This window comes from Myzus persicae, unplaced genomic scaffold (assembly GCF_001856785.1).
Source record: "Myzus persicae strain clone G006 unplaced genomic scaffold, MPER_G0061.0, whole genome shotgun sequence".
Lineage (NCBI taxonomy): Eukaryota > Metazoa > Arthropoda > Insecta > Hemiptera > Aphididae > Myzus > Myzus persicae.
This window is the reverse complement of record NW_019103412.1, coordinates 319,422-454,182: the sequence shown is the minus strand read 5'-3', so window position 1 is coordinate 454,182 and position 134,761 is coordinate 319,422. Positions and strand designations below refer to the sequence as shown.

Sequence of the window (134,761 nt, the reverse complement as noted above, 5' to 3'; positions counted from 1 at the left end):
TTTTTTTTTTTTTTTTTTTTTTTTTTTTTTTTTTTTTTTTTTTTTTTTTTTTTTTTTTTTTTTTTTTTTGTGGTATCGAGAACCAGAGAGGGGACCGCGTTAGCAAAATATATGTTTTAAAATGTTGAATTATCGAGCATTGCAGGCTCATGTGTAGGGGGTGTGGGGGACGAAGCCCCCCACGGCTCTTTGGTGCATTCACACATTTAGCACCCCCTGTTTTAGAGGTCTAGTTGCGCCTATGGCTATAGTCTATAACACACAGTTGAATTATAACTTTTAAACGTCAGACATGATGAATTATTATAAATAAAAATATTATAAAGTATTATTGTTTTAAAAATAATCAACGTTGTTTAAATTTAATACACAATGAAATAATAAGCTACCTAATTTCAGTATTCAAAAATTACCCATATATACGATACTTAAAGTATTATTGTATTTGTTAAAGCTCCGTTTGACGTCGTACGGTTTTATTGCGAGTACTTAAATGTTGTGCATTCTCCGGGAGATAAATCGTAATGACAATTTTTAAACACTGCATATATTTGGTTAGACTGTAATGTGTTATTGTCTCAGCTGAGCGTCAAAACAGTTAAAAGTTTTAAAACATATCATAAAATATGAATTGTTCATGCATACAGTTGAATATATATAAAATAATATTCATTATTTTATTCGAGGTAGGTACTCAAAAATATGCAAAATGAAAAATATGACATTCGTTTCAATATGACGCGATTTATTGACATAACTTAACAACATTTTATATATTTCATATGCTGGAAAACCCCTACGTATAAGTTATCATGTTCGTCTTTCTTAGTATCCTGAAAGTATCTCTTGAACAAAATAAAAATATTTAACATAACCAGCGTGACTTAGCGAGAAACTATTCAACTAAATATAATCTGAATTATAAATACTTTTATACCGTATGGATAATATTTTATTATGTACATTTTTGACAGAAATATTAAGCAAATGGCCTCTGTTCGGGTCCAGCTTCTTTGCGGTCAAACGCAGCGGAGATCAACAGATATTGGCTCTGAACAGAACCGGTGTCCATTTCCTCCATATCGTTACCCATGTGAGTATTGACAACCACGAATTGAATAAATGGACGTATTAATCTTTTGTACCATTTCATATCATTTATACCTACAAAATATGTATTAATTCGACGGCGTTTACGTGTTTTTAGAAAACCTTATCGACAGTGCCATTTAGTGAAGTGATATCGACTAGAAAAGTGAGAGCCGGCGAAGGTGCCACTCTCTACTTAGAGCTCAAGTGTGGCAACCTGTTCCAGCAACGTGTGGCCAGACTACAAACTGACCAGGCCCATGAAATTGCCCGGCTCGTCAGACAATATATAACCATGCACCGACGTGAGTTTCTTTAATAATACGTATATAATTAATAATTCGTCTCTGACACACGTACCTACCTAATAGTTTCGTTTGACAATACCATTTTGTGTTTCGCATCTTACGCCCGAATATCGATACGTATTTATGCGTTGTTAATACCCAGTGGTCTTATCCAATACTCTTGTGTTTTATTTATTTTTGAAATACCTACTTTCTTTATTTTCTTCTGCAAAACGTTTGAGTGTTGATTGATTTTATTATGATGAATATCTCACGTCATGTAACGAGTAACGACATTATATAAAATGTGTAATACAACGATAACCAATAACAACAGGTAAACTGTGGACTGTTGACTTAAAGCCTAAAACATAACCGATCAATGTGGTGGGTAAACTGTGTAATATTTAAACGAAAATATTGTAACATTTCGGCTTTAGATTTTTCAAACAGTTACCTTATTTTTAACTTTTGATATTCTCAATATTATTTTAATAATATGTCCGTCCCACTCAAATGTTTGATTGTTTCTTTATTTTTTGCTACTCTTGTTTTTTTAATTAACATTTGGTATAACCTATATTATAATATTATTAGCATAAAATCGATAACAATTGAATTCATATAAATAATATTAAATCATCGGTGGCAAGAGAAATGAGCCAAGAGGTATTCTGTAAGACCCAAAAATACTAGTTTTAGACAAATTGTATCCACTCATGATGAAAACGAGTTATTTAAAACATGATTTTTATCTAAATTTGTTTATACATATAAAATATGAAGTACTAAAAACATATTCAAACGTCTTACCTGTTTTATTTTTAGATAATGTCGGTGGTCATTGAGACAACAGAAATACACAGACGAATGAAAACATTTTTAGGTTGTGCTCAAACAAAATATAGTGTGGTAATATTACATTTTTTAATCCAGATTTGCATCGTTCAACAAAAAACTCAGTGTATAATATCACTGTTGGTACTGCAAAAGAAGAACACGCCTATTAATTTCAACAAACATTTTTATGGTGAATTTTAAAAATAAACAGGCCAAATCCAAAAGTTAAGACTAAATTACTATACTAATTGATACAAAAATGATTAACTAGTTGTGTAATATTATATAATCATATAATTATTATTTAAATTTATTTATTTATTATTTTTTTATTTCATAAAATAAATCAGTTTATATTAAATTACATAAAAGTTATATATTATACATATTTAATATAGTAGATGTTGTTTTAATTTTTTACCATTTACAATAAATTTGAATAGAATAAAATTATCATTTTTAAATTGTACGTGTCATGATTATTATATCAATCCCAAATTCTAAAACTTTACCTACTTATCTAATCTACTGTTCGTTTATTAATCATCATTCATCAGGTATTGCCCACATATTTTTACATTTAAATAAATAATTATTTTACAGCTGTGGAGTGAAAAAGAAATATCATCAATACAGTACAATCGGTACATTTCAATTTTTTTAAACTAAATTTGAAATATTCTAGCCCGTACCAAGTAATTAACGTACAATACTATCAAAACAACAAACTATACACCATCATCATTATTACAGTTTTTATAAAAAAAATTTAGTTTATTATGGTTTTTTTATTTATTTTTTATACTTTATCATTAACCGTGTTCGCTTGTGCAATTATTTTAATGTATCGATCCTCAATTTCCCGATTATGATCACAATCATTTATTTTGATTCTGAACGCTGTGTTCTAACTAACTTATTATAAGTCCTTCGCATGTGTAAATTCTCAGTATCTTTATCAACTAGTTATTTTTTTGTTCGCCCTTCGGCTATTCTAACTGTAACTCAACCTTTCCAAACTCGTCTCATTAAACACTAAGCACATACGAAATTGACGGAAGATATTCAAATTTATTAAGGTCATGTATTTTTGCGGATGATTTAATAATAATTGTACAAAATACCCAACCATCGAGTTAAACATACTTGTCGCTCATTAATTATAATTGCGTATAATGTCGACAACTTACTATTGATATTATTTATTTTTGTTGATCTTTAGACGCATAGGTACGTGTTGTATAATATATTTTATACTTTTGCAACTATTTGTAATAACAAGTATTATTGAAGATTGTAAAATGATCATGACTATATTTTGCTTTGTCTATACCAATATAAATACGAATTTGGTATAACGTAAAAACGCAATGTTTGAATGGACGTCTAATAAACCAATTTATACAGAATATGCTATAAAGTATTCCTAAAGACGAAAAATATAATAAATTATTGTTGTTTTTTTTTGTAATATCAACAAATAATAATATGTTTATATTTTTCTTCAAGCTCCAAATTATATTGTTTTCGTATAAATATTTTATTTCATACATTTTTTATTTATTCTCAAATGTAATTTATCTTGTGTTTCGGATATTTTATATAATTTATACTGGCTTAAGAATATTTCGCTTCTAGGTGTAATATTACGGATAGAAAATTGAAAAGCAATATTAGTCCAAAAACATATCTCCACTCTGTTCTATGAAAATTTGCAGATCACAATTATAAAATATGTAATGCTTTGGTAATGTAGTGGGTACCCATTTATATCATTTATTGGGACATTATCATTTTATTAGTCACGTGGTTTAAATTTTAGGATCAATAAATTCAACCTGTCTTTATATTTAAAAAAAAAATACATGTACAAGCAAGACTTACGAGCAACATTTTCTAGTAAATTTGATAAATAACTTTATTCACAAATAAACTTAAAGTTGTACAACTTGACGAAATAGCTTAAAAATTTTATTCGTACTAAGAACTAAACTTAAATCCAATAATCGGATACACTATTATTTACAGAATAATTTATAGTTATAAGAAGAAACATTTTTTCCAACATAATATTTTAATAGATTTAACTGATTTCTTTATTAACTACACAAAATGATGCTAAAAACAGTCACCCTTTGAAACTGCTAACTGCATATTGTATAAGACGTATAACAAACATTTATTTTAATGTTTAACAATAAAATGCATTTTACGTTTCTTAAAATAATATTGATTGATATTATAATAGGTAAGTATTAAGTACCTATAGCTAGGCTATACATTATTTTCAGTAACACTGTTCTTAAAAATGCTAAGATGATGATTTATGGTTAGGTGCTCCTAAACAATGACTTATTTTATTGTCACCTATAAAACTGAATTCGAAATAATTTCATATTCCGAGTAAATGAGTTATGAATGATTAAGTATTCTTTTTAACATGGTGGGTTTTTTTCCAAGTTATATACAATGTACATGCGTGACCCGTGTTTAGGATTACAAAAATGTTTTAAAGGTCGCAAGTACTGTGACATCAATAAATTTGCAATTTAACGTAGGTAGAGAGATAATTATAATTATTACGATAAAATAAAAAATAAATGAACAGTGAATTATATGGCACCAGTATCGGTTTTAAAATATCTGTTCATACCATTTTCTTTTAATTACCTATACTTAGCTGCAGAAAACAATAACATTTTTTATTTTATCTATGTAGGTAATCTTATTTCATCGATTTGACCATTGCATTGACGTTTTTTTTTCTACTAATTAATCCACAGCAACATGGGCAGGACATTGAGTCAAGGTTATTTTTAAGTTGGTTTTTACTATGGGGGAAGGTAGGTTGGTTTGTTAACGTGATCACGTGTACCTATATACGGGATACGGGGTGGAGATCCAACCTGTATGCTCAACCCCCTTTTTCTTTAATAATGAAGTTTTTCAAAATCTGATTTTTGAAATCTTTAAATATACGCAAAGACCATATTTTCATAATCTTGAGATTTTGTGTACCACTTAAGGAGTGTCCTGTGGCGGTACAAACTTTTGTTTTTCAAATGGGAACCCCACTTTTTTACTATAAATTATTTAGCAGATAATTTTTTTGAGAATTTTGATGTATTGAAATCAAAATTCGAACGAGTAGTTTTCTAGTTATTACACAATTTGTGCTAAGGATCATATAGTTCATAATAGGGAAGAAGGATATGCTTATACAGTATACGTTATTATCTATAGTCTATAGTCTATACACATAATATAAAATAATACGTAATTTTATATTTATTTAGTCAAACACTAAGGTTATAACAAGTAAAATCTTTCTTGATTTATTTAGTTATTTTTCTTATTCAATGTGTAGAACTATATAAGCTTATCCCTATTATGAACTATTATCCTTAGTACAAATTATCCAATAACTAGAAAACCATTAGTTCGAATTTTGTATTTGATACATCAAAATTCTCAAAAAAATTATCCGCTAAATAATTTAAAGAAAAAAAGTGGGGTTCTCATTTGAAACACAAAGGTTCGTATAGCCACAAGATACTCTATAAGTGGCACAAAAAATCTCAAGAATATGAAAATATGGTCGTTGAGTATATTTAAAGATTCCAAAAAATCAGATTTTGAAAAACTTCATTATTAAAGAAAAAAAGGAGGTGAGCATACTTGTTGGATCACTCTGTATGGTGAGGATTTGTCACTAAAAACCCGGGTGGTTACCCGTCCGGGAATTAGTGACATCGGTCGGTGCTTACACTCAGAACACGTTTTGTAACTGAAGACAATCACCGCGCCACTCCAGGCCACTTGAACGTTAATATAGTACAAACTAACTATTATTCAAAATAAAAATTCCATAGGTATCTCGTATATTATGTAATAATTTTTTTTTTCAAACCGGATTTACTAACATTCGCATTATTATTAAAATTTATGATTTTATCTGTTATTTTTCTATTATGATAAAATGTGATTTCTATTCAACCTTTATACTTATCACTTATCACTTACCACTAATTGTTGATTATCTATTACTTATCACTTGTCAATTCATTCGGTAGTTGCTGAATCAATTTTCGAAAATATTTTCAGACAAACCGATTTAAGTCTTTTATTCAAAACACTGGTAATTTAATCGTCTTTTTGGACATACTTAATTATTTTCATTTTCTACTTATAATTGAATATGGTATTATTTTTAGCACATTTCATGTTAGACACCTATTTATAGGACAGTGTTTCCCAAACATTTCGCAATGTTAATAAATTTAATTAAATTTAATAAATTTAATTTTTATTGGGTACGCTACCCCCTACTAAAAAAAAATCAAGTATGCCAAAAATTAATACTATTTTTACTATAATCAATTTTATTATTCTCACCGATATGATAACAAATATTCCGTAATCGTAATAAAATAATATAAAGATTACTAAAAATATGTCATACATTCTAGAATACTAGTTGGACTTCACATTATTATCATCCAATATAGAGGTATCAATTAACGGCTAAAAATATAACAGTAATTGTAACCGCGAGTCGCGACCCATCAAAAAACTTTTGCGACCCATGGTTCGGGAAATGCTTCAATAAGATATATTAATATTGTTCAAAGCATATTTACCTATACCTGTTCAGTATAAATGTATTATACAATCCAATTTCTGATCATTATAATATTTACAATATTTTCTTAAAATCTTTTATCATAAGTTCCTAGCATATTTTATTCACCCCAGTAGCCTATATCTCATTTTGTATACTTATACGTTATTGATATAATATTTCAAACCATTACATCAGAGTTGTGGTATCAACAGCTATTTTAACTCAACTTTGAATAATTACACGTACATTAGGCACCCTATATTACACTGATACGATTGCCCATAGATTTTAATATTTATTTTTCTCTGAATAAATGTAACATAAAATATAAATATATAAGCAATGAGTTTTATCTGTATAAAATATATGACGACAAAATTCACATTTTCATTTTTGAAAAATAATATTCATTAACAATCTTTATTACGGCATTTTAGGCCACAATCACCTACCTATCCATACCAGTCGACAGTCACAATATTACGATACGCCATTTCGGTCGTTGAATCATAAAAACATCGAAAAACGTATCCAAGAAATTTAGACAAGGGCAAAGTAAGAAAGGAAAGTTTAAAATGAGTCGTTGTCGTTGTCGTAAACCCAGAATTACATGAATTTCCATAAAGACGAAGCAGCGAAGTGAAATGTAAGATAAAACGAATATTTAATTTCGCATTTTGCCGTATCCTTCTAAAACAAATGTTAACTTACTATAGGTACGCACTACATTATTACAGTGTACAACATAGAAACTAAGTCCGGTTCAGACTATGTATAAAACACCTCTATAAAACTTAAACTCGTTCGCTCTAAATACTCATAACAATATACTAAGAAAGTTCCTATAATCTACGCAGCATTTAGTTATCCGCTTATTTTTTTGGAGATTTGACCGTATACGAGTATTCGACTTTGCCGCCGTGCATATTATTATACATATTATATCATGAGCTTCACCTGTTGAGCAAATCATTATATCCCGACAAGAAGGTCCATAATTTCAATATAGAAGCACCTGGAACCCAATTTTTCGCTTACTCATAATATACCCCGCCACTACCCATTTAATAATCGTAAATAAATATTAAATAACGGCTGTGGACTGTACATATGATAATATATTATGTATTTGTATGAAATAAGAACCATCGATTCTATACACTTTCAACCACGATACATGCAGCGTGCCATCAGTTATAACCTCAAATTTTGCCTATCCCAACGACGAGTAGAGACAAATAACGATCGAGCCCTACGCTATTATACAACGGTGCGGCGCACTATTATTTTGGTCCTTTAGCTAGACTAAGCCCATACTATAAAAACAACGTCGCGTGTATTAAGTAAATAGGAAAAAAGACAACAAATTAGCTCAGAGACACTTTTGGCGTGGCAGAAAAACAATAAATATCCATCATTGAGCAAACGAAATAAGTTTTTAACGCACCATCCGTAAGAAAGTAACGAGCCCTATAGCTACTATATTACCTATTAGAAAATATTATTATACCTATTTTATTATTGTGTCCGCCACGCTGAATCCAAATGCAGACGGACAAATTTCTCTTTCTCTGATTCATGTATATATAGACACACAAGTATATATGTATATATATTATGTATACAGTCTCAGCACAATATCATATTTGATCACGTGTACGTATTATATATTATTATTATCGTGTGTAATCGGTATCGTAATAACATCCATAGTTTCCCGAACCCCGGCAGCCTACATGAAGGTTATAATTTTGCCAAAATTCCTAAAACCAGACATCGTTTAGTCGAACGTATACATATATTATTTCATTACGATGTGGAAATATAATATGGATACCTAATACACAGGTATATTTTAATACGTCGTTCGCATTTTTAATATATCGTTTGGTTGAAACTGATATAGATGTTTAACACGTCTAATATATTTACCATTTGTAGGCACTAAGTTCGTTTTGACTGACGTGTGGTTAATAATGTTCCCTGAACACGATTTATGATAAGACATATAGAAAACTGAACTATTGTAAAACAAAAAAAAGGCAACGTACAAACACAGATAATGTTCTTAAAACTTTAAGTTTGATAGCAGGTCGATTAAAAGTAATAATTAAAAATAACAACATAACATTGGTTCTGGTGATTCTGGCAAATTTACTATATTGAGAGAAAACAAGTAGTGCGTTTACATACTGTTAAATATAAATTCATCCACACGATCAATTAGTTTCTCGGCCAAAAAAATGATATACCTATGCTTTAATAGTCTAGATTTTAGGTCATTGGCTCAAATGAATTACGCCCTCGTGAACCGTCAGAAGTATTAATATGTATATCAGTTGTAACTTGTAGAATAGACAGGTGATCACCGTAGGTGCTCGCAATAGTCATAACTCATAACTACCTACCACGAAGAATAAAATATAATATTTTAATGTGTTTGGCCCAAAAACATACATAACGATGTCATCTATTGCAAATATGATACTTCTTCGTTTCAACTGTTGTTTTCATTTATTTTTTATTAGTTAGCTCGCACCATAACTCATAAGAGTAATTAGTTCATAGTATCAAATCATAGAAGTTTAAATAAATTATGAATGAGTAAAATTTAAGAATAAGAACTATACATCAGCCACATATTGTGCTTATAAGATATAGTGACTGAATTCCAAATACAAGCCCTATTGCTCACCGTGCAAAATCATGATACTGTTATATATAAAAAAAAACATTCCTTTGGAACTTCCATAGCAGTTCCTAATACATTCTAGAAACGCTTTATGCAGTGTTTCTTGTGACTAAATCATATACAATACTAAACTGTAAAATATGGATGTTCCCTAAATATTTTTCTGAAACATTTCAATAGTGATCATAAAAAAGCATTCCTCGGATAACCACATTCAACATTGCATTAATGTAACTCCAACACCATTCCAGTAATTAATTTTGGTATGCTTCTGCAATTATGTTTTGCCATGATGGTATATTGTCTACCTGTTTAATAAGGAATCTTCTCCGGTTTTTATCGATTCTGTCTATTGTAAACCTATTATAGATCCAAAAACTAAAAACGAATTGTTAAGTATAGTAATATAAATCATTATATCATAATACATTATTATCATCGGTCTCGTAATTATAAATAATATACATAATATTTTTTTTTCACCACGCATAGTTCCAACGATCGAGACCCGTGACCAATCTAGCCCGGGGAAGCGAGCGAGATTAGCCTGCAAAGCACTTTCCCTGACATTGATTCGAGCGCATAAGACGCGTGTTACTTTTAAGAAAATTCGAAACCACACGACCATAATATTAAATTACACATTATCAACGCGTCCCAGTCGTACCAAGGTATAACAAGAACGAAAGTAACTGATTACCGTGTGGGCGGTATAGGGGTATTTTCGCTTTTAGATCTATTATATACCTATTTCATACGCGCCCCCGCAATTATCACATTTGCCATTGTGTTTTTGCGTCTCCATCGAGCAAAACTACCATCGTTCTCCTCCGTCGAATTACGTCATAAACTATATATGGGCCAACACTCCACGGCGGTTTTCTGTGACATTATTTTAATGATAAAATATTCAATATGACAGTAGTTTCACCGAAATTTTTTTTTCTTTGAAAAACTATTATTTAACCGCCTGCCTACAGGCATGTCTTATTATCATTTATCATCCTTTCTAAACACATACGCATATAGAGATAATATCACACCGTCTCACCGTTGAGATATTATAGGTACTGCTGCAGCTATTATACAGCTTAAATGTATGCAAAACAAAACAAATCCAAAGCGGGACGGCGAATCCGGTATTGAGCACTCAGTCTCGTTTTAGCCGCCTCAGTCGGTATTTATTACATTTGAATATTTAGATATATACATATATACAGTAGGTATAACGTGGGAATTATTACGATTTGGGTAGGTCATCATCATTTGCAGGTCGGGCGTGTTAGAGGTATGTCGTCTTATAAAATTTTAAAGCGATTATTCACTGCATTCTTTAAAATGGTTCGGAACCGAAGTCAACGGTGTATAATATTATAGTCGCCGTCATTTATATTATGTGTTTCATTCGCCATCAGGAAATATGCATATTTTTGAGATATTGTCCCCGTTAAATAATTTATATTATTTTCAATAGGTCTGGGCCGCACTTCGTGTAGACTGCTGCCACGTTACATTTAAAAATGGTCCTGATGGAGATAAAGTTTTATGTATATAATATGTTGCAAAGTTTGGTAGGTGTTAACTAGTTAAAAAGTTAAAAATTTAATTTTCCATTGCATTAACTTAACTTTTTTTCAATCATTAAAAAAAAATAATGTGTAAATTAAATTAAAATTATGTTTATATAAATGTATAACTTACTGTAGTCAGCATTTTAAAAATATTGTTTTGTTTAATCACGCTGTGGACAAAGTCTTTAAATGAAAGTAAAACAATTAATATTTCATGATTATAACTTAGTAGATTTAACCATAAATGTACCTACATAACTACAACGGCCATAAGGAATATTATAGGCTGAGTTTTTAACAAAATGATAAGTTAACTTAAAAAAATGGTAAATTAAAAGTTTTACAAGCACTTTATTGTGACCTGTGTGGTAAAAAAAAAAAGTTATCTCTTTTTAACAAAACTAAGTTAACATTACCCAAATATTTTTTTTTTAAACATTAACTTTTTAAGTCAAATATAATATTATTTGGTTACTTGATTAAACGTTCTGAATGTGACTTAAGATAATTGTTTTTATTCAATTTTCCATCTTGTACCTATAAAATAGGTGAAAATATTTACAAAATAGTATTATATTTAGCCACATATTTGAAGCATACAAAACAATAAAATGGAAAAAAAATGTATCAAATGGAAAACATGGGACCCGTAGTGCATCGTGTATGTGAAAATTTTAGGATTAAAATAAAGGTTAAAAGCTCAGTGTTAACTCAACTGTAGATTTTACACACACGCGTACGTGTACATAATACATATTTCATTAAAGACTGAAAAATTTAAATAATAAGTTTTTTTTATTCCTACTTAAATAAGATAATAATATGTTTTTGCAAGTTGCTGAGTCGTAAAAATAAAACAATTACACATAATTTTAAGTGAGCGTCATTATATATTGTTTCAGCGAATTATTACCAGTCTGGTGTAAATGTGTAATTAATAAGACAGGGTATAACCATGAATAATCGTCTTAAACTTTAAACTAGTATGTTGCTTTGTACAACAACTAACAAGCACTAAAGGTTAGTGCTTATAGTGTGATTAGTAAAAAAAAAAAATGTTAGCCTTAACGAGAAATTTAGCACAGTCACAATAAGGGTAGGTATACCTTGCACAACAATTTAGAGATTAAACCATAATCCTGCCCCATTGGCGACGACAAAGTTGCGCTAGCGGATAATATTATGGTATTTTAAAAAATACTTTTGTTTTAGATAGCTTCCAGCTATAATAAAATGGATTTTTTTATGTTGATTTTATAATTTTATAATCAATTTGAACGTGTTCGGTAGGTATAGTAAATACTAAATACTGCCTATACTTACGATTGCATACCGGATGACGCCTAAATTAGATGAAAATTAGTATGTATTAAATTAAATTAGCAAACATTAATTGTTTTCTCTTTCAGAGAGCACACTGTAATTAATTCAAAAAAAGAAAAATTAAATTAAATAATTACACTTTCCAATTAATTACCGATGAAAAACTAAATCATCACATTTCGAGTTTTCAATTACCGCAGATAAATTACGACCAACAATGCACGTAATAAAAATTGTACGATTCGTTTATTGGGAAATTATCAGTTAAGGCAATATTGTAAAAGTTTGATAATTTATTTATAGAATGGTAAAATATAAAATTAGACGAAACAAATACTACATTTGTAAATTTAATATTTATTATTATCATTGCCAGCTGTATTTAGTAATAAATATTATAAAATGTATTGGAATTAATTAAGTTTTTAAATATTTGGGATAAATTCTTATAGAGCGGAGTGCTAAATTCCTGTAGAGTGTAATCTTTAAATTTATATTATGCTGAGTAAAGCAATAATAATGTATTGATTTTACAACGATAATATTATGTTTTTTATTCTTTAGTTAATTAGTTTAGTCTGTTTTCGGATTTTCTAGTAAAAATAAGTAAGTACCTACTCTGAAAGTTTTTAAGAAAGTTTATATTATATTGCAAACATAATATTAATCAGTGACTAGTGGTACTTTAAAGATGTTATTTTTTAATCTTATCAGCAGTTACCCTGGGAAAAAATTACAAAATATCCAACATACCACTTTAAACAAAATCGATTTTGTAGGTTATTATTATTATTACTTCAAAACTAATTATCCTACAAATGTATAATAATATAAATACACCACTCTCGTGCGTTGAGATCATGAACATGAAGCGAGTGCCCAACCCCACAACTGATCTCTAAACACCGTCTGGTTTTAGTTTTGGTTTCAGTTTCCCAATATACAAAGTTTGCGGTTTTCTTTAGGCATCAGTCATTTCCCATACAAATTGCGTCATTCGAGAACTTGTTACGAGATACATTGTCACTGAAAATTAACTTGGATATAAATATATTATAGGAATATACAATTAACAAATGTTAAATCATACGCAATATTATGTTGATGAATTCTATACTTTTAACGAAAACTCACATAAATCAAATATAATATATGCATAAGTGACATGAATTTAAAAGTTATTCCGTAAATATTTGTAGGTCCTTGCCTCTCGCACTATAAGAACAGAAAACATAACAAAAATATAAAGTATGTGCACAATATTGCAGTCAAAACATTGTGCATGTACTTTTAACATTAATATTCCAAACGATATTAATATTTCTGTTCGTTATAATCGTTAAATAGCTTATACGAAAACTCCCTAATTCCGCGGTGATAAAGGAGAAAAACTGTTAAAACTTTTACTGTCACCGTTCGCACATCGCGTTGAATAGTATTAGACTCGTCGCTTTAAAATAAAATATTATTACACTTGAATTTCTCGTCAATACCTGTAATGTGGACTTTCTAATATTATATCTATTTACATATAATGACATCACCTGAATACAATATAATAATGTTGGTGCATTTTAAAAAGTAACTAGGTATTCAAAAATCAAAAAAGAAACGTTTTAATATAAATTTCTCCTTTATTATTATAATGTAGTACGTACGTATGAATTACTACAATTGATAACGAGTGATTATTCGATTAATGTGATAAGTATTAAAATATACTGCCTGGAATTTGTAACTCATTTTTTCGAAATGTTCACTTAAAACGAAAAACAAATGTTTGAGGAAAGATGCTTTTTATACGTATATTAGCGTGCATACCAAATACAATTATGAACTACAAAATGCAGTCCGTTTGTACTGAATACTTCATCAAAAACGTAATTTAAGTTGCTGATTCAATAATGTCCAGCGATGAAATAAATTGAAACAAATACCAACATTTCTTACAAATTGTATGGAAATATATAAGACTTCTAAGAAAATTCCGGTCAACTATATCACATCACGAAAATAAACTTCTTCGAAATATCTTTTGAAGAAGAGGATAATTATTATTACGAAAGTAATACGTGCTATTCGGAGGAACTACCTACGTCCCTCGTGTTTGCGAATACCTACATTGTTAGAATGCATTTCACGTCTAAAAATAAAACTCAATGCAAAATCTAATACTTTAAGATTGCTATATTTTAATTATTTTTTGTGGTAAACAATAAAAGTACAAATTACAATTAGCGGCCGGATCATTGTGAAGGATATTGGTCACAGGAGCGGAAATTGAAATGACGTAATTAATAATTTATGACAATTTATTAATAGCATTCGCATCGTGCATAAAATATACAACGAATCTAAGGCGATCTTTTAAAAACGAGTTTAAATTCAATAAAGACTATCCGTCCAACGTCTGGTCGGAACTAGATCAAAATTTGCACTCGAGAACCGTGTTCATGTTTCAACTCATTAAAATATTAATATAATGTGCACTCAATCTATGCATAACATTACATTTCACTGTGGTGATGAGGATTCAATTTTTTATCAACTTACTGTTACTATACTATAGGAAAAATAATGAAGACTTAGAATGTTGATTAACCCTAAATTCACATTCCTGTTGATTTGCCATCTACATAAAAATATTGGTATCTACCTAACTAACCGAATTAGTGTAAAATAACTGATTTGCCGGGATCGAATAATTTCGACTTAATTTATCAAAACATAAAAGTTTTACCATCCTTTGTAGAAAATTCACATTTTTTTGTAGGTAAAAATGTGAAATCCACTACTCTTTCTTTCTTTGCAAGATTTAATTTTTAAATTATAATCATAAATTGTTCGAATTATTGATGATCCGTAAAAACCATTTTGGTTTTATTATATATTCACCTTGTTGTCTCATGATTATTATTATTTGTATTATTTTTTGTACTGACATGCGCATACTTTAGTAATTTATTTTAGACAGACATTTTAATACAATATGGTTAAATGAAATAATTTGATATGTTTATACTAATAATTTATATTCTTTATACAGACAACAACATATATTAATATCGTGTAGTTTAATAGAATAAACAAAATACTAATTTACAGTTTCAGTTAACTGTAAATCTTATCAAAAAAATATTGTTATTATTTCCACTTAAAAAACAATGCGTACGAATGATTTACTTCGCATAAATACATAATATTATAATATAATTGTGTTGGCATATGATAATCCTCACAAACACAAGGTTTGACTGTTTGAGTACAATAATTACATTTTAAATAATGTCTAACTGTTTGTTGAATAATAGGTACAGTTAATAATTGTATAATATCTGAATCTGAATATTTCATATTACAAATGTCTGTATGATTATAAAAACACTATACAGAACCGAGTGAGTTGAAACTATACTTCAAAATTCAATAGATTTTAAATGAATATTATTTTTAATGGGTTCAGAATCGATATCTTACGAGTCATAATTATAATGTTATGTTAAGAGCTATTTAAATGCATGTCGTATAATTTCTAACAATATGTACCTAGTAAAAGCAGTATCATATTACCTAAGTATGAAAAATCATAAATAATATTTTCTTCTATTTTAATATATAAACATAACCTCTGATTAGAATTATTTCTATATTACAATTACGATAATTTCGTTTACAAGTATCCATTAAAATTTATAATTCATAATATTATATTGATTAATCATTATGCTTCATTGATGTTCAAAAATAATATTTATCGGTTCAAATATTATGTTTAAATGTATAATGTACATCGTATAGGTACCCACATAACAGACCAATGAACAGTCGCCCAGGCAGTCGCATACTACAAGAGACGGAAATAAGTTTCAAATCACATTAGTCGTGTGACTTAAATTACTATAAGTATTTATAGCATTTCATTTGGTCCTCAGACTTAATAAACAACTTTTGTCGACACAAAGTTTCTTATCGTACTTATGCGACTTACGTATGATAATTTTTAGAACACTAGTAAAATATAGGACAATATTAAACTTGAAAGTGATGGGCTATCGCTTTAAAAAACCAATCCCCAACAAAGAAAGTTGTTCAAATCAATAATAATGTAATACTAAAAAGTAGAATTTCGATCTGTCGTGGAAACAGTGTTGGAACCGTACTAGTTCCGCGGAATTGATCCGCCACTCATTAATTTCCAAACCGAATGCAAAAGTACCACAATGTACTCTCCAACTTCCCGGAACACGTATTCGAGTCACTGAGAGACCTGCACATGTAACAATCTCTTTTTAGATCTGAAATTTCATCAAACCAAAACCAATAATATGACTTATTAATGATACCCATTTAGAATGTTGAGTTGGGTTTTCAATGATTATAGTATGGTGAGAGTAAACAATAAACACGGATAAAAATAATTAAAGTACGCTGAGAATAAACACAGGCAAACAAAATATGTGTGTACCTACTGTATACTACAGCAATAACCTAATCTCCACAACATTCAAACAAAACTCGTTTTTATCGTGTGCAATATTAAATCTAAATTTCTCGATGCATAAATTAAAATCCAAATGTCGTCTCTAGCAAACGATGTGCCCACATTTTATTATGACTTATCATTTTCATCGCGTTGCGTTACTAGGTATTTCATTTTAGAAATTCGTCGTATTTCCGAAGGAAGTGGATGCTGCAGATGTTGATACATAATAATATCGGCGAGACCTTTTATATTATATCTACTTACACGTGGTCGTGATTTATTTTTACTACCTACTGAACATACGAGCACATCCTCATCGACGATAGACCACAGTTGCAAGGAACATAACATTGTTATTATGGTAAACTAAATCGATTTATTTTTTCAATCGGAAATAAATATAATAAATGAAATAAAAAAAAAAGCCATTTTCCACAACGGTATTAATAATTCGATATAAATCCTTGTACGTATTACATTATATATTATTGAGTTTTGATATAGTCTAGTCTCGTCATAGCAGCAATAATCCTTCCGGACGATCGCTGCCCGTCTGCGATTATCGTTACTTGTTAGGCGACGTGACCATAATATTTAATAATATAATCTATTATTATAAATGATGATGTACAAGGTTATTTTTTCCAGTAAACGATCATTATCTCAAAAAGTATTTAAGTTTTTAAAAAAAATATTATATAAAATATAAAATTAAACTTTGAACGGTTATAGATTAATTAATTTGTTATAGTCTTATAGTAATTAGGTTACTTATAACTTATTTTAAAATCTAAGTTGTGCGAAGTAAACGGATAGTGGGCCAACATTTTGCAGGCCACTGTGTCACTATCCACGTCGCTCATCAAAACTTTAAATAAACTAATAGCTAATTAACAATTAACTACCTACTCACTTGAAATTTGATTTTTATACGACGCAGCTCTATATTATTATATTAACTCTTATATTCTGCTTCAAAAAATTAAAATATATTATGTTGTGGTTCAAAAAAGTAAAACATGAAAAAATTAGTAAAAAATAGTTTTTTAAAACGTTAATGGTTTTCGATATAATAAGAGTTAGTTAATTGTCTAAAGTAATCATCCAATACATAGGCATAGGTATGTTTTAAAAGTCTTATATCACCCGAACTAACATTTTGTTGGTAGATTAATGTATTTGAATTCAGTTTTTCAACAGAAATCTTCAATAAAATTTAAATTGAATTAAAGTATTCAACATTTAAATGTGGAAATCTTAAAATCTTTAATTTTCTTTATTAAAATCAAAATATTTTTAATTTACCACTGAGATATTTATATTGGGTTCGGGACTTAGGGGACACACTGTATGCTATATACAACTATTTGACATCCTTGAATATTTCATGTATCGAAAGTAAAAAAAAAAAAAATGTATATAAAATGCCGTATCCTGGTATTCAGCCATCGGCCGGCCGGACAACAGTAGAAATGCATTATTTTTTTTTTTTTAAATCACACACGTTCACACCTAAATAATGTAAGTAATAATAATATATTATGATATAGCCTACTGGCCCGGACCGACCGAGTTGCCGCGCTTTCTCTTCGTACATTAGCCCGTCCGAGTCGCCGCAGTCCGACTTGACGACCGCTGCATGTACATAGGTATATAAGTATATTTTATACATGCTTGCACACTTAAACTTAAACGTACCTTCGTGCGGCGCGCAGGTGACCGTGAAACTGGTTTATGGTCCTGGGGCCGTCCACCCCGGGTAAATTACATTAATATCATTGTTATTATACCTATACCTGTGTCGTGCTGCGACGGACGCGGTAGCCGTGACCTACAACGGTCGCAGGGGAACACTCCCCTCCCCCCCCCCTCCCATCAACCGTCAACACCACGCCGTCAAGAGTAATCCCCCCCCCCCCCCCCCCCCTCCCATCAACCGTCAACACCACGCCGTCAAGAGTAATCATTATGTCGTATCGCGGGTTCATTCAGAAAAACCGGACGAGCGCCTGCGCCCATTTATTGTACGCAATGTTGTGTGCGCGTGTTTATTAATATATAGGTATGCAAATATTATACGTCGGCGGCGACGGTCGTTTATAGATTGGTGGTCGGTCACAACATGCGACCTGGGCTAGCCGCACAAGAATGACACTTTAATTTTTTCGCCTTCGTATATGAACGGGCAGCTCCATCATCGTCGTCGCCGAAACGGATGCGAAACAAACGTCTCCGATTAACGGCGACCGGCGACGACGATAATAATAGTCAGCAATAAAAACTCTCACTGCGATGATATACCTAGCTAAGTACACGCGGTGACAGTTTGCAGGCATAATAATATATGAAATGTGTACGATATTATAATAATTTTATGTATAGTTACCAGCGGCAATATAATTTTTATTTATCATACGTGTATGAGGCCGAGTGGCATTTCAATCGAACGAATATTATAGCAGTCGACTGTGAGCTGCGGCGGCGAAGACGACGTTCAGGAATTTATTAATTACGATACGTCCACCACGCGAGCGCGTTCTGTGCCCTTCGACGTCGGTCGCTCGCGCGTGTTTTTGTGGGTCACTGGGTCTGCCACCGTCCGGTGTCCGGAGGCCGGTCCAGCACCCCACTCTTTCTTCTAACCACCCTCTCACCCTTTCACACCGGACGACCACCACCGTGCACGACGAAAACGACTCTTCTCCCACTCCTCCCCCGCGCATGCTTATCCGTAGGCCCCGGTGCGAGATCATATAGCTTTACAAATTATAATATGGTATACTATAATTTTACATTGTTTTGTACTCGTTAGGTACCAGGTATATACCGGCATTGGAAAACGCGAAAAACGAAAGTCTGCGACGAAATCGATTCTATAATATTCTGTTTGGCGTTTTGAAAAATAAATATACATTAATATTCCGCATACGAAATCACGGTGAAAGTATATAACGTATATATTATATCTATATAAATATAATAGCGACCAGTTTTGTCCGGCGACGTCGATGTAGAGAAAAATCCTTATTGAATTATTTGAACTCCAGAAAAATGTGTGGACCACTACTGTAGAAGTATTATAGCGCACACTACAATATTCTGTCTATATTATAATATTTTTATTATTATTTATTTAAAAATTACAAAATTACAAATTCATTTCAACAGACGGCTAAAATAGCCGAGCTCTTACACAGTTCAGTGACATATTTAGGATTTTGCTACCCTTGATACAAATTATTGTCCTTACGCCCCTTCGCCTGGTTCTCGTGTAACATTATATATTACTATAATTAAAAACAATTATATTAAATCAAACACCGTATTAATATTAGGATGAACCATTTATTAATTCTCAATATATTAATATATTTCTTTTAAGATAAAAGAAATAAAAATAAACATCAAAATTAAATTCGATTTTTTCGATGAGTTTTTGTTCAGTCAAAATCTTCAATTATTTCATCATAGGTTAATGATGTTGAAAATAACTGCTTTTCTATGTTTAGTATAGCCATAGAATTTAAACGACCGTCATTCATGGACGATTTAAGATATGGCTTTACTATTTTATAAGAGTACTGGATGAGCGTCCCGCTGAAGTATTTGATGCAGACTTACACAAAAACCTACGTAATGCAATAACGATGCATGGATTATTAATCATAATAATATACATCAAACAAAATATATTATGATCTTTCATGATCTTACACAAATCTAGCACTCATTTTTTCGATAAATTGTCTGGCAAGCAGTTAAAATAACCACGAAAATGAAAGCATTCATTCATAATAGATGTATTCAGATCCTCAGCATAACATTTAAATGTTTGTTTTTTGTGTCCTGCAGGGTAAGCTAGAAACTGCAAAATCATATTATTGGTTCGCCGTTATTCGCCACGTACCCATATATGTTGTAATTTTATCATTGATCATTCCATATAATATTTGATATAATTGTTGACAAGTTGCCGCTAAAATTTGTTTTTTAGTTTGCCCCCGAAAAAATCCTGGGACAATATCCCCTCCTCTTCCTCGTCCCCTAAATACGCTACTGTGCCAGCTATGCTAAAAGAATCGTCCAAACTTGCTCGCAACACACTCGTGTGTGCTGTAGACCGTAATAACAATATATTATTCCCCCGTCGCACATTGGTCCAGAAACTACATTTAGCTGGTTAGAATTAATATCATCTATTATACATTTCAGCTCATACAATGTTAAATTCAATAGATTTATTTGTTTTTGACTTTTTTTGGTCGTTGATATTATCTATGGTATAGGTATTTTGTGTTGTACAACAGTTTTATTTCACAGTTTAAGATTATAATAAAAAAAACAGTTCAAAATAAAATATTTAAATTTTCACTCCTTACTATCACTCTCGGTGTCATCAGTTTCGGTGAATTCTTCATATAATCTACAATTATTTAAAACTAGTAATTATTTTACTTGGTTAGATAATCGTTTTTTTTTTTTTTGGAAATGCTACATACTATGTTATATCAATCGGTATAAGCATAATATGAAGGATATACCTACTCGTCTGTGTTCAATCTCAAATGTTTCCTTAAGTGATCATAAGTGATCTAAGTCCTCTGAACTTTTATCACTTAAATTTGTAGTAGGCACCAGGTTAAAGAAGTAATTTTTGTGTGTGTGTGTCTAGTTTATTTTTGACTTAAATTTTATTGTTGTGCATTAACGTTTCATAAATGATATCAATAGTACAAACGGAGGACCTACAAACGATGTTATAGAAAACCCACTGGGAACCAATTCAGATGTAGAGATTGAACATTTTTATCATATGATTTCCTGTTGAGATATTTTATCATTTATACTAGTCTTGTGTTTCTCCTTTCGTATTGTATATTATATCTTATTTAAAACGTAAAATATATAGTATATTACAACGTCGCGGTGCTAGTGCCACGGTAGCCCGTGGAACCGGTCCCGCGACGTCTTTCTTTCGGTTTCTTTTATCCGGCGATAGTTCCGACATGTTATTACGGATAAATTTTTATTTTTTACCCGATATTCTTTTTCCTTTTTTTGGGTCAAGGATGTCAGGACAAGTTCAACGCACTTATAAGGAACCTACTGGTATGACTTACACGCGGCGGTCAACTTCACTCTCTCGTACGCGCGAGCTTGTGTATGTTTTATATTATTAATAATATTGTTTTATTCGAATGCTCGCGCTCTCAACACCGCGAGAGCACAACGGCGTCTGTGAAGACTACGACCGTCCGTGTTTATATTATTATTATTATTATTATTATTATTATTATACGATTATTCGAGTTTGGTTTTTGAATGAAACCACCTCCAAAGGTCGTCCTCACCGTCCAATCGATGTAGAATAATGCCATAAATTATAACGCTCTTAACACGCCCATTATATCGACGTTATATATTTTGTACGCCCGTGTCCAACGCCCGAGCTCTATATAGTATAATTATTATTCATTATAATATGACCTCCAGACCAATTTACCGACGAACATCATCAGCACACTGCCACCTGTGACTTTCTCCCGTCTCACCGATGTATGAACGTTTTGGGCGACTTTTTTTATTTCCACCACGTTATAATAATATAGGTAGGTACTCGTGTATAGTAGGTACTACCGGGTGAATGTAAATTCCCACACGAGGCTTAGTAGGTAAAATTCACCCATATACGTACAAGTTAATACACGAATAAAAGAACTTAATTTATAAATTTTGATGTTATTGTACTTATGTTCAACAGCTGTACACTTACACAAAAATTACAACATTTCGATAAGTACTATAAAACAAATTTCCCTAACACTTTATTTACACTTAATTTATTTAGAATAAAAACATAAATGTAGTTTGGTGATGAGGTTAAAATGAATTGATTGTTTTCATGTTGCATAAAAACGTATTTAACATATCTTTAGTGTATTTTGACAAAATGAATTGTCTTCATGCTCTTTGCTATATCATGTACGATACTTAAAAGTCATAATATTATAATCTATAGATACCTAGTTAAGATTATATTGTTATCATGCTATACATATACTTTTACAGTACATAAAGTAATGAATTTAATTTTTATATTCTCGTAGGAACTTACGTATGGAGGATTTTTTCCTATAAACATAGACATATGTAATCGACCACCGTTTACCTAGGTATAGCTACTACCTATGTTTCGTTTGGGAACTTACCAAACTCGATACAACTTTCAGCCCTGTTCCGCCACATTGTTGTTATTATAATACATTAATACCGTATACTGTCAGTATGGTGCTTTGTGCTGCAAATGTAAATACAATGTCTGTTTGTGTTTTATCTACCAACGTTATAAATAATAATTAATACCTATTGTACTGTTAACATATTTAATATTAAGATATTATTTATATGCACTTTTAAAAAAAAATGTAATGCCAATTTTTTAAATTTATGTAAATTTATTGATTTTAGCATTCTCACAAAAAATCTTGGTTGCTGCACTGTAAACTCTGAATGCTTAACAAAATCACTTTGTATCACATGTATAATACTTATACTCTATAAACTTAACATGACACCGCATTTTGACAATCATCGACTCCGGCAGTCGATTGTTCTTGAGTGTGCTGCAAGAGCAGCTTGCATGACTTTGAACAATAATAATAATAATAACCAGAATCGTAATGACACTCCGTAGCCCATAGGTATACACTTGAAAACTTCCAAGCTTATTATATAGGTAGGTAACTTAATAACATAGTAACATAGTAACATAGTAACTTAATATTAAAATATGTAAAGTCGATCTTTATCTAAAACGGAATGCAACAATAATATAATAATTATTGTTCGTTGAGTGTTTTTTATGCTCTATAATATAAACATTATAAATGATACCGAGAGTACAATCGTCGGTCTAAGTTAATTTCAAATATGATGATTTACACGTCATGTGTTCCGATAGTAACGAAATCGAACCCGTCGTAATTGTATGGGACATGATTGATAGGTATTTGTCTAAAACGATTAAACATGACATTTTTTCGTTTATCTTTATACTGCTATTGTTTATTGTATGATGTATGTTCGCTATTATATTTTCATCATTGTTTATTTTTGTGCTAGTCCTTGTTATGATACTATAGTAAAAAAATGTATAGTACCATTACACTGATAACACTGATAAAAATTAATTGTCTGGAATAAATCAGTTATGAATTTCAATAATAAAATTACTTAAATTTTTCATAATTGAATAAAAAATAATCATTCTCTCGGTTTTGAATAATTCAGAAGAAAATCACCACGAAAATGTGTTTTCGTATACTAGAAAAAGTGGTTGTAAGTAAATTAATAACAGTTGATTTACAAACAATAGTTGGATAAAATCATGCTAAACATAAAGCGATATCACTATCAGGTGACCGATGTCCAGCGACTATTAACGATTATGATGAGAAAAGTTTTTATACGGCATATAACAAAATGTATATATTTGCTATAAATGTATAAGTTAAACATTGTTTATTGTAACTTAAAATGTCAATAAATAATAATTGTTTTAAAATTATATTACTCGAACTATATCAAAACATCCAAAAGTTCTGTTTAAATATATTATTTCGGCAAAACGTTATTAATTGTGTATCGTGTAGCCCGTGTAGGTACAGTGTACACTGTACAGTGAACAGAGATGAAATTCAATTCGAAATGGTTAACACTATATAACACAGACGAAATATATCGGGAAAAAAATCAAAATTTTCACTGTATTTATTGATCGCACAATATATTTGGTAACAATTTAATTTGCCAACACAAAGTCCTGTGCCAATAAACGTGTATAAAATAGAGTTTAAATTAATTAATGCATTAACGTGGACGATATTATTGTAGGTTATTTGTAGTACTATACTATTGCATTATTCGTAAAATGATCAATCGTATCATCATAACTGCACACATCGGTATTCAAGAACGAGGGTGGAATATCGAAATCACAATAATTATTGCATACCTACTAATAAATTTATTGCGGCGGAAATGGCATAAATGTTTGAACTATTGATAATTCATTGTGTTTGATTTATCCAGTTTAAGGCCCAAAATGCAGATCGAGATCGATAAAAATAACTTTTTCTATCTAAATAAACTCGATAAAAAAAAGTAATTGCGGTATTTAAAGTCAGCTAGGGATATACATTACAGTTTCAAAGTCAATAATTAAGTTCGTTCAAATAGCCTTGTTTTTTTTTTAATTACAAGAGTATACATAAGTAGGTCAAATAGTATAGGTATCTACGTTCAAACTAAAACCATTTATTGGTTTTAATTTCATATGCATTAAGTAACTATGCGCTAGCGCAAGCAACCTGAAACCTGTATTTAGAAAATATTACTATTTAGCTTAACGCCGAAGAGAAAACATCTCTATATGGGGCATATTTGATATCGAGTAGAATAATATTATAGAAACTGATGGGAACTTAAAAAATAATGCCTAATAACTTATTCGATTATCATTGAGCATATATTGTAAATTGTAATATATTATGCAATATATATATAATATTATTGTAATCCTAACTGCGCTTATCCTCTACAAGTATTTAGACCACATATTATATAAGTATGTTATACGCTTCAGTGTAAAAACCCGATTAAATAATAACCAATGGTAGTGTTTATTATTTTGAATTTTCACCGATTCCAAATATTTTTTTGAGGTTACGTAGCCGGTCCCATTATATAGAATCAAAATAATATAAAGTTCAAAACAACTACCTACAGGAGAGTGAAAAAAATAAAAAATATTCAATATTCATCTTTAGCTCGAATTCGTTGGACTGCATTGAAGCAGTCTCAGGGGGCTTATGCCATTATGGGGATTATCCCAGGTAGTCCCCCTCCCATGAGTAATTTTTTTTTTTAAGATGCAATAGTTTATTGTGCTCATACAGTTCACCTAAGTGTAACTTCTAAGCAAACAATAATATCCATAAAAAGCATTAGCTGGTAGAAATTAAGTGTGTAATACCATTGCAAAGTGTGCAAGACAATTCTGTAAGGGATGATTAATTCAAACAAAAGTTCAACGATATTACTGAAAAAGGAAAAAAATCGAACCAACGGTTTACCAATTGTTAGGTTATAAAAGCATATTTATAATAAAAAAAAGTATTTAGTGAAGACACATCTTGCTACAAACATGTTCACAAAAATAACCTAAAATAATGCAACTCAAATAATGGTATAAGTAATTTACTTACGTCTTAGACTCAAAACTGTTTGGTATCTAACATGATTAATTATAAGCTCATTTAATTGTTTGTATTATTATAGCATAAAATATGTTGTTTTATGTGATAAAATGATAACTTTATATTGTTTAAGAGTTTTTGATATCTGTCCATGGCTATCTACATAGAATGTTGCCACCTCATTATAAAATCCAGGGTACGTGACTGCATTAAGTAGTGTTTTTTTTATATACCTAATATTTAAAGATTCCCTCGACGACAGTGGCCATTAGGTCATTCGCAGATGCTGATTTACATTTAGATTACACGATATAAATTACTTGGGTTGATCAGTTAAGAAATACTATTATTTCATTGTGAGAATTAGCAGCAACAACGATTTTATGGCGGAGGATCCTGATCGAGCGATTTGGCCAATGATTCTGAATGCTTTGAGTTATCTCTGGCCTAGTATATTACGGCAGTCGGTGAAAATATGAAATGGAAATGGTGGAAATGGCGGAAATGGTGTTTCGATGATAAGCGTTCAGAAACAATAATTTTGATCTCAACAAGCGCGGTAAACCTGCACAGTACACATTCCGACATCGAATTCGGTTAGTGTCGTGTGTGTGTATGAGTGTGAGATAAATAATAATGTATGTCATCAACCGTACGGTTTTTGGCTTCAAAAGTTTCTCATCGCCGCGGTAAACCAAATTAGTGTATTTATAAATCTAAATCGGGTTTCCGTGTCGAGCAAAGAATTAAACACGGTAATTCGTTTGTTTATTAATTAAACATTTTTTTACCCGTCTTTCTTTCTTTTTTTTATTTTCAGTGAACTGCGTGACATGCACATAACAATATTATGATGTATTAAGTATGGAGCAACCTACGCAGCACCGCATTAGAATGGATTACATTTAATGACAAAAATTATTTTACACCTAATATTATACTATGGCTACCTACTCTGACAAAATATATGCTACACGTAGGTATATGTATATACATTGCAAGGTAATCGGCTCAATAAAAATCCAATTTTATTAACGCGTGGTTGAGAGCCTGGGGCATTTGTAAAAAAAATGTAAAACTTTCTCATGAATATTACTTTTATACTTAAAAGAATAAAAAAAAAAGAAAGAAAAATACCGTGTTCGTAATAATATTATTATACCTATTACACTTTACAGTGTTCGATCTTTGGTCGCCGTCTAATCAATTTCCGATACGATGATGATGCGGTGAAATGGGACAAAAATAATTTATAACTCGAATAGGTACATACCTATACCTATTTTAATTATTATATGATATTCGCTTTCTTTTGTCAGGCGCGTATAGAATTTTTCTGGTGGACATCATATTTGCAAAATTTGCCGTATTTACCGGTTTTCTGCCAAGCTGTTGAAAATGTCAAAAAACCGCTAATAGAAACTTAACCGGTTAAAAAAAATCCCATTGATGGCTTTCATACACACTCGGACAAATTCCTACAAACTAATTAGAAATTTACCATACTAAAAATACTACTGTAGTACTATGAAGATACTTACAAACATATTTGTGTTATTGATAATATCTATAAAAGTGAATTATTTAAAAAAAAATTTAATGAAAAGTGAGATGAACGAACCAAAAATGGCCGTTATTATGTGTAAAATATGATATACCTAATTAAACTCGTATATAAATATCAAATAATAGAAAACTAAAATGACAATTTTTATAAAAAAATCAAAGTTTGAAACTCCTTTGTAAAAAAAAAATATCAGATCTGTTGTGTCTACCAAAGTTCAATAAGACAACAACATTTTTTACAACCAATAATACAAAATATTTACTCCCGTAATGGTTTACGCGGCAAAGACAGACAATATTCTTAAATCTTAAACATATAGTTTGGGCTGCTAATTATAGGGCATTATAGTGGTATATTGTAAGTACATAATATCACATAATATATTATAATAGTTTTTGGTTGTATATTTATTTTTAATTTAAACTCGATATTAATTTAATCACTTGAATCACACTTTTGATTGAAGAATACCATTATTTAGAAATATAGTTACTGCTCGCTACCATACACAATATAACTCAATACTGAATATTATTGTATCCCCACAATTATACATAACTAAAAAATATGATCGCTTTTAATATTATCAAGATAACAACATTGTTTCCGTAATTAAATTGTTATCATAGTTACATTTTATAAATATTATTTATTACTATCTACAGTGTTAAACTGCTGAAAAAACCATTATTTTAATATTTTTTCTTAATAATTTCTATTCTGTTTTTGAATATTCATTAAGTCGAAACTGTATCATTTACTTTTTAACTTAAGTATTACATTATTAACTTAATAATTTATTTAGCTGTTGGGTATTACTAATTTTAATTAATGTAAGCTTTCACGTCGCTTAATTATTTAATAAAATTAAATTTTGTCCTACAAAATTCTTCAAAACTTTTAAAGTTTTTCGCCTTTGAAAAATATGATATCATGAGGTTAAGTTAGAGTGACGAAAAAAATTAAATTACTCAATATTCAGTACCCATATTTGTGTAGTTCAGTGTACGATACAATTCTCGAAGAATAAACCAAATTTTATGTTTTATTCGATAAAATATTCCAGTCATGACTCGTATGACTCTCAAACTTTTCCATTTTTCGAAAAAAATCCCTTGAGTCTTAAATATATATATAATATATATTCTGTACAGTAATTTGTTTCCCGTAATTCAATTTATTCATTATTGATTACTTGGTGTTGTATTATTTAGGATTATAATAAAACAAACAGTTGAAACATCACCATTAAAAATGTGTTTGACAAATTACTAAATTTCGTAGTTTCAAAACGTATAAAGTCTATTTATAATGGTCCAATACATGAACATTTTACAAAATATATTTTATATTACGCATAATATATTAATTTATCAACGAATCATGCCATAATGTTTTATATATTTTTTATAACCAAATCATTGTAGTGTTTTTTTTTTAAATTTTAACCGAAAATTGTTCATATTTGTTACTAAAGTTTGATTAAGTAATATAATAAAGATTACTACCCAAAGTTGTAACATTATATGCATAATGCATTTATAAAAAACAAGTATGTAATATATTATGATTGGTATAACGAATAAAAAAATCAAATATTTTCCAAAATGATATCACATTTTAGTTTTTAAATTAGTTTTTATATTTTGAAGGACTCGTACATTTTTAACAGCGTTTTTTATTAATAGCATATTTAATGTAATAAAAATATATACATCATGTACCTATGGGAATACAGAGGTAAGGGGGCAGGAAAACTATGTCAATATATTTTGTTGAATTAATATTCATTTTTTTTTTTCATTTGAGCTACTAATATTTTTTTTACTATTCATGCGAAAAACATCGATGCCTGGGTCATTAAACGGTATGATATTTATTTTATCAAGTTGGTTTTTAATTTATTATACATACTTACATTGTTTAGTTTCTTTTTCAGTCGAACTTACACATCATTTTTGGTCAGATTTAATTTAATTGTATTGTTTTGTTTATTTTATAAAATGAATAACCTACGTTGATATTTGATTATACATCCGGTATCAGTGCTTGCCTAAAATGTTGTGGAATGTGCAGCCGTGCAGGTATATTGTAATGTAATTAACTTTACACAACATACACTTTGAGTATTTGAATTTGCACAGTTTTATTTACACATTTTTTTATAACTCGTCTATTTATATGAATTTGTACAGTTCTAATTCTTTTAGAATAAAACAAAGTACGATTTCTTTGGTATAGTTTTTAAAATATGTCAAGTTCTAGTATATCGAGAATTAATTCAGCCAATTCATTATTTTTCTCATTCTGTAATAATTCTAAAATTGTTTAGGTGTAGTGTGTGCTTAAATATACTTGATTAATATTTTTAATTTTGATGATACCAATATTAATATCTTAATGGACATTGTTATGGTTTATTGGTATTCATGATTCATAATGGTATTTTAAATTGCATAATCATTCTGCACTCTTAATAAACGAACTGGACCAGTTTCCATCAGCGTCCTCTGCTCGGGTGTTGTCAGAATGAATATACAATATCATTCCTTATAATCTGTCCATAATGATATTGTTGATTATACGACCGTGGTAATAAAATTATATGGGTACAATACAGAGTTCCGATAAATAACGGCGAAGAGAAAACACAAATCCAATAGATCAAATATTGGTATAACGATCAAATCGATTATTCACGGAATATTACGACGAACACATTGAATAGGTGTAACATGTGTAATCGATATTTTATAATAATAATACTGTGCATACTATTATGTTGTTATAATAATAATGCTGTGTATATTATGATGTTGTTATAAAAATAACAATAATAATAATAATATCATTATATGATATATGCGTACACCTTCACGTGAGAGTTTTGAGTGAATCTTCGAAAAAGGGAATAGGTCCCATACTTGCCAATGTTTTAATTTCGCTTTTATTTATTATTATTCTTTTTTTTGTCGCCGACAACCGTATTATACCTACGCAGCTCGGTACACTTTCACCCTCCTCTTATGCGTACAACGAATGCAGCTCACCCCCTCACGACTCGTCTTCACTAAAGGTATGCATATACAAACCTAAACACGAAGCGTGACGTTTTAATGATTTTCTTCCGAGTGATGTTGACGTATTATTATTAAATATTCCACGCGCGAAAATATACGAGTAAACCAACTATATTAAACGAATATGGCACCGCTAATCGTTCGATTCAGTTTTGGGGATAACTACTGGGCGGTGGCAACACAAACTTTACACATCAAATATGTATCACACAAAACACAATAAACCTATTGAGGATTTATAAACACGTCATAATATATGTAATATATGTTATATTGTTTTTATGAAGGATAATACGTATATTATTTCATATTATTACTGTACGCGTCTATATCAAAACATACAGGATGATACGCCAAACACTCGATCACCAGATTTTCTCTTTAATAATGAATATTTCAAATTATGGTTTTTAGAATTTTTAGTATGCTTACGTACATTTGTACATATATTATAATAATATAAATGTAGTAGTTATAACTACTCGCTATATTCCTATTGAAGTACTTTCGTTGGCATTAAGCCTCTCCCCTCTTATTCTTCTAAGATGATATTTCCATTTTTGTAATAGATAGTCTATATAAAAAAATTAAGTTAAAAAATGTATACTTAAGTCTAGAGATCACATTTTCAAATACTTATAGAGTTTTATACAGTTTAAGAAGTGACCTGCGGCGTTACCAACTTTTGTTTTAGATCATTTATCATTACTTATATTATTTTTTCTTATTCATTTTGAAGTTAATCAGATTACGTTTTTGAAAACTGTGAAATCGAAACTCTTACGAGTAGTTTTTGAATTATATAGCTTTGGGTACTAAATATAATTATAGTCCATGATAATTGATAATACGTTAGGAGATATAAGAGACATAATGATTTAAAAATTACTACCAGATTAGTACTAAACTTAAACATTTTTTAATTCGAGAAAATTATCTGAGTATGATAAGTATCAACTAGATTAATCATTAGATATACTTCATACTTTTTAAAACTATTTTGAAGAACTATTATCCAAAGTATAGTTTCATTATTATACATATTGTAATAACTCAGAAACTCCTCGATTACATGCACAAATATTTTCGGAAAAAATATCGCCTTAAAAAAATTACTATGAAAAAGATTGTTTCCTTAAATTTACTTAAAAATTCCAAAACTTATAATTTGAATAACTTCATTATAGAGGTAAAAATGAGGTGTGAGTATCGTCGATGAATCACCCTGTATGGTAACTCAGCTTTAAACTTTGATGTACAGTTTGTGACAATAAATATGTACCTACTGCTGCTGGCGAGCATAATACCATTTCAAATTACCTTTCGGACACATGATTTATGACATCAATACACTCGTGTTTTAATGTAGCCAGAGTTTGACCATTTCGTAGGGAATGGCATTAGGGCATTTTTTTCTTTCGGTAAACGGATTCTGCAGATAATCTTACCCAGTCGCCACATACTCACATGATACGGATGAATGTTTTGTGTAGCTGAATTGTACCAAATATAACAGTTTTTTCTATTTAACAAAAAAATACTTTACTATTATCCGTTTCTTCAACAAAAATATATACTCTGTACCATCAATCATTGTACGGACGTCCATTCACCAAGTCACTCAATAATTATTATAAAATATACTATGAAACACGGCAAATATCCAAAAAATTGATTATAATTACAAGGTTAGTACAATGACTTTGATTTGCAAAACAACTGTTCAGAGAACGACGAGAATTTCTACGTTTTCTTTGAATTCCATATGGGTAATTTTTTCTTTAAAATTTAAGTTTGTTTCATTCAGACAACTCCACGTTTCTCGTTGGCCACTGATATTATGAGTTCAATTATATAGCCTGTAAGGTATTAATGCTATTATATGTATTTTCTAATATGTTATCAGTGTAAGTTGTAACTTTTAGTCGATTATTCTATTTGTTTTGTTTAAAACTTAAAATACATTTAACAACTTTACTCTTGTTATATTATAGGTAATTCATAAACCTGTTTTTTTTGCAGGTAGTGTTTATAAACATTAAGCTTTCATATCTATTTAAGCAATTTATATTTAGAATTATAAATGATATTTCTGCATTCAGAATGATGACATTCGTTTATGGTTAAATTTACTTAAATCCTTAATAATAGATAAATAATAACAAATAATATAATACACTTTGATACACGTACATCAAAAGAAATTTAATTTTCTCACATAATTAAATATATAAACTGAAATGGGCAATTCGAGGAATAAAACGAGACATGAATTCTTGGAAATTCCCGGAACGTGTAGGAATTTGAATAAATCATACTAAAATTACGGAATCAAATTATATAGTTAACCCATCATAAAGCTAAATAATGTTGTATTTAATTTAAATATTCGAGTTTTTTGCTAAACATTCATTTAAAAATACAACATTATGGGTACTGGTTAAAAGTATAAAATGCAAAAATTAGGTTTCAATAAATTGTGATTTGTAGTAATATACCTGTACTGGCTGACAGGATGCTCTAATTGTGGAATCGATGGGTCCCCTTTTACGGTTCTCTGATTTTTTTTTATTACATTAGTATAAAAAATAAAATGAATATGATTAACATTTAGTCACTAAATAACAATTCATAGTAAAAATAATATTTATTTTTGAGACCATAATAATCAATACATTATTTCAATCCAACAACTATTATAGCTGCAGTTAATAATAATAAAACAAAATTTAATACAATTTATAAAATAAATCATACTTTTTTTATTTCTTCAATTTATATTTTCAGCAATTTCAAACACTCAAAATCTCATTTTTAAATGATCATGTATGACATAAACGGGAGATATAGAAAGGTAATATAAATTATTAAATGATGCAATTCAAATTTACAATAACGAGTTATATTTCTTGGATGTATAGATGACATCCTGTTAAAAATTTTAGAAACACGTCACGGTCTAGACACCCTAGACCCTTATCCATAGTTTATAGATTTCTAGTTTTAACTATAGAAAAAAGAGAATATAAATGGAGAGCTATATTTACTAGTAATAAGCCACATGAATATTTTGTTGGAGTCCTTAGTGTTACAATAATAATGAAAAATCAACAAAACATTTGTGTGCCGATTTTATTTTAATATTTTCCTCATTCCTATTATAATCTAAAAACTGTATGAAAAGTTTGGTCTGTCATTTAATACATTTTCTCTGCAAATTGAAAAAGTATATCTTACTTTATCCTATCAACAATGATAAACGTAATATACCATTTTAACTTCAATATTATGTAATTAAATATTATAACTGTTACAAGACTTACACAGCCGTTAAAAAAGAAAAATTGTGAAAAGGGAATATAATAATTTACTCTTATAAAATGCATTTTAAGAAACTACAAATATATGTGTAAATAACTATATATTTAGTGTGAATTATTAATATTCGTTCAACAATTTAATTTTGGTATATATTATGTAATTAAGAAAAAAAATTCGTTATTATTTGAATGATTTTGATGATATAAAAATAATCCCACACTCTAGGGGCCACTTTACAACAAAAGTTGTATAAGAACTGGTATTGTGTATGATATATGATAAGTATATTATATTAAATATGTTATTATATGTATGGATATTGTCTGTACAATACTTGAAACTTCTAAAACAGGTCATTCTATACATATTATACAATCAATCAGAAAAATAGTTTAGGCAATTACATATATGTAGTAATAAGTAGAAATAATAGATAATATATTATTAGGTATGTTATATTTTATTCCACGATAGTTGGAATATCCGAGTAATAACCGTTTTCTGCAAAATAATTGTATAAAACTAGGTATTCATATTAAATTCGATCCATGTGTATTGCCATTTGAACTTCAATGTTGTATGGAAAAATACGGAATACATTCCATGTGTTTTTCTATACTTTAATATGATTGATCGCAATGTGGTTGAGTCATAGGTAAAATTAAATTATATCGACTTCGTCTTTTTTATTATTATCATTGAGAACAAATCGAACATATAGGACTTAAATGTAATCTTCGAGTTTAACAGAAGTGATTTTCTTTTACTACGAGTACATAATAATTTATAGGTCCATGAAAAATGCAATAATATAAGGGCTATTTTTTCAGAATAGGTTTCATTGTTCAACTTTGTTTGCATTAACTACAAACATTTATCTATACAAAATATTTATGACTTGTTTTTTATTTAAACAACTGTTTACTGTTTATTTATATTATTAAAATCATATTAAAATTTATTTTTTATTTAATAATAAAGTGCATCATTTCAAAATAATTGTTTTTCTATGGATTTTTTTTACTGTCGTATAATTAATGAAAAATAATAATAAAATCACTTCAATATTTAATTTGATATTATTCATTTTTACAATAATAAATTCAATTTAAAACAGAGAAAAAAATTTATTTTTAGAAAAGCCGCAGCAAAAATTGGCTAAGAAATATAATAATTTGTATACGTAACCTTAATCTTAATTAGGCATAACAGTTATTAAACAAAATATACTTTAATATATGAACTTATCTTTACTTTTTTATATTTTTTAATTTGGTTCTGATCTACATACAAATTATAGTATGATTCACTGATTTCACATTCATATTTTATTAATCAGTCTCTAAATAGTTGAATGTATTTGTCTTGTGTAGCTTTTTAGTTTTTTTTTTTATAATAAAATGCTATAGAATAATTTCAAATTGAGTTTTGGAAGGTTAGCTAGTGCGTTAGTAAATAATTATAAATTCATAAAAATGCACAAAGCTGAAAAAAAATTTGATTGTACACATCGTATTTTAATTTCATATACTTTTTACAGAAGACATGTATTATACATAATAATAATATGTATACTACATTACTACCATTGATGTAAATTGTTGTAACATTAATAAGATCAAGTAAATTATTCATATATTAGGTACACATTAGATTATTCACAAAACAAGCTTATTATTTCATGGTTGGTTTAAAGTGACGTAATAGAAACTGCGTAGCTCCACTGTACGATTTAGCGAACGTCTTTAATAAATCATCCTGTGAGTATATGAATATGACATGTATAATAATTAAATTTCGAGGACCTACTTGAGTATTCGTACTACTAAAAAGTTTAGAGTGACGCTGGCGTATTTCTCTCCTCTCTTCGACAGCTTTGCTCTTTTGGTGTGCTATTCTTACCTAAATATAACATTTGTTGATTCTGGCAAAATACAAGTATAGTAGGTACCTGTACAACCAACAAAGTTCTTCCCTCAGGACCCCCTTGTATACAGTAAACCTAAGTAACAACAAGTCATATGGATATTTTCAAAAATAACTCGTTGTTTTGTATGCAAATCATACTCCGCTCAAAATAGATTAAAATAATTATCACGGAATATGCGCATACCTTGTTGGAAATAATACATTATAGGTGTAACGCATGTGTGTAGGTACTTAGTAGGCGAGTGACATTTATTATGTCTGTGATAAGCTATAAAATAATGTTCATACAAACATACCCGTTAAATTAATAATACTAATTAGTGATAAATAGCAAAGGCAAGAGCATTAAGATATAAAATCGATAAAAATCAAGAGATATCTTGCATTCAAAGTATTTCAGTGACAATAGAATCATAAAAAAATATAATTTAAACATACAGAGAGGTACAGGTGTCATATTGTTGTGCATCTAGTACCTAATATACACCGTGCACGGCAGCTTAAACGGTAATGTGTTACGTTAGAGACCGCGGGCTAAATGCAGATTACTATATAGTACAGTGAGTTAGCATTGATAAGCAATGTTACCGTACGATTGACAGCAATCGTCAAAAACCGGAATAAACAAAATATAACTTAATAGGTATTTGGTACGTTTGATTAGCATAATAATTGCGTTCATTAACAATTATTATTTAATTTAGAAATCCCGTTGCAACCTGTTGAATACCACGTCATCCCGAATACAATAATATTGTAAACGTCAATAATAGTTATTATTTTTTGACTTTTTAAATATTAACTGTAAAATAACCGATACTGTTAATAATATGACATCTCTAGACGTTTCAATGACCAAGGTCACCAGAATAAACTCGAATTTATATATATAACTACTACATATAAATTATAAATACTTATATATAACAACGACGGAATATTATATTATGTTATTGACTTGGTGAAATGATTATTCGGAAGCAGTAAAAGTTTTAATATTTCACCATACGAAAATAATATTGTCATCGTAACTATATTTGTGGTAGATAATATTATATTATGTTTCCTATCAGATGACGACGCTTAAATAATAATTATATTAAAAAAAAAAAAAAAACTTCAATAAAATATAATAATAATTACGTGTAATACGGACGCGGACGTACGACCGTGATGATTTTGGGCAGCTGGAATGCAAACGGAGGTCTATAAAATAGGATGTACAAAATGAGTTTCACATTGGAAAATTATAGATGGACATGAATGTGTGTGTGTGTGTGTTATAGCCGACGATTTTTGTCTTTAAAAAAAAAAACACTATTCTATGGCTGCCGGGAGGATGAAGGGGAGGGGGACCACGTCCTAGGGAAAGTCTTCTTGGCGCGCACTTGGCACGGCGCAGGTCATCAACTATAACGGCACCTTCTCCGGTATATAGCTCTTCTAAGTTTAAACTACTCTTTTAGTCAATTGCTGAAGCTCAGTACGCGCATTTAAGAGTTGACTGAATAGTCGGAGAGTAGTACAACTGCTGCAGTGTGTTCGGTTTGCTGATTCGCGTGCGTTTACCATCAGATATACCGTGCGTGCGTGCCATTACGCAGAGTGTTGCGAGTTATAATTTTTTTTTCCACCGATTCGCGACTGCTGTTCGGATCGTAAACCGAAAATCAATTCCGTAGTGCGGAAATTACTGACGCCCAGAAGACGTTTTAATTAACACATTTCAAAGGTTAGTGTTTTGTTTTTTTTTTTTTCCAATACGATAATTCATATGAAATAAATATATATATTTTAAACTCGTACACGTTGATCAACAACAATAATAGCCACAACAAACAAATAGATAATATTTTACTGCGGAAGATCGTGTCGAATAACCGAAACGCCAAAGTCAGCGGTTCGAGAAATGACAAAAATTAAATTAAAATAATAATATTTTTTTAATTTGGCGTGTAGACTCGGACTGAGATTACCCTAAATATTTTAGGATGTATACGATCCAGGATGAGAAATATAATAAACGACCCTTGGACACTACCACGATCTCCATTAGTGTCCCTAATGAGATCAGCGATGTCAAGTCGCCTCCTTCTCGCAATCTATCGGTGAGAATATTATTACTTCTTGTATAACTTCCTCCACCCGTGGGTTCTGGGATTGCACAAACGCTTTTCCAGGTTTTCATCGTACGAGTGGGTAAACCGAAGGCGCTTGTTTTTAGCTTGGTGTTTTATTTTATTTATATATATTATTTTTTTACGCCAACCTAAGTATACTTAATATACCTATATGTATATTATATATCATATGGTACAATGTAAATCAAATAATAGTTGGTGAAAAAAAAGAAAAAACGCATAAGTAGACGTAGTGGCGTAGTAAATATATTATAAATGTTACCATATTTATATATTATATAGCAATAGGGTACACACAATGTGGTGGTTATGTGACGGGTTTGTTCGCGGCGTTCTGGGAACGCACCAAGGTTCAAGGTGAATTTATACCAATAATAATAATTATTATTTAACGATTCGAATATACACTTGAACCAGTTTCGGGTCGATGTCGTGGACGGCGCGTGTAGGTCAGTGGCGTACCTCGACCACGTTTCCGGGTGACGGCTTAACGAAATGTCGACCAAACAAAAAAAAACCGTTAAACTCGAAATACCGATGTCCTCTTCTCGAAACACATACATGAATGTCTTTGACTTGCACAACGTTCGTATATATCTCGGACACCGTGGTCGTAACCACGAGAACACGGTTTTTTTTTCAAGGTCTCGACTCTCTATAGGTACTTTGGAAAAATACTTTATTCGGACGCGGTGCTCTCCGAGCCCCAACCACGATGTTGGTGGGGGGGAGGGCGCTGCGAACTACCGGCGTGTACATAATAGTATTATCATAGCGTAGATCATCGTGAGGGTGTGTATATATAATATATATATATAACGACATAGCGTGTTTATTTGTGCCGCGATGGTGTTGCAGATGATAAAATGGGTGCTGATCGTGAGTCTGGGATGCTGCGCGCTGATGTACAGCGCCAGCTCGTCACCCATCGTTAGCAGCTCGACTTCCGAACCGGAAAAAGAACATCACCATGCGAACGCGGCTCCATCCGAGATGGCAGACAAGCTGGTAGCCACATCACCAGACAGTGGCCGGCAGTCGGCCGAGACGGCCGCTGTGCAACCGGCACCCGTTTCCGAATCGGTTCCGGTGGCTCAGCCGTCCGCGCCAGCCGCTGTCGCACCGGAAGCGTCCACAGACGAGGACGACGACGATGACGATGATGACGACGACGTAGTCGACTTGGACATCACCGGTGACGACGACGACGACGACGACGAGGAAGAGGAAGATGATGATGACGACGACGACGATGACGATGACGAGGAGGAAGAAGATGTCGTGCCACAACCGGCCAGCGCAAACGCCGCCAACGGCGCCTCCGATCCGTCGGCAGCAGCTTCCGGAACTTCCGGTACTACCGCCACTGCTGCCCCAGCTGCAAGTTCCGGTGGAGACGACGATGACGACGATGATGAAGACGAAGACGACGATTACTTCGACCGATTCTTCGAAGACATCCTCGGAGGTCAGTCATGATTTTTGATTTACATAATTAAATAATATTATTTTTTTCACGTACGCCATAATATAATATCACAATATAATATAACCACGATTGAGCGTCACTCGACAATCTATTCTATTGCCTTTGAATGCTGCACCGTCAGAGGAAATGATAAAAAAAAATAGCTTTAAGACGGGTTCTCACTACACCGTGTCGTCTAGAGTTGAATATTATAATATTCAACTTGTAGGAAACGTGTTGGGTACCAAAATGTTGTTACCTATATTATACGTACAAAACACAACGCGACACGCACCATGGTGTGAACCCGGCTTTACGCGGCACTCAATTGTTCTTCGCCACGTACCAATGTATTGCTCACCTCATTTCGCTCGAAACTTAGGAATTTTCGACTGTCTGTACATCGGGTCGAAGTTTTTTTCCTGGATTTTATCACTTTTAGATAGATCACTTTTAGAGACCCTACAACGCGCACATGTTGATTTTTTATCTAAAAAAATTAAGTACGCGTATCCTTCCGTACTCCAACATATAAGTGTTGGACTTGCGCGACTTTTCGGCGACCATTGAAAACGATCGATTTTGCTGCTGCGAGTGCAGCCGATCAAAAACGGTCTCGGTTGTTTGTAAATACCTACTATTCTATACCGAAAACAATTTTAAAACGTCGGCTCAACCGTGCGCTGTGTCCATCCGATCGGATCGATATTCGTTTCCAGTTTGTCGAACAGCTCAGACGACACGCAATCAAATCGATTCGGGAAGTTCGCGGAAGGCGGATAATGGAAGCGGACGGTGGAAACACCGGCCCACCCGATCGCCCGCCGAGAGTGCCAAACGTTTCGACGATTTCGCCAGTTCGTTTTCTCGTCGACCACCGTTTTCTGCTGCGATTCGAAATTTCACGTACCGAACGTACGATATACGCCGTGCACGTTGCAATATCGGTCCACGAGAAAAAGAAACACGAAAACCGATAAATAAATAAATGCGTTTCCCGCAATTTCGTACGGATAAAATCCGATCTCGGTCACGATCTCTGTCGCCGCAGCGCACGCGTCTCTATATACCTATATAATGGTTAACACCTGCAAAGTGGGCATAATAATAATTGCATCCCGGCAATGGTACGTGGCTGAGAAAATCGCTGTTGTGCACACTTTTTATAATAATATTATTTGCTTTATTTTATTTTATTTTTCGTTGTTCATCATCTTTTTCTACTTCTTCTTCTTCTTCTTCTTTGCTCGCTTTACACACCTGATAACGGTGACTCGATAAACAATGATTAATACTCTCGATCGTTGACACCGGAATTCATCACAAAAGCACTACATATTACCAAAACGAATTGCGAACAGTGAACAATGTAAAACTGTAAACATAAACACATGACAATTATGTTTTATAGTAATTTTTATATAATGTTGCTTTTGCCACAGTTTCATAACAGTCACAGGACGATCAATATGTATACGTTTATACTACCACCGTAATATAAATGTATATATATATATATAGATAGATAGTCCCACGACATTAATGTTACACTTACCGCTCATTCATTATTGATCATTTCATGTATTTAAGTTAAAATTACCAACAACGATGTGCATAAAATTCGGCCAAAATTCGTCTCCGATCGTTAAGGAATATTATACAAAACGTTATCATATAGCAACGTTAATAATACACAAACAATTGTCGTTTTTTTTATAAAATTCGACGTCGTTTTCAAGACCTTCGCGTCTACTGTCGTGTTGAGCCGAGTCTCGTAAGACGTCACTATTATTCGACGTGCAACATCGCGGAATTATCTCCCACAATGGTTTCGACCACTATACCACTTACTACTTACGTTACCTTTTATATCTCATCATTTATCGATCCGGCGAGGACAAATTTTGGTTCAGATTTTTTCCATTTTCCCCTGTGGGTACATTTTTGATGTACGTGTAGCATGTCGCACGCCACATAACGTACCTATACCTATATATGCCATCTATTGGAATCTATGACACGAGTGTAATTTTGGCATTGTGTGTCTGTTTGTTTTTTTTAGGTTGATCGAACCCGATCGACCGCGGGAGACTAACAATTACAGAAACATAACATCAAGATACGACAATGTGTACATAAAAAAAAATCTATGTACACACATTTTTACATTGTATATGACATGTGAAAAACAACATCGAGAAACTCATCTCACTACTTAACGGACTCGATCAAAAACACTTTGATATACAAAAAAAACAACAACAACAAAAAACAACGACATAGATTTAAGAATGTAAAAACAAAAACTTATTTATTTAAAGTTTTTATTTATTTATTTATTTATTTATTTATTAATTAATAATTTATTTTAGATATTAGAAATTCAATATTTCAACGCTATAATATTACACCTATAATTTTTTTTATACATATATACCTATATAATAATATATAAAAATATATATATTTATTTACGACAATTTGTTACCAAACAACAACTACTCGAATAACGAATACATACATGCATATATATATATATATATATATATATTCATATAATAATATTATAGTGTATCATTTAATAACAGTCAAAACAAAATTATGTTAATTCGTGTTCAATATAGAGTAAGATTTATTATAATATTAATATCTTTGATTGTCATAACGAATTATTATTTTTTTTTATCAAAAAGTTTAAAAAAACATGGCTGTGATAGCAAATATTTCAGCAAATAAACAGATTTGAATACATTGAAAATACATTATGTTAATAATTTAAATCCACACCTTATTATTATTGGTACACACGCTGAGTACATAATTGTCATTATTATTATTACACAGCGTAAAAAAACATAATATAAATAATAATCATCAGAATACAGTAAAGGGAAATAAAAAAAAAAACAAACAATAACGGTGAAGGTATATTATGCACACACATACACACACATACACTGACATACACACACCACACATACACAATAAACGTTAGTGTTTCGCTTTATACTGTGCGTGGTGTAGTGATGTATACCTGCAGGATGGTGTGTGGTGGTGAAATGTTGCCAAAGCTCGCAGAAACTTTGCAAAAGGAATTTCGTCAGGAAAAGGTTCCGTTATAGTATGATATTAAAATATTATTACTATTATTATTATTATTATTATTATTATTATCTAATATGCGTTTCCTGTCCGCGCACTATATTATAATATCTATATACTACTAACTCGACGCCAAACTATTATTATTATTATTATTATAAGCACATAAATCCACACGAGCATAATAATATTATTAATATATTTATATCGGTCTAATACATTCTAACCGACTGTAGTGCAATTATAATAATACAGTTATAGTGATATTATAATATGTACCGGTTGGTATTGTGATGTAGTAGCGGTACACTATACATGTGTTATAAGGTCTGTAAGTATATAAACCACGTGGTACATACATATTTATTTGTTATATAATATTGTGTACTGGTCAAAGTTCAGAAAACTTTTCACTTGAAATGTAATGGTGTGCAGGGCTAAGATTGACGAGGCACATAATAATAATATTTATTTTTCACCGATTGACGGTCGGGTTGGGCTACGGGTCGAATCTCGATCATAGAAAATATCCCGATCGTAGTGATACTTTCGAGGTAGGACGAAAAAAAAAAGGCTCGAAGTTAGTATACCAATAAACCAGTAACCTACACGTACCTATATAATATAATCCTACAATAACCGACTTTATGATATATACTATCGTCGTGCTGTAAGCTGCGATCCGGCGATGAAGACGTTAAGAGACGATGGAGGTGACTGCGACGACGGCGAGGACGAAGGAAGTATGTAATTAATATAATAATATAGAAGGACACTTTCTTGTGTAGAGGTAAAAACAAAATATAAAAAGGAAACCGGTGTGTATATAATACTATAGCTTAGTACCTAAGTATGCTATTAATTTAAACTTCGCGATGTTTGCTGCCGAGAGGATACGGGTTTGTCAGATTTTCATGTAAATATAAAATATCTAAAGTCGCTTACTTTGTTACATTATTATTTCTTATTGATAATTATTATCTTCGATGTCGCAATATTTATTAATATTATTGATACGTGTACGCCGACATAAAATAACGGAAGTTGTTGTTCTTGTGTATTGCATGATCACAGATGACGACGAAGAGGACGAGACGTCTTCGATTAGCACTCTGGTGTTGGGACAGTCGTCTACCACGGCGGTTCCCGTGCAGGGCCTGTCCGTGTCGTCACCGAGTGACGACTCGTCGGACTACGGAGCGGGCGGCGACGGTTCCGCAGTGTCCAGCGTCAACTATGACGACGGCGTTGGCTCGGACGACACGGCGTCCGCCGATCAGGACGGACCACACACCGTCACGCTGCTGTCGCCTGTGCCCAACGACGACGATTTGACTGACGGCGAGGACGGTGCCGCGGCTGTCGCGTCCTCCGTGCAGGCTGTCGAGTCCAATAGCATCGCTGCCGCGGCTGCTCCTGCTCCGGCCAACTCAAGCGATGACGACGACGACGACGACGACGACGATGATGACGACGACGACGACGACGACGACGATGCATCGGCCGCGGCCACGGGCGCCAGCGACGACGACGACGACGACGACGATGATGACGATGACGACGATGACGATGACGAATCCGGTGAAACCAGAACGGTCGCCAAGGGCCGAGCGCGTGAGTGCATAGAAACTTCCGGTAACTTTCGTCCGGTTACGCCACCACCACCTCACCGCATCCACCGCCGCTACACGTCCCAAATCCTGTAATTATTTTTACCGCCTTTGGGCCACTCGCATGCGCCTGCAGGATTTCTTCTTTATTACATTAGTCTTTTTTTATTGGGGAAAAATGTTCATTAATTCAACCACGAAGTGCAGCGATTCGATTAACCCCCATAGGTTCTACCGATTTTAAGCAGTAAGTTTAAGTCATTCAAGGTCGGGTTATTGTTTTAAGACCGAAAAGAATGATAACACTGTCTAGTAATACCAGGAAAGTATACTAATAGAATAAAAATTATAAATCGTATTTTCATCAATCGCTTTTTAATTGGCATAGACACAATTGATAAAATTAAAGTGTAAAATTTAAAATGTTTTCAAATCGGCTCAAAAGAGAAGTAAGCGATTTAACAAAGAGTCATCCAAAATTAAGAAATTAATGAATGTTTTATAGTTTCAAAATATAACTAACATTTTGAAAAAAACGATTTATAAAAATCGACTTGTATTATACTGTCATAATTACATTTGGTGTAACTAAGTTGACCACATATAAAAATTGGTAGGTCGTTTTAAAGTTATACGCACCTGTACATGCGGGATTCATGGGTCCCTCGTGGCTTATTTACCCACTCCTTGAGTGTTACCTCCCTTAAATGGTCAAATTTCTCGTATGCGTGCTTCGATTACGAATCGTGTATTTTGATTAGAATTGATAGTAAAGCAATTTTCAAGAGATTAATCTCCTGTGTACGTGAGAAATTAATTTGTATATTACGAGACTACGGAGTAAGCGAGTGAAGTTCTGGTAAACTCGTGTTACTCCTAAACGAACACGAATAATTGTGCTGTGCATAGTCTAAAATACATTTGGTCTATGAGTCTACGAATTCTCTATTCTGCAGTTGAATGTTTACGTTGAATGGTTACTCCCATTGCAATATCCGACTGTATGATTTTTTTGGGCTGTATATTTCAGGAGCCTCGATATTTACTAAAAAAAAAAAGTAAGCAAAGATAACGTTATAATGTAGGTAAGCACCACAGACGATTTTGTTGCCTTAACACTAAAATAACATAAAAATGGCGTGATGAGTGACGACTGTGGTTATAATATAATAATTACAATCGCCGAGACATTTAAAACACGAAAAACAACCAAATAATAATTAACGTGCCTACTGGGTTAGGTCAAATTCGGCTCAACGGTGTATTAACAATATTTAATATAACAAAATACAGTAACTGCTTCTGCATTTACCACGGTGCACAGTTTTATTGTAGGCTGAGGAAAATACTAACTCCACAACGAGCTCATTTCCCCCCGAAACTTTTCCGGTAATTTATCATCCACGCTCGCGTACGATTTTCCAACTTACCTCCAACATATACGATCTGCAGTGATTAATTACAATAATATTAAATAGGTATAATATAATAACTTTGCCGAATGGTTTATTCCGTGTTCGTTGTGGTATGGATTTTTTATCTCTTTTATGTGCATAACACGAATAATTATTATTCAAACCTGCAAATATCAACGATCCAATAAGGAGACGAACGCCGCTCATACTTCAGTCAAGCCCGCGGCTGTGGTGAAATATACAATACCGATTACAACAAGGAAATATTAATTATACGAATGAGAGACTCGATCGCGTTGCACGACATCATAGGTACAATATTTACCTCACCTTACACGTGTATTCTCGATTTATTCCTCGAGGCTCTATCGTTATTTCGCGATGCTAATATTATTATTTTCAGCTTAAAAAAAAATGATAATGATTTAATGCGACACTTGTTGAATTTAACATAAAAATTTAAACTATTTATTATAGATCTTGTTCGGAGGTACAATTACAATATTTTTACACGATTGAACCGTTATAACCAGTTATACTAACTAGTAACTACCACAATATAACCTATCTTAGTGTTCACATTTTATTGTATCTCTATTCACTAAAATCAAGGTTCAACCTTCGAATACTATAAATGATATGAATACACAGTTATAACATTTCTCCAATGTTATAGACGACCACAGCCTTGTTATCGTCGACCGACGATCGTTTTCACTCCAAACTATAAGTAAATCGTGTACTAGTCTCGTACAATTAGCTCGACGGCCGTAACGATAATAATATTAGAATATCTGCCAGGACCATGGTTCTAGAAAGTCGTATCTGGTTTTGCAGCCGTATACATCCGTATCCGAGTGGAGACGAAAGGCCTGATGAAATGGCCAGTACCCACACGAGCGCGAAAATGATCTCGGGATGTATTCCGTGACGTCATCAGTCCTACGTTATCCCGGAGCAATAGTGAGTGCAAGAAAAATATAGAAAAAGACAGACAGAGACATACAGAGAGAGAGAAAGAGAGAGAAAGAGAGAGAGAGAGAGAGAGAGAGAGAGAGAGAGAGAGAGAGACACACACACAGAGAGAGACAGAGACAGAACAGAGACAGAGAGAGAGAGCAACGGACGGAGAGAGTATAGTCTCGCCGCTTAGCTGATATCAAATATCCGTCTGCATAAATAATAATAATCATTATTGTCGACGCCGTCCCTAATTCCCGGGTACCTAGTACCTGTGCCATTATTAACTTTCAAAGGAAGGAAAATAGAAATGTCTGCAGTTTTTCGACGGGTAAACAAAGCGTTATAAGATGATTGAGATTTTTTCAATATCGTTAAAACCACAATGGTTATTGTTATTGAATAATTCATGAAATCCAATAAAACGCGAAAATATTCTTTAACGCTCTTTCGTATTTTTTTTTCAATCCGGCAAATAGAGAATGGACACCGTGCTAGCCGTTTATCCGTATTTTAACGGGCTAATGTATTACCTATACTTGCCTATATCCGACCTGACCGCGGCCAGTGATATTCCGGAAACCTAAATCCGGATGCGGGCGAGAAGACGGGCGCGAGCTCCCACCGAAACGGGTTCAAGGATGTGACCTCCATACCGGTCGCGTATATGTGTCGACCATGTGGGCGTGCCAGGACGCTATATATAGCTAGCCGCCGCGTAGAAAGCAACCGGAATCGTAGGTACACACACAACGCGAGATTTATATATTACACGTTGTGTACGTGTGCACTTCGATACTTCGATGGAATATTATAATTTATAATGCCTGTACACATATGCCGCCGATACGACAACGATGTCGTGTCCCACGAAAATCGTTTCTCCAGAAAACTGGTACTTTCTAAACGGCCGGGACCCGCAACTGCCCCCGGGGAAATTTCTCTCAGATCCCCACCACGGTTCACCGGTAAACGTAGTATCTCATCGCAGTGTCAGGTATCTACTGTTTTACTTTCAATCACGTGAACCTATATATAGGCCGTTTTCATGTGCCCGTACCCATCACGACTATTTAAAAGCGTTCTGCTTTAAGTATTTTTTTTTTTTATCGAAAACGATTTATTTACATTTCGTCCGTCGAAACGGTCTTTATTACTTTTTTTTATCAATAAAAATATATTATGCTGTGTACAGGTGTCGCGTGCTTTACGCGTTTTCGGAGGCCTTCTGCAGTGTATACACATCGTAAACTTCGAGGCACGTTTCAATACCAATTCACTAAATTAGAATCACTTTGTTTACGTACCCTGCACTCACGCACAGACAATAGCGCCGAATGACTGGACGCGTACTCGACAACAATTGTAATAATATAATTGGTTTCAGTTAATAAATTATAATCAAATAAAGAGGGAAACAAGGACGGATATATAAGGATCTAACTATGTTTATTTGACATTTAATGATCTTCGCGACTTTGAAATAATATAATTATATCAAATGTTTTTTATAACATTTTCATTTTAAGTTAGGAAATGACGTAAGACTGATTTAATACAAATGCAGACAATATTTTTGAAGAAAGATATAAGCTTTATTACGTTTTTTTTTTTTTACCAATTTTAGAGCTCAATACATGTTTCACTCAATTTACTACCATGTACGCGTACATTGTACACGTACATTGTACACGTAATTCTCACAATCTTTCTTATAGTGTTTGTTTGCATTTTTATATTTTTTCCGGAACACTATGTAGATAATATAATAATATTGATGGACTTTCGCTAAAAAAGTATTTGCATTTATATGAGTTATATTTTATAAATAGAAAGAAAAATAAATCAACATAAACATTTTTTTTTACAATACTCACAATTATTCTAGTTGAACAACCATTTAAAAAAATAAATATATTGTTGACATTCAATATTCAAATAACCTACAACATGAGCATGTTTCCTGTTTCTGTAAAATGCGATGTTATTGACTCGTGATTGAAAAAAATGTGTTGTGTTTTACGTTTATCATAACAATGTTGCATGGTACATTATATTAGGTAATACATCTTAAGATATTATGACGGATCACCGCGTTATACTTACTATTTCTTTTTTACATATTCCAAATACCCCGCATTTTTTTCATCCAAAACTTTTTAAAAAGAAACCACTTGTGAAAATCTTGAGAAAAACTCTTGGAAACGACGTGTTAACCCTTAATGGGAAACTAGCGGTTTTGTGACTTGCTGAGAATGGAGCACAACTTATGCATTGTATCAAGCACTCGTGTAGGTAGGTACTTACCTATGACATGAAGTCAGCTGATTATCATCGCGTTCACCCTTAAGCCGAATGAATTTCCAGCACTAACGTAAAATAAACAAATAACGTGTTCTTCGTTATCTGTGTTGATAATATCGATTAAACGGATTTCTCTTTGTATTAAAGTAGGTAATATGGAAATTAAGCAATGTTTTTTTACTATTTTACATTTAATTTTTTTTTTTTTAGTTGTTTCCAAGGAGAACGAAATGATTAATATGATATATTAGCTGTGGGGAGAGGGTAAAACAATAATTGGTTCATGTTCCTTACCGTTTAGAGTAATAATCGATAGGCCACGGAGGGCCGAGAGCTTGTTGACGTCGTAATAATATTCGATTCTGTCCGTTGAGAATATGTGCTGCACGGTAGGCTACACTATTAATAGGCCACGTAAATAATTATTATGCGTATAACATGTAAACGATATTACATCGTGACAATCCTACTTACTATACTGCTGGAAAACAGCAATGATGACCGACAAAAAGGTGTCCCCACGAATGGTCAATAAAAACATATAATATTACAATAGGTTTGTTATCGCATTTCATAATATGTGATATTTAAACGTTATATGTGGAGAGGGAATTTTGATGCAATGTCATTTTTTGTTTTAAAACAACAATCATAATTTTTTTTTTTATGATATTTTTCAAGTTTTTAGAACATTTTTTCAGAACTCGTTTTTGAAGCAAACGTACAAAATGTATTGTTTTAATTAAATCAGCATAACACAGTAGTTTTTTATCAACCTAGTAGGTACCTACACAATGTCAGAACATAAACCTTATAGTAATCGAATAGTTTTGATCGTGTATTGAACATGGTAATTTGTCATATTCGTCAATCGTCCACCACTGTTTTCGCATAATCTGTCTGTGTACACAAATGATTAAACGGGCAATCAAAAACGATACATCCAAGTGTCTTCTGAAATGAAAAAAAGTTCCATCACTTACGTCCGGCGGGGTATTAAGACTCTAGCCCTACTGCCCCGAGCTGGTCATAATAATAACAAGTACCTGTACATAAATAATTTATAATATTATAGGACACGTGAAGAAAAACGGTCAGCCGCGGCCGGCGCGGGTCATGATGAATTATTATTTTAAACGCGCCGCCCGCTGTATACACCGTGCGCGGTCGTAATACTAAACGTTATTGATTTGTGTACGATAGTAATAATAATATAACATTAATACATCTAACGAGATATCGTTATTAATATAATATTATTTAAACGCAAATAACGTCCGATTGCGGTGCCGCGGCTGTCGGCCGTGTGTTTGCCCGTCGTCGTCGGGTTCGCGCAGGAATGCAGTTATCGAATTTTAAGGAGGCCAAACTGGTCGTGCGCCGTTGTCTCCGGACCGGAGCGCGTACCACTTATTATTATTATTATTTTTGCGGTGGCCGTCCCATTTCGCGCGAACCGCCGCCACAAGACGGATTAATAGCTGATAAATAATTACGTTATTATTTGTAGGTAGGTACGTGTTATTATCGGACGCGTGGCAGTCGAAATCGTTTCCGGTCCCGTTATATTCCTCGCCAAAATACGGGTACAATATTATAATAATATTATCGTTCGTCGACGTTTCTGCACGATTGCAGTGTCGCGTCATCCGGCCCACAGCACTCCACTGCATCGAAATAATGGCCGATCCACAGTCATTAATTATTCAAACATGTCTATAAATTCCAAAAGTATATTCACCGTTCATATGGCACTGATGAGTGATGGCATGATGACACATCGGTAGTGAATTCGTGGCGAAACGATGATATTATATCATTACATATTTATATTAAAATACCCACCACCGGGAGGGGGGATTTTCTGGATCCCAAGAGTCACATTCCCAAGTCGGTTCCGATTTCGGGAAATCACAGGGCCAGCCATCCACGGGGTGGAATAATGCACAAAAAAAAAACTGAGAAATGCAGAAAAACCTTGGCAGAGAGTTGGGATGAATCCGTTATTTCTGTATGATAATAATCACGAGTCATACGTAATGCTATTTTGACGGATTTTTCCACAACCGACGTTAGGGGCCTCTCACGTTGTATAATATATTATACTACGAACTTATTCAGTTCGAATCACTTTTAAGTTTTAAGTAAATATAAATTTAAATGCTTAGATATTTGTACCATTTGCGTGATGCGTTATCTGGTGACAAATTATTTTCAAATGATAACCTTCATTTCCCCTATAAATTGTTAATCAAATTAATTTTTTTTTATTTGTTACCTAAATAGAAATTTGAACTAGTATTTTAGAGGTATTTAACTTCGTGACTCGTGTATTACGAATAATAGTTCCACGACAATACGAGTACTGAATAAGTTTAGAAGATATGGGGATTATTATAAACATTTTAGAATTTGCAAAAATTATCTGACTATAAAAATACTACAATCAGTATTATATATAGTTTATATTTTTGTGCAAGCGTGAAACTGTTTTTAAGGACTATTATCCTTAGTATATATATTTAAATAACTCAGAAACTACTCATATGAATTTTGATTTAGATATATAAACGTTTTCCATAAAGTCATCTGCTTACAATTTTCCATAAAAACAGTTGGTTTTCATTTGAAAAAAATATATCTGTATGGAAACTGTGGTATAGTTATTCAATTGTACAAGAAATCTAGATAGTTGAAAATATGGCCCTTATAGATGTCTTTAACAATTTCAAAGAACAGAATTTGAGTACATTTTTATTTAAAAGGAAAATGGGGGTAAACATGGTCAAAGTCCATTTATAATATTATTCAGTTTGGTTTTTCTTCCCTGGACGACAACGCAGTTCGACGTGCAATGGGTATTTATAACATATATTCGTCGTCTTCCAGCTATACCGAACAATTTATTGCCCTATTTATTTTACCTACTACCGGATCTGTGAATATTTCCGGCTTTTCATTAAGGTCTTTATTGCAGGCATAAATTTGCCAAATATTCCATTGCGGCTGTAAGCCAACCCCCGCCACCACTACCGACTGGCCAAAACGCGGTACAGACGGGTCATCGTGGTATAAACCTATAATTAAAATATTGCAATATCGTAATGTGGTATGCACCAAGTTTGGTAGGCGTAGTAATGTACTGTGCCGTGTGGACTGCGGAAAAGTCATAAATTAATATAAAATTAACTACGGCAATAATAAATCGATTTACACATTGGTCGCACTTTAATATTAAATATGCGAACGCGTGCCAAGAACGTTGACCTATACATCGCTAGGTATAATATTATGCACATATGCATATATATTATATATACACCATACAAAGACGCCGTTAAAATAATAATACCACCGGTGGGTTAACGGATCTTTGGTAAATGTATATTATTATTATTGTGTTATTACTATTCGACCATATAACGTGAGAGGCAATTTGTTTTTTCGAGGCGTTTGTTTTCTCGGTAAAACGCTTGTTCGTATTCTCAGCACTTCTTAGTTTATTTCTTATACATTTTTACAGCATTTCGAAGAATTTTATTTTGTAAAATGGATAATCCATATTATTTTTTCTATTGTACATATTATTATATATTTGCACGTACGCCGAAACAGTATATGCATATTTTTTTCATTAAACTTTGTGTTGCCGTATTACAATTAAATATTGTTGAACCGATGTTTTATTATTTATAAAAATATTAAAGTTGGAATGAGCGGAGTAGTAGTGCAAAAGTTTGCGCCGTATCAGACACATCACCACAGCATAATTATGTAACTTTAAATGCTTAAAAGTTATAACAATAAATAAAAGCTTAAAATGGTTCGGTTTTTTTTTAACATATTTCATAAAATATGGTTCAGAGTATGTAATTAAAAACAACGGCTACCCATAGTGTTTTGCAAAAAAAAATTCTTACAATTATAACAGTAATAGAATTTGATTTTTTTTTCGCCAAAAATATTGTCAAAAAAACAACTTACTATAGTAAAAATTAATGAAAAATATTCGAAAATCATATATGCTCTGAGAAAAACGTAGTCATTAAACGTTTACCACAGTAATTATATTATAGTTTTGTATTAAGTATTATTTATTTCAATATTTAATAGATCTACGAACTACTATTATTGTTCGGCATGACTATAATTATAATATTTATTATTATTATCGTGACGCAGGTAGCGCGGCCGACCAAAACACGATATTCTACTCTTATAATCCAAGACTAAATTGGAAAAACGGTCAACGTGCGCACATTTCACCCTACATAAGTAACAACTTAAAACTTATAACTACAAGTACTTATAAGTAGTTAAAGTTTAAATAAGCGGAGTTGTAGTGGATTAACATTTTGCGGGGTATACCAATGTGCTATTCCACACCACTCGTCTAAACTTTAAATACCCTTATAAGTTATAAATTATAATTAATCGACTACTCGTAAGGAATTCAATTATTATACATTCACATATTCTAAAAAAATAATTCTGCTTATGGAAATATAATTTCAGATTTTAAGTAATAAAAAATGGATGGCAAAATAGTAAAAACTATTTTTAAAAACGTTAATACTTTTCGACATAAATATAAATTACAGTAAAAAAAAATCATCCTGCACATTATACAAACCACTATCATTTCCCAGACGCCGAAAGCGTGAGAGCACTCAATCAGCAGACTAATTTACCGCACGGCCGACGACGTGCTGAGATAATTTATCGTCGTCTTCGTTTTTTAATATTTTTATCATTATTATATTATTATATATGATTCTACCGAAGTCTTTCCGCATTCACATGCCAATGTATATTACATTGGCTTTGCGACTTTTTCTTTTTTTTTTTTTAAATTTCCGTCGTATATTTTTCCGAGTATGGTGCTCGAAAAGTCTTGTGTAGTGTACAAGTGTTACTCCGTATATATAAAGATCAGAAATTTAGTGTGGTAAACGATGCTATGAAGTGGTCGCTATTTTTCTCTGGTCGACATTTTTTTCGTCAGCCATCGAGTACGGTTTTTACCACACTCCGCTACGAGCATCATTTTTTGAATTCAATGATTTATCCGCCGAATTTTGAGTGTGAAAACGCACAGTCGTCGCATTATACGAACGAACATAAATCCATGTAGATTAACGGCCGTCGAGCTGTTGGGTGTCTGCCATAAGATTAATACGACTTTTTTTTTGTATCGAACTTTCTTCAAGTATCCGTCTATGCCGCGGACACATATAATATAGTCCTGAGCTTTATTTCGATCTGTAGCAGGGACGGAGTATAACTAATGAATATGAATTTTGCAGTAGAGTTGTGGCATATAACGTAGTAGGGAACGTTTTCGGGAAACCTATTTCGTCGATACTCAATTTTTACGCGACTAACTAAAAAGTACATGTATTTTTTTTTATGTATCTGCTTACTACATGCATCTTAATAGTTAAAACCAAAATGTCCCAATATCTATGACGTCATACCTAAAATGTTTGTCACCATTACTTTTTGTTTTTCCTTCACATAACCGTCGGTTTAAGTTAAACCGTTTAACGATAAACGTCCGACCGCAATTTACCACCCGTCGAGTGCTCGTGCCTTATATACTAATATACTATCAAACTGAGTGCGACATGGAACCCGTCTGTGCCTCAAAACGATTTCGCGTAGATCGTTATTATCATTAATAGAGAGCGGACTTTTATGCATTAAAAACCAACCAAATATTTGCTATAAATCTTAAATATGCATACATTTATGCACTGAAATGTTTAAATGTTCAAATATGCACTTAAAAATTACCAAAAAAGACATTTATTTTCCGAATATTTAATTGAAATAACAAAATTTAAAATTATAAATCGCTACTATAAATACTTTTTTGTAAAATGTCCGTGTTTGTATGTATAGTTTAATGTATATATAAAAAAAATAAGTTCCCAAATATATTTGGGAAAACCTTCTATACCTACTAGTATACCTATTCATTTATTTCGATATTAATTGAAACTATTAAATTATTTTTTTCCATACGTATTACAAGAGTAATAATTTCAAAAATGTCTAAAAAACAAAAAGACACCAAAATATGCATTAGATAAAATATACAATTAAAATTGAAGCCCTTAAAATAAAAATGAATGGGTAATTAATGTCGATGCATGCAAAATATGCAGCATAAAAGTTTCATAGTTTAAATCGTTAAGGCATGACAAATTCTGTGTCCACTTAGCATACACGTATATAAGATTAACCAGAACAAAATATATTATGCAAATGCATACAAACCTGCAGTGTAGCCGGTACCTATACCTATATCAACTTTATGTCACCATTATAAGATATTGTTTTCAACATTAATGTCATAAAACGGCCTAAATAACGATGGGATTTATTTTTTTTCTACATTATTAGATAGGTACTTGTACATATTTTATATTTTATAATCTATTCACTCAGTGTTAATATACATTTTTGCCCTCTCAAATAAGGGGGGAGGGGGTCGGAACTCCCCGAGTCTACTTCTGAACAAAACTGTATAATCTCGACACCGTGAATATTCTTGCGCGTTTCGTGAGGACGGCGGAAGGATCGCGGTGATTAATGGGCGGCGCAAATTTGACGGGAAGAATTTTTTGTTTATTAACAATTCGGTCGATCTTCAGGTGCGATGGTCAGCAACCCGGTTACCTTGCCATCCTCGTATGTCGCCAAGTATAACAGGTTCGTAGACAACATACTGGGCCGTATCAACAAGGTGCTGAGGAAGAACTACGACCCGGTCAACGTGCGCCTGCAAACTCCCACGCAGACCACTGACAACAAGAAGAAGGGTACCACCTCTCAAAAACCAAAAACCAAACCCAAAATCGAGTCCAGAGAAAGGTAACACATTTAGCTTATGTATCAAACATAATGCATGATTGTATTTTATAGTTCAATATAGTTTGTAATACATTAATACGTAGGTTTATATTATAATATATTTCGCATGGCAGTCGATAAATCGCCTATTATCAGTGATGTATTCATAAGATTCGTGTGTTTTTACGTCTTTTTTACATAGGAAGGTATCAATGGTAAAACTTTACCATAAAAAAATATGTGTATACATGCCTTACGCACATCTTTCGAATTATCTGATACAGAAAAATAGGCTGTAAAATATTCACACATTATTATACTAATTATAATAATATTATATTATAATATGTAGCAAATTGCAACCATGTAGTAGTATAACTTTTATGAAAAACGGTCCATCAGCTTGTCTATTAACTTCGGATAAACTAACATCCATTTTTAGATGTTTAGCATTATCTTTTAGCTTAACTTCACCAGTAATAAAATATAAAATATAAAATAAAGCACAATATAGGTGTAGTTTTACTCAGTTTTAGTATATCTCAATTCATTACCAAATCGGCTTTGATATACCTCGCTCTGTGAACTAATTCGACCTAGATGGACGATTTGCTTATGGCACTCGGATTGGATACAGTGCATGATATAAATCGAACCGTTTAGTTCAAACTACTCTCGAAACTTTCTTTATATCTCTAAGAACAATTTGAAATATTCACAAAATCGGTTAAGTAGTTTCTGAATATATAAGCCACAAACATACATAGTTATCATATTTGTGGTATAAGATATAATTTATTCATTCGAAGTCATAAGCGCGGGAATTTGATGTATACTTTTACCTCATCTACCCGAGTATATATACTATAATATATAAATATAATATAAAATATCAACCAATAACAATCATAACCATACACAAATTTGTATTATTTAGGTAGAATAGGTAGATAATACTTTAGTCATTTTAGTTATTTGATGGATGTCTACAGATTTTGGAAATTACCACCGAAGTCAAAACAGTACAAAAATATTATTAGTTACGTGCATCCAAACTCCAAAAGAAATTATTGTCGTAACACTTAAAAAAACCGTAGTTGCTTTTTAATCTTTGTATAAAAATTATAAATTAATAATAATAATTATGTCTAATAGCAAAATATTATGTTTCGATAACACTTATAAACAAATTATTGTCAAATAATATAAGTCTGAGACCCTAGTGGATGTATTTTTGAACAAATGTATCCTGTACAGTATAGGTTCAGTATTGTCATTATCCTGTTCCTGTCGTTTTTCTTCGTTAAATGAAATATATAAAATCTATTATGTAATATAGTTATTAAGTGGTATATATTGACACACTGTAAAACAGTAATCAAATTTGAAATAATCCATAACATAGATAATCATTATATTATGTATTATAAAGAATAGTTCAGAAAAAAAAATCTCGATATAAAATTATGTTAACATTTTTGTCTACATAACACGGGATTTGAGAACAAATATTTCAATGGGAAACACAGCGATAAAAAATATGTTCTTTTATCTGAACTATTTCATTGGTTTCAATAGTTAATAAATAAATTATACTACCTACGAATATTAACTAGATAAATATTCAATTAAATTGCTGTACGAATATTTTTGGAGTCTGAAATAGACGGCGACGGTAAAAGATCAATACTGAAAGTTTTGAGTGTTCAAATGCACACAAACCATATTATAGTGTTCGTAAATATTCAAAAATGGGAGCCAAAAATTAGTTTAGACTAATACCCTTTTATTTGTTTATTTTTTTAATATAATAAACTATTGAAGTATTATTTCATCTTCACTGTCACTCTTTCAAATTATAGTCCTTGTATAGCCCCTGCTTGATGCTCATCACTACACCCGGCCTCTATAGTATATATCATGTGCGATTCTAAATCTCTAGCTTGGTTTTCATTCTATATCGTCGTAGAAAAAGATGAATCCTCTTAATTTTTTCAAAATATCTTATCTAAATTCTCAATGTCACCCAATTGAATTCAAACATTATATATTCAAAAGATTGGTCTCAATTAACACAATTAAATTTATTAATACAATATTTATAAATTCATTTTATATTATAATAAAACAGACAATAGTTTAAAAAATACACAGCTACTATTTTGTACACAATTGTTTACAAAACAAATAATACAATACTTGTTAGTCGTCTACTTTATAGTTGAGTTGGAGAGTAAGATACTAAAAATGACTGATTTAAACGCGATGATAAATATTTGCCGGAACGCTGAGTATGATTGAATTAATAAAATTAAGATATTTTACTTTATAGATTAAAAAGATATTAGATCAATATTTATACTATTTTAAATGGTTGACTGAAAGTAGAAAATATTATTAAAGCTATAGTGTTAGCTTTTATGATGACTAGATCACTGTTATCACTTTATCTCTCGTCGATGTGATATGTTATAATTATTCATGGTTAGGTTAGTTATGATTATGGATTTCCCAAACACAAAATATACTGAATGTACCTATTTAAGTTTTACATTATACTCATCAAAAACTTTTTAATCGGGTTTTTAATTATTTTTTGCTTTTATTTAAGGCATTTTATTAAGCTTTGTAGTGTTTAGGCCTAATAAGCATAAACTCGTAATTTTTTGGCATTTTTCTTGTTTTTAAACCATTTAAATCCACGCCCTAGATATTATCATCAAAGTTTTTAGGCGTAAGTATTAATCAAGTTTCGTGTTCTATACAATATCATACACCTGCCTAACAATGTATATACGTAACAAATATTAATTGTACAAACGTTTGATGCACGCCATTTGTTTGGGTTGAGACGATTGCTTTCGAATTTTAATTTCAGTTTCACGCACTCGTTTATAATTTGTCGACGGCGTGACGACACGTGTTCGTACAAATTAATTTTACTACAGCAGTCGAATTACACATAATATACGTGTATAATGATGTTGTATAGTAATGCAGTGTTTAAAACTCGCGTATCTAATTCATTTCTATACGACACTATAGCGTTTTGTCGCGAGTTTAAGAACGTGCTTAAAAGTGTACATAAATACATGTAGTAAACGTCCCAGAAAACCTATTACCAAGTACTCATACAATACAGTAGCAACGCGCTGGGTTCTATGTACAACAATCGAAACGTCACGACGAATGCGAACGTTTATTCAAATAACAATGCGTCGTTTTCAACTGCACGGGGCCTAAAATACAATATTATATTTATACATGATTTTCGAATACACACACTTCAGCTGCAGTGAGCGAGCCTTCTCTTCCACCCGAGAGCACTGCACAGTTGTACTTGTGCCGTGGAGACCGACGTAGTATCCGCCACTATAATATAACCTGTTAAAAACAATAACTGCGTATTAAACGGTCCAGTGAAATTGTCATACAAAGGGTTGTCCGGTTTTGAATTTGGACGGGAGAAATTCCCGAGCGATCGGGTTAAAAGCCAGTTTTTAATTATAACGATATCGATGGGCGAGAGACAATTATTCGATTTTTCCCCTTTTGCACCAATGAATTTATCCCAAACTAAATAGGAAAACGTCAATCACCCCGAAGAATATCATAACAAAACATTTATCTACCTAACTTATCTGCAATTATTATTGATGTATGCGACTAGCATTTTGTTTGTAATTTATTTAAATATCTACGACCAGTTATGACCCATACATTTATTTTTCCACACAAACCATGTCTGATACCAAAAATAAAGACGAGTGATGATGCTGCTTCCGTTCACGGTGCAATTTTGTCAAAATATAGACTTGTATAAAATTTTAGTTAGTATAATTATGTGTTATTAGCTAAATTGAATTGTCTTTACTTTTTTTTTTCCGGTCGAAATACAATACTCTTGTAGCCACAGACAAAGACAGTTGTCGAACACGACACTATTGTATACGTCTAATTTAACGCCGACGGACTCAATTCGTTGATTCGGGACACAACTCGTAAACACATCACTTTAGTTTTCACGCGACACACATATTACTTTGTGTCTGGAATTTGGGACACACGTTGTACAGTCGGAGCCTATTATATCTTAGACGCCACGACGTTGGATTTGAACAATTTCACTCCAACTGTAGACCGTGCTCGGCAACGATGCATGTACCTATCATATAAATTTAAACCGGGAATGCTAATTTAAAATGTTAATAAATCCTAATCTGTCATATTTTTAACTGCAATCGGAGACGTGGGATTAAGACTTTACGAAAAGTCTTCTTTTTTTTTTTTAAGCGCATTAGTACATTCCGCGGCCGCTAATATTATATGGTTGCTGTATAATATTTTTGAGTTATTTCCTGTAAGACTCGAGGGATTGATTTTATCGTGAATAATTTATAACTCTACAGAGAAATATATGTATATAATACCATATAATTGTGTTACCACCTGCTGCCATATAATACATACAACATACCCTTTCTCGGAAAAACGGTGCAAATCCACAACCCTTCGGGCTGTGCGCATTTATCCAAAACCGTATTAGACGCCAGCCAAATGTGTCGAGATGTGGCGCTCGCTTAACCACAACTGACAGCGACATTATATACCTACTATGTGGTATATACCTAGCTATATATTATTACATCGGTACACGTATATTGTTTATAATGCCCCGGGTTGGAAGAACATAACGATCCTTCGACTGCTAAATACATATTTTGTACATAGTTAGTTTTTGAAATTGGACTGTGTGAAAACTATATAATAACAAAATCGTCAGGTTGGATTAAATAATATCTTCTGCGCTTGACGCTTTTCGGTGTTATAACATAATATCCGGAGAAAAAAACAAAAAGTTCGTCCGTACGAAAGGGTTTATTACTTTACAGCACAATAGATTCGTACATTAAAGCTCGTTGGCAATATTATTTTCTACAATACAAAAACAATATCAATTTCCCCAGTCAAAACTCTCGATAATTCAAGCGTAACTTTTTGCTTTTAATGGAAACGAGGATACATTTTTTTTTTCATTACATTTTTCGTTTGACGGTGTTCCAGTAGCTATTATTATTTTCACTATGATTTTTATTTGTTTGCCTCTTTCGTTCTTTGACAACAAAAAAAATATTAACAAAATAATATCGCAAAATATATATTTATAGTATACTTAGACGGACGCCTTTATATATTTAGCATTTAATGTTTATAACGTTCGAAGTTCACCGTAATCAGCAAGTTCAAACCTACTGTAAACATGCAAATTAAACATTATTTGCGTCAGTGCAGATATTTTACAGGGATTCTGATTATGCTATAACATTATTTAACCTTGCGATGTTGAGCACCTTCAATACTATTTAGACTGGTAGTTAGTTTCATGGAGTAAGTCTCATAGTTTCACTTTAAATCTTACCTAGCACATATAAGAAATTATCATTTACTCGGTCATCAGTTCTAATAATACCCTAAAATTATTTGTTTAACAATATTGACCTGTATCCTCGGCTGGTTTGAACTTTTTAACAAAGCCGATGATGAGTTTGTTTCCCTACACTGCTTTCCCAAATTAATTTCAAAGTTTTCGCACGACAGAAGAGAATCCAATTTCCAATTCTATATATTCTTCCACTTATTATATTTGTCATATTCTCCGTTATCTCATCTTTTGCGACTAGCAAATGAAAACCCCATTAGATTTCTGTTTTATTATTTAGGTAAGCATAAATTATTATTTAAATTTTTAAGTAATTATCGCTAAATAAGTTATATAATTCATTATTGATGTGTGCACCTATTATTATTGTTTCGTTCGGCTTCTGCCTGCAGTGAAGTTATAAGTAAATAAATATTGCAAAAGTTTGTACATCGTGTAAATCATATTGTTATTTTTTTTAAGCGTCCGACAGACGGAAGTGTCAAAAAACGGCACCGTAGCAGCTCCGGCGACGGAAAAGTCAGCGACCCCTGTTCCACAGCATCCGACTGCAGTGAACGGCACATCGTCCCGGGCGCAGCGCAAACACCACAAACACGATAGGACGTCAAAGGCGCAGAACAACAAGCCCAAAGTCACCAAAAACAAGGTATGTAATATATAGACGTTAGATAGGCGAGCATTTTATGCCCTCGTCCTTATCATCACTACCCCCAACAAGTATACAACATTTGAAGTGGGTAGGTCCGGACCTACTTTCCTCTATACGTGTACACCACATAGGTACCCAGATATGGACCACCTCACCATCCCTTAAAATCTCAAAGGTTAGCTTAGGTAAATGTATAATACGACAAACCGTGTATTTATAATAAATTTCATAAAGTCCAGAATAGAATCCTGCGCAGTTCCCTTCAACTCTAGTATAATATACAACACTATTAAAAATGCAAGCACCCTTTTTATACCATTTTAAAATACTTTTACTTATATTCGAAAATTCGTACCTTAAACAGTTTTACATATTACTTGGTGAATATAAACAGTTGGGTATTAAGTTTTTACCTGAACGTACATGCGTATTATAAATACCTAAACAAACAAAGTTTATAAAAATACCTTTCAGTAAAGTTTATATTTTAGTATGTACTACACAGTGTACAGTGTAGACCATAATAATATAATCTTGTCATTTACGAAACGACCCTCTAACAGGTACAGCTGACAAATAATGTAATAATTTAAAAGCAAATCATGGTGTAGTTGAAAAAAATAAAATCAATCGATTCAATTAAATTTAATATCCGGATTCAAATTAAAAATTGACGGCTAACAACAACCACGCGTCGTTATAACGGATCCGGATAAAGTATAATAACATTACATAGGTAAACTATACCAACCCCTAACCGAGCCGTAATGTATATACCACCGATATGCGCTTTCACAATATATTGTAATGGGAGGAATGGTATACGCGTAGACGGGTCGTCTGTACACAGGTTGGTACACGTGAACATGTAAAGGCGGAGACCGTCCTTTCACCACTCGTGGCGTACCTACTACATAGCCATATAGGTACTAATATTATGAAACTATACACGTCCACAACCCCAATCAATTAAATTGCTATCGTTATATTTTATAATTAGGGCTGGAAATTTGATGTCCTAATAAAACTAAGAAAACGCCCTAAAAATGCATTAATATCCTATAAATGTTTAATAACTGGATATAGTAAATAATTTTATAAAATTCACAAAAAAATGTAGAAAAAATATTATTTGTATAAAATGTCCAAAAATATGTTATTTTAACAATTTAATATAATAATTTGGTGATACTCTATTGATTTTAAGTTATTCAATTTGATTTATTTATGATCAGTGATAATATAAAATGACCACTACACAGGTATCCTGTTGACCCGTATCAGTTTTATTAGTTATATGGAATTTCAAATACAATTGGATATGAGATTAAAAATGCTTTAGATGATTTACAATTTTTAATTGTTCATGTTTATAGCAGAAAGTTATATAATTGTGGAAAATTCCATTAATATTGAAACGGAATTTATCACATTTAATTTTACGTTCAAATCATAAAATTGAAAAATGTTCATTAATAACCAAAAAATGTAAAATAGGATTCGGTTATCTATTCTAAGTTTCTAGCATGAAACAGGTCTGTATCAGAACGAGAATCGTACAGGTACTTGACACTAGCAAAAATTTCAAGGTACATAGAAATCCGGGGCTTGTTTATAATTACATTTTAGGCACAGTCCATGTTATAATATTTTAACACATTATTATCGATCATTCGTAATAACTAATATTATTATTATCGTTCACTGATTTTAGCCAGCCGCCAAGCCTCATAGTCCGCCCAGAGCCAGAGCTACCATGTACGGACTGAGCAGTCTGCGAAGGGACGGAGATGTCACAGTGAACGTGATGAACAGTCACACAACGGTGAAGACCAAGTTTTTGGTCGGTCCGCTAACTTTGAAAGTCGAAAAAGAGGTAAGTTTTGTTGATTTCGTTTCCGATACAGAAAATAATTATTAACTAATTACATACAATGTGCATAGGAATCCGGACGCTCGACTTTTGCTATTATTTGTTACCTATATAAATTTGTACTCGACGATTTTACTCATAGGCTAAAAATGTAGTGGATGAAGGTGGGGGCATTGCACATACTGAAAGAAAGTATATCTCTAATACTTATGGGCTTAGGCAACTTTAAGTGTAACCGCCTACTTAAATATTGAATCAGGAATTACTTATTTGCTTTTGTTTAGAATCATTGTCTACAGAACAATTAATAAAAAATTATTTGATTGACTTGTAACCTTAACCATAGTTTTAGATTTTAATTTAACTTGAACGGTGTACCTATCACATTTTAATTAACTGATCATTTAAAAACTAAATAATTACAGGGGACAATTCTTCTAATTAACTTATTAAAGTTCATTAAGAAATTAACTACTTAATTAGTCTAGTAATACTTAAAAAAAACTATTTTTTTAACTACCTAGGTATAGTTAACCCAGCCTTTGTTGGTAAATTGTTAGAGTGATTAAAGGGCGTCTTCTCCTCCTCTGATATACTTTTGGACCCGATTGACAAGGTGTTTTTACATTATCTCTTCGCCCTTTCCCACAAAAAAATAGCTCCAAGTTACGCGGCTGGTATATAACCCATAATACACTGCGCCGTCCTTTTGACAACAAAGAAAATAACATTTATAGATAGGAATATAGAAACGTAGGTACGTAGTTTAATCTCTGATAACCGTGGATTTATATGTACTTAAGAGTGAATTTACAGCATCCATAGAATTTATATAATGATATTCAGATCAACATAATACTATATTAAGCGTATGGCCCGGTATGGGTACCTTATATACCTACGTACCTGCAGTAATGAGTGCTTCTATTGTTACTAGCGACTTCGCGTTCCGGCCATCTAAATAATATGTAAGCAATTGGAATTAAATGATTTTGATTTTTTTTTTTAACCAATTTTCCGGTCCAATCATATTATTTCAAATTCCAAATTTAAACTCAAACAACTGTATAATAATATGTGTATATGCAAGTACTCTATTTAAATACGGTCCATTTGTAAAGGTAAAAGGACGGAATAGGCTACTTTAATGTTTAATTCAAAATACCGATCATGCATCAATCGATTTCGCCGTATTTTGATTTTTTTTCTCCGTTGACATGTTTTTGTGTTTAGTGAATAGGTACTGTTCGATATATTCGCATGCGGTTAGAAAAAAATATGTATAATATTCTACGAAATATGCCGCATGCTCGGTATTTTGAATTAAATATTTTTTTACTTCTGTTCTACATTTTTTCGACGTTTTTTTTCGTGTACAAATGTCATTCTAAAAAAATATTTTATTATTTTGAATTTACATAAGTGCCGAAGTTACGTACTTTTTTAATACTACTTTTATACACTCTTATTTTAATAATAATTATTATTATATTAGTATACGCGAAAATGCATATCGAAGGCGTGCTGGCTGCTTCGAACATGTTTTGCATAATTTTTACGTTTCGCAACAATAAAAATACTATCCATTTTTATTTATCAGCCCTCTGAGCCCGCAGAACGTGCGTGATGTACAGCTCGAGCTTTGCGCGCAATATTTAGTTAGAATTCATCGTGACTACTCTGCACCACCGCAACAGTGACCACGTCTCTACTGCCAATTTATGCTTGAAATAAAAAGAAAAAGAAACTAATTACGGGACATGTTATTGTGTGGATAGTTGAAATGAAAAGTACGCTTCTCGGTGCACAATAATGACTCAGGACGATGTAGTGTGTCCAGTCGTCTTTTTTTTAGAGAAAGGATCTGGGAAAATGATAAAAATAAATAGAGCATGCTTGATATCGACTGCTTTGATATAGTTATAGTCATTCGAAACTCGAACAATAATTCTATATTAATTTATTATAAATACCTACAATATCCTTAATCTGCAGTGTAGACAAAATATTGTTTTGAAAATTATTTGTTTTTAGAATTTAAAATAATTTATTCTATTGGTTACTTTAATAAGTTTGAAAATTAAAGTTCGTTTACCATTACAACACACAAGGAGAAGGGTTAAATTTAAGTTTACAAATATTTTTATATTAATCATTTCCATGCTTACAAGAAAAATTAAATTAACCTAAAGTCTAAAATATAATTTTATGGAATAGTCGTTGTCTCGCACTCTGGCAAATCACTCCATAAATCTATAACTCATATTATTTTTGTACAGGTATAAAATTACTATATAGTACAATATTATATTTAAGTATTGCACAAATAAGAATAAAATATTTTTATTTACTCCAAACTATAACTTATTACTTTTTAAAAGTTTATTTCTTAATAATAAAATGTTGGAAAATTAAGAACCAATTTTATTTTATACTTCTATAAAATGTCTGTATAAAATATTATTGAAGACTGTTTTATGAAATATTAAAAACTATTTTTTTTTAGTAAAGGAAACTAAAGGTAAAAAAAAAAGTTTTTATAAAGGAAATAAAATATTTAAACCGTGTTTGTCATAAATAAAACGTTTTAGCCTATATTAATATATTTTGTAAACATTTTATAAAGTAGTATTTTACTCATAAGCCATATCACAATATAATGTAGTCTTAACCGGTAATACATTTAGTAATGTTAAACAAAAAATTGATGTTCTGTAAAATTCGACAGTATTATAAATCTATAAAAGATATTATATTATCACACGGCACCTGCTTTGTATCGTCTGAACGCCACAATATTTATTTTTATATTTATTGACAAGCGATAATCGGCGTGTGGCAGTATTAAACTATGTTCCTATCCGTTTTACGAAGTTCAATATTATTATAAAACACTTTATTTCGCATTATAACATTATAGTTAATGTGTTACAAATATGAACCCACTATATTTTAATACACGTGTGTGGTTCGGTCGAAAACCTCGACGTGCGTCTCCACAAACCGAATTATTCGGGAAGAAAAAAAAAACGGGAAAACCTTAAGAAAAAAAAACCAGGAATTTTACGGCGCACCGACTTTGGTGTAAATTGCGTTGCGGGTGATACGCCGGATAAAGCGTTTCAGGTCTGATACTTTCGAGATCATAAATCTTAACGCCACCACCACCACCACGACTGCCGACAAGGCGACCGAAGTGCGTGTTTTCGTTAACGAGCTGTGTTACAGGCCCTGCGATGCTACTGCAATTTCAGTATATGTATATACCTATCGTATATTTCTCTAAATTTTCAGCCACACCGGACTAGTATACCAGTACATAATAATATTGTTAATATTATATAATATTGTGTACGGCGTTATACGAATAATATAAATACATAATATTATATATATAGATTTTTTATTTATTCAACTTAAGCATCGCCTTCTATGTCCATTAGCATTTTTTTCGGGTTGTCACGGTTGATTGAGCGCGATGAGCCGTCACTAAAAGCCCGGGTGGCCACCCATCCGAGAGTTAGTGACGGCGGACGACGCTTGACCGCAGCACACACCAGTGACGGGGCCAACCCGCGTGCCACGTCAGGCCCCGTAATATTATCATATGCTTATTAGTTATTAAGTTTGTGTTTTGTACAATATTATGAGCCTCAAGAGACGGGCGCAAACAGTTTTGTGATGTTAAATTGTTGTAGTCAAACAGCGTCCAAGCTATAAATTTACATAAAGTATGCTATGATAATTGCATGTGCCTACTAGATATATTATACCACAGCTGCACATATTGTTTGCCTCTTTGAAGAGATCTATTAAAAACGTCCAGTACACAGCTCATATAGTTGCACAATATAAACCACGACCTGAGTATAATGGTGACTACCTATATAAAATATACTAAATAATAATATACCTACGTATATTATAATAAATAATAATAATTATACGTGCATAATATATGTGCACTACATAATATTAAATGTATCATGACTTTAATGTATAATACATGATAAGTAATAGCCGGTGTATATTGGGTATTTTCGAGTTGTACTACTTATGCATAGTATTTATTTTATTATTTATATTAAAAGCCCCCATGGCTCGGTAGAAGTTGCGTCCAGATGTGTAATTTCAATAAAAAAAACTGGTGTGCATAAGCCTAAAAAGTGTAACGTTTATGCCAGGCGTGTAGCCTGGGGATGGTGACTTACGATATATGTATATTTGATAGGTTATTCTAACTTTTTAAATTCACGTCGAGTTGACAAAAAAATACCCACCCGTTTTTTCTACAAAATGTTCTTAATTATTTTAAAGCAGAAAAACACGACGCAGACTGTGGTGCATAGGTAGCACTTAAAGTCATAAATCAGAAAAATAGCGTTCGAAGGAGGTAGTGATAGATAAAAATAAAAACTTAGAACGTTATAAGATTGCCCGAAAAAGTAGTCACCGACTTAAATTCTATCAGTTTCAAGCTCTGCATATTTTAATGTTCGTACGATATTTATATGGGTACGTATTATGTAACTAAAGGACTATTTTAATCACAGAATGACGTAGTCGTGTGACTATAAATTATAATCTAAACATTTACAATGTACCTACTGTTACTGCAGTCTGTTAATTAATTGAAAAGTCGGTATCCCCTTTTAATCATTTTTACACATTTTTTTTTGTGTTGTTGTTGTAAATAATTGTGATAAAGGGAACCATTAGTCATATGGGTACTCATGTATTGCGTTAAAATAATTGTAATACATCATAAACTGGGATTATTTACTTTTCAATTATTAATGAACCTACTGCAGTATAAATGTATGATAGTGTACTATATTATTTATATTAAATCGTCATCTTCGTAGTTTATTAATTGGGTTCGTCTTTTATTTTCATAGTTCGGACGAGGTGCCAAAAAAGAGCTGAGATCGGCGACTGCCACCACCGGGGAACTGGTCGGCCGACTTAACATGCGAGTGCTTACCGGCGGCGCAGCCACGCTGCACTCCATCCGCGTTCACCAGCCAAAACAAGTACACGACAATGTTTTCCGACAGACAAATAATAATATAACAATATAATACTATATACATATAATTACTATTAATGTAATTTATGTTCGTTAATATTATATTATAAGTATATAAGATTTAACAACGGTGATGGGTTAGGACACACTAATATTGCTTCGCAGAATGGGGTGTGGATATCAAAGTTTTGCCCGAACGCCTTGAAAATATGGATTTTGTTATTATTTTTCGTACATCGCGTGATCATAATAATAATAATAATAATAATAGATAACCGTGATTATATTTATTAACGCGGGTCCATTGCGGCAGTTAACGCTAAAGATAGGTAAACAGTTGTATGGAATGAGACCATCAGATCTTTGTTTTTACGTTTTTCATACAAGCCGTGGAAACATTAAACGCTTACACATATTTCGAACGATTAAATGATTTAACACCTAACTGCACAAGTTGCATTATTCGGTCTCATTTTGTAAAATGTTAAGTCCCGCCCAAAATTGACAAGTCAAAATCGTATAAACAATATTAAGCTCTACAAATCTATTATTGAAAATTCAATCCAAAATTGTCATTATACGCGTACCTTATTTTTTTCCTCGAACATATTGTGCATATTATTATGTTAAGACGTCACACTCATTACGAAAATAAATATCGGGGGGAATCATAGTACTATGATCGAAGTTATCGTTGAACAAAAATATATTTTAGCCGAAATGATCACATTTTTAGGTCACACATAATATTATAATACACATACAGCTGATATCGTGTGGATTATCGTACCGAAAAAACGTTTGCACGTACCAACCTCACGTTTTTCGTCGCTATACCTTAACAACGTGGTAATATTATAACAACAATAAATAATAATAATATAACAACAAGACCGTAATGGAAGAAGCAACTGGTGTGCACAACACGTGCATGCGGTGAATGGTCGGCGGGCGCGTGCTTTGTACATATTACCGCACCGGTTAGGGACCCAAACGAGACGTTTTTGCCGAACGTTAATGCTTAACGGTTTTAGCTGCAGATCGACAGCCAGGACGACCACGACAAGACTAGGGAGTACGTGTGGAGACGGTCCAACATGATCGCCCACCTCGTGTCGCAGAAACTGACGTTCGCCACGAAGTCCATGTTGCAACCGGTCCCGCACAAGACGGCCTCTAAACCATAGTAGGTGTGTTGGACGACCACGCTACGTGTTCGCAGTGCTATACTGTGATACGCGCATGTTACAATAATATAATATATTTTACATCGTGCCAGAGTGTAAAAGGTCAGAACCCCTCCCCCAATCCCTGGGTAACATTTTAATCTCATCTCAATATTTTTTTTAAACGCCAAGTATACGTCACGATAAAACCGATCGAAAACGTTTTAAACAATTATTGTCATAACTCAATTATAGGTTTGTGTACAAGATATACCAGAAACCTACTGAACCGCGGCCTCTGTTTAGGCGACTGGTTGTGTCTCGACAACAGTAAATATTAATACATCAAAAATAGTGTATCTTTCGAACGCAATATAATATATTATTACGAATTGTATAATATATGCCTACTATAACAAGGTTCAGGGAATTCAATGATTTTACATTAGTATTGTGAAACAGAATAGACACCATTGCAATATAACTGTGTGGTCTGGTGTGGCGAAGTGATTGGCTTCAGTCACAAAAACGTGTACATTTTACTATTTTTTAATAAGTACACTAGAGTACAATGCGTGTACCGACTTATCAAATTTCTTTACTGTTGTCTATTAACAATGCATTGTGTAGGTACGCAATCAGTTGTATGCCTGTATAATGGCACCCTTAGCACTTCAGCGCCCCTAGCACCCCGCCACTGTAGTGATCGACTTCATAACAAAAGAATAGACCATCATAACGAATAAACCGAATAAATGAATAATATAACAACACTTACAAGACAATAGAATCGTGCCACAAATTGTATAACCAGCCCTAAAAATCTACAGTTCGGACCTTCAATATTATAAAACATGTATACGCTGTTACTGTGCTATATTGTAGAGGGCGGTTAAACGCGGGTGATGTATAATATATATATATATTATATATAGGGACTAATAGGGTGTATAACTGAAAGACATGACATATTTAATTGTAGTTTCGACGTAAAATTATCAAATCCTCCGGCAGCACCCTGTCACCATGATGTATAAATGTCTGAACCTCTACTTCTTCCTGTTTTCTCGTTTTATGTATAGTAAAAGAGTAGAAGAGAAATTAATCTTTATATGGGTACATCGTACGCATATTCATATTGAAAGTAAATTATGTAATAGGAATGCATTTATTCGACAATATTATTACTTATTAGTTAAATCGTAGTGCAGCAATACGTTAGACACATATACGCAGCAGAGGGCCAAATAAAATAATATCGGCAAAAACTAAAATTTTATTTTAAATGTCAGCCATAAATTTGAATTTTAATTGCCTATTATTCTGACAATATATGTGCATGAAACGTTGAATTTCAACAGTAATTTTGTTTAATTTATCATTTTGGTCATCTACCTATAATATTATAATACAATAAAATTTCATAAAATAATACATAGGTACACATCATCTATAATTAATCAACCAAAAATTGTTCTAAAAAAGGGTATTCTACGTTTTATGTCACAAATACATCTTTATACAACTTGATAATTTGTACTAATATTAATAATATTCCACCAATCTAAGACTTAAACCTCGGCTACCACATGATATCCTACTAGAACCCAAAGAAGACACTTCATTCTCAGATTCCGACTTGATTTATAAGCTAACCAAAATAGATCATTGTAATTTTGTAAATCTCTGTACAAATAATATTGTAATCATATTAATCATAAATCGTATATATATTGTACCTAACATTGTAAAAACACTTGGTGTATTGACACAGTAAATTAATAAACATAAAAATAATTAATAATATTCAATAAATAAATAAATAGATGTAGATTACGAAAAATAACAAAATATTATTTTACCTATCAATTTTCTGTCAACTTTACGTTCAATATTCGTTGTTGAGAGAGCTTATATTATATTATGGTTATTTTTTTTATCAAAGAGCATTCATTAGACACAATATTGCAACCCTTGTATGCAAATAGTTCTCGGTATGGGTGCTGCCTAACTGCGTTTTTGTTTGTTTTTATGTACAGCATTTTGGGTGTCAGCGTTGAACCCAAAAACGGGTCATCAGCTTTTTACGATTACAATAATAATAATATAAAGCGAGAGGATAAAATACATGCTGTTTTAAAAGGGACGTTCCTACCTATATATTATTATATATACGCTCTGAGAGAGATGATTGCTTTATTATTTACTAGGAAACCGTTAACACCTTGTAAGGACTAAGGTGTAATAAAAAAGACCTGTAAAACGCTATAGCATAAAATCGGGGCACGATCGTAAAGTGAAATTATTGTAAATTTTTTTTATCATTTTTTTTTTTTTTTTTCAGAAATGGAGTTCAACCGTACTCAATGGCTGATTAAATGTTAAGATTTTTTCACTATTTATTTATTTTTATATTTATATATATATATATATATATTTTTATTTATTAATTTATTAAAATACATTATAATATACCTATTGTATTTCAAGTCTGTACGACAACATTTTGTAGAATAAATTATTTTATACTCTCATAGATTGATTGTTTTTTATTTATTTTTTGAAAGTTCATACATCTACTGTTAAACTTTCATGGGTAGTTTCATCACAGCTATACTACTATGTAATCAAATTACATATATTATTAACTTATTTTACTTTTTTATAAAATTACGTTTTCACTTTATTAAAAACGTAATATTTATAAAACTTAACACAATTATATTGTGTGTAGGTACGTGAATAAATAACATGAATTGTAGATAATTGATAATATGATGTACCTACCTATACTCGATGTATTCACTATACATATATTAATATTAATGACGTCAAAAGTAAATACGCAGTGGCTGTACAAACTAACATGTATATATATATATAGTATGTATAATGTATATATACCTACGCCACGGCTAGTTTAAAGTTTAAAAAAAGGTGGGAAACCAATTTATCAAAATCCCTTTATTTCGTTATCATTTTTCATCGGTTTTATTAGATTATATTTAACCTAATTAATTGCGCATATAAAGGTACGTGCACATAATACTGAATACTGATACAGTGATTCTGTTATTATTATTTCAATCACAATATACAATGCATAATGCAAAATTAAATAATATATTAATTTTTTATTCAAATTTCTTTAAGTGTTAGTTTTAAAAATTGATATTTTATAGGCACCTACTTAAAATAATCATAAACTAATAAAATATATTAAAATTTTGCTTTCAAAAAATAAATACAATGTTTTTGTACAAAAGTGGTAATAAAAGATAAATTACAGAAAATAAAATTACTACGCGGATATCCGTTTGAGATAATACCTATTATGACTGTATACGAAATATAATAGATTTCTCGAATTACTTTAAATGTGAATATCGGTTTTTTTTATCTTATTATTAATTAAATAAATACACTCGTGACTCGTATTGAACGAGTGTAGCGTGTACTTACATCGAGTTTTATAAACTTTTCCACAAGCGGCTGAACAAATTTTATTTTATTTATACAAATTATTTTCAGATGCTGCAATATTATTTCTGTGTCAATTATAATATTATGATAATAATTATTTATTATGTATTAGACGACATAGTCACCAAATATTTGCTTTAATTTTAATAGGGTTACATAATTTAGCGGTGACGGCTTGTGGGACATCCTGCAGCAGTGTACGATGACGATTACTGATTAGTGTTTAGACGTCGTGCGACCTTTCGACCGACCGTGTGATATGGTTCGACGGCCATCATATAGGAGTTGACAACGCGCCATGAACGTCAAAACGTCAGACAACATCAAACATGATGATAATATTATAATGCAATGTGGGATACTATTTAATATGTATATATTGTATACCTATATAGCGTTACTGTTATTTGTAATCCTTGCCGCCGCCGCCATACTTATATCAGATCGTCAAACGAGTGAACCTAACCTATCATAAAATAAATATAATAATATACATGCAATCAATATAGCAATCACCGAACTCGTTAAAAGTGTATATAATATTATGCAAATATATTATAAGTTATAATCATGGAGAAATATTCAATCACGAGACTATAATATAGGCAGTATAATACACATTTATTATTATTTATTATTTCTCAAAAACAGTCTCATCAAAACGTATACAGTATGAGCATCAGCCGATCACATATTATTATTACTAAAATTTATAAAGCGACTATAGATAAGAATCCTGTAAAATCTCACTCGAATAGGATGATCGATCTGTTTTTTTTTCGTCTCAAAAATCAAGATAAATTTGTTACAATTGTAAGTAAATCTTAAGTATGTTAATGAGTTGAACCATCCCTAGAAGTTTGTCCAGAAAGATATAAAAACATTAAAAAAATATATCAATATTTTTTTAATGGATATCGTATACGCATAATTTTAAGTTTAGTAAACGAATCGATTATCTACTCTGTTCTTTTCGATTTTTAGCAGTAAGCCAGTGGCGTGTTTGAGGGAGGAAGCAATGTTTTGGGCATGAGGGGCAATTCCCCCGGGAAGCACTTGTTTGGGAGCAGCAAATTTAACACACGTGCTGTAGATATTTTTATGGGTGAGAAAAATTGCCACTGTAAAAAAACTGATAGGGGGAAGAAGGCATTAAAAAAAATGTGTACTCATTACAGCAAAATCCTAAATATGTCAAGTCAGTAGACTTATAGATGTGTGTTTATTTTTCTATAATATATATTTAATTACAACAAAATAACTAAAATTGTAGACTTATAGATGTGTGTTATTTTTCTTTTATGATATTGTTGTCACTTTCTGGAGTAGTAAAAATGCATCGATTTTTAACTTTAATGGGTGGTTTCTGGTAGCAAATTGGATCTGGTTGGCAAATTGAGGTTTCAAAATTCACATTACCTACATTTCAAAATAATCGGGATAGACAAATTGATGCCAAAAAATAAAGTACATAGATATATTATAAAATAGTTTTAATAATATTATTTGATATAATTATATTACTAGGTATAATATGACTTTACGTCTTACTAAACTATAAGTCAATACAGCCATAGAACGGTGTGAATACATTCGTATAGGTAAGTATAAAGGGCTTAAAATGTATCTAAATATTTTGAAAATTAATTTCTGTAAGTCCACCATAAATAGTCAATAAAAATGTACGTTATGTTGAAAAGTTTCAATTTCTTACAGATACTCGTAATATATTTAATTGAATTACAACGAAATAACTAAAATTGTTATTTTTTGTTTGAAACTTTAAATGTTTATAAAAATATATATCATGTATAGAAAATGTTAATATAAAATAGATAAGATGAAAAATATTAAATATTTATAGTGCGTAGTTTGTTTTTAAATAACAGCTACAAAATAAAATCGATATTGTCAAAAAAAAGTTTCCTTAAAAATGCCTTGAATCAAATTTTAGAAAGAACAATACCTAAGTATGGGGAACCTTGTTTAAATTTCAAGACTTTTACTCATTTGATTTAATAGAATATATAGTAGGATCTAAAGATGTTCCCCTATTTTTTCCCCCAATTAATTATTTCAAAAAGCACCTGCTTAGAAATTTGACCCCCCGAAAAGTATTAACTAGATCCAATTTCCTATCAGAAACCACCTTTAAAGTTGAAAATTGAAACAGTTTTACTGCTTTAAATAAGTTGATGACAAGACACAAAAATAGAATCACGTAATTTGTGTCAAACCTTTCATTGCTATAATTTTTTATTTATTTTTTTTATTTTTAAACAAGAGAATTGTACAATCTGTAAATTAGGTTTTACAATAAGCACAAGTGATATTAGGATAGAATAATATAGAAAAGATGAAATAATAAGTAATAAACAACGGGTTGATAATTACAATTATTTACAATTTATGCTATAATTAGAATCTAAAATAACGTGAAATCAGTAGTCCGATAAATAATGTCTAGGACCAAGACTTTGGACTGATAATTTCGGCCTTAAATTATATATTAATTATTTATAGGTATGTAAGAAATAAACAATAAACATTGACTCACGTACCTACATAATTTATTTTTTACTCGCGTCGTCTTAAATACTACATTATATTATAAATTATACCAATCAAATGCTGCTGGTTAATCCCTATAATATTGTTTATTACGTACCTACTATATTCGACTAAATAGGTATATGTATACTATATTCTTAGCTGTAGATCATAATGTCATTTAATATAATATACCTTTGCCAGTGTTGTTCCTCTGTTTAAATTTGCTCATTAACATCTGTATTAGGATCAATATGGAGGCTCGACTCCATAAATTCTAACGAAAATCAGCTTTGTCATTATAATATGACATCCGAGATTATTGGAGTAGACTACATCCTGCAATTATTCTTAATAATTATAGTAATGTACTTAATTATTACGTGCTGTAGGTATTAGAGTAGTATTTCTTAAGTTAATCAATGATATGCTCAGGTAGTGCTTACTGTTGCAGCTTAATCTGATCTTCGTATAAGTACGGAAGTGATGGAATTACGGAAATGTATAATTAAAAATTATATTTTTACATCAAGTCACATTTAATTCTGATATCGTGAACACTACTAAAAGTTTACAATTATAAATACATATTTTTATCTCCATGTGCCTATATTATATTATGTTTACAAGCGCAACGTTGGCATACATTTAAGGTGAATTTGAAATTTGAATTGAGTTTTCGGCATTTTGTCATTTTGAGCATCCACCCAAACTATTCAAAAGTATTTATAGTACCTATACCCCTATACTTACTTACTTCTTAAACAAATTATTTTTTTTTTATTTAGCATCAAATTTTGGAGTACCTAATGTTGTTCAAGTGTAACTTGAATTTAAAAGTTAAAGTTTTTACTCTTGTCAGTTTTTTAAAATTTATTTTACGGATTTATGTGGTTAATTAAATTATTTTTTAAACTATATTGATGGTTTTTTACATGAACTCGAAGTTTTTTAACAAAAGTTTCTATAGCTTATGAGTTATGAATAATGTTTATCGTAAGATATTAATATTGTTTTTAAGCAGAATGAGTTTATTTTAAATTTAATATTATGTTTATAATTTTTACATAATCCTTAGTATAGGTAGGTACTATAGATAAATATAATATTATTATGTAGGTAGGTACCCAAAGTTATTTTATACTAATTTAGTAATTATAATTTTAGATTATAAAGTAAATAAAGTACTATAGTCTACAGTGAGTACCTACTAATAATAATAATTAGTCTAATTACCTATAACAGATAGGTACATATGGCGTGCCTATTAGCACTGTTGTTTATACTTGAAGTTTTAAAACCTTATAAACTATAGGCTAATCTAACCCATACCTAGGTACTACATGTAAGTACTGTTCGTAATTACATTTCCCTGGAAATTTAAATAAGTAATTATAGGTAGGTATTTTTATTTCAAACGTCTACTGTCAACCTGTGGCACTAAAAAAAAGTTGTGTACAGGTCAAAGCAGATTATATACGATTAATATGATATCACTTCTAGGCGATTTGAGACTTTACCTAAAAACTTCAAACAAAGCCGCTCTCTGGTAGTAAGAACTAATAAGTAATAACTATTACTTAATGATAACGAATATTATGTAATAAATTAGTGTGTAAAACCAATGAATATTTTAAAGTACCTATAGTTATTTATTTGATCGTATAGTACCGTAACTAATATTTTACCCAATGATATAAACAGCTTGAGGTTATGTCGATTAAGACTGATGTAAGCATAATAACAATAATATGAATTACATAATGAATTTAGTAGTGGATTGTATACATATTTTTTTAGTAATAGGTATAGGAAATAGGTTATAGGTTATAGCATTGGTTAGGTGACGCCACGCCACTGTAATAATTTTGAAAAAATAAGTTCTACATCATCTACTAAAGAAAAACGTGAAATACCACAAAATGATAAAAAGTAATAATCTTAAAATAAAAATATTTTTAGATACCTATAATATGTAGGTATAGTATATACAAACCAAATTAAATACTGCCAAAGGCTATCAATGGGGGGATTTAAATCCAGCCCCACTGAGAGTATTATGAACATCGCTACTGAAATTCCATCTAACCTTTGAAGAGAAAAACTACTTCTTCTTTATTGTGCCAGAACCAAAAGAAATATAAACAACCCAGCCATCTAAGTAACAAATACTGAAATACATATATACATGAAGCCCAAAAAGAAAATATAAAAATGAAGAACATTTTAGAAAGAAAACCATACAATTTCCCCCCATGGAACACAACATTCAATGTTAACCTTACTCTTACAGAATTTAAAAAAGAAAACACTATGCCTTCCATATACAAAAGCATGCTAAAAAACTTATTACAAGAGCATCCAAATAGCGTGCACATATATACCGACGCCTCCAAGACTAATCATGGAGGCGGGCTCGCAATAACAATAAACAATCAAACAATAGCGTACAAACTTTCACCTCAAGCCTCAATATTTTCAGCAGAAGCGATGGCAATATACAAAGTCGTAAACTATATCCACACAGAATCCGCAAACCACCGAACAAAATTTATAATACTCAGCGACTTACTCAGCAACCTAATCGCCATCACAAACACGTAACCAACCAGATATCACAAAGCTTATCCAAGAAGAAACTTTCCTTGCAAGAAAAAAAAATAAACATATCCATTTTGTATGGATTCTGGGACATATAGGCATTCCCGGAAATGAACGGGCTGACCAAGAAGCCCACAATGCATTAGTGACCTCATCAACCGTAATCACATTCGCAGACGCAAAGAACGAAATTAATCTACACTTAAATAACAAATGGCACATCCACTGGCGTAAGCTCAACACCAAACTCAACAAAATAAAAAATAATATAAACACATGGAAAAATTGTGGCTGTTGTGGATAGGTACAACGAACGTTTTGATAAAAAATTAATCGTCGGGTGTAGGTACCTGATCATAGTAATAAAAGAGTATTTTTTTTTATTGCGTGTAAATATAAATAATGAAAGTATAATTTCGTTACTGTAATTTGTAATTTTCGTTACGTTACTAAGTATAGGTAAAGCAAAATATGCGGGGTCTTAATAATTATTTCAAACAAAATTAAAGACAAGTTGCAATATTATAAAGTTATTATTTAGGTACCTAGGTAATGATAATATTTATTATTTTTAATTGAGTAGATTATATAGGTAGCCAGGTAGGTATTAAAATTGGCTGCGCGCTATGATTCCAATAGCCTCTCATCATCCCCCGTAACAAACGGATTATGATATTAATTATATAGGTACACTGCTCGTTTAATAAATTATAATATGTTTTAAAAAAAGTTTCAGAATAATGTGAAATCCCTCGTTCAAATTGTATACTAAGATCGCATTGATAACGGTGGAAAATTCCAGGTCGATGGAGATTAGCCTACATCATATTCTATTGTTAGGTACAAGCTGTCGAAGGTAACAATTAGGTATGTATCCGACATTTCTACCACGATCGCATACAATTTTATAATTTAAATTAGATGAGACACCAATTACACCTCGCTGATAAAATCCTATAACTGCAGAGATATCTATTGAGTATTGGTTCGACTTGATTATAAGGCTTACGAGATGGGTAGGTTGGTGTTTATATAAATCTCAAAGAAAATCAGCAGTTTCTATTTTTTTATCTACCGATCAAAAAACCAGCCAATCCGTAGATGTCACAATATAATAATAAGCGTACACGCCACGCGTTACTTCAGTGGACCGCAATGGCGGTGCCCAAACTTGTACACCTCCAATCAAAAATGCTCATTACTTGTTATAAAATTAAATTAATAAAAAAAAGCTATAGATAGGGCCATGGATAGATCAAATATCAAAAATAATAAAGGAAAATTGGTTCCTCTCAACTTAAAATTTTAGATGGCTATATCTACATCAAATATGTTATGCTTTATACTGTTATAGTAAGACGCGGGTGACATCAGCCTACCAGAGGTGACATACCGCACATACAACACATGCGACTCCAATGTAATAATGTAAATATATTTTATTGACATAATATTATAATATCATTGCACTTTCAAGAGTGATTTTTGATTATTAATTGATATTGATAATTTATTTATAATGTAGGTAGGTACCTCCTACCCATATATAGAATATCTATAGGTTTATGCTGTGTGGTATATTTTTGTGTGAAACAGATGGCAAATAATTAATGCAATTAAAGTAATTGCGTATCAAATGTCTCTTTTAATAATTCAGAAAGTCACTTAATATTTTAAAAACATTTTTTTTCAGTGACGTTGACTGCAGGTGGTAGACCGGCGGTACCCAACAAGTCAGACGCCATAAGGTCCTAGCAAAATGAGAAATGCTGCTTTAAACACGAGTAACCTACGAAACAATACACATAGAAATTATTCATATATTTGGTCCAAACTTTTTTCAATTTTTGTACTTAACTTTTAAATAGGTAGTTATAACTTGTAATAAAATGTATATAATATTATTATCTACACATTAATGTCTTATTTTCTGTACACGTCATACGATGTTCTTAATAATCAAAACAATATTATCATAGTATATAATAATAGACGAGCTTCAAATTAGTTAGTTCACTGTAAATAGATATCTTAAACAGGAAATAGAAAACGAATATTATTGTCCCCAGTCGAACGCCAGCGTTAATGGATACAAGTTTGGAGGATAAATACATAGACACGCAGCACAACACTAATTGTAACAGATTGTCGTTTTAATTTTTTTTTGAACGAGATTATATAATGAAAAGAAAAAAACGGATGTAGGCTATGCACCATGCAGTAATACATTTCTCACGCTGAAAATAATAATGAATCGTCCAACATTGGATTACAGTGACATTTTACATTACAGTAACTACCTATAATTTTTATTTATTTTTAAAATGCTATTCTAATTTAATGTATAAGATATTTAACATTTTAATTCGAGATTTGGTACTGGTATTGCATATTTCAATATTTGAATGTTCCAATTTCTATCTACACTTAATACAATTTAATTTTTATATCCATGCCCTTTGGGAAATTGAAGCTTTTGTAGAAAGTCAGATTGTAATGAATGATTTATCATTGTTTCTAAATTTAAAATAATAATGCAATGTACAAATTACAACTCGTCTTGGGCCGAGGTATGCTACAAATTGATTTGAATACCCAATGACCAATATTCAATTTAGGAGTGTCTATGTCACTATGTCAATTGTTACATCTTTACATTTAATTTTTTTTTCTATAACTGCATAACTTGCATTACTATTAACCCACTTTAACAAAACAGTATTAACATTAAACTTATATGATTAATGGACACATTTAGTTGAAATATTAATTTGTTGGAAATGGGTATCCATGTTATATTATATTAATTTCCAGCAAATCATCTGCTACTGAACAACTACCTTATACCAAAAACAAGTATCATCAAACAGCTATAATTGGTCAGTGAACTGGACACTAAAAAAAAAATGATATTTATCCAACCATGTATTACAATAAGGTATTGATGAAGAACTTTACAGTATAATCATCGTCTAAAATGATTTACGTTTTTATTTGCGTATTATGCATGAAAAGACATTAAAAAGAATACCAGTTATTCTTGACTAAAAATTATGTAAATTCACATAGTTATAGAATAAGTAATAAGTATTTGTTTTTAGACATTCTAATAAGTAATAACACTACATACTCCTAAAAATTAATAATTTAAAGTAAAAATATAAACTTCAATCAGTGAAGGTACTCAATCACAAAAAATATTATTAATTATATACAGTATATAACCAATGACCTCTTATATTAAATTATTTAACACGAAATATGAATTATAAATATAATTTTGTTTTGATATTAATAATTTGGGTAGAGGTAAATTCAGTATTTTAAATATGTATTCAATTTTTAAAACTGATCTAGATTTCAGTACTTTTTATATTTATTTGAAAAGTTAATAACATGGAAATTAAAAATTGTAATCGTAATGGTACACAGAACAAATAATTTGAATTAACGTAACAAAATAAATAACTAATTTAAAAATAATATAAAATAATAATTAGTAATAATATATAAAAAATGGAATTCTTATAAAAATTTAAGGTTGTTTGAGTCTTGTAAAATTGAAATAGCTTAAAATGAATACTCAATGGACTATTTTGTATACATACCTATATAATAAACATTATTATCATTTATTAGCACATTATGCAAAATGAAATAAAAATCATAATAAATGATTATTGAAAGAATTAATTTTCCAAGATTTCAATTAATAAATAAACATTTTTAACTGGTCCCAAATTAATTTATTTTATACATTTTGCTAATTAACAGTTACAATTTGAAATAATTCGCATCAGATCTATGATCATAATAAGCTATTTAAGGTATAAAGGATAGTAATGTATTCTTAAATATAATAGACATTAATAAAGAAGAAATACAAATGTTCAATTAGTAATAAAAAATATAAATTTAAAATGCAATAAAACATCATTTATTTATGAAAGTAATGACTACATTTTTTTAAGTCATAAACATGGGGTTGGAAAATAAAAGTAACTATCTTTTTTTTATACAAGATATATCATTTATTTAGAAATTACAAGGTTAAAATAAAAAGAAAAAAATGAATATCGTACAAAAAAAAAAAAACACATGACTATATAAATAAATATCATGCGTCTAGTAGGTCCAACAACATTTTATAAAGAAACTCAGTAAAAAATAACATTAAAATTCTGATTTTTTTAGACATAACAAATATTACAAAAATGATACTATAGGTTTTGTTGCTTTTGTACATATTTCATATAATTTCTATATACACAATATTTTATACTCTAAACCACTGGAAAATGCATTTATGTCAGTTATACATGATAAATAATTGAGAATAATAATAAGCACACGGTGCTCATCTTGTAAATCCATAAAAGCTTAAGATATAAATAAATAATTTTTTGATTACAGCCTAACTTAAAATAACCATGCTACTATTGAACTGTAACAATATTACATCACTTAGCTTATATGTTTACAATTGAGAATAAATTGCCAACATTACCCAATTTATCATGTAACTATAAGGCATTCAAAATGAATGATGGTATTTTGTAGATTTTGTTGTTTATATTAATTATAAATTATTACCATATGCAGTACATCATTTGTGGCAATGTCATTAGAGAGTAAAAACAAATTACAGTGATATTAAAAGATACAGAAAGTAAGTAGCACCAAGCAACTTAATAGAAAATAATTGTAAAATAATTTAAAAAAAAAAATTCACAATGAAAATTGATTTGTATTAATTTACAATTAGAGAATTAATTAACTTATGGATTATTTAAATATATATATATTATTTTTTATAAAAATGATTAAGCTATATAGATTACATGATTAGACTATAAAATTAGGCCATAAGTTTGTTCAACAGCATTATAGGTCCCTAGTTAATATATAAATTTCTTATCATACTTTATATTACATAATTTAATTATTATGTGCGCTCTATTATTTTGCAGGAAGAACTTTTGTTTTTTGTTAGTTGTTATACACCAACAAAATGTGTATCGATTGGTGAACTGACAGTTATCAGTCGTGGACAATCCTCCATTTGGATTTAAAGTCCCTATATATTTCATAAATATGTAAAATAAGCCTCAATTTTAAATATCAAAAAAATAATTAATCAATATTTTTTTTAAGTTACCACAACAATTATTTTTTTGTTATGTGTATTACAATATTTAATTTATAACATACATTATATTTCAAAGCGATAAATTAAAACATTATGTTGTGCCTAACAGTGTAAAATTCACAATTGAAAAATTTAGATTTTAAGATAATAAATTAACTCACCAGTGACAACATAGTCATGATTGTTAAATTATTGCGCATTTACGTTTTGGCTTAACTGGCAGTACAGGACATAAAACTGCTCTAATGGCTTCATCAAATACAATTTTTAGACCTTTTTGAGTCAAAGCACTACATTCCAAGTATTTAACTGCTCCAATTTCTTTGGCCATTGATAAACCCTAAAAATAAATATTTAATAAAATAATTAGGTAAAGTACAACATTATTAATATGAATATGTACCTGTGGATATGTAATAGCAGTTAACTTTTTTTCTTTCAATTTATCAATTGTTTCTTTATCTTCTCGTAAATCAAGTTTTGTACCAACTAAAATAATTGGAGTACTTGGACAATGATGTCGAACTTCAGGATACCACTAAAAATATGTATTAATTTAATTAAATAAATGTCAAAGAGTACTTTTGATTATAATCTTACTTTCGCCCGAACATTTTCGAATGATGCAGGATTTACTAGTGAAAAACATATAAGAAACACATCCTGTTCAAAAAAATAAAAAAATCCTGATTAAATATATGTCAATTAGTCAAAATAACATCTTTCATTTATTAAATGTATTAGAAAAAAATATCATAGAAATAACTGAAACTAAACATACTGTTTGTGGATATGAAAGAGGCCTAAGCCTATCATAATCTTCTTGACCAGCAGTATCCCACAATCCTAAATTTATAGGTTTCCCATCAACCATAACATTGGCCGAATAGTTGTCAAATCTAAAATTAAATAATAATATTTGTACATGTTTAATTTAAAATGTGTTTAAGTTTAAAGGTAAATCAGTATAACAGAATATATTAAGACGTGGAATGTATTTATACATATCATGAAAGAAATTTATTTCTAAATAAAAGTATAAACAATAAATACAAAATGTATAAGTTGAATATTTATTTTTTATCGATTTAAATATTGACACCATTTATTATTCATAATAAAAGCATGAAATCAATAATGTAAGTTGTTTAAGCATGTATTTTAATTAGTTAAACAAGTATGTAGTTAATTTTAATTTTTAACACAATATCATAACGACAGGTTATACCTAATATACATATATTATTATAACCATATAAATATGTATTTCATGGAACAAACTTAAGCATAGAATTATATATTATGTATCTTAATACCTGAGTTATATTTTTCAAGAAAAAAATGTATAATTTACTGGTTACAACCAATATAATTATGATTTTATCAAAAAATAGCAAATTCAAAATCACAATAATTGCAATACAGAGAAATTAATTAAGTGTACTAATTTACTTTATTTATTACATAATATATATAAAAAAAACACCTGTACGATTAATTAAAGATTTTAAGTTACTTACACAGTTGGTATGTATTCTCCAGGAAATGCATTGCTGGTATAACTAATAAGTAAACATGTTTTACCAACAGCTCTGTAAAAAGAACAAAATAATTATGTACAGAACTCAATCACAGTAACATAGGTATTTGTATAAAAACAAAATTTGCAATATTAACAAATTATAATAGAACATTTGTGTAAAAATCAAACAGGTGTGCAAGACATTGTTGGATACAAAATATTGAATTTTGCAAAGATGAACAAAAAACTTTAATAGACTGACAAAGCATTATATATTTTGAGACATAATCAATAGATGGATAGATAATGTTATGGAAGCAAAATGAGAGTCATTTTAAGTGACTGACGATAAGATTTATAACTGATTACGCTCTTACAAATGAACTCAACTGTCCATAGGTTTGTATCAAAATTTGTAGCTAGACACAGCATGGTGCATGATGATGATTTTCAATAACTATAGCACATCAGTCATTGAACACAGAAACCTTTAGAAACAGACCAAAAACTACCAAGATAACGGGGATTGTAAACGTGAGACATCGTTGGGCGTACTGACAGGGACAGACCAGTTAGCAGAAGATGCTAGTCTTTTTTTGAAGCACAACACAAATACACTCGCAAAAATATATATACACACAATATAGGTATTAGGTATCGTTAAGTAGTACGTTGTAAGACTTACCCATCGCCGACTACAACACACTTGATGGCTTGCATTTTGCGCGGCCGACCCGAAACCGAACACTACCTACCGAGAAATCGCGGTGCACGTTGTCTGGTGATCGTTTAACATGTACAAATCGTTTTTATTGGCCGCCAAATGGTTTTTATTGATGTGGGAACCAAACATCGGAAAATATCAAAACTGGTGGCCGCCGTCGTCGTCGGACGTCGTGATTTCGGAGCTTAGCAAGTGCAAGGACATTCCAGTGATTCCACCCACGGTAAATAAAATAATTAAAAAAAAAAAAAAACATAAAAAACCATTTTCCATGGAAGAAACGTCATGGTGGAAACGGTCGCCTGTCAGTAAAGTTCGCCCGGACGCGTTTGACTATCAGAATTCAGAATCCTTGTGTCCTGTCTCCTGCCACCAGCTTCGATCACCCCAAACCAAACTTTTCGTATATAAATTTAATTGTTTTTTGGTTTTATTTTTCTCGTTTTTGAACAAATTATGTTATAAAAAATTTGGAAAAATATTTTGTTGATCAGCTGTTCGATCTACAGAGTGGCACGGACCAGCCTCAGCGTCGAAAGTAAAAGTTGTCTCGCACTCGCACATCTGTTATCAATCCCTTAATCAGCGATTACGTTTCGCACGCCCGCGCGCCATAACCCGTTTCCACCACTGCGATTAGGAATGTTATTGTTTTGAATTTGATATTATTATTTATTCTTTATTATTAGTTCTTATAAGTTACAACGCACTGTCCCGGACCATGGTCCGATGGTCCACACGTAACAATAATAACATGATTTTGAACGTTGTGTCTTTAATATCGTTGTGAACAATAAAATTATTCACCTTTTTCACTCTATTTACACCACGATACGTTTTTATCGAGATCCTCGAATCGCTCAATGGTCTGCACCAAGGTTGAACACCATCGAATAATTACATAATTGGGAATGAATTGTAGACACTTCAGCGCCAAATAATATGTTTCGTTCAAAAAAATTGGTAAAACCTGAAAATCTCCACTCGTTAGAGTACCTCAAGTAATTTCTATGGTCTACAATATTATAAGTACCTACCTGCTATGCAACATTGTTGTTTATATTTAATTTTGTTAACAGATATATCTATACAGTATTAAGTAAAAATCAAAATGTTGTGGATACCAATCGTACATTGTTAGTTGAATCATTCAGAAGTATGGCCGAAATTTTGATTTGGGGTGATCAAAATAGCCCAGCTGTATTTGAGTAAATAAATGCCTTTTTACTATTAAAACTTGTACATAGATAACTAGTACCTGGGACTTTTATACTATAACCTACATAAGACATATAGGTAGGTAGTTATTAAGTTTATACTACAGAATATTATCAATATAACTACAAGAAATACATTAAAATAATTTAATGCTAGGTCTTTTTTTTTTCATTTTAATGACTAATAATTAAGTAGTTGAAATAGTTTTGTCATTTGAGAAAATTTACTTAATTTTAAATTGTTTAGATCTATAATTGTTTTACAAACAAAGTGAATAATGACACATAGTAGGCAATATACACCTAAACAATAATGATGACCTATTAATTACTTCTTAATCCAAATGTTGAAGTCATCATATTATCCAAATTAATAGATTCCATTATGACATAGTTCAAAATATCACATTTTTATTTATTATTGTGGTCTTTTAAAATGTTGAATAATCTATACTCTTTTAAATGTATCATCACTAAAAGCACTGTCGACTAATAAATGGAAACTCCATTAACAAAGTAGCACCATAGAATTTCATGATATATTTTGATCAAAACATTATCTTCTCAATGTTATTTCTCATTATGCTTAGTTAAGCAGTTTGTCAACTAAATATAAAATTCCATTTATGTATAATATTTTAGTTATTATTCTTGTCAAACAAGAAACTCTAAATCTTAATGTAATACATTTCTACAAGACAATTAATTTTTATGTTAAATTGTATTCAGTTAAGCAGCATATTTAACTATAAAATAGGTATTAATACGACAATTTGCTAGTAAAATCAAACATTTTTTAATGACTGGCAAGGCCAAAACATTATTTGACCTTTAAAATAAACTATGCTAATTAAGAAAAACAATATCAACTTGGTAATTGAATGACATTGACTTAAAAGTATATTACAATATTATGATACCTTGTAGGTTAAAATAACTTTCTTATTAAATCAATAAAATTAGTATGAACAAAATAAAATACGATAAGTTAAATAAGACAAGATATAAAGCTTTTTATATACTATTTAATGTATTGTAATGTGTTTTGTTGTATACCTAGAGGATAATACTTATTTGTATTTAATTAAATAATGTATTGTTTGTATTTTACTTGGTTTAGTCAAATTTATTTTAAAACAAATACTAAAAAGTTTTAATTTAAAAAACTATTTATATTTATGGTTAATTGTTGTACATGTTATAGGTACTTCTTGGAAAATAATATGTTCAATTACTTTCTACATATCTTGAATCAGAAATGTGGAAATTATGTCTGTGTACAATTGCTTCAAACACTGAATATTATATTTGAAAATATTAAAAATAAGACTGCATTATGTGAGGGTTAATTTAAATCATTATTTTTTGTAATAAACCTATAATATTTTTATTTTATTTCTAGATTATTTACTAAGCAATAACCATGTTAATAGCATAATAATAAATAAGCTGGATTTCTCTGATGAAGATGTTTTAGCTTACTATATATCTTTTTTAAAAACATTATCTTTTAAACTAAATTTAAACACCATTCATTTTTTCTATAATGAGGTAATACAATTTATTTAAAAATTCAACAATTTTTAATCCTAATTTATATTTTTATTTATTACTCAGACAACCAACGATTTTCCTCTTTATACAGAAGCAATTAAGTTTTTTAACCATCCTGATTCTATGGTACGTACATACGTTCGTACATTGACACTTAATGTTTACAGAGTTGAAGATGAAAGCATGTTACGATTTATCAGAGATAAAACTTGTGCTCCGTATTTTGGGAACTTAGTTTGGTTTATGGGTAAACACGTTTTAGAATTAGATGCAAGTGCAAGAGCTAAACCAATTGATGTTGATACACAAAAAAATATACAGTTAGTTAATTTTTAATATTTAATACTTTATAAAGTTCTCTTGATAACAAATATTTTTTGTCTTTAGAGATCAGTATAGAGTAAAACTTGCAGATCTTGTGAGTTCTCATCTAGACGATTTACATTATTTGAATGATATTTTAAGCTCAAAGGTTGATATGTTAAATGAAGTGCTTGTTGATCATTTAATGGATAAACTGTTTGTGCCTTATTATATTCATTCATTAGCACCACCAGACAAATACATTATTGTTGAAACAGAAGAGGTTAATAAAAGTTATTTAAATATCTAAAGACATTAAATGTTATATTTGTTTTAAAGTATCACATAATTAATTTGAATTACTTATATAGTTTGTAGATGCTGTGAAACAACAACCATTGATGAATAGTGATATATGTTTATTTTTACTAACACAAGTTTTTTTAATTATTCATCAGACTAAATTAGTTACACCATTAGCTAAATATTTATTGGAAAGCAATTTTTCTGCAAAAAATCAAGTAGCTTTTAAATGTTTTTTTACTATTGAAAATTTAATTCATTTCCCATATACTATAAATATATTTTTTTTGCTTAGATTTCCGAAGAAACTAAATTACAAGATGAAATATCAGTATTACCAGAAAAAGAAGATAATGAATCAACTGATGTCTTTGATCTCAAATCATTAACATGCATGAACATTACAGACGAAGAAAAAGAAATACTTTTATCAAAAAATGACGGTAATTTTAATTATCTTCTTCTTTTTTTCCACCTTTCGCTCTCTTTTATATGGGATCAGCCATCTTTGTCCTGTACCTCCTATGGCTTTGAACTTCAACTCTCCTTTATGCACAAGTCACAACAGTTATTTTTATTCAGTCTATCCGTTACTTCTTTGGTATTTCTTTCCCTCTCTTTACTTTTGCATTTAATTACTTGTCGACTAATTTAAAATAATATATTTTGATTTAATTTATAATAAATTTTTTTAGGTGATTCTGTACATTGTCGGTGTTTAGAATCTATATTCAGCCAATTGATAATTGAAAAATCTGACAGCTCTGCATTGTTTGGTGTATGTTTATTATATGCTATATCAGAAAATTCAAGTCTTTCTAAAGAGTATTATGAAGGATTTTTAACTCCCATCAAAAGTGAAAATAGTTCTTCTTTTGTTCACTGCGATGAAAGAAATGAACTTATAGATAAGCTAGTTAACATTATTACAGCTGCGTCTGAACCTGGTATGTGATCCAAACAATTAAATATATTTGTAAATTTACTAACTTTTTTTCTAGTTTGTTATGTACGCTCAGTTACATTACAAATGGCCATAACATTACTGAAAAAATTAACGATTCACGAGGAACAGGTATTCATATCAGACAGACATATCGCTATTATTCTTAATGCAAAAGAAAAGATTTTACCACTTCTTAGACAATTTTTTAAAGTAAGCACAGTACTGTCAAATATATTTATTTATAATTAAAATTGTGAAAGAAAATAATGAAGTTATTTGTTTTACAGAAAGAAGAAATGTTTTTAGAATTGTTTGAAGATGAATACAATGAAATGCACAAGGAGATACTTAATGTTCAAAGACTCTTAAGTGATTCCACATTATTACTACCGCCAGCACATTCTCCCATGACAGGAATACCACTGTCAAAACGTTTACCGTGTGGAGATGTATGTACCATCTTAATTTTAACTTATTTTGAAAATTATTTAAATGTATTTACAATCCCAATTCATTCAAATATATAATGTAAATTAATTATTTGCAGTTATTTTATCATTATAATTAAATTATTTAAATAATTAAAAAATAATAATAACTCAACTAAACTACATATTATAACAATAATATGTTTTATTATTTATTAGGTTGAAAGAACAAGACATTTTATCTGTGCTTTTCTTAATATACGCAAGTTGTTAATGACATTTGAAGGGAAAGAAGAAACACAATTACCTTTAGTTGATAGAACTAAGTGTTTTGTATTTGATACTCCGATCAACTTGAGTAAGAGAATTTTAATTAACAAATATATTTATACTATACTCAATTCAGAATGAGATCGTACCTCGGCAGCCGACTTCTGTACCTGGACGTGGCTTGTTCCACAGTGAAAGTCTCACAAGCTGCCTAGATGGGGGAAGCGCCTGACCATGATTGGACGAAAACTGGTCTCCGCCGAGGTACAATCTCATTCTGAATAGAGCATAGATAAATGTTCAACACAATGCAATCTGATCTGTTGGTCTATTTGAATTTTGGGAGAAAAAATTAGTGGTGTTACCTATAATATTTACCACTAACTATAAAAAAATAATATTGTATAGAGTTAGTAATTAATTACTTCGGAATATTGCATGTTATACAACTGATATAAACACAGGTTATAATATGGCTTCTTTAAAAGGTTTGCCTGTTTTGGAAAGGCCAAAGCCCAGATACCTGTTAGTGATAAAGTTAATAATTGGATTTAATTAAAATTTTAACTTAGTACTAATATACTTTATATTATATTAAAAATCAATCAACTTAATCATGTTTGTATCAATTTTAAAATAACATTTAAGTTCAAACTAAAGTATCAAAATAAAGTTTAGTATAAATAAAAGATTTTTACTATTCTGTCACAGATAATTGCCTAATGAATCAGTCACTTCAGAATTAGTATGGAATATTGTGATTGGTGAAAATGTTGAATTCATCTCACTAACTCAATGCACATTAATCAATTTATTTGCTATTCAAAAATCTAATTCATATTTTTTTATTTTAGATGGTAATGATTTAATAACTTGTATGATAATTGCTGAAAATGGTGCTAAAACAAGACGGTATCTATCAATCATTAGTAGCCAATTAGTACTAGTTGAGCCACATAGTCGTTTCCTTGGTTGGGGTGTATGCAAATTATCTTGTTATCTTCATGATGCTGAAGTAAAAGCTAAAATATTTTTTTAATATTCTTTAAAAAATATATATTATTATAAACCTAATATTTAGGTTACCAAAATTGACAACGAAACAAAAACTTTGCACATTACTATGCATGATACAAAGTATAAAATTACAAACACAGTGAAGTTAATTTTTGATGATCATATTAGATGCAATGCAGCAAGACAAAAGTAACATATTATCTATTTCCTAGTATTAATTTAATACTAATATGAATTTTTTTGTTTTCAAATGGTGAATTTAATTATATCTAGATTATTGAATGGTCGGATTAAAGCAAGAAGAAAACAGCTTAATCAAATAGCAAGTTTATTAGAGATGACGAGCTGTGAAACAAATTATGCACCATGTAATAATACCCTAAAACAAAGTTGGTGTAAATCTTATATATTTTATATTTTTTTTTGTTGATTTTATAACTTTTATTTAGAACATAATCTAAGAAGCCACTTCACTGATGTTGCAATACATACGTCTAATGTGATTATGCCATGTCCTATTTCTATGAGATCTATTAATAGTAAATTAAAAAAACATTTTTAAATCTGTACACATTTTATAGTAAAAATATTAATTATTTAGGTGATGAATGTAGTGCAGAATCAAATTGTAGCAGTGTGACACACTCTAGAGACCAATCACCTTGCATGAAAAACATAAATAATCCAGAATGTTCCAACTCTCAAAAGGTATAAACATATGTAGTTTCAGTTTAAATAATAATGTTCACAATTATTGTTACTCAATATATTTTTCTCCTGATAGACGTCTTCTTTAGCTCAATGTCAAGAGAAAACGGAACCGAAGCGAAAAGGAAGGGTAGAAAATGTTTAAAATGTATATTAAACTTTGATGTTTTACCTATTTGAATGAGCAAAAACACAGTAACACCACTGTTTCTCATTTTGAAAAAGTACATCTATTAACTTTTAACTGAGTGTTATGACTAATGCATATTGAGTGATGACCTAAGTATCAGTAAATTATTCATAAATATAGTCTGATGATTATTTTGGGATAAAATATTTTTTCATATTTAAAATTGTCGATGTTTTTATTGTTACCATTTTCTTGTTATTTATTTATCATAATTTTCTATACTAGGGATATATAGTATTAATTTTTGTTGATTTGTCTTTCTTCAACTGTACAACTACATACATATTTTATAATAAATGCTCAACACTTTAATTTATGTATAAAAAGTTAACCGTTTTTTATATTTATTAAACATTGTTTTATTTATTATTTATTTTAAAATTGTTTAAGATAGCAAAAAGATGGTTGTTTCATAAAACAAAACTACATATTTTAGATCTTGACATTATATAAATAGATATATAGTGTGTAACGGTCAACAATAAAGTACATAATGAACTAGAAACCGTATTTGTGATGAATCGATTGAAAATAATATCAATATGTACTATGTACATTTTTATTAACGTAGCTGATTTTTATGTTAATTAATTAGTGTTAATATAAACCATTATTAGTATTTTTAACCATTGAATAAACAAAAAGGTATTATTATTGTACTTCAGATTACATTGACATTTATGTATGATTTATGAAATACTAAAATAGAATTGTGAATATTACTACGCCACAGCGTAAGATAATTTTTAGATCAGAATAACTTAACTTATTTGATTTATTTCTTATGCTTGGCAAAATAATTATTAGGTACTACTTCGTTAATATAATATCCAATAGGCAATGTTATGAAACCGTGGTTCCAACACAAATAAATTTAACAAACGACTAGGTTTTTAATTATTTAGGCTTTATCACTGGTTTTAACTTTTACTAATTGTACAAAAAATATAAAATGCTCTTCTTAAACACACGTTATGTATAATGCCCTGTGGAAATACGACTGAGAACATACTATAATAGAAAATTATTCAGGGGTTTACAACAGTAATAAATAAACTAACATTACTTCATTTGCTTCTTTCACTTCACTTCATTGCAAGGGTAATAAAGAATAAAAACATAAAAATAATTGAGTACATTTAAAGTTACAACATGTTATATAATATGTACTTATAAGTTATTTTTATTTTATATTTTCGATTTGTGAATATTTCAGTTCATTCATTTTAGTTTTTTCTATCTTACTAACGCAAGGATTATCGCGAATATAATATCTAAGGAATTTATCTTGCCACATTTTTTCACATTTAATACCTATTCTTGGCGAACAAACGATTGTGTCGATTAACTTACTATTTTCATCTTCTTCTACCCACATTCCATCCCATGAAGTCAAATCTTGTTTATTACAAGATTTTATATCAATAGCAAAGCTTATACATAACTTTGCAGGGCCATTGCATAAATCTTTATTAGTCATCACTGTTTTTGAACATTTTCTAAATTGTTTTCGTAGAGATGTCATAGTGTTCAAATTATCCAAAGGTTCTACCGCCCTTAACAAAACGGAAGCACCGTCTCCTATCAAGATAAAACAGTTTTAATTTTTGATCAATGTGGTTGGTACAATGTAATAACTAATAATATACCTTTGCTAGAAATATTAAAGCAATGGTACATTCCATATGTCATATAAACAAAAGCTGTTCCTGGTTTCATAAACATAGGTTCATTTCGAGGTGTAACTTTTCCTTTAAATGATAGAGAAGCAGCATCATCATGGCCCAGATAGCTTTCTGTTTCAACAATCCTACCCCTAATAATGGGACCATCATCCAGTCGTCTGACAAGTACTTTGCCCAATAAACTCATGGCCAATTCTTCACACGGTGTTTCGTAAAACTGAGCATTCAATCGTTTCCTGTATAAAACCGGAGTGGAATTGAAGTATTCAGAATCACTCTGATCGTTTTTAGACATGGTTTAAAAATCTTTTTTCTACCTAATCATTACATAAAAAAGTTGAATGTTGTTTAAAAGTAATAATTATAATAAATAGTATTGCTTGTTTACTTGATGTAACTTATTATATAGGTAAACATTTGTTTTGTCTTAGTATAAAATAATAATTATTGGTTTGTACTTTGTATACCTAATACTAATAATAGACATTTAATAAATAAAATTGGGTTATATTAACTAGCGTACAGTCGGTGCAGATAAATTAATAAAAAACATGCAAAAATGAAAATTTAAAAAATATTTATCACAAACGACTACTGAGTAACGGCACAAATACAGAATATCCCCCCCCCCATCATTTAAAGTATATTCACAACCCTTGAGAATAATATTATATAGAGAGGCCATATCGTATCTACCTATGCAATAATTTTGAAGGGAAAGGTGGACAACCGGGGTGACCACTACATTAATATAAAATTATCAAACACAGTTTTGTAATAATTTGTGACAGATCTTTAAAGCAATATTTTCCCGCGATTTATTCTCCGCATGACATGTACAGTCATACAAACTTAATAACATAACTGACAATTTGTTTTTATTATTTGGTCACCATGTATCTCCTCTCATCTGCTTGCTTCATTTTAGTTAATTTAAAGCTAATAGCCAATAGGTGCTGCAAAATGTAAATGGTTTAACAGTATTTTTGTAAATGTTGCTAAATTTACAAGCAAATTTAGCCATAGCATAGAACAATAGATAAGTTAAGTATATCGCATAAGCCATAGATAAGTCTTATGGCCACCAGTTGTCACAACCACAGAATTATTCTGTGTCCACAGCATAGACCTATAAACAAGTTTATAGGTTTACGGTCCACAGATATAGATTGATAATCTTATCGTCTATGAACTTGTATCTGTGCCACAGTCTTTTAGAAGATTATCTTTTTAGATAGTTTTCTGTGCCCTAGACATATAATAATCCGTTATATGTCTATGTTTCTGTGCTATTATCAAATATACTAATCTATTCTGTAATAATGACTGATCCCCATCAGGCCTATTGGGGTGCGAATGCCATACTACAATGTTAAAAGATAGATTGATCATTGATAATTGCGGTGCGCCGTAACTCCGCACGGATCGTCGCCATTTTATAATATATCACCTTAACTCCGCATACAAGGTTTTTTTTCGACACCTTAACTCCGCATACGAAGTTTTTTTTAAACACCCTAACTCCGCATAAAAGATTTTTTTTGACACTGTAACTCCGCACATATTTTTTTTAATGTTTAAAATATACAAAATACAATACATATTATTAAAGTTAAATAAAAATAATATTAGACTGCAGGTAATACTAGGTAATTATAAAATATAAAATTAATAATAATTAATGCATACAAAAAAAATCGTCATTGTCGGTATAAAATGTATCTAACAAAAATTATAATAATTAATGCATACAACGAAAAATCGTTAAAATTATAATGTAAGTTAAAATAAGTTAAAATAAAATATTATTAAACGAAGCCAAACTTTTTACAAAACTATATCTATCTATTTGGTTGTTATTATATAATTCGATTTTTTTATTTATAAATTGTATATTATTTTTTAGTTTTCTTCTAATTATCCTACTTTCGTTATTATTGGCAGAATTCATTCTTATATAAGAATCCGTCTGCATAGCTAATAAATGTTTAATGAATACAGCAATATTTGGATGTGCTGATGTAAATAAAAATTTTTATAATGCGGAGTTACGGTGCGTTCGTTTTTTCAACCATGCGGAGATACGGTGCGTTTGTATTTTCGACCGTGCGGAGGTACGGTGCATGCGGAGTTACGGATTCACAAAATATTTTTATTCATGCGGAGCTATGGTGCGTTCGATAATTGATTGTTAATTGTTATTAATATATTTTAATTTTATACAAAATAAACTTACAAGTAGGTTCTTATAAGGTACTAAATAATGTAGGTACTAAATACTATGCAATGTAAATGTATGTATATTGTCCGATGATAAGTACAACTACTAGTGATTGGTCTTCTGTAAGTAGAACTGCGGAGGTTCTTAATTCTCAGACTACGTGAGGTAAACTGGTCTAGGAAATAGAAATGAGAAGGAAATGTTTTTCCATTTCTGTTTTTTGAATATTGCGAAAACAATTTTGTGTACCTGCTTACTGGACATTCTTTAAAAATGTAATTGTAACAAAGGAGTTATATAAAATCGACATGCTGGTACCTATGCTCAGTGGCAAAACGATCCTAAAATACCTACTTAACATATAAGCGAGCCAAAATTGACCTACCAACAACTTATAATAAACACAAGTGGGTACCTACTATTAGCTTTGGTATTAGAAAGTATTCGACGTTAGTAATACTATTTGTCTACTATAATTATTATCTAGTAATTGTTTTTCTCCGTCATATCGAGCACCCATCACCCGCGATCCACCCTAAATACTAAAAAAATCGAGAAGCAACTGCTTTTCAAAGACGATTATGACTGTCCATGCTACACTTCAATCCTCATCACAGCATACGGTACGCAAAACGCAAAATTCAAATAAATTAGCATAAGCTTTAGTGTTTTTTATCTACCTTATACTGATTGTAATTCAAATTTCAAACAGAAGTCGCGAGAGGGTTATTAACTTGTGAGACTTGTCTCACAGCTAAAATATGGTGGTGATCGCTACTGGTCGGTAGCAGTGGCCAGAGGGTAAGTTAAAGTATCTAGTGGCTATTAAAAAATATCGCATAGTTTAGTATTTGTATAGGTACAAATATATGGTATAAATGCAATATATGTTGAACTGTTGAATAATATGGGCACCTTCTATAATATTATTTTATTTATATAAAACAGGCTTGTACCCTCAAACAAAAACATACTACTTATAATCTAATATTATTCTAATATATTATAGGTAGGTATTCTGATTCAAAATTCAATTTTATATTCAAACTATACAATAATAAATTACCAAAACATTTCTGAAATTATCTCATCAAATCTATAGGTTAACCGTTAACTCATTGGCGTATCCAGTACTTCAGCCCCTCCCCTCTCATTAGCCATGTTTTGGTATAAATCTTATATCATAAAAGGCAAAGTAAAAACCATTATATTTCTTATAATGTTTTTGAAGAAACATTTTGCATATTATCAATTGTTTGTAGACGTTATTACGGTTACGGGATATACCTAGTTATCACGACCTTCTTGGATACTTTTATTAAAAATACACAATATTTTGCATCCCAGACATAGACCTAGATTCAATTTTTGTAAAAAAAGAATCTAGATACAGAAACATGGTACAACAATTAGGACTTATAACTTATCTACATACTATATTATCTTAGACACATAGGTCACATTACAATTTAAAATAAGGACACTTTACCATTTTCGTACCTATTTTAAGAAACAATACTAATTAAGTTGATTTTGATAATCATTTTTAAATATTTCACTATTACAATTGTTTTAAACTGATAAATTGCAATTAAATAGTATTCTAAATTTTAAAAAATAATTATTATTTAGAATACTGGATGAGCAAGCTTTGTTGAAATTGAAATATCTATAAATATGAAACTGATAACTAAGCTAACATCACCATTCGATAAAGTGAATAATTTTTATGAGTTAACAGTTCATTTTTATTCATATTTAATGACTTCAAAAATAATTAGAAATTTATTTTTAAGGGTTTTACGAGGTACTACTTATCGATTTAGCACCGATACTGATAGGTTATTAAAATGATAAAATAGAATTCTTTGAATAAGTCATTAAAACAATCGAATATGTTAAATAATATTAAATATAATAAAATCTATAAACGTACTTTTTATATATACACAAGTTTTATTTGGAAACGAAAGGCAGAAAAAAGAGTTTTAAAAGCATACAAAGGAAGCAGAGTGGGTACAGAGCTTTTACTGATTTCCAAAATTATTTAATAATACAGTTTATTTTAAACTAAACGAGAAAAAAATAATGAGGTAATTATTATAAAGTTTTGAATTAATTACAATTTATAGAAGATATTGTATTGTAAATATTATATTATCATTATTATAAACCCCTAGGTTTTGAGTTATTCACTTAATGGAGCTTTATTACGATTGTAAGTTTTTATTTCACATTATTTTCAACTAATTTATAAGTATAAAACGCGTAAAAGAAAATGACAACGATGCCTGCAGGTTGCGTTTCAGGCTTGCGTATTTTATAAATTGCGCGATCGAGTAAGCTTATGAAATGCATATAATCCCTAATATTTTACATACTACTGATTGAGATAATCAGACCCCCGGAAGAGTAAAAAAAAAAAAGGATAAGCACCTAGTTACTTAAATATTGACTGTTCCGATAAAACCTGTGCCATATTATATACAGTGCATTGTATCCCTGCCACTGAGCTAGGGAACACCACTATACCTATTATATACATATAGAGAGGAACTCTAGTTCATCGCAGCTCCGAACAGCATGATGTATTGTAAGATATAAGAAAATTTTTTTAACGGATCGGAATCACAAGTGCTATACAAATGAGGAAAACTACTATATCTTGCATAAGTTATTGAGTAGGTAGATAATCAATTTTAAAATTTTGGCGAGAATTGTATATCTATCAAACATAAATATATTAGTTATAACTAAGTATAGTTGGTGGTAATCTATACAAAAATGTCCTTTTGATTTGCAAGACAAATTTAAAAAATACCTGTATGAGTGGACACAATAAAAATAATGTAGTAGTGGGTACTGGGTAAAGACAATTTGTATTAATAATTAATATTAACTATTTGATTTTTTGTTTAAAAAAAGCGAATATTAATTGTTTATTTTTAAATTATATATCAATGTTCCAAATACATTTTTAGTTATATGTGTACAATAATTTATTTCATCTGTATATTTATCCTATTTTTTTTTCAAAACAACTTTGCGAAGGATAGTTTATTTTAGATAATTTTACCATGATACGCGGAGATTTCTACTTAGATTCATTCTTGGTTACAGTATAAATTATTATGTATGAGTTTATATATATATAACCTATATAAAATAGCCGCCTTCAGTAATAGTTATAAATTAAAAATAAATCCCCAAGTACGAACCTAATTAGGTATATATTTATATCTATTATTGATTTTTGTTTTTAATTATAATTTGTATGTAAATTAATTAGTTTATATACATATAGAATAAAAAATCAAGTAAAACTGTGAACCATACATTTATTAAGCCATATATCTATATTTTATACTGGATTAAGTACTATAAACATACCAATTAAATTATGATAGCTATTGGTAAAGTAGGTAGGTAGGTACTATAAAAGTGAAAAGTAGTTTTTAATTAAATTCTAAAAGCAAAGCATTTTCAGAAGTATATTCAAATAACTAATAATTATTCTTATATAAAATTTAGGTATGTTTAATTGGTAAGTACTGTATTAGTTATCAAATACATTCATTAGGTATGCTTTAATAATTGGAATCTGACTGTCTGAACTGCAAAACGTTCGTCATTCAATTTAAGTCGTTCATTCGTATAAGTATAATTCTACGGGATAAAATTACTATAGGTAATAACCACTTTTTTTATCTATTCGTTACTATAGTCTATAGTATAGATGGACTAAGATATCTCAACGATTATAATATGTGTGTAACTGTACAAGTATACAAACAAAAAGTTATTACAGCTTGAGAGTCAAATGATAAAGTGTAGATAATTAAGAATATAATACTTAGTAACTAATGCAGAACAGTGTTATTATATATTATAGTGCATTATAGCCTAACATAGTATATACGTATAGTTATGAAATAATAACAATGAAATATAATTTAAATATATAATAATAGGTATATAATTATAAAATAGTAATAAATTAAAAATGATACATTATGCATTTAGGTCTAGTTATAGACTAAATATACTATATATTATGTAAGTTAAATGTAATAATTTAAAATGTATTAAATGGATTAATGATTCATTGAAAAATATAGGTATATTGTCTGATAATACGTACAACTATTGGTGATTGGTCTTCTATAAGTGGAACTGCAGAGGTTCTTAATTCTCAGACTACGTGAGGTCTAGGAAATAGGAATGAGAAGGAAACGTTTTTCCATTTCTGTTTTTTTGAATATTGCTAAAAACTTTTTGGTGGACCTACTTACTGAACATTCTTTGCGAGTTCCTGCATAAATTGCGCAATTAGCCCAGAAATTATGTGATATTTTTGGCACATTATCCGAATCAACATTTATATTCAAAATTCTCAAAATATGTGTAGATGATCTACTTAGTGGGTTATGCTCTATAAGTATGGTAATGGATTGATGTTCGAAATCAACCTTGGCGTTGACAGGGACCCCTAAAGGCAAAAAGGTATCAAACCTCAAAAGTAAAATTCAGTACTATAGTCATTAGGTATATAAAATATGTAGACATATAATAGTACTCGTATAATATTTCACCTTGCCTATATACAATAATATTAGTTAAAAATTCCTCAATTAAAAGCTACATGGACATATGGCTATATGTCTATATTATCCAGAGAACTTTAACAGTGTTTCTACTCAAGAGGTACAGAAAAAAAATATTAAAATGAATATCGTAAGTTTTCCCTAATATGTATTTCCAAATTACCATTTTCAGTGAAGATCATTTGACAAATAACGATATTCCGAATCGATACATTTATTGTAACCGTTACACCAGGACCAGGACCACTGTCGGCTTGTTTTGGTCATACCAACTAGAGAATGGTACCCACGATTGTTATTTCATTTGTAAGAATTTGTAATTCTAATTTAACCATTTGTGCACTCCCCCAAACTTGGGAAAAACCATTTCCTCATGGCGGCAATGGTTGAACCATTACATCATCGATCATCACCACGCCTTTTATACAATTGAGTTTTCGACTATGCAATGGTAGGTACTAAAAATGCTCTGAAATTAATTTTACAAACTTTAAGAGTGCACCAGAGCACCAAAAAAAATGTTACTTAACATTACATAAACACAGTTGTTTCAATATAATATCATAAAAATACACTGATATTTTATTTAATAAGAATAGTATATTATTAGTAATGAGTAATAACAAACAACAATACATAAAACTACACGAAGGTACGGATCGAGTCTACTCCCATAGTCCCACGATTTACTCAATAATAATAATAATAATAATAATAATAATAATAAAATAATAATAAAACTTGTTTCTCACATACAACTTGTGTGGTGATTTTGCCTATTGCCTCTGATCAAACATGTTTCGTCAGACTGGGTTGTATAAATAGACAATAATATGGTAGTACAGCTTCAACGTTCAGTTTTTAGTTCAAATTTCAAGTATTTACTATCTACAAAAGAAAAAATAAGGAGAGCGTGACTGTGTATGATATACCTCATTGTTATTGGCCACGGAAAGGTACGTGGAGCAGACGTGATGAGTTCGATTGTCCAACACACTTTTTTTAAATTTCAAAATTTCAGGAATCCTGGAAACAGAGTTACCGTACGATGGTGAAAAAACCAAGCGAATTGGTTCAAAGAAATAAAGATACACAATATAGAATGCTGCTAGAACTTGGAGAATTGTATTTGGTTAGGGGACAATATTTTGGTATATTGTGGCCTGACCTAATGAAAATATTTAGTTTCTTCTATGTACGAATATGTGTCCCTTGTGAACACTAAGTGTTGTGTAAAAAATATTAAAAAAAAAAAATATAATACTGTTAAATAGCACTCTACTACTCTGTATACATTTCTAGAACAACACAAATTACAAGATTATATATTATTATAAATAAATGTAATGCTGACACAAAGATATACACTAATGTATAGACTTGCACAAATATTACCTATGTATTCTGTAAATAAGCATAGGTTGTCAACCTACAAACTATTTACTGCTAATATAATCTAACACGTTAAAATATATTTAAGTTGCAATAAAGATAACTTATACTGTAACATATACATTTACAAAGATGAGTTTGTAGATGAAAAGAAATTAACTTGAGTTAGTTAAGAAGTCGACATGAACTACGAAGCATGTTAAACTTTAATTATGCATTAAGCTTTAAGTTATGAGTATAAGGACATAACTTACACGCAATATATTAAGGTAATTAAATTCACTTAACTTTAACTTTTTAAATACCAACCTATAAAGGTGGTTAATTCTCACATTTGGTCACATACATTTGAGTAATCCATTTAATCTGTACTTCCAAATATTATGTGTTTTAATATTTCATTGCTCACTAACAAATCGATATAAGGACGTTTTTTATAAACAAAAGTTTTATTTATTTAACAGATATTTTAAAGTATCTAAATTGAAATCTATAAAAAAAATACGATCATAAAATAATTTAAGCTGATATATAAGGTTAGGAGTATTTGCCACTTGATACTCGTTGCTAGTATTTGATACTAGTTGCAAGTACTTGCAAAATAATAATGTCTATGCCCTATGGCAATTACACTAACATGACAATTCCACTGACAATAACAATTTCAATGATGTGACAATTCCACAAATAAAATTGCACACAACAAACTTGTCATGTTGAAATAAGGATGACAAATCGCTACAAACATTGAATAACATGTATTAAATAACAATCACGGGACGTGGGCATCATTCTGGAGTCTGTAGAACCAAAACAAGAAAATGTTTACACCAGTACCGCCACGGGAAAACTGATTTTTCCAAATTTGGAGAGGTGTGCAAATTTTTAAATTAGAATCAGAAATCATTACAAATGAAATTTAACAATCAGTTTGATATTTTTTGACTTAGATATTTAATTTGGTTGTAGGTACAGAGGTACCTATGTGGTATGAACCTGTTTTTTTGTATAGGTCAGAGGTATTTAAACTTTTTCATCCCACGGCTTCTTTAAGTCTTCACAAAATGTTGACGGCTCCCAAATTATAAATGACCAAAAAATCAATGTTTATATGATTGTAATTTATATTTTATAATTTATTTACCATATTATATATATAAAATAAATTAAAGCTTTATTTAGCGAATGATTGTTGTAAACAATTCAACGTTTCCCAACAGGTTGTGCCTCAATGATATTAGTAAACGTTTTTCGTAAAAATATTTATTGGTTTTCAATTATACTACGCGGCTCCCTTCGACAACTCCCTCGACGCCCCTAAGAGCCGCAACGCACAGTTTGAATACCTCTGGTATAGGCAAATAATAAAATAATTTAAGCAATTTTTCATTTTTTTTCGGCGACAATGGCCATTAATTACAATTTGGTGTTGTTGTTAATTTGAATCTAGGACGTTTCCCCCCGTGCCTTTTCCCCCCTGATACAATGGACGTCCCCCCACACACGGACGGGACAATTTCTCCCCCGGACAAAAATAAATAAATATTAAACAACAATAATATACAATGCAAATAAATAAATGTACAAATGATGAAATTAATGTATAAATATAGTAAATATAATAAAATAATAATATAATAAATATAATTGTACAAATGTATATTTTTATTTTTTTACTCTGGTAAGATAGCTCACTGAAATTAAAAAATTTAAAATATCATCATTTGAAAAACTTTCACATAACTTTTTTAACCGATCATCTTTACCTAAATTATTACGAAAAGCTCCTGCTCTATAATTTAAAATTTTGATTGATGCACTTGAGTTGCTCATCTGTAGAACTTCAATAAAAAGCCAAATATTTGGATGATTAATTCGCACTAGTGTTGTAAATTTATTATTCCACCCTTCCGAAATACTGTTTGTTCTACCTATGGTGCTTTAGTCAACTTAAACACGTTCCATATATCGTATATTTCGGGTAAATCCACAGAACTTATTTTCAAACCTATTATTATGTGTAAAAAAAGGTATATTAATAGTCTTGGGGGGGGAGCACGGGGGGAGACGTCCAGGTACCTGTTAATTTAGGTTATACAATTTGGCTTTGTTTTAATATTTTAAAATTTGTGTAGTCATCAGGTCTGAGTGTTACATCTACGGTGTTAAGTATGTTGAGACTCTTGAGTTCGTCTACGTATTGGAGGCATACTGTACAGGGGCGTACCCAGAAATTTTTCAAAGGGGGGTCTAAATTTTTTTAACATGTAAAAATGTTATACAATCAGTGGTTTGCACTTTAAGTTGATTGGATTTCCCCTTCTTCGGCCAACTTCATAATCATATCTTCGTAAAATTTATGTTGTTCGAATAAGTCAAAATCGCCTCTTTGCTGAATCCCTTTACGAAAAATTTGAAGCTCAAAATACCGGTACCGACTTATTTTGCATTTATAACACGTTTGTTCATTGTATGTACATATTTTATTTATTTATCTAATTTTCAAATGACCCTATTAACTGGTGTGTGAGTCGAATAGGCGAATGAGTCAAATAACCATGAGTCCAATAAGCGGCGACCACTGTATCTTCTGTTCATAGAGAAGCAAGCCGATTTTCATTTTTGATATGATATCACAACTAATTGTTAATAACTACAACTATAATGCAAGAGAATTAGCCAGATTAGGTTTTCTATAACTTTAGATATACATGCATAATAATATCACTGAAGTTTAATAAATTACACCAAATTCTATAACAATATTTATAATCGGCAACGATAATAATATAATATATTGGCAAATTTAAGACTTTAGGTAGGTACATAACTTATAAAAATGATACAAAGTCCAGTACTGAACTTATATAATTTATTCATAATATTGATATTGTATTATGTATGAATTAATGTCTCTAATCGTCATAAACTTTGAAAACAAACATGGTTTGGTTAGTTACCTAGTATAGTAATTATTTGGTTTTAAATCCATATTATGAAAACGCGTATCCTAAAACGAACCGTTTGTCAACGAGGGTATTAAAAAATTTGAATATCCTGACACCACTATAGCTTCGGCCCGTTTATTGCACGCCCGTTTCCTGTACATAACTGTCTATACATGGCTATAATATATTAAGGTCTAAAACCGTGTGCAGTGTCAAATGAAAAAACAAAGCGTACGAAATAAACACCAACAACTGATATCACTACTTTTATATTACAACACAAGCTATATAAAAACTATAAACAGCCAATGCTATTGGAGTATTTACTACCTACTAATACGAGATCACAATAATTATTAATAATAATAGAAACACTTCGATCATTCACACACAGTCCATCATACGGCCATACGTAAAATACGACCTAGAGAGAGTCAATAATTACCTCTATAAAAGAAAAAACACGTTCGTCGAAATAATATCGTGTTCTAGTCCCTAATAATAATAATATAAATGTGTTTTTCAGACCTGAAAATATGTGCACACTGGTAGGCAGCATGTACTCAGTTTGAACTTTAAGGGTATAAGAAAACAGTAATTTTTTTAATGGAATCGTTGTATAATTTATTGGGCTGTTAATTTAATTAAAACTACTTTCCGTAAAAACACATTGTTTTAACAATATTATAAAATGAGAAAATCAATTTTCATTTTTAAATCTAAAATAAATATTATTTGTGAAAAACGTATATTTTTCATTATTTTAATTTAATGATTAGTAATAAAATATTACATTTCTTAAATATTATAACCGCTTACGTAGGTACTCATTATAAATTTGTTCATGCTCTCGTATAGAATATAAAACATGAATTGATATTCAACATTTGAATAACTAAATGTTTATTATTATTATTTTGTGCTTTAGAATATTTTAGGAGCTCAAATCATTATGGTTTTTTACACAAGCATTGCATAATGTAACTAGATAAGAAAATATTACCAAATAATTAAATTAATTAAATACTGTTACTAAACTAAAAAGGGTATCATTGAATTAGTTTTTAAATTGTACACAATTATTCAAAATTAATCATCTAATATTCTAATGCTTTTCATCTGGTTCCCCATAGGTTACTTGATCTTACACTATGTATACATAACATAAGTTATAAAACTTCATCTTTTGGGGATATGTTAAAGACTGTGATCGTACCACCATTTTGATGAACCATCGACCATCAACCATGGAGGAGATAAAAATGATCGGAGTCAATTACAACTGTAGTTCCGATTAATTGTTGTTCGTGCGATAAAGGGAAGCCACATAGAACATTTATAGGTAATCTTTGATCGGAGACAGTATTACTTTGTTTAATGTATCATACTACCATCATATTATATTACGTTAAACTTAAAAAGTAAAAATATATAAGCATTTGAAATCGGACGAATCATTAATAACCACAGTGTATTATTATAATTTATTACTAGGTATTTCATTGTAATTCAAACATTTTCAGAAATTACTTTTAAAATATTGAACTGAAAAGTTTAAGTTTAAACAAATCACAGTGAGTTTGCATGCACGCACGCATAATAATGGTGAATTAAATAATTATTTTTGTTTCATGGTAAAACGGTCTAAATGGGTGTTAAATTTCCTACCTGCTATTTATTACTGACGTAGTGACGTCATGAGCTTTGTTAGTTATTTTTATTTAAATTAAAATGTTTATACCACTGAACAAAAATCAATGCTTAAAGAATGTAATAACTTACGTTGATTGAATTATATTATATCAGAAGGGTGTGATTAATTAATGAATACTTGCATATTATTTAGACACAATTAATCTAATCCGAGTAGCCCTCGTTACATGATAATATATGTTTATAATTTTTTTTTAATAGTTTAGTAAACCTTTAGATTATATGTTAAATTTGTTGAGAATATAAAAAAAATTGATGCTAATTGCTAATGAAATATCGTCTTTTACTTGCACCACTGAACAATACCATTATATTGATAATACAAGCATTTATTCTTATAATATATGCATGTGTTGATTTTCAATGTAGGAATTTCATTGCTGATTTAGGTATGCAGGTAATAGTGTAATATCTGCAGAGTACCTAAGATTCATTAACCACGGTCTACAGTAAAGTATGCAACACACAAAATATTTTTTGAATAAAAATACTTTATCGTTTATGATAACACGAATTGTCTTAAAGTATGATTCTTATTAATTATTATTCACGTCTACTCGTCATACATTTTTTATGATTACAATTTTTTTTTACTCGCCTTTAACCTCAAAGTATTATATGCATATAACATATAACATATAACATATAACACAAAAAGTTTCATTTTTATCTTTCGCAAAATCATCAAATGTTGAAAACTGGTCAGATGGTTGATATAAAATCTTCATCACTATATTTTTGAATTTTTCGCTAAATGTTTTTTTTAAACTGAAATGTTCGACAAAGTTCAGCATGAACCATTTGCCATACTTTATGAATACAACCATGTCAATTTAACGTTGAGTACACTTTCCATAGTTTTATTTTTTTGCAGTATTGTATTATTGTATGCAGTTCATGTATCTGCTTCATTTTTTAAGATAACAAAAAACGACTTTATCTTACTGCATAAAAGAAAAAATTGAGGGTAACACTAATGTACTAATGACCTTTTCTGACATATTCCGTTGCCCTTAATTGCAATTAATGAATATTATAAAATATTTTATTCGTATAGAGTACAAACGATACTTTTTTTTACCTACCTACCTATTATTTACTTTAATCATTGAAAATTTTTTTTTTTTTTTTTTTTTATTAGTAATACACAATCTGTACACAATCGGCACAATAAGAGTATGAGCTGAGACACAATAAAAAAACATGAAATTATGAGCTAAGAAGCCACCCACCGATGACACTTATGTGATCATTGAAAATGATTATATTTTAGTAAATTTTAGTGGAATTAACTTTTCCAAATAATTATTGACCCTGATTGGTTTAATTTTTGATGGACCTTAACTTATAAAATTATAGTACGCATCATTATTGGTTGGTCCTATACAAGTATTATACCTTTTACCACTATCGCATCTTTTAAAATTTCCACATTACCAACATTTAAAAATATTTAAAACAAAACTGCAGTTTACATTTTATTTGAAGTGTTTGTTGCATTTATAATGATATTTAATTGTATTATTCTAATTGTAAGTGCAGAGTGTATTATATGTATTCATAATATAATAGTATTAGGTGAGCCTGTCATAGTGTTGTATAAAATCCAAAAAGGCGGAAATATCATATAAAAGTGTACTATTGTAATTGAATGTTTGCTTCATTTCATGATTAAATACTTCTTTTAGTGTTGCAGTATCTTTAATATGTGATACACAAATGTGTGTACGCTATAAACAGGTGGATATAATATCAGCGAGGTATAATAATAATAATATAAGATAATTGCGTGTGGTATATTATAATTGTATTATTATAATAATGATGATGTCAAATTAAAACAAGGCGCGTGTAGATATTGTATAGTTAGTGCAAAAGCGATTTTGTTTTAAAATATAAAATACACTATATACACGCCCATAATATATATAGATATTATGTTGTCTAGCAGATTCGCGTCGTTGGGTGTACATTAATATAATAATATACAAAAACTTTGGTACTCTGTTCGACCGTGGAGGAAAAAGTAAAAACTATACCATTCGAACGTCTGATGCGTAATGTACTTCGAGGTTTGTGTTTATTATATATATATATATTTATGTACAATAATGCTTGAACACGATATAAAAGTATAAGTATACGCGCAATCAACCCCCTCCCCCCCCCAAAAAAAAAAAATCAAACAAAAAAGAGAAATCGTCGAGCGGGGAGGGATCTATATATTTATAATATATACACACCGGTACGTAATATAATAATAAATAGTTTTGCGTACATAAATTTTATTTGTTCGCGAATCATACACGACCACGGGGTAAGGACCACGAGGGACGGAGGGAAATAAAAAACAAAAAAAATTTATAAATTCCTATACCATCCTCTATACATATACACATGTACGGTATACGCGGTAACGTACTCGCGGCGGCGTAGACACACGAGGGGTCGGTGGTGTGTATAGATGTGTCGGCGACGGGATGCGAGCGCGACTCTCGGAAAGTGCATACGACGTGTGTATATAGCGGCCGAGGCGTGCGCGCGCGTCTGTGTGTGTGTATGTGTGTATGTGTGTGTGCGTGTGGCTGTGTGTTTTTGCGTGTATTTGGGCGTGTGTTTGTGCGTTTGTGTGTGTGCGCGTGTGCGTGTGTGTGTGTGAGTGTGTCGGTGATTGTGTGTGTGTGTGTGTGTGTGTGTGTGATTGTGTGTGTATGTGCGAGCGTGTCCGCGATTGTGTGGGTGTGTGTTTGTGTCTGAGTTTGTGTGTGAGTGTAAGTATCTGCTATTGATTTTTCGGCGTCGTCCGCCGTCCGGGCGGTGGCGGAGACCGGGCGAGTCCAGTGGGGCGGCGGCGGGACCGTGGCGCCGGCGCCCGGGCTCCTGCGTGCCGCCGCCGCCGCGCGAACGTTGTGTGTTTCGCGTATAATGACGAACGCGACCGAAAGCTGTACGTTGACGACGAGCGAATATCCGGTGCGGGCGGTGGTGCGGACCGAGGCCGTAAAACGACAGCAGGAGAAGAACTACCGCGCCGTCGCTGCAACTCCGTCATCTTCATCATCGCACTAATATAAAATAATATTATTACAATCATAATAATAATAACAATAATGTTTCATATTTATCGCAATGATACACCTCCGCTGGTAACGTTACACGGATATTGTCGTAATAGTATTAGTACATACGTGCGGTGCACCAGCCTGTTATAAATTACAATAACAAGAATAATAATAATAAATACGTGTTATATTATTGTTATTATGATATCGTCGTAGTGTGCGCGAGTCGGTGTACGCGATTTCTACCACTGCGGCGACGGCCGTAACGTAAAAGTCGAAATTTCCAGTGAAATATATTATTATTATTATTATTATTATTATTATCGTCTCGCGCTCAACACGACGACGACAACGACGACGACGACGACGACGCCCGCGAACGCGTTGTTATAGTGTGCCGGTGGTGGTGCGTTAATCGCTGGCAAACCGTCGTGTAGTATAATATTCCAGTGATCATAATACGAGTCCACTGGTCTTATCGTACACAGTGTCGTCTTAGCCGTTTTTGTTAGTGTTGTCGTTGTCGTCGTCAAAATATCCATTCTCGGTCGGTTCGTCGTGTTCGTCCTGGCGTCGTCGTCGCGACCGGGCGATGGCCACAAGCGGTTTTCGGGCCTGCCGTCGCCGCCGCCGTCGTCGTAACGCGATCCGACAAAACAGCTGTCCGCCCGCCGACGTCGTCGTCGACGGACACGTCCCATACAGGTACGTTGTCTGCAAACGGTTCATCGTCGCTGCCGCAGCCGTACCGAGTGAGTATGATAATTTTATATTGTTATAACATTTTCTAACCCACCGACTACCTATAATATGTATTCAACACAACATCTTCGATACATAATATTGTACATAAAGGGTAGGTATAAATGCAACTTGTATATGACTCGTATATTTGAGAAAATCTTAGTGCGATGGGTAAGGGCCCTGACTTGTAACAGTATGTGGGTGTGTGTATATTTTCTTTTTCTTTACCATCCTCACTAGAAAATAATATAATATTATTACAATAGTCAAAATCTGACCATATATCTGATAATAGTCTTTTTTGTCAGTATATATAGTATATAGTATACATATTATTATGCGACATGTCATTAATTACGATACCTAAGAATCGTTCTGCGACCTACTTAAAAATCACAAATATACTAAAACAGGCGATGAACTTCTTTGGATCTGCACTCCTAATCAGCATTCTATAACTTATTTTATAGTATATGTAGTTGCACTGATCGAGTCATAACAACAACCACGACCACACATAATTGTGTGGACTTAGTTTTAGGGGGGGGGGGGGTCGGGGAGGGTCAGTGGTGCTAAAACCACACTATTGGATACGCTGAGTAAAATTGGTTTCTTTCTAAATCTAAAATAGTAAACAGTATATTGTTCCACACCCCCTACCCACCAAAAAAAATAATTGTCTGTTACCCCAAATGCTTACGTAAATGTGATATGATAATATTATGTGAGAGTACGAAGACGCTATTGTATGGAATCATATAATAGTAACATAATATTTCTATCTACAATTTTAAAATAAAAATGATAAATCATTATAACATAGAGTGTTGTATTTGACAAATTATTATATACATTATATTAAGAATATTTTCTAATGCGTGACGATGCATCTCATAGAAAAATTATGTAATACGTTACTACGTTGAACGAAAACGGTGATTTACTTAAGATTTTACATCGATCGGGTTTCACGCGAAAAAGCAATAATAATAATTATGATAATATCATGTATATTGTATAATAAAAACGAAGGTACTGTACACAAACTGAAACGTATTATAATAGTATGACGTTTGTTTAATAAAACGCCAACGCTGTATTGACTATTATACGGACTAGTGACTACCGAGTAACCGAGTACGACCTAACCACAATAATATAAATGGTTGCATTATAATAGTATATAATCATTATTCTGCAAAACCACTCTTGTAATGAGTATAATTGATACCGTAGTCGAATCTTGCATCTTGTAAGGTTTTCGGAATTTTATTTTAAATACTACTTAAATATTATAATATTATTTAGCTGCGGGTTTCATATTGCTTTGTTTTCAGTTTAAGGTCACGCTTGCGCTTCATCGTTCTGTGCTACGGCTTTCCACGAAAATGCCTACTTTCAACCGCAAACTTCCCAACTTTCCATCAGATTGATAATAAATAACCAAACTTGCCTCAAGTCTAAAACATTTCATTCACTGATCGTTTAACGTATAATATATTGTTTGCATTAACTATAATATCATAACGTATTCCTTTACGTCAGTACGTCACAATGTATAGGTATTACAATCGTATGACCATAAGAAGAAATAAAAAAGTGTATATTTAAAATAATTGGTTTAAAACAAGAATATTTAATCACCCTCGAAAACAATCTTTTTGTTTAGTACTTAATCAAAAATTAAATTTTAAATTGTATAGTTAGTTTTTAAATAGTAAAACGTTTTTAAAACTGTAATATTTAATATTATGCTGGTTGATCATAATTCTAGTTTTTTTAACTATCTGCATTTTTCCTATACAATTATAAAATATAGAAAATAATACTTGATGAAAAATAAATTATATTAAAAGGATATATTTCATAATTGTCTATATTACGTTATTACCAAACCCACCGACCACCATAGTATGTCATAACTGTTTGTACCAAAACTTAACAAATTTACCTATGTTATACTAAATAAAATAGAATAATAACTATGTATAAGTTCATTTTTGAACAAAAATATAAGTCTAATTATTAGGGTTTCCTAACTACATAAGAAGGTATTTAAGTTTCTAACTTTGAGGTATTGACCGTATTCAAAATATAATAGAGAAAAATGTAGTGTAAAATATAATCATTCATGTTGAACCATAGAATATATTACTATTTGAATTTATTTCTTACTCATTTAATAATTTAAAGTTGATATATTATTAATTTTATTTAATTTTCACTAATTTTAATAATGTAAAAGTCATAATTAATTAAAAATATAAAATTTAATTTAATTCTTTTTTATATTTTGATTCTATTAACATACCTTATGTTTAATTTAATGATATTGACTAAGAACCATTGTGTAAACATTATTTTCAATTTGCAAAACCTTTATGTTTCTAAGCTTAGACAACTGCTTACCAATTATGATATAAAAATAATATTCAACGCCAATGTTATTTAATATGTTATATCTTATTTAACGAAGATGTATATGGTATAGGTACTTGTAGCTTAAAATATATATTTACACTTCGAGTAAGTGGCATAGCCAGGGAAACCATATAATGCTCAATATTTTAAACTCAAACATTGTAAAGATAAAAGTGGCAAAAAAACAAACCACCTTACGGATATTATTCATTATTTAGGTCAGACAAAGTTGGGTGATTAGTTTTTGGGAATTAAGTTATTATCACATATACAAATGTACAGCTATATAGAACAAAAAATATTATCATAATATGTCTGAGGGCTGAAATTTGTCAATGATGTACCTGATTTGCCTATCTAAGACGCCGGGTGATGATTTTTACCGCAAATTGCATACGAACACTAACAACTTAATGACGTGCCTTAAACAAACGTACTAAACTTTTATAACCGATTTTGAAACGAAAAAGGGAAAAGTCAACAACGTGCACTAAGTATATCTAAGTCAATGTTATAGAAATACGTAAAGATAATACAATAATTTATTAGATAAGTAATTAGAAACATTTCATTAGAAACATTTAATTACTAAAACAATTAATGCTTTACATTAACATTGAGGATTTTAAATCGCTATAATGCTATATGTTAGTGATTATATATCATGATAATATTATTTATGATATTTCGAGAGAAATTTATTGAGTTTAATTTGAATTAATTCCATAATATTTGACTTTAATAAATCAAGTTATGTTAAATAAATTTAGGTGTTGTTAATATTTTCCATAAATTTTGTTTCAGTGATATAATATATGCTTAATACTCATTCAGACATTATTACATAAACATCTATTCACATAATAATAAATAATTTATATAATATATTTTGGATTGATCATTGATACATTCGTTTATTTATTTAATTTTTTTTTTTAATTTAACAATTACAGTAATGAGTTCATATTGAATCTTAACTTATTGCAATACATTGTTTATTGAAGTTAGTTGATACAGCTATAATAACAACCATCACATAAATTCCTATTTATAAAATATACTGTGTACTATGTGATTTTTACATTTCAATTAAGTAAGATAAAATTCATCATAACTATTTATAATAACATAACAACACTGGTATAGCTTTATAATCAACAACCATAAAACATTATCAATAGATATAATAATAGGTTTCATCTATGAATTTAAAAAAAATATTAAGTTCAAATCTTGTAATGAATGATTTTATTCTGTAGTCTTCTCAGTCGGCGGTGAAATTATATTTTCTATTTTTCTTATAATAACCAAAAGCTTCTACTTCAAATTTTCTGATTGTATAGCTCGAATGATTTATGAAGCAATTATTACTATGCCTATATATCATCATAAAAGTATCATATTACAATTACCTTTAACGTATAATTTGCATAATATGTATTTTTTTCAAAGAAATTGAATAATCTACTTATTTTTAACTAAAAAATTATACAGTATAATAGATAACATTGTATCACCATATAATATTATTGTATTACATAGTAATTATGGTATTGTACGTAAACATTAAAATATGACAAAATAAAGTAAAATTATTGTTTTAATTCAAATCTGATAAATATTTAACGTATATTATTGACGATCCCAAAATAAATTGTTTAAAATTAAGATTTTTAATGTAACAAATATCTTCAATGTAATTTTTAACATAATGATAATTGTTAATGTTATTTTTAAAAAGATAACAAATATACTATAAAAATTACTGGAATTAAAATTAAATGAGAAAATGAAAAAATCAATTTGCAGAATTCTTAATTCTTAAATATTTATTATTATAATAATTTTATAAATAAACATATACATTATGAAAATAATAATACTATTTTTTTAGTATCAGAAATTTAAATTAAATACCTTTATAAACACTAATTTTATTTCCTGAAATAAATATTATGATAAGTATAATATGGAATTAAAATTTGAAATTTCAACATAAATTATTTAATGTAAAAAGCATAGAAAATTATTATAATTCTTGTACATTTTTCTAACAAATAAAATATAATATACCACTATGACATTAAATATAAAATATAACTGCCGAGGGTTAACATGCTACTATACTTTTTTACTTCAAATAATAAACGTATATAACACAAATAGATAAAAAAAAAATAATAAAAATGTTTGAAATTATAAAGCCGAGAGAATAATATATAACGTTGGTAAGTACTTATATTAAATTCAAGCAGTACAAGAATAGCCAGAAAAAATAAAATGAGTACAGTACGTACGCAATTAAATTAAAAAGAAGAAAAAATAAAAAAAGATCAAAGAATAACCAATTTATAATGGACTTCTAAATTACTCAACTATATATTTTCATAATCGTGGTAGGTACTGTTTTAATTTATATGTTTTAATTATTCATTATATTTGTATGCACTGTAGCTAATAATTAAGTTGTTATACATTGTAACTTAAATTCACAAACGTGTTAAATTTATTATATTATTATTATGCACTATACAGTATACAATATTGAATATATCGTATATACCCGTAATGCTCGCTTTTTAACTCTCACTTCAAAGTGTGTACAGGACGTATTGCCAGTACTAGATTACCCATTAGGAGAAGTATAGGCTCCATCCTAGTTATAGGGATGCAAGAAAGCTGATATCAATTTTTTCTTTTAATTATTCATTTATAACAATAACGGAACAATAGTCAACATAAATTAACTTAACATCTATTGCAATAGAAAATATATTTGGGATTTTGTCAAAATATAAATACAACCAAGTATTCAAATTTACTTTAAGTCATTTTCTTTATTCAACTTTATTAAGAATCATTTTTTTTTTAATTAGAAAAATTAAAAAATCAAATCATTTTTTCTGTTAATTAATAAGAGTTTTAGTTAAATCATTTAATAAGCACTGTTTTTAAAATATTATTCATTAAAATAAATTGAAAATTTTTAGGATTTGTATATTTTCCAATATACAAAAATATACCTCTCATGTTTAAGTATCAATATTTTTGAATTACTGAGAACTTTTGTGAGACCAGTTTGTATTACATTTTTTAACTTTTTGACTAAGCCTAAACTTTTAGTTTTTATCAACACTTAAAAAAAACTGAAAAAATTGACTATTCAAAATGCCTATAAATAGCTTATTTTTTTCTACTTTATATAGTAGATAATACATATAATATAGGTATATATAATATTGTATAGGTGAAGTAAATTTGTTGGTTTTTCACAGTCATGTTTTATAATTAGGAACATATATAGACGATCGTTTAATTTATTGTTTACAATTTATTTGCATACAAATGACTTAAAAATGTATTGAATTTTTAACACAAATATATTTGAATTTACATACATTTAAACGGTATAACTCAGACTTTAACGAATCTAACAATTTGTGATGTAAATGCTAATAGTTATTAAGTACCTAATAAAAAATTTTTGTAGACATGTAATTATAATATTATATTATGAATTATTAACAGTAATTGTGCATACACATTGATTTGAACATGCTAATTAGTAAAAATAAAATTTCATTGTTAAATATATAATATAGCTACATTCTATCGTTAATGTGCTTGTTCCATAATTTTATTAATTTAGGTGTGATTGTAGTGAAGTAAAAATGTATTTCAAGAGTTTTTATAGTTACATTCTAGACTGTGTGTACACTACTACACTGTATAGTTACAATTTATTACCTAATATGAAATATTGACAAGGCTGGATAAAGTAGATGTATATAATATTTTACAGACTACCTACTACTAATCTTTTGATAGCTAGTATGTCGTGAGATGGTTCTTTTTTCATATATTTAATATTATACTTCGATAACTATAATACTCATGTATTAACTTTGGGAAAATTCGCACTTTTATTTTGCATTCCTAATTTTAACATTTTACATTTTTTTACCATGTTTTTGTTTGAATTCATGTTTTACATTACATATGCCAACAGTAATCACATATATGCAATATAAATATAATCAAATGTAATCCCATAGAATTGGAACTAGACTAATGAGTCATGAGGAAAATCGATTGCTGTAATAACAATAAAACGAAAGTACCATTACGAAGTATACTGTACATGTTTTGACAATCTAACAAAAATTAAAATGTGTAGGTCTTAAAATTTAAAAACGCTGCGATGACTAACTCAAAGATTGTGTTAGAACACAACTTAAATGTTTTATGGTAATTTTACCTGCATATTTCGGCGATCGTTTTATTAAATAACTAGCAATAATGTTAACATTGAAAAAATCATAACGTGAACACTTGGTATCCGTAAAATGTTTATAATACATTTCTTTTCGAAGCTTTAATTATTTTATATTTTTTTAGAAATTTTATGAAATACGTTACTTTAGTTACTTTATGAACAAGCGAACAGTTATAATTTAATAGTCTAGCACTTAAACGGAAAAATATTATTATTATATTATGGATTATAATATTATGTAATATGTATATAATATTATTATTTTATATATTTAGAAAAGTATAGTTGTACAGATAAATGTTCTATTTACCAGTATATTAATTTATTGCTGAATATTATAATGAAATTCAAAATATATTTTAATTTTACATATTCAGTTGTTCAGACAGTGAGCTAAATGTTTACTTATTATACTTATCCATTATTCATAGATAAACATTTATACAAGTTATAGACATCTTAAAAAAAAAACAAATATATTTTAAAAATTTAAAATTGTAAATACATAATAGATAATAATTTATACAAAGAATATATATTACATTCTATACAAACAATATTGTTTGTTTTATGATATAATAAACTATTTTGTAAAGCAAAATCATAAAACTGTATGGTTTTTAAACTTTATAATAATAAATCACAAAATCCTCAACTATTTAATAATTAGAAACATTCTTGGTTATATTAAGTATGGGGAGTTCTAAACTTTAAAAAATATATTAGCTGTTACTTATATACTATTCATAAATATTAAAATTGTTTTATGCTTATGATTTTTATTTTGAGGATATTCTGTGTTGTCTCTGATAGTCTGGCTACAAACGAGCACAGCATAACACATTTTAAATCCATAGCAATCCATTTTACTCCGTTGTTTTTAAAACTTAAATGCATTAACCTATTATATAATTTATAGGTAAAATTATCTATAAGAAATTTTAGGGCATCAATACAAGATTTTAATTGATATTTTAATTTTGAAGCAATAGTTATCTAAGAATTGTATTACTATGAAACAACACATACAAGAGGAGGTTATAGGATCTCTCGGAAAGGGTCCTGGTAAGGGGATTAGGTACCGATATTGGTTGTATCTGTCTTCCACACGTGCAACATCCATCAGTGTACCAATTGATGTAAAGACGAATTATAAAAATTACAATATAATATATTCTACAAATAGATTCAAATTTAGAGCGAAGTTCACATACATGAGATGACAAGGCCACTTTTTTCAATTTCATTTTTGTTAGTTTTTAAATAATATTTCAAACATTTTATAACTTTCAAATCAAATATTTGGTAATTAGGGAGGGAAATTCATAAAAGTGTCTTCATTGATATCATGAACACTTCACACGCTAAATTCATTTTTGCTTTTATATAAACAAAACCTATTCATTGCTTTGTGATATCGATCGTACTTATAGACGCAATATTACAGTAATAGTTACTATAAATTAGGACTTAGAAAGTAGAGTATTAAAAATTAATCAAATATATTTGAGGAGCTTAGATAGATTACCTTATATCAACATTTCACAATAATAAAGCTAATTTGAAACTTCACAGATACTTAATATTATCAATACCAAAACTGTGAAATCATGAAAGAAATGATTGAATAAAGTAACACTTAGAATTCATAAAAACAAAACTCACCATTAAAAAAATGGAAGAATACCATTATTATAACAATAAAAAAAGAATAGTAATAACCATCTATTATCAGGTTAATAAATACGCAATTAAAATACCAACAATCCAACCTCGTCACCAAAATTGTAAAATACCAACTCCAACACACATGCTACAAATGAAATTTAATTAAAGCCTATAAGTATTAAAATGTATAACGATCAAGTCCATTGAGATCAAATGGCCAAGGAATACCGAATCATGGGAAATGTTCATAAATCCAGCCTCGCTCCGTGATGCACTCAAAGAAGAAAATACTGTGCTACTGGTTACTCGCAGATAATCAATATATTATATCAAAATCGTACGTATACGAATTTCAAATATAATTGGTTCCCAGTATTTTCCAAACATTTTTATTCTTACTACAAGCACTTTTACGAACAACTAATAATTGATATAGATTTATGGTAGTGTACATAATATAATCGGTACCGATACGCTACACATTATCCATAGAATAGGTTAGGTTAGGTTTATAATTTATACATTTTTCCGTAATACGTATGAACTTTAGCCAAATATTGTAAATACTTCCATTTGATTAAAGTTGTAATTATAACTTATGTTTAATTTTAGAGTAGGGTTCTAACTATAGTTGTTGAATCCTTGACAGATATTATAAAAAAAAAGTTATGAACAATTATTATCCATTAAGTATTATTATAATAATGGATTATAATATTATTCTACTTGTCTTGGATGCATTATAAAAATATAAACATTCATTGTGACAAATTAACCAACTAATATAACTATAGAACAAATGATACATTAAATTGCTTAATTAAAATTGAAAATTAATAATACGTACAAACTTTTTATGTGATTATTAGGTTAATTTATTTAATGAGGAATCAAGAAAATATCGTTATGATTTATGTATTTTTTACCATCACAAATTAAAAAATATATACAATTGTACAAATATATTTTATATAAATGTATGTTAACGTACCATTTGTGTTACATATGAGTTTACTATGTATATAAGATATGGTTAGGTACAATATAGTACTGGGACTTTTTAACAATTATGAGTTAGTTTTCATGCTTTCATGCGATTATTTGATTAACATTAAGCTGTGTAAGATAAATAAATTATTTCATAGAAATATACATGTTTTAACTATAGCAGATATAAAGCTATTGAACAAAAATTCAGTTTTTTAATTTAGCATAAAAAAATTAACGATACCTTTATGGCTTTATTCTACAAATACAATTTTTTTTTATTCTTATATTTTTGTTTTGATTTTAATAAACGAATCATGTTCAACACTATATAGTTACTATATAGTGCAGCATGTATTGCTTTACAATCAATATCATATCAACCAGACTTAAAAAAACGTTCAACCAATATGAAGCAAAAGGTTTCTAGCAAACAATATATTATAATTTAATTTTTTTTTACTACATTATTTTCATTTTTTCCTTAATTTTCTACATTATAATCATATTTTTTTCATTTGTATTTTGCATTTGTATTTATCTGTGTCAATAAAAATAATTATGGCAAGGCCGAAAATTTGATTTTGAATGACGTCATAAATTGGCACGTTGAAAAAATCCTATTTGCCATCCCTTATATAGTACCTAGTATAATTTGTCAATTGATTTTTGTATTGAAACAGTATATTTTATATTTTATAAAAAAAATAAAAATCAGAAGTACATAATTATAATATAATGGTTCTTATATTGCACATCTCAGCATACTGTCAGGTACTTTGCATTCCATATTCTGAGCTAAGTTTCTTTCACTTAATGGTTTTGATAAGTTTTATTATTAATTGGATACATACAATATACATCATTAGTTTCACCGATTTGATTATAAATGTATTCCCTTGTGAAATCCTCAACTAATGTAGGTTACTTTGCTTATTTATTTTAATATTAATAAATGATAAAAGTTATATAACTTCAATCGTTAAATAATACATTTTTTCTTTACTTCTTATAAAACAATTATAACTTGTAAGTTATAATTTATACGAGTATTAAGTATGAACTAGAAATAGGTATTGATATATTATTGATATGTAAGTTACATGAATTTGTCGAAAAGGAAATAATTTTGAATGTGAAATATGCGAAATAAAACTACCTACATATATACTTTTTCTGTTTATTTTTATAAATTTATTTTTTATTTACTTAGAAACTTAGGATACGTTAAGGCTTTACAAGTTTAATGGTGTTTTGAAAATATTTAAAGATATAGTTCTTCTTTCTTTTCCACTTAAGTATTAGTAATAAATTGGTATATTTCACCATAAATTATATGAATTCTGATTGGAGTTATTATTTTTAATTTTAAACAAGACAATTTGAAATTTTTTAAATAACTACTAACTTTGTTGAGGTTTGACTAAAAATTAATCCACAAGCATATTAATATTATACAAGTGATGACGGAGCTTTTACTACATTTTATCATCGTATATTAAATATAATATTATACGTATTATTACCACAGTGACCTTTGTTTGAATTTTAAATACATTAGGTTTAGTCAGGACTGGATTAACCTATTGAACATTTAAGCTAGAGCCTTAAGCTTTTGACATTTTTGATCATTTACTGGTGCACAGTACACAGTCTTGTTAAATAGATTATGTATACAATTTTAATATACAATATACACTATTTCGTGTATTAAGTTATAATAGAATCACTAAAATGTTTCTCTTTTTAGTACTTTTTTAAAAGAGCTTTTAGATAGATTTATATGAATCTTTTTTTATTTTACTATTTTTTGAAGAGACATTTTCTACTTTGATATAGTTTACTATTAAATACTAAATTTTACGTATAGTTACTCCATATTGGCCAATGATTGAAAGTCACAAATATGTAATTTAAGATATATCATAATTTATTAGTTGAAGTGGCCTGGTGTGGAGCCGTGGTAGTATTCAGTCACGAAAAATGCTCTGAGTGCAAACATCTTCCGGTGTCACTAGTTCTCAGATAAGTGACCATCCAGATTTTTTAGTGACAAATCCTCGCCACACATACATGTGTTCCAAAACCAACTATACCCCATGCCCTACAAACAGCTAATGGCCATATTTGCCGGGCTTAAGATCAATAAAAATAAAAATAAATTAACTGAAATACAAAGAGTAGTTTTTAATCAAATGATAAAAATAAAATGTCCTAAATAAAATCTCGACCATAATTTTTGGGAAACAGAGTTCTGAATCATTTATCGTATTATAGTTTCTTTGATTTTAAATTTCGAAATGTCCTTTGCAATTGTTACTCAATTTATGTATTTAAGCTTTTTATTAAAAAGGGTTGAAAAAAATGTGATAAAAAATCAATTTTTATTGTTGTTTCTTTATAGTTGAAAATATTGATACTTAAACACATGTATATTATTTTTAATGATTTAATTAATTATTTTAAGTATTGTTCCAATCAATTAAAATAACATAGACCTAACACAAACATTACCTTATAAATTCCAATAATCTGTTATGTTAACTTTTCACAGTAAAATAGCTTATTAAACAAAAAAAGTAACGTTATCGCGTGGAATTAGATTAGTTTTTCTTTATCGAATTAATTAAAAATCAAAATGAGTAACATTTCCATAATAATCTGCAGGCATTTTAATACAATGAGTATTGCACTCGAAGAGATGATTATTGATTAATAATGTATCAGAATGCATTAGAAATAGAATTTCCTGGTAGAATATCAGGTAGGTGGATTACGTGTATTGAAAAACGGAAGCTGATTATCAGTTATATACATATATAATACTTATGACTGAAAAGTTATGCATGTGACATACATTGTAATATTATAGGTACGAGATTTTTATCAGATAAAGAAATACGAATCCTTTCCCTATAATATAAATTAGGACTTAAATATTGACTTATCGAATATAATATATCAATGAAAGACACAAATAACAATTATATACTGTTATAGGTAATGCATAAGTACGTGAAATAGAGTTGAAACTATACTTTATTTTGTATTCCTCGTTAATACAAATAAAATCTTAAATAAATTGACAAAGTTTAACTATTATTGGCATACGATTATAAGCAGCGTTAAGCTAAAATAACTTTATGGTTTATGTTTATAATGATTATATAGATAGTTTAAAACATCTATACATTTCAATAAATATTTATTCATTTTTTTTTAAATTTTATAAAACAAACTGTCCCTGGCGTCTGTGGCCTTTGGACGTAACAGTACATTATCTATAAATATTACACACTACATTATTTAACGATATACAGAATATATCCATTCAGTATGTCCTATAACCTATATGTACATAATAATATATTTTATAGAATAATAGAAATAAACTAAACAAAATTAATCACGGATAATAAAATTGCATTTTACTAATGGATATATGGGTGATTTGAGTGGTAAGAAGGGCTTGTGGGGATAAGTGACCCCAGTTTTGATATTAGTATTATAATAGTTTATGCTATTTGTGGACGAACTACAAAAATAAAGGGCTAAATTATCCCTAATTTTTTAATTGAAATTGCGCCACTGCTAATGGAGTATGACTGATTTCACTAAATATTTTTTCATGAATCAGTTATTCATCAATGATCAATAATACTTACATCATTTAAGTAGGTAGGTACTAAAATTTCAATGAATGCTTATTTGTTAGAATTTATTAATGTGATCGTTATAAGCTTAAACATCCGTTAATCATAGAGTTTTTTGCTCAACACTAGCTCATTATAATAAATTCATATAAACATACCTACTTTTAGAACACAGACGAGTACTCGGTACCATAATCTGATTTCTGGAATTTTCAATTTTTAGACTGAATTGGAAATGTATTCATTATTACAGTATTGATTACATATATTTTTTTTTTCCGATAACGAGGCGATGGAATACGTGGTCGAGCTAAAAAATCTACAACTACTAAGCGGGCATGCGGTTTGCAAATTGCCCTTTGTAGCGTCAATGCGCCATGTGTGTGTGTGAGAGTTTATGAGTATATTTGTTTATGTCCTGTTATCAAAAACAAAAATGTTTATTTTGTATACTTTAACGGTTTTAATTTAAAAGGTAAAAATAAACATCTTTTTTATATTATGTTCAACCGTAACTGGGTAAATATATCCTACAGTGCCTTTGTACATTTGTACACAGCAGGATGTCGAAAATCAATCGTAGGCGTCACACACATACAACTTGCAGTACCCATAGGTAGGTTCGTTTTCGTATTGAAACTAAAACCCGTCAGTTCCACGATATAATGCTCATCCTTCTTCATATATAACAGACGGCAAATCAATTCCCGTAGGGTTTTATCACTGAGATTCAACCGTGTGGGTTGTATTGACAAATTAACGTTATTTGTGTTTAAAAAAAACAACGGCGACTGATTTTTTTTTTGTCGTGTCGTACACTTCTACCTTCACGCGGATTTTATGTCAATATCATAAAAAAAATGTTTGAACCAAATATGTAATATTTACCTTTTTAAATCTTAAAATAAAATGCTGTTCAATGCAATTCAATATAGTCGATGAAGTCGGACTTCCAATAATAATATTTTATACAAATAGAAAAATAATACATCATATTGTATGTTACATAATCACCTAACAGCAGTTTTTATGCCCTTTAATACTGATCTGTGTCTTCGGCAAAATAGTACGATAAATCCGCTTAATATTATATTGAATTTGTATTACCTGTTTGTGCTGTCTTAGCCCAGCAGTACATTATAATTTAGGTACCTACTGTGTGATTCACCAACCATGGGCTCACCACAATATTTTCCTTTGTACTCATTACTAAAAATATTGCAGTGGTTTTTATTTGAAAAATAGAAATTATTTGTTTCACTACAGGGTATTTATTAAATAGTATAAAAAATCTTACTAGTTGGAAATATGGTACACAAGATCGATTCCAATAGCCACAATTTTAACAAATTCATTTCTAAACTAAAAAAATAGGAGTGAGCATAAGATGCTTGGTGAATCACCCTGTATATTATATACATAGGTAATCGATTCATATAATATTGTATAACAATATATATCTACCTATATATTATAAGCAATATATGGACAACGACGCGAAGACTTATTATATCATTATCAACTACTCGTTTCCCGATCGTTTCGTCGCTTGTTCAACGTAATATATTGTAATAATGACATCGAAAAAAATATTACATACCTACCTATATTATGGTTATATTTTTTCATCATATTGTATAGATTTTATACGGCAGTACATACAACAGTAATAATGCGGATTACAAAACGTTTCGAGTGGATAGGCATGTGCAAGTTATCGAGTGGGACCGTTCTTGTAATATATTATATATGGAATAGGATATGTCTTAATACATACACACACACATACATACATACACATACAACACACATACATACATATATATATATAAATATAAATATATGTAATATATACCTATATATTATATAAACGAGCGCTAATTACGCGTATAATATTCTCGTTGGAAAAGTCGATAACTTCGACAGGGGCGGCGGCTGCGGTACTACCAGAATATGTGTGTGTGTGTGTGTACATAGTGTCGTTATCGTGCCATTGTTCCTTCGTCGATCGAGCACAAAAACGTTTTCAGTACCGTGGGAAATTCACGCTGCACATACACATTATAATATGTGAGTGCAATTTATTCACAAATCGTCGTGTGTGGCTGCACCGCAGGAATTGATCTTCGCCGAAAACCAGCATGTAAAAATAATACCAAAATATACCCACTTGATTTTGTCCACAATGGAAAGTACGAAATTTTAAACATTTTATTCGAGTACAATATTATCATTTATTATGTCATAATAATTAATTGTGTGTTAGAAAGAAAATCAAATGTATGATCACGATGGTGAATTCTTTAGGTTTGTTTTAAACGACACATTCTGTTTTAAATTCCTATGTGTAACGAAGAAAACGGAATAATAATCTTTCGAAGATGTTGAACTTTGATACATAAAGTACATAAAGTGTTAGATCCATCATTGAATTATATTCTAGCATGAGCACTATTATCCTATCGTAAATTTAGACGAATTTCAACATGGTATCTAATATACATGTATCTATTACACGAAACTGACTTAAAACCCAATCAAAATTGATCTGTGAATAAAACTATATAAAAGTTTAAGTACATGGGTCTTAGAGAGGTGGGAATACCTTGCACATTTTTACAGAACTATTTCTCAGAGTTAAACATTAAATCTTTATAAAATATTAATAAACTGTTAGTTAATATTGTTGGTGCATATTATACATACAAATGTTAATCCATTTTCAGCAAAATGTTGTTAATCTGTCAAATTAAGATTAAAAATTATTGTTTAAAAAATGTATAAAACATTAGAAAAAAATAGAAATTACAATAGTGAAATATTTATTTATTCAGAGTTAGGTCAATAACTTAATTTTGTTTTTTTCGCAAAACTGTGTAAGTATTCAGGGTGGATCATGAGGTTTTATCCCCCGAGGCTTGTGCAAGTTATTAAATAATGATTATAATAACAAAATAAAAACGTCCATATCTGGTCAACAGAACGTCATTACACACAGAAAAACGCTACGGAAAAAATCGACCGAGAAATACGATGGTCGTAAAAATGCACCTCGCACGATATTTTATATCTAATAATATAATCATGTACAGTGGCGTGGACCGGGACATGACCTCTTCGTAACGAGAAAAAAAAAATAAAATACAGAAAAAACACAACGAATATACCGAGAAAAAAATGGATTAAACGGAGGCGAACACGTCACAGCCGCAATGACACTCTGTATACGCCAAGTAGTCCTTATATTTTCGTATATATTATACCGTAGCGAGTCGGGCGAGAGGGAAAGATCCTCTAAAACGTGGTGGCAGCAAAAGTATTACGGGCGGGGTGAGCGAGGGGTTGGAGGGTTGTGAGAGAGTCGCGCGGCGGTGGTGGAGTGAAAGAGAGAAAAAAATCGACCGGCGTGTCCGGAAAACGCCTACGCTTCTACGGCTGATCAGACAGGCAGCGCGCAAAAGGACCGAAGCTGTACACGCTCGACGCCGCCACCGCTGCCGCCGCCGGTCTCTCGTCGGTTTACCACCTCGGCCGCGAAGTTTTGCCACTGTATATTATAGTCGCTGTTGCCGCATTGTGCGCTAGTGTTTGTTCGACCCTCCTAAAAAAAAAAAAAAAACTTTACGATAAACAGCCCCTAAACGCCTTTACCCTCGACCAACGAAAGAGGCGCCGACCGTATAATATGATGTGTATGTATGGAGACGTGCACGACTAGAATTTTGGCCTGTGGTATTTTTTTGGGCCCCTTCTTTAATTGGTTCTTTCCTAACAAGACAGGCAATGTTAATAACTTATGCGTGTATACGGTACATAGGTGTAATTTTGTTTATCCTTTCGGAGTACATTTAAAAATAAAACTTTAATATCATACGATAATATGAATAACATAAAATAGTATATTATTGCACACCCCTCTATTACTTAAATGATTATCTAACTAAACATTTGAAGCAATTTATTGATCTGTTTAAACAGTAGAACTGAAGATTTCAAACGGTTTTTGGGTCATGAGACTTCTGCTATTATGATCGATAGTTTTCGCACACATATTTAAAATATAATTGTGCCTACGATACATTGTATTATGTAATGACACAAATTCTTATACATTTTTTTCATCACATATTTGAGATAAATTTTCATTTTAGTAACAACAGATAAAATACGGGCTTATGACTCTAGGGTTTAACTTTTATTAACGATTAAATAATATCAGGAGGTGACGCACACAAGGTCCCCCCTGCGCAAGCCTAAGTATATATAGCATTATTTCGGATGTGCAGGACGAATCGCGTGGGAGTGATCGAGCGACATAGGGTAGGACGAGTGGGAGACGGACCCACATATAATACAATATGCGACATAAACTAATATCGCCCTTCGATATATTATTGTACATATTTTGTCTCTGAGATTGGTTTGAAATGCAACCACGTTGAATTCTCGATTTTGCGACAAATCAATACTCCGGGTACATATATAATTATTTCATAAAATATTATTATTCATAGACGGCCATGTAGACGCCCAACATTATTTGGACGCTCAATGTCTCGGTAATATTATCAAAAATAAGTCGTATATTATTATGATATAATTTATGTATAGGCGATGTTATAATATTTTATCGTAAACGAAACGAATAAGATATTCGAATGAGTTTATTATTTATTGTATATAGATCGCGTTGTGTGACGTCTATATTATTATACGAGTAGAAAAGAAAAAGAATTTATGATTTCTATTTTTCCTTTTTATTTCTTTATGTACTTTTCAATAAGTATCGATATGGCGAAGTTCATTATTTATAGAATTGCCATTTTAAACCACTCAATATCTGCTCGTCATTAATATACTCGTTTAATTCTCTAAAAATTAATAGGTACGTCATTTCGCTACAGTAAATATTTTTTTATCGATATTGTAAAATGCATTATTAATGGTAGTCGTAAATGTAGTTAAATGTTTTTTATTTATTATAATATCAAAATTTACTAACAATATTTAATATTATTTTACTGTTTTGTGTTATACATTTATTCTAATCCTAGGATTTAAGGTTTTTTTTTTTTTTTAAATGTCAGTTATTTTTTATGAAATTAAATAAATTAAAATAACTCAATTTATTTTGTATTCTTATACTTGACGACCAGTTACATCTAATTTTTCTTTTATTAAATAGCATATTCATTTATTCAATGAATTGGACTTTTAACGACAGCAAAATGAAATAACACAGTAGTACATTTATATGTATAAAGATCGGAGGTTTTGCACACGTCTCATTTCTCCATTAAACCGTATAGTTGTATATTGGTACTATTAAAAAACAAATTTGATAGCAATGATAAATTATTAACATTCAAAAATCGAAATTAATGAAACTTGGTTATGCAAGTGCTATAAATTTTAATAATAAAAAGTTCTGCAAAACATTGTTAGTAACGGTTTTTAAAATATACATATAGATATATAATATATATATTAGAATTATGACCTATAGAGTGTAAGTAACTTTTAATTAAAATGAAAATTCTTATGAATTACATTTTTACAAGTAATTACAAATAAATTTAAAAATAATATTTTATGACGTACATCAGCCTATTTTTTAAGCTGTTTTTGAAATACTTTGCAATAGTCTTAAAGTTTAATTTAAAACATTTCAGTAATTAAACTATAATATTTTGTATTCTAATTTTTTGCCTCGTAATATTTCAAGTGAGATAAATGAAAAAATATTGAGCTTGTATTCTTCGTAAAACTATGATTATACAATGTGTGATGAATTTTAATTATGATAGTCATATAATATTATAATGTTATATTGACATAAATTTAAAGTTTAAATTTAATTAACCTATCCACTGAATATAAATTCTAATTTTGATATTTTAACATTAAATTTAATTGAAATTAAAAATGCAAAACTCGTTTTAAAGAACATCGCATTTTGTTGCATCTTATTAGAATACGTTCATATTAAATATATTATAATGAATTTCACATAGGTTGTAAGTTAAGTTAATATCATAAAATTAAAATCTCAAATTATTCCTATATTACACAGTTCATTAAAGTTTTACTCTCAGGTATTTTAAAATTAAACGTAGGCTCGATAGTCGATAATAAGTACTTATAAATTATATTTTAAACTGCATAAGTCTAGTACAATAAATATATTGCATAATATAAAATAATAATTCAACGAATTACGCTGTTTCCAATAATTAACAGGACAAATTGCAACTGGTCATTTATTAGAATACATTTTGTCAAACCCAAATCAAATAGTTTGGTATTGTAAGTACATATAAACTATGGTTAATAATATAACAAGCAATATTACAACTATTTCGAAATTCACAGTACATAATGGCCAAAATGGAGTATTCATGAAAATTATAACCATGAAAATATCTGTCTTTTCGTTTTTGAAAATACCTGATTTTAGTTACCTGACGCTTGTTACCCAAAGCTAACTTTTTATTTAACTCATGAAATTAGACGTTTTACATAGTTGGCGTTATAATTATTTGTGTATTTAAAATAAATTCCGATATAAATAGATACTATTTTGAAATATTCCTGTTTTTTGATATTATTATATTTGACTTACTTAAGTCTTCACGCTAAACTCATTTTATGTTAATATCTATAAACTTCTTCTAAAAACTTCCTCTAAATCTTCATGTACCATAAAATAACATGCGATTAATTGGATATCGGATATTAAAATGTATATGTCTATGTAGACTTAAGCAGGTTACTGTTATCAAGAGAGATTTGTCATTTGTGTCGAGAGAACCAAAATTGTACAGTAAAAAGTTGAAAACATACATTTTGCTACTATTTGCTTTTAGAGTACGATGATTAATTGCATTCAGATTTATACAGACATCAAAAGTCAAACGTAATAAGTTAAAGCTAGCGCAATGAAACACTATTATAGGTATAGAAACCTGAGGTTACTAACCACCCTACAAGTAAAAGGTAATAATTATATAATCCCCCCCCCCCCAATCGTATTATTGATGTTATATGTTCTTTAGTAGTTTAATACATCACCCTTGTATTTCCTTATTTAATTCATCTAATAGCACTTTAAACAAATCTAAATATTATACAATATATTAATATTATTCATTTGAATTGCTATAGACTAATATTTACATTGAAAATATTAATTTAATTATACCCCCTAAGATGTTTTCAAACTATACACCATTGTATACGTTTTTAGTTCTATGAAGAATGAGTCAATCAATACAATTAATGTTTTCAATGTACTTTTCTAAATATGTAAAGCCATTCAGGGTTTAGCTAGTATTTGCTGCCACTTTTATACAGTTATTTATCAACTAATTATCTAAATACCTTTCAATGATTATATCTAAAACAATATAAGCACAATTTCAATATATATTTTTACATTAAATGGGTAGGTATTTTTCAAGCAAAAAACTGTTTTTAATTCATCAAAAATCATGATTTTAATAATATTGTGTTCTAAATTATTTTTGTTATTCATATACAGTAATATCAGCCTAATCTGATACTTTATCAATTTGTATTATTGATAATAATTGACTCGGTGACTAGGGCCATTGGCTACAATACATGTTATATAATTTTTACTTTAGGGAATTGTTACACTAAGTAGAAACTTATAACTATATAGTATAGAAAAAGAATACATATAAAATTAATAGTCATAAATTAGGTATATGCTAATACATTATACATTTATAATACACTTTTTTAATTTAAATATCATTTTAATAACGATATAAATAATTGTATTATATCTAACAATAAACACGTGTTTTAATTCTAAGCATATCATTGAACACCTTTAACTGATATCTTCAATGGCTGTTGCTGCCACGGCTGTACTTTTTAATTAAAAAACACGTGTGTAGTTACACTGTACCTATATAAATATTGCTAATAGGCAAGATGTGACATTTCAAAATTCACTCAATGATAAACTGATTTATAAACAAATATATAAAATTAATTAACTTATGAACAACTTTGGTGGAAGTTAATAATTAATTTATACATATTTCAATACAATCAGAATTGTAATTACTTAGCACAATCACAAACTGTATAATTGTACATTTAATCTGGACAAAAAGCTATAATATATGTTTAATAATAATAGATATAAAATTTTTTTTTAATTTTTTAATTTCAAATCGAACAATATAATGGCAAGCACATACATAATTCTATATAGTTATACATTTTTATTTTCATTTGAAAAAATAGTTTTAATTGAATAATTAAATAAAAATAAACGTAGATAATGTTTATCAATCATAATAATTATATTATGATTATAATTATTATAAAATGACAATTTGTGTTGTGTTTTGTAAAAACTTATAAGACGGCGTCTTAAATATACAATATCACTACATATATGTGTAGATTTTATTTAATCGTATTGTGATGACAAGAATAATTAATATACCTATCTACTTTATGATGTGATATAATTTGATAACTGTATGATAAAAATCATTATTTGATGGATCTCCTGAGATTCAGCTTATATTTATAATTGTAGAGTTCTTTCATATGTTCGTATTTATATTGATTTTCATTGGTTTTAATGAAAAATCATCACATTCAATAAATGTTGGTAAAGTTTTTGAACAACTATTTAAAATAATAAAATAAACATATTTTTTTTTTACAGACATCATTAGAAAACCGGCAAACCCCAATTAATTAAAACCATTTTACTTTATAACTTATTAATATTAATTGTTATCTGAGTCTAACCTCCCATGTTCTAAAAAATAATTGAAAAAAATGTTCCTCTACTAAGGTTTATTTTAGATTTTAAAATAAATTGTTCAATTACAATTTTGCGTCTCAGAAACTAAAATGTTTGTATCGTAATTTTATAAAATCTTGTTTAAGTTTTGTAATATTGTATTTTATAAACCGTTTTATAATTTAATAGGATAAAAGTTTTTTTTTAAACTATTAAGATTAGTTTAATGAATATTAATTAGTATGAGCATCATTATCCTCTGAATTGAAATAAAATCATACTTCTGTAAGTTAGGTTCTCTATTAGATTATAAATATAATATACTCATTTTTGAAAAACATAGTAGATAATGTTTCAAATGCCACTGATATGCATCCTAATAAGTAATAACTATTAACTATACAACATTTTTCAACTAAAATTAATGGAAATATTAGATTGAATGTATACTGAGATACCTTAACGTCTTTATATTATGTACCTACCTTTTAATTGCAATTATAAATACTGTTATTTTTCATTTTATAAATTACTTTCTCAGTCTTAATTGATTTCTTTCATACACAATATTATACACAATAATTGAGCATAGGATGGTAAAGTGGACACTCTTTAATTTTCGACCAATATTATTAGTACCTAATAGGCTAAAAGCATTTGTTCGATCGCTTGTTTTTTCATGAGTTACACACTTACACATCAAGAGGAATTTCGTTTTCATTAGAAATGTTATATTATACATAATAATAGATTTAAATATTTTAAACCACTTGTTACAACACAATACCCATTTGATTCTAATTTCTAAATCCTAAATTAGTAGTTTATTCCATGAATTTCTTCTTTGTATTTTTAAATGTATTTATTTTGTAATTTGATGTGTTAGAAATGTAGTCAACAGAAGTTTATTGTTTAGGAAACATAAGCTCAATGTGTAAACCAAAAAAAATTATTGAATATCACTTATAGAGACATAACCTACAAATTCAATTGAACTCTATTATTTTAAACATTTTTCCTCTCTCAAATCTTATAACAAAAACAATAATGTACCAAAAAGTTATATTGTTGTTGGATAATAGTTTGGTAAATTGTTGAAAGAATTATAATTACTATTAGTACAACAGTAGTACTTAAAACTTTGGGATATTTTATACAGAAAGTTTCAAAGTTATTGCTTTATAATTAACCCAAGTAAAGCCACTATTTGAAGGGTCGATGTTGAGTGCTGACCATATTTTGGGTAGGTACTTTCATTATTTATTCGTCATATACGTTTAGGACAAATTCTTCGTTTTTTCGATATTGTACCTATATTATACATGTATTATATAAATTAATATCAATCAAAATAGTTTGAAATCGTCATACAATGGAATACATCTGAAATATTTAAGAAAATAACTGACCCCTTCAAATACTTATACATAACTTAATACGAGGTATACAATTATATATAATATAAAATATGTATATATATTTTTTTTTTTATTAGAATTGAGACTTCGACTACTAAGGTCATCAGCCTGGTTCTGTGTGTGGGGGGG

General features: G+C 30.0%; 6 protein-coding genes across 15 annotated transcripts in view; 4 read left to right on the top strand and 2 right to left on the bottom strand.

The window, feature by feature from the left end:
- The window catches only part of LOC111034444 (unconventional myosin-XV), a 60,743-nt gene extending 58,303 nt beyond the window's left edge, over nt 1-2,440 (top strand). For all 3 annotated transcript variants that reach the window (XM_022315699.1, XM_022315700.1, XM_022315698.1), the window contains 3 exons: nt 975-1,093; nt 1,208-1,394; nt 2,205-2,440. In XM_022315699.1, the coding sequence (XP_022171391.1) occupies nt 975-1,093; nt 1,208-1,394; nt 2,205-2,224 (326 nt within the window). In that variant the 3' untranslated portion in view covers nt 2,225-2,440. The remainder of the gene's footprint in view (nt 1-974; nt 1,094-1,207; nt 1,395-2,204) is intronic.
- A 35,051-nt stretch (nt 2,441-37,491) lies between these two features.
- On the top strand, nt 37,492-72,617 carry LOC111034449 (dentin sialophosphoprotein-like). 4 transcript variants are annotated; one of them, XM_022315705.1, is made up of 10 exons: nt 37,492-37,795; nt 38,054-38,171; nt 39,063-39,672; nt 43,849-44,409; nt 55,723-55,942; nt 61,824-62,010; nt 63,728-63,889; nt 68,785-68,919; nt 69,950-70,101; nt 72,426-72,617. In XM_022315705.1, coding segments are annotated over exons 2-10 (2,145 nt in total). In that variant the 5' UTR covers nt 37,492-37,795; nt 38,054; the 3' UTR covers nt 72,427-72,617. The 4 variants fall into 4 exon arrangements, with proteins under 4 accessions (XP_022171397.1, XP_022171399.1, XP_022171398.1 ...); XM_022315707.1 differs by lacking the exon at nt 72,426-72,617 and having other exon boundaries at nt 37,493-37,795; nt 43,849-44,388; nt 69,950-70,105; XM_022315706.1 differs by lacking the exon at nt 72,426-72,617 and having other exon boundaries at nt 37,493-37,795; nt 69,956-70,105.
- Nucleotides 72,618-82,978: 10,361 nt separating this feature from the next.
- Nucleotides 82,979-86,336, bottom strand: LOC111034420 (ras-related protein Rac1). The gene is made up of 7 exons (XM_022315655.1): nt 86,072-86,336; nt 85,385-85,456; nt 84,646-84,763; nt 84,465-84,527; nt 84,268-84,402; nt 84,026-84,204; nt 82,979-83,792 (listed from the first exon to the last, which is right to left on the bottom strand). Exons 1-6 carry the CDS (start codon nt 86,104-86,106, stop codon nt 84,049-84,051), a joined length of 579 nt encoding a protein of 192 aa, XP_022171347.1. The 5' UTR covers nt 86,107-86,336; the 3' UTR covers nt 82,979-83,792; nt 84,026-84,048.
- A 373-nt stretch (nt 86,337-86,709) lies between these two features.
- On the top strand, nt 86,710-93,358 carry LOC111034418 (protein CLEC16A homolog). The gene is made up of 18 exons (XM_022315650.1): nt 86,710-87,111; nt 87,190-87,318; nt 88,532-88,665; nt 88,730-88,878; nt 88,945-89,201; nt 89,269-89,467; nt 89,556-89,705; nt 89,783-89,930; nt 90,183-90,434; nt 90,489-90,643; nt 90,721-90,882; nt 91,081-91,219; nt 91,986-92,146; nt 92,213-92,337; nt 92,422-92,537; nt 92,598-92,687; nt 92,750-92,856; nt 92,933-93,358. Exons 1-18 carry the CDS (start codon nt 87,053-87,055, stop codon nt 92,999-93,001), a joined length of 2,601 nt encoding a protein of 866 aa, XP_022171342.1. The 5' UTR covers nt 86,710-87,052; the 3' UTR covers nt 93,002-93,358.
- A 114-nt stretch (nt 93,359-93,472) lies between these two features.
- Nucleotides 93,473-95,341, bottom strand: LOC111034419 (DNA-3-methyladenine glycosylase-like). Of its 4 annotated transcripts, none has more exons than XM_022315653.1 (3): nt 95,120-95,341; nt 94,696-94,967; nt 93,473-94,627 (listed from the first exon to the last, which is right to left on the bottom strand). In XM_022315653.1, the coding sequence occupies exons 1-3, from the start codon at nt 95,146-95,148 to the stop codon at nt 94,230-94,232; spliced, it is 699 nt and encodes a 232-aa protein (XP_022171345.1). In that variant the 5' UTR covers nt 95,149-95,341; the 3' UTR covers nt 93,473-94,229. The 4 variants fall into 4 exon arrangements, with proteins under 4 accessions (XP_022171345.1, XP_022171343.1, XP_022171346.1 ...); XM_022315651.1 differs by having other exon boundaries at nt 94,696-95,048; nt 95,120-95,169; XM_022315654.1 differs by having other exon boundaries at nt 95,049-95,126.
- A 15,195-nt stretch (nt 95,342-110,536) lies between these two features.
- LOC111034414 (inactive rhomboid protein 1) overlaps nt 110,537-134,761 on the top strand; it is a 67,377-nt gene continuing 43,152 nt past the window's right edge. Inside the window, exon 1 of one of the 2 annotated variants that reach the window (XM_022315640.1) lies at nt 110,537-111,423. The gene's annotated coding sequence lies outside the window, so the exon portion shown is untranslated. The remainder of the gene's footprint in view (nt 111,424-134,761) is intronic. The other variant, XM_022315641.1, reaches the window with a different exon arrangement.

Coding starts and splice junctions, on each gene's coding strand:
- LOC111034449 (XM_022315705.1), top strand. CDS start 38,055: ATGTATACGATCCAGGATGAGAAATATAATAAACGACCCTTGGACACT. Junction 55,943..61,823: donor AAAATCGAGTCCAGAGAAAG/GTAACACATTTA, acceptor ATTTTTTTTAAG/CGTCCGACAGACGGAAGTGT. Junction 63,890..68,784: donor CTTTGAAAGTCGAAAAAGAG/GTAAGTTTTGTT, acceptor TTATTTTCATAG/TTCGGACGAGGTGCCAAAAA.
- LOC111034420 (XM_022315655.1), bottom strand. CDS start 86,106: ATGCAAGCCATCAAGTGTGTTGTAGTCGGCGATGG. Junction 84,528..84,645: donor CTCTTTCATATCCACAAACA/GTATGTTTAGTT, acceptor TTTTTTGAACAG/GATGTGTTTCTTATATGTTT. Junction 84,205..84,267: donor CTGCTATTACATATCCACAG/GTACATATTCAT, acceptor ATTTATTTTTAG/GGTTTATCAATGGCCAAAGA.
- LOC111034418 (XM_022315650.1), top strand. CDS start 87,053: ATGTTTCGTTCAAAAAAATTGGTAAAACCTGAAAATCTCCACTCGTTA. Junction 88,666..88,729: donor TAAAAATAAGACTGCATTAT/GTGAGGGTTAAT, acceptor TTTTATTTCTAG/ATTATTTACTAAGCAATAAC. Junction 92,147..92,212: donor GTTATCTTCATGATGCTGAA/GTAAAAGCTAAA, acceptor CCTAATATTTAG/GTTACCAAAATTGACAACGA.
- LOC111034419 (XM_022315651.1), bottom strand. CDS start 95,026: ATGTCTAAAAACGATCAGAGTGATTCTGAATACTTCAATTCCACTCCG. Junction 94,628..94,695: donor CTTTAATATTTCTAGCAAAG/GTATATTATTAG, acceptor TTATCTTGATAG/GAGACGGTGCTTCCGTTTTG.